The sequence below is a fragment of the Manacus vitellinus genome, unplaced genomic scaffold (assembly GCF_001715985.3).
Source record: "Manacus vitellinus isolate BGI_N305 unplaced genomic scaffold, ASM171598v3 scaffold_56_pilon, whole genome shotgun sequence".
Taxonomy (NCBI): domain Eukaryota; kingdom Metazoa; phylum Chordata; class Aves; order Passeriformes; family Pipridae; genus Manacus; species Manacus vitellinus.
The window spans coordinates 3,597,607-3,727,817 of NW_021940660.1; the positions used below are offsets into that span (position 1 = coordinate 3,597,607).

Below are 130,211 nucleotides of genomic sequence, written 5' to 3' on the forward strand. Positions count from 1 at the left end.
TTTAACAATAATTTGAATATTTTTACAAACACTTGTTGAAGGGAGAAGACAACTTGCCAGGAGCACAAATGCTCCAGGAGTCGCTGCATCCCAATCTGACTAGCAGCGTTTATTCCCTGCAGCTTATAGCTCAAAATCGGATAAATGCTGGAAAATCTCTCAACTCATCACACTTAGGAGCCACAGTACAAAGCAATGTTTGTTTTAGAAATAAGATTACAACGTATACAGTGATTTATAAATATTTGCATTTTATAATTCTTTCTGCAAATGAGTTTGTAAGTCAATCCACACAGGGATGAGATTCTTCTCCTGCAAAAGGAATGAGTCACAGAATTTTAACTAGTGCCTTCTTACTGCCTGTGAGCTTTGGTCACTTTTTCCCTCCCAGGGCTCTTCCCTCATGATGTGCCAGGGAAAAATTACTAACTTTTCCTTTCCACAACTTCTTACTTGGGGCTGTGTGGGAAAGGCAGCCATTGTCCAAAAAGCAACAAAGACGGCAGGAACAAAGGAATGGTCCATTTCAAAACAGAGTTGATATTTCAGACAGCCTCCTGCAGTTCCTTCCCTGTATTGTACAAGAGAGTGTAAATACTTGCGGCCACAAAGAGGCAACATGCTCCAGCTCTTGCACCACACAGAAATCCACCCATCAGGGTCCAGACAGAACAACCAGTCTTACAAACACTTTTTACAGTGATGTTAAAGAAATCCCTAGCACTACTGGGGAAGTCAAAGGGCTAATTGGCTCACAACAGGGATGCAGGTTAATGTACACCCTCAAGGATGCTTTCCCTGAAGCCCAGTTATCTAGAGTGTCGGTGCCAAGTGCCCACACGTTCTCTTCATCCTGCCTGACTTAAGGATATATGGAGGCTGCAGATTCCTCTCCAGGCTGCTGAATGGCAAATCAAGAGTATATGGAATTGCTGAGTCGCTTCTCTCTCCTTCCTCATACATCAAGGAAAGAAAGGGAGGGAACTCAAAAGGTTAAAAGAAATAAATCAAGTCACAAAACAGTGACTGTGTGGCAGTCCAAAAGCAAGGGGGTCAGCCTGCTAGTGCACAAAGCAGAGACAGCATTACATGGAGACAAGAAAACACCTAAGCCTGTAGCTCATGGCCAAAACACCATGAGACAGCCTTCCACTGTGGCTTGGGGACTTCCTATCAGTGATGAGGTTGCTCTCCCAGGCCTACAGTAAAAGGGTTGACTTTTCTAGGAGAAAGAGAAAATGGCATGTGCAGAATTTCACTTAATTTCACTTTCCCCCACTCCTCTCCACATAACCCTCCACCCAGGTATGCACACTTGGCAGTTTTGCTTTTTCTGTGCTGAACTGGACTCTTGAAGAGGAATTCAGACAAGAAAACGTAAAGCAGAGGCTGATGTTGCAAACACATCAGCCAGCATGTCCTCCTGCTCTACCAAAGGGAAAGTGCTGTCGTCAAGACAAGCTTGCTTGTTGAGTAAACCAGGCTGAGAAGAGAGAAGATGAACATAACTAAAAATGAAGTAAAATAAACACATCTATAAATGTCACAAAGAAACTGTCCATTTCTATCTGCTACAACAGGACAAGTCCCACATCACTGAAACAACAAGGGCACACAAGTCCAAATGCGCTTAACCCAGGCAACCAGAAGTGTGTTTCAAACCACATTAAACCAAGTGCACACTCTTCATCTGATGGCAGTAGAGGTTCCCTTCTTCATTTTGGACATTAGCTCCTTTCTCTCCTTAAACCATATACCTGGCAATCTCCCTAAGTATCTCCAAAATTCTAGCAAATACACCAATTTCTGACAATTTGAATGAGGCTGTTGCTAAGCAACACCTTTTCTCTTTCCTTTTTTGTTTGCTTTTTTTGGTTTTGTTTCAGTTTGTTTGGGGGTTTTATGTTTTTGTTTGGTTGATTGGTTGGTTTTTTGTTCAATTAAACTTAAAAAAAAACTCTTAAGATTCAAAATTTTCAATTTTTTTACAAAAACAATGCCTCAAAAAGAAGCTCATTTTTGGAGACTAATTGTATTTCCTATATTCTTCAAATAAAAAACAAGTTTGTTTGTTAATAATATGATGTTACTAATTCTTACCTACAGCCCATCTTACACTTTTGGGAACTCCAGTGCTAATCAGCTTCTTTACACCCATCCTTTCCTTCCCATCCATACTTCTGCTTCTCCCTGTGAAAGAGAAAGGACCCTTTTCCCTGAGTTATGGTAAATATGTGAAATAAAAAAATCCACATAAGAGATGACCCAAAGCATGCAATACTAGTGGGGGATTTTCTTTTAATTTCGACATATTTTGGATCTGAAAGGAGTCAGGCCATTTATAAATTTCCTTGCAAACACTGCACATAAAATTATGAAGCTGTTTCTGTAAAGCGGCTCATTAATTTAAAAGGGTGGCTGATCCCTGAAGGGAAGACCCTCTTCAACAGGGAGGTTCTGATGTCACACCGGGATTTCATTAGTGTACTGGCTAGAAAAAATGCTAAAATAAAATGTAAATAACTAACTAATTATGCATGCAGTACAAAATGGAGCGCCTCCAAAGTAATTAGAAATGTCCATACATGGCAGTCGGAACTGCAAGCTGAGCACAGAGGGTTCGTGCTCTCCAGCTATGACAACAGAGCGATCACAGAGAGTTTCTAGGCTGCGGTGGGGCAAAGAGAGATGGCATTTCCTGAGTGTGCTGCCTGTGACTAAATTTAAATTAACAAAATTACGAGGGATTGAACCATTGCCAAACCAGGACATTCTGGGTTCATCCTTGTCTGTCAGAGACTCATGTTAAGGGAGGCTGAAATCTTACATTAACAGAGAGAACTGGATTGTTTTTAACAGAGCTGAACCTCAGTAAAGACAAATATAGTTCTGTATATTGTCAGTGAAAATGGTGTGAGTTACAAGAGAGGATGAACATAGTGACAAGTAAGGAACTAAGATGTTTCCCCTTCCCTTCACCAATTAAAATTTTCTTTTATTTTCATGTCATTATTCTACCTGTAAAACCAAAGGATTCAATGTAAATGCTTCATTATTTTCTTAGAACTCCTTGTTAGACCTTTTTAATCCTTGGCACAAAGAAATGTCATTTTGAAATTATTTTCCTTCTAATGAAAGTACCGTCTTTGCTAGGAGATGTAGGAAACTTTCTTTGTAGAGAATACAATTATGCAGAATGGCACAAATTTTGCTGTCATTTGTAATCCTAAAACTCCTGTGGAGCTATTGAAGCTACATGGGCATTTCAGAGAAGAATCTGTTTTAACTCTTAGACACTCTCCACTTTTTTTACAGCAAGAGCTGTCACTTCCCACTCAATTCTTCTGCCAAGACATCACTTTTCCTCTGCTGCAATCTCAACTGAGTCCTGTTCTGTCACAGTGATGCTTGCTACCTCAGCCAGAGGTTTTGTACTGTAAGTCAGGTCATACCTGTAGGAGCATTATTAACAACCAGCAAAAACACCAAGCAAGGCTACTAAGCTCAGAGATTTTTCTCCTTCTAAAGCCTCCCCTCCATTTTTATTTAGAAATTGGTAAACTAGAGAAGAGCCTCTCACGTCTCTTTTTCTTGGCTGGGTGTTGTGGGTGCTACTGCTAGACACTTTTTTTTCTTTTTTTATCATATCATAGTAAAACAAGAAACACCCCTCAGTTTTAAGGTTCTTCATGGTTCACACTATTGTCACCCCAGCCACTACATTTCCTTCTATAGACCAACTTTCTGTGCTTCATGCAAAAGTCTGTCTTGTTGTTGCCTTTGTCATCTCTATTCATAACATCTACTCTTCCTCTGAAAATGCTTCAATCTAGGAAAGTCAGTTTCCTCCTCCTTTCTTCTTTTCAGTTACTTAAAGTCTTACACATTACAAGAGGCATTCCAGCTCAACTAGCACAATTTTACATATGTTTCTGTAATTCCTTATATGACATATGTCTCGTATTTAACCCATAATAGATTAGAAACCCTTGACCATCATCTCCCCAAGGACGCTCTGTATTTTACCTCTTTTACACCTTTAGGTGGAAAGCAGAGCTTGGCAACACCCTGAACCAAAGTCCTGCTCTGAAAAGGCATTGGGTCTAGTTACTAGGTACTCCCTGCAAAACGAGAGTCCTTGTCATAGTAACCTACATTTTCGAACAGATGCTAGATAAAGCGCAAGCTGCTTTTACTGCATAGTTTCAATGTATTACTCAAGTCAGGTTTCTGATATGTGGTCCTGGAGCAAGCACTGTTGTTCCCCTGCACACATCTCAGGCCAGCAAAGGCTGCTTTATTAATAACTAAGATTAAAGGACAAAGTTAAGGCAAATAAATATTTTTTCCCAAATGAGGAAAGAGCTGATGATCTGGAAAAACAGTGCCTTCTGGTAAGATCTCAAGATTATCATGGGCTTGGTTGTGATTTCTGTGCAGTATTTCTTAAAGTGTCATGTTTGTCTACCTTGGGTGTTTGGGTTTTCTAACACGGGGCTGATTTTTCCATGTTTTAGGGAAGAAGCATGTTCATTGGGAAGAGCAGTATAGGAGTGAGGCAGGGATGGAGATGCATAGCAGCCTGCCCATGCAGCAGCAGCAGGCACACAGGGCCAAGGAGGGCTCACCTCGCATCAAGCCCCTGCCTTACCGGCACAGGATGTCACATCCACAGCATGGGGGAGTTGCCATGGGAACCACCTTATTTTTTTCCTAAGCAAAGCACACAGACCTCTGCAACCCACCAGCTTGCTCACTGTAAATCATTGCTTTCTCAAGGGTTCAGTAACTTATAGAGGTGCCCCTTCAGAAGTTGCCTGAAGTGTTATTAAATAAACTCTTTTGGGGGCACTGTATTGACACCTGTGCCACAAAAGGCAGGTGTCAGCCAGAGAGAGAAGGGGAGCACAGGGCAGGAAGAAGGGGGTAATGGGGGGACAAAGGCCATCAGGTACCCCAATCTTCAAAGCTGCTGCATGGCATGGAAACACAGGAAAGCAGTTAAAGGAGGGAAGTCCCATGCAGAAAAATGTGTCAGGGAAATAAAATTTCATCTTAAATACATTATAAATATTATGAATTGATTGGTCAATTATAGCAGACTTCAATGAAATCACTGCTCTAAGTCCCTAAAACCCAAAGGGGTTTTTTTAATAGCCTTTAATTTAAAAAACCACCTGCAAGTTTAAAAACATACTTAGGTTAAAGCTGAGAATTGAGAAGAGGGTATGAGCAAGGTGGGTTTCTTGTGATGTGATTATTAAATAAAAATATTGCTCTTTCCAAAGTTTCAAAAGTGAAAAAATAGACAGTTTAATAATGCAGATATGTTGTATACCCTTTCAGAATGACTAACAAAAAAGGGTAGAAACCCTTTGTGCATAGAATTTAGTTACCAAAAAAACTGAAATAAAAAAAATAAATCAGTGCATTAACAGTCAATTACTTCTTTGCCTCTTCAGAAATAAATATGCAATTATTAAACTACAAGTATTCTACCCTATTGAAGCCAAGGGGTGAACACTGGATTCTGAAAAGACAATGGATCCAAAGGGTAAGACACTCTAATTTCTTTAGGAAGCATTTGCTGTGTGAGCAGCGCATTTACAACTCTCTATGTGCAGTCTTTGGTATTTTCTTTTTTTTTCCCTTCTTTTTTTAGAAAATAAAGAAGGGGGAAGGGGAGAGAGCTGCTTCTGGTTTACAGGCTACAAGATGAGATTTGCAACATGCCATATTTTGTGTGGTCTAGCAAGCTACTACTGGTTCAGGGAGCATTCTATTTGCAACTGTTTTCCAGGATAATAAAACCACGTGCAAGTGTTTTATAGAACGTATTTCATATAGAAAGTTTGTAATCCAAATGTATAAATACTCAAATAACCTTGTGCTAAAGCAGGTAAAAAATGCCAGGGGGAAAACAAATAACAAGAAATCATATTTGAGGAAAAAACAAACAAACAAAAAAAAAGAAGAGTGAGGGAAGATGCTACTGCTATTTTTCTAATGCAGTGAGGTGGTTTGTGAGGAGGTTTACATCCCTGGAAGATAATGTTAAATTATAACCATATTTTATTCATTCAAATCATTAACAAGTTGATTCAAGCTATCTCCTACTAAGGACTTGATCTGGGGGTAGGAATACATGGCAAAGAAGAAGGTGCTTCACTGCTTGCTGTATTCTGAAAGTATTACTTAAATTATATTCAAGTCATCAGATAATTATGAACTTTCTTTTCCTTTATATTTATATGGAATATTTATTGAATTGCACAGTGTGCTTTTACAATAAAGTGCTTTTTACGTTGGTTTCTTTGTTCATCCAAAATAAAACTGACAGTTATCCTTTTATAACCTATTCTGAGAACATTTTCTCTTCTTTGAAACTGATTGATGCACTACTTTAAATGTTCCTGCAAATATCGTTTCAATTCAAGTTTCTGCATAATGTAATAAGAAGATAAAAGAATTCTATACTTCAACAAGAGACATTACAAAGCAACTAGAGACATTATCAAGGGCATTAACAAGCTCCTAATAGCAATAAAACCTTTTAACTGTCTGATGTAGAACATGCTCCCACCAAACCACCACATATTATGGTAATTGGCTCCAATTTCTGAATCTTTCATTGTAAAGTTACAAAGAGTTAGGTAGAACTGAAAAGTGAACCTGGAATTCACAGTTCAGTGGTTTATCTTTTTTTTATTATTGTTATGATAGTGTTTTCTTTACAATACACAGGATCAGCATGAGCCCCAGTTACAGCAACATCATTTTATATTCTGCTCTAAGGTTCCCGATCCTCATCTTATTCTCGTTTCTCAATATTTAAATGTATATGGTTTTAGTCCTTCTAACAGCTTATCATGTAAAGAGTATTACAATGTGTGAGTTGGTCATAGTTTGGCCACTTCACACGCTCAGTCGCTGCAACACTGAAAGTTCAGAAAATGAGATATAACTGAACTTCAGTGCTCTAATTTACCTTAGGAAATAACATGGGGTAAGTCGCTTGCTTTTCTTTTTTGGATTCTCCTCTCAAAAACATAAAACTCAGGTTTCATCCAGGGTCTCATGAAAATAAATACAAAATTCAGTACACAATAAAAATGAAACTAGAACCTGCAGCAGAAAAGTGGAGAAGTGACATGAGGCTCTGTGGTGATTAACCTGCAGTGTAAAACCATATGTCCTGCTGACATGTGTATGGCACCACACCATCCTTCACAGGCTGGCAACCTGTTTACTTGAGAAGGGCAATCCAATTGGCATCTAGAATCATGGTCCAAAAAAGAAGTTGTCATTTCTTGCCTCTGAAACTATCCTGGCTTAAAGGACAAGATGCCAAGAAACAATGTACTGCAAAGGAACTCCAAGGAGAAAAAAAAAAAAAAAAAAAAAAAAAAAAAAAAAAAACCTATAATGTTTCCAGCCCAAAGCTTGGTGTTTAGGCACCACAAAACCCGTCAGGTTGGATCTCCATTAATTTGACAGGCTTTAGGGGCAGATGTGCAAAGTTTAGATAAGAAACACAAACTGGAAACACCAAACAGGATAACTGGACTACACACGTCTCTCTCTCAGAAGAGGAAAGAACTATCTCATTTCCGAAGTTCTGGCTGATGGCTGGAAAGATGATCACTTGGACTTCACTGAGATCATAAAAGCACAGCATGCAGTTTCTACCTAGTCTGGAAAAGCAGTTTCCCTATGTCCTGTAACATTTAATAGCACAATACTTTCATTACAGTGTAAATTAGAGTAATCCTTTTATTATTGCCATTATCAAAGGCTGCTTTAATTAGACTCACTTAAAGGTTTGTTAAGGCTTTTGACAACAGAGCACACAACTATCACACAGTTACAAACATGCTTTCAGCACGATTACTAATAAACCTCCTGAAGCCTACTCAGAACTAAAAAAAAAAAAAAACAGGACAAGCAAACGCGTTTTCCCAAAAAAACTGTGACTCCGGTCTTTCCACTGCAGCTGTTGTAAAAGTCTGGGAGATTAAAACAAAACAAGACAAAAAAGACTTAAGGAGCAACAGAAACAGAATAAATCTGCAAGAACACCAATTATGTAGGTGAAACATTTTATCAAAGCATTGTAATTACTGTGACTTCACTTTCAAAAAACATAAAATGGAGTTTTTGCTTGACAACAGATTTTCTTTATAAATTCCACTGAAATCTCTATAGCCTTGCATCCTGCTTATTCCAATCTATTGCATCTCTGGTGTTAACTCATTAACAATTACAAGTGAGATATTAGCCTTGGGAAAACAAAAATGGCATCACTCAATGCCATATTACCTTACACAGTTCTGCAGTGAAAGCAAGCCTACTGTGGTGTTGCTCTCCATCACAGATGAACCTTTTTGAATTGTGGCATTGCTAAAGGCATTTTTAGGGCATTTTAGAGGCTTTCCATTGTTAAAGCAGTACATTTTCAAGTCTCCATTTTACAGAAAATGAGCAGAAAGAAACCAACAACTCCAAAGCACGGAAAGAGGAATAAGCAGGCACCACAACACTGTCTTTGGCATATAGCCAAGACCGAAAATCGCGCTGATACCATCTTGCGGAAGGGACACGCGTGAGTTATCCCTTGCGAACACGTTTCCCCTCCGATTATCGCTGGGGGCTGAGCGACAGTCGGCCCTTCCCGACCGGGAGTTTAAATCACCGCGCTCATACCTTGCGGGGGGGAAGCGGGGGGAGGAATAAGATCCCGGGTGGCACGGGGAATTAATTACAGCCCGCGTGGAGGGGCTGGAGGGGGGCGAGGGGCCGACAGGGGAGGCGCCCCGGCAGCCGCGGGGAGCAAAGCGGGGCTGGGACGGCGGGCGGGGGTAGCGCAGGGCGGGGGCAGCGGAGCAGCGGAGCAGCCGAGCCCGGGCCGGCGCCGCCGCGGAGCTCGAGCAGCCCCTGGCGGAGCCGCGGAGCCGCTGCGCCGCTCCGCCCGGCGCTGGGCCGCCCCGGCCGCGACACCCGCTGGTGCCGGCCCCTCCGGCTCCACTTACTAGACACGGGTCCTCCCGAGAGCTCGGTCCCCGCTCCCTTCTCCGTGGGCTTCGACACCGTCTGTCTCCTTCTGGCACTCAGAGAGGGGAAAAAGCAGTGGGAAACGTTCAAATATGTCGATTCATCTCATTAAAATGCCGCTACCTTCAGACAGGTGATCTACCGGACAAGCTGCTGAACGGGAAGGGGCAGTTCTAGAAAAGCATTTTCTATCGAAAACTTCCTGAGATCGCGGCTCTTGCTATGTTTGAAAGGGCATCTGTGATATTTGGGGTCTCATATGGACCCCAATTTTGGGCAGCAAACCTCTCGTTTGAGGACAGCCGGAGGAGCCCCGCAGCGCCAAGCCCACGGGGCACGAGGCATCCCCGCAAGCGGCCGTCTGCGCTCTCGCTCCCAGGGGAGGAGCAGCGCCAGGCTCCCCCGGCTCCCTGCTCCTGACCCGTACCAGGGCGTGCAGAAAGCTCAGACTGCTCCACAACCCGGGCCCAAATTAACAAAGACCGTTGAGCTCTGCAAACCTGAACTGCTCTTCCAGTACACAGCAAAATGAAAGGGGTAAGATCAGACAGTTTCTGGTTACAAAAATCGGTTTGATTATGAATTAGAAAGATCAATGAAATCAAATAAACCACTGAAAGGGGGATAAAAAGCTACGCTGTAAGTTTCTATTAAATGTCGCTTTATTTGAATAAGAAAGGGAGGAATGAATGTGAGGAAAGCAAACAGTGTGAATAATCTCAGCCCTAATGATTAATAATTGCTACTTACCTGACATCCAAAGGCCTCACGGGAGCCCTGGGGGACAGAGCTCTGCAGGCACTGATTGAGGTGCTGTGCAGTGACTCGAGGGGACCGTGGTAAAAACCAGGCGGGGGGCATCAGGCTCCTGCACGTGGGGTCTCTACACAACCTCTCCTACATCCTTAGAATCCACTAAACACAGAGGTCTGGACACACTTAGCATGAAGCACAGGAGCCACTGCTCAGTGCTGGGTGGCTGCTCAGTAGCTCAGGCCACTTCATGACACCCTGAACCCACGTATCTTTCATTAATGTCTTTGTGAGGACAAACCAAACTACTACAAACCATTTCCTCTCCTAATCCTGCCTCTTTTTCACAGGCAAAGCTGGATGCTGTTCGTGAGCGCTTACACACATCCCTGGGTTAGGACAGCACAAGCAACTTGTGTACTGCCACTGAGGTGCGGGAACTGACTGCAGAAGCTGCTATACCGGCTGGAAGTGTGAGATGAAGCACATCTGCCTAAATCACAAACCCTAGCACAATGCATGACTCATTCTTGCACCTTGGAAAGGAATTGCTTTTGCTCAGGTGGCACCAGCAGCTGAATTTTACAACCAGCTTCCCAGCTTCATTTGCTTCTTCCCATATAAAAAAGCAGGGCCCTGCATTTTTCAGACTATTCCTGAAAGTTGTTTATTTCACTGTAGCTGCATAGTACTTAAGATGAACTCCAGTTTAGACTACAAATTTTTCAAAAATAAGTGGGCAAAATAAATCTTTTTTAAAAAAATCCTAAAATTAAAAAAAAAAAAAAAAGGAAAAAAGAGGGGGAAAAAAGAAGAAAAAGGAAAGAAAAAGAGACCTACCTTTAAGATCCTCATCTGAAGTTACAAATCTCTCCGGGGTCATTCCAGCACTAGAAGAAGTAAGCAGGACTGAGCTGACCTGAATAAAAGCAGATAAATTAGCCCAGTGTTATTTTCAGGAATTATCCAACTAGAACAAATACATTTTGTTAAATATAATCTAAACAGACTGCACTGGGCAAACAGATTCTGGACTGGGGAGTCCATGGAAACCCAAATGTTTAAGAACAACAACATTAGATTGCCTACCACTGAATTTTTGAGCAATACATTTTGATCAACTTCTTTCTTCCCACTCCCTTCCCCTTACTCATATTCAATTGTCTGAATTGTCAGACAGGTCAGATTGGAAGGGACCATGGGAGTCCATCCTATCCAGCCTGTGCTCAGGACAGGGTCAGCCATGAGACCAGACCAGGTGACTCTGGGCTTTGTCAGGTTCTTGAAAACTTCCAAGGATGGAGGCTGCACAACCTCCCTGGACCCCCACATGTGGGAAGTCCCTACTTGTATCAGCCTGAGCATGTCTTGTTTCAGTTTATCCCCACTTCCATTCGCCAATGTTAAGGGCCTGGCTGTGTCTCCTCCACAACCTCCTCATAGACACTGGCAGGTTGCTGGTAGGTGCTCACATCCATCCCCTTCCCTGGCTGAGCAAACCCCCTTCCCACAGCCTCTCCTCACAGGGTTCCAGCCCCAGACCAACTTGGTGGCCCTTCACTGAACTTATTCCACTTTAAGGATGTCTTTACTGCTTTCATTTCTGCTGCACTTTTCCATAGAGTTTTCCTCCCAAGAGCCCATCCCAGGGATGAAACTCAGAGGTTTCTCCTTTCCCAGCGCAGATCTTTGCATTTGTTGCCATTGATTTTCATGAGGTCCCTTCTCCAGCCTGGCTAAGTGTCCCTAAAGAGCAGCCCAGCCCTCGAGTATGTTGAATGGTATCCCTCCCCCAGCTGCAGCTGATGACACCTGCACACTTGATGAGAGTACACTCCACCACCTCCCCAGGTCACTGACAGGGACGTCAAACAGGACAGGTACCCCACTTTTGACATGCAGAGCCAGACTCATCACCACAGCCTTCTGAGACCCAGCCTGGGTTTATAATCCACATACTCATCCACTCATCCAGACCTCAACGTACTAATCTGGATGCTTGTCAGCCACCTCCTTTTCAAAAGAGCTTTCTCTTGTTCTGATGTAACACAAAAAGAAATGTCACTATACAAACCTCCTCCACAGGCAGAATAAACAACCCAATAACTGGAAAAGACCATTACTCCCAATAAAAAGTGGAGAAGTAAGAAAACTATGGGAATGTCCTGCACTTGACTTTAGAGACAAGCCTGTTTATGCAAGCACTGCTGTATGCCACAAGTGCCTGAGCAATTTAAGGAGTCATTAGATAGTGTAACAGATGTTTCAATACTTTACAGATCTAACTAGCAAGCAAAAGCCACAGCACGTTGCTGTCACCTGCTTCAGTGCAAAGAGGGAAAGAGGTGAACCCACCAACCCAATTTTTTTTCACATCATTAACTTCTTTCTTCACCACTGCCTCTCCCCTGAGTCCTCGTTGCCTTCATTTCTCTGTCTCCCTGTATCAAAACTCCCATCTCCCCACTGTCCATAGGGTCCCTGTCTTAGTTTCCTCTCTCCCTTCTCCTTGCAATCCTGAAGGACACAAGCAGCCAAAGCCTGACAGGCCAAAACAGACTTTTTCTATGGTCAGAGAGACACAGGTGAGCCTCTCCTGACTCTCACCTGGCTCCTGCTGGGACTCTGCTGCAGGTTGCCTCCAACATTTCATGACAAACATTTTCCATTACATTTTCCATTTCCAACTCTCAACCTTTCTATCATATGATTTCAGGTTAAAATAGCAGGAATTTTGTACAGCTTATCTAGTTCAATATGATCTTTCTGTCAGCTGCTGAAAAAAGATTGTAGGCGTTAAAGCCAAAAGCCAAAATCCAGCTGTGATTCATCTCCAGCCTCACCCTAGAAACTTAACCTCATCCCAAATACCAGTTTTTCTAACTGAAACCAAAGGCTTATACACATGAACCGTCATTCATAACTTTAACACTCATCACAACACACTTTCAACTACCATAAACAGATTTTCCTCAGCTGTGTATGGTTTTTAGTGATTAACATAGTACAACAGCTAAAATAGAAAATACTACGTAGTTCCAGCTACTGAACTTGTATTTAACAGCTGCTCAGCACCCTGTGGGACTGCCAATGCTGCTTTTGCTCTAGGCAGATAAAGGAAGAGTGTGAGAAGAGTCACGTTGGCTTAGACCACTAGTGCACCCAGGCAAGGGCTGTAACCACAGCCAACAGGGAAAAGGATGAGAACACACACACCTTACACGGATATTCCCTCTGGCCATCTCTGGCCTTAGAGATAATGCCTTTGTATTATAAGAAGACATAAAAAGAAGAAAAACACCTCATTGGTGTTTCCCATTGCATTCCTAAAAAAAAGGGGAGAAAGCTTCTGACAAAAACAGTCCTTCCCCAAACTGACAGGTGTCAGTGCTCCTGCTAGAATAGCTCTTCCAGGAGATCCAGAGCAAGCTCTTGCCCTAAACTTAATGCATAAGAGCAGGGCACATGATTTATATGTATTATACTGGATTAGGAAAGAGACAAATTTTATTTCTTCCATTTAAAAACTATTCCTATATTTAGAATTTTTATATCATTTCACAGAAAGATACATACTCTTTTGTTAGCTATCACGTCTGTACCCTGTCCTAGGTTTTCTCATATTTTCCATCTACCTCATGTCAGAGCAGCGGGTCCTGAACTGTAGCCCACCAAATCACAGCAACTGATCCACAGGAAAAGGTGCACAGTTCTGCATTGCCTTTGTTTAATAAAGTTTAATGGGGAGGACACTTCACTCCTCCCTCAGCCCACTCCTTGCAGCTTCATAGTTGCCTATGGTGGAAAGACAAAAAAGCTTGGGAGTCACTTTCTGCTTTCTGTTCCAAAGAATAATGGTTTTATAATGGAATTTTCCAAGGATAAAATTCACCTGGCCATATAACCAATTAGGACAACTAAGAAATTCACAGAAGTATGTCTCTGCAGCAAAGAACCCAGATTCCAGAATTTTGCAAATCCCAGACACTAACTGGCTTGATCTTCTAATTTACAGTGATACCACATTACAGTGACCTGCCTACATCTGACATTAAGCATAATTTAATGCTTGTTAATCAACAATGAGGGGAAGTGTAAGCCCTGCGTTCCTTATCTAATGCTTTCCCTCTCCTGTGCTGAGAGAGTTAGAGGATTTGTCTTGTTCTGTCTATCATCTTCTTCGGTAAACACCAATCACTGCAATAAATCTGGTAAGAAGGCCGACTTCTGACCTCTTTGTTCATATTTGTGCCATATATAAATATGTTGCTGGCAATATTTTCTGGTGGATTTTTTTTAACCCATTAAACAGAAATGCATTATAGAATAGAACATAAGGGAATTTCAAAGTATTATAAATATAGGATTAGGAAACTTGCCAGCAATATCTATCGCTGACAGCTAAATTTATTAAAGTTCATCAGCAGTAATTGCCTCATTGTTGAATGACTTTTGCATGTAATTATCACCAGTCTAAACACAGATTGCCTCAGGTACAGTATCTAATGTGATCGTGCATTCTGAATCCTATTAAAATAGCCAAGATGTAACAGAAATTATTCTCTCCCTACCGGTAAGGAAGTGAAAGAAGCAACAGACACAGAGAGAGTTTATTTTGCTCAGCCTAAACAGTGTTATTTCTCTGTCTCATTCCAATGTTTCCAGCAATGCTTTGCTACCATAGATGCTGAAGCAAGACTTAAGAGATGCCAGTTCTATACCAGTGTCATTTATCTCAAGGACAAATGAAAATTCCTGTGCCCCACTAGAAAGACAACGCCTGAGGCATGATTGCTAAAATGGGCTTTAAACGTCATGCTATATTTTAATAGACAGAAAGATGGATACATCAATGTCTAAAATAATAATTCTTAAATTATATTTATCAGAACAAGGAAAGGCTGGAATTGTAATTTGAAGAAGTCTGAGCTCCAGTATTGTGAGATAATATCCAAGGAGAGAGGACATACAGCCCTTTCTTTGAACTTCTATGCTGTTTTAAGATGTTTTCAAGATCTAAAGGTTCAGCATCAAAGACAAAATTTCATACTTTTTTTACAGCAACCTAAAATCTTCACACCATATTACTGTCCCATTCCCAAACCCCACTTCCTCAATAAAAAGTAAATACATCAATTATTATTCCCTTTCCTCAATGTACCAGCTCTTTTGAGACTGAACAGAATACACTCTACTCTTCTGAATCACTACATGCAATAGACACATGAAGGGTTTTTAAAAAATGAAATAGAATAAAATTTCAAAATTTAGCTTGTAGATTTATTTAATATCTTCAAAAGGATCATCTTAAAATCTTCAATATCATCTTAGAAATGCGTTAGTCATTGTAGCCAATTTTGTCAATGTCAAATACCCACCATTCTCATGCCTCCTTATATGCACATTTACCTATCACTTCCTAGGGTTCTGAAGTGACTTTTCAGATAAATTCGTATTCAAGATGGTGTTTCAGCCGTAGATGTAACAGCAAAGGGTTGCAAAACCATTACGTAGTATTTAAAAATACAGCATGAAAACCTACGTTGAATAAGGACTTTCAGCAGACAAAAAGGATTTGACTGTGCAACAGAGACAGCTTCAGAAATTCTACAGTCTTTTCAAACACTACTAAGCTGTTCTCGATTTGATGTTGTCTGTTGTCAAGGGCTTTTGCAGTTCTCTTGTAAGAAAAGCAGTTGCAGACATAAATGCTTGAATAAAGATAAAACTTGTCCCATAGTACCTTCCCTTACCCCTCCTCCTGTTGCTTTTTCTCTCAAGTTTATTAGCATTAATAACTGGAAGCACTGATGTAGCCTTTTAGGGTATTAGACCAAACCTGTAAATTAATGCATTGGTTCATCACAATTCATTAATCAAGCCTGTGCTGGATTTAACAGACAGCAGATTATTAAAGACACCAAATTACACAGATGAAAAAACCCAGCTCCCAGAGGGTCAGCTGTAATGTGAATGGTTTTGCATAAAACCATAAACCTGCTATTAAATTAAAAACAGGCAAAAATTATGTCCACTGCTTATCTAAAGTAATTTTTTTTAAAAGGGATGTTACGCTAATTTCCTTCTTAACTGGTCCTGGTTACAGAGCAAAGGACTAAAGGTTAACGGCAATGGCTCCTCTGATGCTTGGTTAAGCAACTTACACTAACATATCCTGACTGAGGTGAAGAAATTAATGAAATTACTACTGTAATTCATTACTAATGGAAAATTGTCAATGCTTTCAGCCAGCAGTTCACACAAATCTTCTGCAGACATGAAGACCTAGTATAGTGACTCATGCTCTTAGACTTGCTACTCTTATGTCAAGTCCTGGCACCATTCATCACAGCCGAACTTTATGCCATGCTATCCAGCAGAGTTGAGCAACCTTTGATCTCAATAGCTGAGGTCTTTCTACTTCTGTGACACAGGTTTATGAAGAAAGAAAAAATAACATGTAATTTTCAGCATCAATCTAGAGAATGCTAAAATAAAGAGAGAGGAGAGGCAGAATCACTGCAACCAGCATCCACAGTATAACAAACATAAGAAAGGTCGTAATTTTTCAACTAATGGTGCCAAAAACAAAAAGCGTAAATTAGCGTAAAGTTTATATATCAATTACCAATTTAAAGGACAACATCTATAACAAATAGTGAACATTAACAGTTAGTGAAGATTTTGAACAAGATTGTCCTACAATGTTGTGCTACATAGTCCTGGTTTCCCTGTATATTCTTCACTAAACCACAAAACAGAACATCAGAGTAAGCTAGGATAGCAAAATTGTCCATCCCAAAAGAGAGATTCATCTGTGACTACTGTAACAGTTGTCATCTACAGATAGCAAGAATATGTTATATTCAGTGACTTTGACTACATAAGCAAAGTATTTAATATTACTTGACTGCATATAACATGAGATTCCTAACAAGAGCATTCTTTTACATTAATTTATAGGACAATGTTAATTTATAGGCTATTGTTTTATGGTTGTGGAGTTATGCTGGGAGGAAGCTAATAATCTTTTCAATCTTCCCACTGATTTGCTCTTTGCTTGTGACAAAGAAAGATACTCTTTCTGATGGCCATAAATACCCAAGAGATGAGAATTGTGCAGCACACTTCCCAAAGGAGCAGCAGGGTTAAATTTATGCAAACAAAAATTAAAGTTTGAATATCAGTATTGTTTTCCCCCATGAGGAAGAGTAGAATTAAGAGGTAAGGAAATCCCTACCCATATAGGAATTCAAAATGGCTTGTACTTTTCTGTGCATCCCACCATGTGAAATGGAAAGATCTGGCACAATGAGAGTGACATCGGCATAGAGAGCGTTTTTAAAGGAAGAATAGAGCAGATTTGCTGTCACATTCTTCCCTCCCTGTGGGGAGTGGGGCTCTGTGGATGTCATTCAGCAAGCGTGTCCAGAAAGTCCCTGTACATCACCTACTTTAAGTGATATATGATCTCCTCAGGAGAAGCCATTGAAAGTAAAAACCAAAAGAACATTGTCCAGGGAAGAGCCCCTCTACAGATGTTGCCCATTCTTTATAATTGTTCCACAAGCATCCCATTGGCTGCTTAGAGGGAACAAGTACCAAGGCAGACAGGACCCCCATGCACTCCAAATGGTATTTCTCAGGCTAAACTGAGTTCAAAAATTAGCATTTATGATAACTCAGAGTAGCATATATAGAGCTCTTATTCAAACTCCAGCTAGCCTGGCATCACAGTGCACACCGAGAGCAAAGCAGCGTGTGAGAAAGTGTCTGCTTGCTCTGCTTTGCCATTGGCACTCCTATGGATTAATACAGCAGCAGAGCTTAGAAATGCAACCTAGAAATCACAAGAATGGTAATGTCTTCGTGGAAAAAAAGATGCTCAAAATGTATTCAGTGTAAAAGTCTCTGGTTATGTTATTTAATACATAAAAATTGCTTAGACCTCTAAGCTAATTCTTATTAAAATCAGACAAGTATTGCCTTTGCATACACTACTCTACTGATAGACTATAACATACCATATCAAGTACAATCCTTTTCCCAGTACTACAGACCAAACCTTTAAGCAGTGTACTCATAACATCTTAACAATGCAAATTAGTAAACCTTCTGTCAAATTTTTAAAAAATTATTTTATTTTTATTTTATATTATTATTTTATTTTTAAAGCATTTTAAAGCATTCTTTTGCAAACTCCACTCCAGTATTCAGTGGGATGGTACACACAGTCCCATTCTTTATGCCAAGTGTCCCAAAATACCTGGGAGGTTAGGGAGAAACTTATCACACATATGTAACACTGCTGCAACTTCCCTACACTACAAGCAGGTGAAAATAACAGGTTTAGGAGCAACAACAAAGTACACCTTCTTAGCACTATAAAAATTACAAAATGATAATGCTGAATGTGTTCCTTAATTATAAAAAACTCTGCAAAGAATAACATGATTTAAATTTATTATTCAAATGCTTTTAATTTATGACAGACTGCTGCTTCAAATGCAAGTATTAAATCTCTATTAGATTCGTTGAGGTAAAACACTAATATGCATGACTGAGGTCTTAAATTTCTAAGCAGCAACAGTGTTTGCTAGATGCAATAAGGATTACCTTAATTAAAACACTATCCTCAGCATCTCAGAAGATTTAATCCAAATCTTTATATAGGGCACATTCATTATCTATCTCCAGTTAATAAAAATATGACCTACTTCGGTTACATTTTAGAATTTAACGTTGATTACCATTTTGTTAATAGAAATAAGATACTAAAGACTCTAAAGACAAGCCAAAAGCAATTTTGCCAGCCTAATTAAAATACTATTTAATGGCCTCAGAAGGAGCTTTATATTTATTCATAACTGTAGATGTAGACTTTTTAGAAATGTTTTTAAAATATCAAATTAGACAACAGACTCCTAAAAATATACCTAAGAATAACAAGTGAGATTTATAACCAGTGGGCTTAAAGCAGAGCCTAAAGAGATTCAGAGAAGAACTAAACCCCACAGGGACACTTTCGAACATGCGAGCTGTTCTGATAAGCTCAACAAGACTCTGCACTTCTGTAGGAGGAGGCCCATACCATGTGTCTTTGCAGAAGCAAGGCTTAAATTAATCATAACACTCCAAATGTAGCATCAAGTTACTGCTAAGTAGTAGTTTCCAAGGAGACATGATGCTTATCAAAATACTCTGATGCGCTGCAGGCTGCCGGATCTAAGACAGCATCTGAATGGGTTAGTGCACTTCTTAGAAAAACACAGCTTATTCTGCTTTAAATCAGGGACACAGGAGGCTCAGCAGGAAGGCAAAGTTTTGGGAGAGCAGGGGGAACATACATCCACACCATAAACGTTCTCTTGTACCTACTACTGCCATAATAAACAGGATAAAGGGGGTAAAGAGAGATCACAGTCAGGCAAAGCATGTAGTCAGACACCACATGGGCCACCACTTCTCCAGAGCCATCCATTCACCTCCTTGGATTTCTCAAGCCCATGCACAAAGTTGTCTTTTCACAGCATTGCTCAGCAAAATGTAGTCTCTCTGTACATATCCTCTTCTCCATACAGAAAAGCTGGACAAAGACATGCATCCTACAGAGACAGTATGTCAGGGTTTGTCCTACAAACCCCCACAAAGGTGTCGCTTACAATACCCTAAAACAAAATACTTATTTTTGGAGGTAAGAACGTCAAGCGACAGCTGAATCCAAAGCCTTGTCCACTTATCATCTAATAAAAAATGCTAGCATATTTCTCTTGCAAAAATTAATTCAGATTGGACACATCTAGCTATTACTGGGTTTGTTTGTTGAAAGGTTTTGAGGGATGAAAGAATCATGCTGCTTTCAATACAATGTTTATGGCTTCCTACTGAATGTGATTATGAGTTCCTACATTGTAAACCTGAATGTATTATGGGTGAACAATGCCACAAACCTCTCACCAGGGTTCTCACCACAAGAGGCAATTCCCAGTTTAATTAAAGTCAGCACACACTGTTTTCTCTTGATCTCCATCACAGAGAAGCCACCTGCTCCAACAAGGGGGATTCACGCAGTCAGTGTGAATCTGAAGTTTACAAAAGGTTTACAAAATCCAGAGTTTACAAAGGTTGGGAGACCAAGTGGCAGCTTCAGACAGAGCAATACCGCTCAGAGTGGGCTGTGGGGAGACATACGGAAGCCTCACTGCAGCCTGTGATCTCCTCCCACACTTTCAGCTCTAACACACTGTGCTGTGTCTGGCACTCTCTACTCCCTTCCCTCACACTGGTTTTAACATCAGCTTCTAGTCCAATGTCTTTTTCCTTCTCCCTCATTCACTATTTCAACTCTATTTTTTCTCTATAATTTTTGCTGGCCCTTTATTGCTAAAAAATTATTAAAAAAAGCTCTTTCCCAACTCTCAAGTACATTTTCTGAAAAAAACAAGGGTAATGATGCACTTTCTTAGAACCACAGAAGATCCTGAGTTGGAAGGCACTCATAGGATCATCAAGTCCAACTCCTGGTCCTGCAAAGGACCACATCAAAATCACACCATGTGCCTGAGAGTATTGTCCAAATGCTTCTTAAACTCTGGCAGGCTTGGTGCCATGACCACTTCCCTGGGTGAGTCTGTTCCACTGTCCGACCACCCTCTGGGTGGAGAACCTCTTCCTAATATCCAACCTAAACCTCCCCTGACTCAGCTTCATGCTGTTCCCTTGGGTCCTGTCACTGTCACTACAAAGAGAGAGATCAGTGCCTCCTCCTCCGCTTCCCCTCACGAGGAAGCTGTAGACTGCAATGAGGTCTTGCCTCAGTCTCCTCCAGGCTGAACATCCATTTTGTCATGTTCAGTCCAACAGCAGCAGCTGTTGCCAACAGCCAGCTTGGCTGCTGTGTGCCCATGGTCAGCAGCATCTCATTCTGTCCCTCCATGGATCCCCAGCTCCACAGCCTCCCAATGCACCCACTGCCACACAGACCTGGGGGATTGTTCTCTGCAGCCCTCAAAAGCCGATGGCCGAACGTGAGGAGTTAATTTTATCAGAGAGGCAATTTCTTAAGCCTAAAAAAACCTGATGACATTAGAAAGCTCATTGTAAATTTTACATAAAGAGGCCTTGTCTCTTTATAAAGTACATAAATGTCACCCACTGGAAGACTGTTGTCACAAATGCCTCCCATGAGTGCCGGATCTGTCTGTAACATGGCATATAAGATGCTTGTTCTTCTAGTATCTGCACTTTTCAACAATTATTAATTCCTTAAACATTTAAAATAGACCTTTTCAATTGTGCTTTCACCTCTTGAGGTCAATGCAGCAATCTTAGCTCGTGTGGCTCATAGCCCTGCTTTTAACATTCATTTTCAAAGACATATAAAATACCCAGACAAACCAAGAGTCAAAAGCAGACTCCTGAGGCTAAGATCTGTTTTTCCAAAAAAACTCTTCCATATATTAATATGGAACCCTTTTACCAGGCTTCGTGCATGAGACAAGGGATTCTAAAATATTCCTTATCTTGGGGAAAGCACAATAGTCAGGATTTTTCCCCTTTCAACTCTCAGCTATTCCTCTCCATAAGACCATAGGCTGCAAAGACGATAAGGAGAGTATTCTAGTAGATCTATCCCTCTCTCTTCCTCTATTATTAAGAAACCAAAAAAATAAAAAACCCATTACCTCCAAAATGGAGGCAGGCTTTTTGTGAGATAAGCCACTCCTCCACATCCACCAAAGGGATTCATATTGGTCTCAGTATCTTCTAATGGTTTCATCAGTTAATATTAAATTGGTTTCAGATAGGAAAAAAGAATTTTCCTTGCACTGCACTAAATAATTTGCCTTTATATAGACTGCATAAACTACATTTCTGAAGAGGAACAAACAATTATTGTTCCATTTATATAAGTGACAGTGGATGGCTTCTCACAGATTGACAGTAGGCATCCCATACTTTCAGTATTTTGCTCTGTATCTGACTTTCATTATTTGATCATTTTCTTACTCCACATAAATGAAAAGACATTTCATGGTAAAAACACAAAAGGATGGTGTTTTGTAGCACAAAGCTCTGGAATTAGGGTATTCCAATCTTCACAACAGCAAGACAGTCCTTTGTGTCAGGGTTAGAAATGGTCATATATAAAAACAATCCATGTAGCTTGGACAGTTGATGGGATAATGTGGCATATAACATACATGAGGTGACAGTCCCCAGAGGCACTGTCAGCATCAGTTCTCATGCAGCCTAAAACCAGCTCTGATACCCACCTAACCCCTTGTGCCTGTCACAAGGTGTCCAGGAACAGCTTCTGGGAACAGCCTCTGCCCTCTTTGCTTGGACAGAAAGAACATCGTTTTCCCATTTCTTCCAGCCCCAGCTGCCAAAGTTGTTTGCTCAGTTCCAGGGCCAACCAGACTGAAATCTTGCCCCTCTGGTGTCCCTTCAGTCAGCAGCTGCACCAACACAAGGTGTAAGAGAAAGTGAGGGATACCACTGCTCACAGCAATACCTACTCCTGGAACAAACAAACCTTTGCCCTCCTCTTCAGCTCAGTGTTGGCAAACTGAATCCAGGTCTGTCCTGACTACGAGCACCCTCCATGGGAAGCAGCAGTTTTATCATGCCAGCTATAATTTTCCAGGGAAATGACACTTCATCACTGAAAACCTTAGGATGTTGCCACCATAAGCCAATCACCTACACAAGCCCTTTAATTGCTCTCCTGTCTGCATTTACTACACAGTGGGTTGTGAAACAAAACGAACCAAAGAGCAGTATTAACCACCGCACATTCCTGATTTTTATCACAGTATGTAATGATTTTCTAGAATTGCCAAAGCCTCCTATTTCTGCATAACTTCAGTCTTCAGTTTATCAGTGAAACATCCACTCTTTTTACTTTGTAAAAGTAAAAGGGAAATTAGCACCTGTTAAGGAAACTTCCCTGTCTGGCCACCCAGGAGTTTCTCTGGCAGTCATTCTTGCACCACCTGAGCTAGGACCGAAGCTCCTTCACAGCTACACACCCCACACTCACAGTCAGACTATGTTTCCTTAGCGGTTCGACCCTAAGTTTCCCAAAACAGCCTCAGACATCCAGACCCTTAAAATAATTTAATCGTGGTGTAATAACTAAATAACAAAATAGCAGCTTGAGCTGGTGCCTCCAAGGAGGGACCGCACAAAGGAACGCCTGGGTTCTTCTCCCCTCACAATCTAAGTGCGGGAAAGTCTGGGGGTCTGTCTGGGGGTGGTGGGCTCCTGCCATGCCTGTGCCACAGGTCCCTGGGCCCTTTATTTTGCAAAGGGTCAGCAGTTCATGGCCTCTTCCCTCAGGCTCCAGCTCCCGCCCCCCAGAGCTCCACCAGCATCTCCCAAATTATATTCCTCAACATATCTTTGGAACAACCCACATCATGTTTGACCTTGAGTAATGACCTGAGGTTTACTGCAGGTTATTTGTTCACATACTGGTTCTTTTTCAAATGTTTTGGCACATTTCAGCATCCCCTCTGATTTTAATAGGAAAAAAGAACAAAACAAAACCTAAACCCACCCCTTACCTGTGCAGACAATAATCTCACAAATACATCTGTACATAACCTAAGAGCTATCAATTCAGATTACCACAAGGTATATTTATCGTTAAAGTAACCTCTTCCCAGACCGTGCTGGGGTTTGTTTGTGTTTAGATTTGAAACTTACGAATGAGACCTACAAATTTGTTAAAAGTTCTGCTCCCCCTTCGTGGTATTGCAGAAGTACATCTCTTTTATTTTTGCTATTGGAAAATGGCATAAATAGAAACTCTTCCTACTGGCTACGAAAAAAATTAAATCCTCATTTCTATTTAGAAAATTTTACCCCCTTGCTGCTTTTCCCAAGAGTCCCTGCAAAATACTGAGTAATGAGAGTTATACACACATCTTTCTGCTTTAGTTTATTCCATGGCAGTTGAAATTGTATTTGTTGCACTGTTTTAATGATTTACTGTTAATAAGAAATTTTTAGTGAGCTGTAACCCATTTTTACTTCAGATCCATAAGAAACCTAATGGTTAAAGTATCTCTTAAAACTTTCTCACACTCTACCTAAAGGAAGGAAAACTTATTTTGCTGCTAAAACTTTACCCACAACTCATGTTTCAACTTATCAATGAATTTATAGAAAAAAATCCAGGAACTACATGACTAAGAATAATTTTTTCCCTTTTTTACATAGCTATTACTAAGAACTATGCAAAAAACCCCAGGGATTAGCTTTTCATTGTCCCTGCTACCAAGAACTATCAAGCTTTCAAAACCAGTGCTCCCCTGTACTGAACAACTTCACTCTCTACATTCACCGTGTCCCTTTGGACCTGATTACACAGTTTCAGTGTTGCTACCTTTTCCAATAGATTTGATCAGTTAAATAAATATTCTGAGCCAGTACCAGAGCTCCTGTGGGTATTACACTGTTACACACTGAACAACTTCGAGGGCCGTTCAAAAGCTGAGATCCTAAAAATGTCAGCATGGTGCCTGTACTTCCAAGCCTTGCCTTTGCCTTTAGCTGTTCCCAATCTTCCAGCACAAAGAGCTCTTTAGTGCCAGCAATGCACACTGCTGTGTAGATATACCTGTTTTCCTCTGCTAAGCACCAGCATCAGCTTCTGCAAGAGCTCAGAGACATGGCAACTCCAGGTCAGTTTTGGGACATGCTCTGCTTTATGATTCTCCCTCTTCTTGTGATACATCTTTTTTTTTTTTTTTCCACAGTTCAAATATGTAAATGAACAGCTACTCCAGAGGTTTTATCTCTGTTCCTTTGTTTGTTTTAAAAAGCATTCCCTTGCTTCTTCAAAATTAGACTGAAGGAAACCTGTAGCATCTTTTAGTAATTAGTATTGTAGGAAGTAAATAACAGAATTCATAGCAAGCAACTGCCAGCTCCCTCCCTGCAGCAGCCTTCAAATAACAACAACAACAACAACTAAAAAAAGGAGAAGAAAGAAATCTGGTGCAATGCTGGCATGAAAGACACATGCTTTGTGCCAAGCTCCAGGCACCATACAGCCCAGAAACTCTGACTGACACCCTTACACCCAGATGAGTTTATAGCATTTGGCTCCTTGTCAATGCAAAGGTAAACCTGAAGTTCTCCTTTGCCACAACAATAGCTCAGAAATACGATTTTCTGGATATCTTGTAGCCATTCTAGTGCAGTATTTTCTTTTCCTCCTGTTTTTGCTCTTATTAGATGTGCCTTGTCTAATTCATACTTATAGGCTGGTTCATAATTGCACTGCAAATCCTTGATCCAGAATAAGTTTACAGCACTTAAATCTTGTAATGCCACTGACCACCATTATCATCCAAAATTATCTTTGTAATTGACATGGAACTGAAATACATCAGCCTCCCAAGACACTGGGAGCAAGGACCATCTAACATTGCCAGGTCTCTATAAAATCAATGCAGAAGAAGTCTCATAAAAATTAAACACTTACCTGTATTCTCTGATTCCACATATAAGCAGAATCTTTTTTCCCCAAATTGATTTGTCAACCCTCTTAACCCCTGCTTTCCAGAATGCCCATTTTGTAGAAAATCTGCTCCTGGGAGCTGCTGGTCACCATTTCCATCAAATCTTCCCAACCACATGGAGCCAGAACAGCCTGGTTTTCCACTCATGAGACTTCTGGAGATTGTTGCCTCAACAAAGCCTCTGTCATCCTTGGGTCATTTGAGGACAATTCCTAAGAATTGTCCTAATTCCTCTGCGGACAGCCTACAGCTCCTGAGTGAGGTTAGTCATCTCTATACTCATGAAAACTTCCACTGCTTGTTCTCAGTTCTACATGCTGCTTATACTAAAAAGAGAAAATGACAATGAAGCTGCGTATTTATTTCAAGCATTTCTACTTGAAGCTTGGAAACAGTAGTAACTTCTTTGCTCATACTCCCAAACTTCTTTCCAGAGAGTAATCAATGCAAAAAAACTTCCTTTTGGCTTCTCTGAGAGCCACATCACCAGTTTTTACTGCCGTCTGTTCCTTTCTAACTCCTCCACTTCTACCAAATAAAAATCAGCCTCTGGCACAGCTCAATCCATACAGTTCAGCTTCTGTTCAGCATCTCACGTGGACAGTGCTTTCACAAGCAACTCAGTTACTTTACTTTAAAAAAGAACTGCTTTTTTATATAAAGATACTCATAGCACCATCTCCCATAAAAATGTACCCTGCCTTTGTAAACCACTACAGATTAGTGACCAATCAGAGACCGACAAAATCATTTTGTGTTGTTTTTCTAAGTATGTCCCAGAAAAGTAAAGGTACACTGAGTTTACCACCTTCATTCTTAAAATCGTGGCACTGGTTTTGCTGTGCCTTGTCCTCTGTGACTAGTACAAGTGTAAACTTCAGGTTATTACCCTCTATGGCACTGACATAAAAGGAGTACCAAGAACACTTTCCTGATGTGAAGCTCGGATCAAGCAGCAGTCAACCATTCCTCTTCTCCATCGCTGAAATTACCTCCCCCAAGTCTCCGCTTAAAGTTCCAGAAATATCCAGCTAATTCCTTCAGTGGAACAGTTCGATGTTGCCAAAAGTGGTCCCCCAGAGGCCTGCAGAGTACCCCACCTCCACCCCACAGGCATCAAGATCCAGAGCAACACAGGGAATTGGCCTGTTAAATTCAGCTCCAGAAAACTCTGATCATTTGAGTGCTTCCCATAGGTGCAGGAATGTAAAAGGTGACAATAGGAAAAGAAGTACAAAGTAAGAGTTATTGTTCTCATGCAGAGATCTTTTGTATCAAGTTTCATCCTAAAATAGCTCTTTGCATTCATGTTATAATAGATAACAATGCATACATATAATGAATCACAGACATTTACAATGGGAAATACTAATAAAACATTGACTCCAATTTCATGATCAGCTATGTTCTAATGCAAGATACAAATAGATAACATGTATTACATTAAGAAACACAAAGAAAATAAGAAGTGCAGCAGTTGTTACCTTATTAGCATAAAATTAAAGTATCTGAATGCATAATTAACTGGAAGTATTAAGGTATTCATTTTTAGAGTCCAAAGAATTCCTTAAATGAATGTCTTCTAGGCAAATTTTTCTGTCATTCTGAAGAGTTCTCTTCACTGTGGGTTAATACTTTGAAGTTAGACAACACAAACTAATACAAAAGCCAATACATGAACGCGGCACAGAACAACAGCTGCAAAATGGCATTACCATATTCACATTTCAAGTTCCATTTATGTCTATAACTAATATAAATAATCATAACTCTTGCATAAGATAACATAAAAATATGTACACATAGAAAATATAAAGCCAGACAGAGTGCTGCCAGTGTTGCATGTGTTATGCACTAAAAGACAGGATGATAATGCTTAATACTACTATAAGATATATGAAAGTTGATTCCAGCAATTGCACTATTTCATAATATAAGCAATTTCAGTTTCAAACTTTGGCAGAAATACAGTGAGTGCAACCTTTCATCATCTTATTTCAGATGTACTATAACATGATTATGTTTGTATTTTCACAGATAAAGCTTAACAAATCAAGGGACACTCAGTTTTAAATCACCCATATGCAGGGTTTATTAAACTATTTTTAAAGGAGACATCATAAACAAAATATTTTTTCCTCTATGAAGTTTCTTTATGCTCATTACAGTACTTCTGCATATAATTTATACTAATCTGAGTTTTGTAGGTCAGAAATAAGAGACAAATGATCTTATTATAGGAAAATGAGACAGAACCACAAACCTGCAAAAATCAGCCTTATTCACAAAACAATCAAATCTACTTTCAATTATTTTTAATTGATTATGCCAAGGATTTTCGTATATGAGTTCTTACAGTGTCCTGTCCTTCCTCCAACATCAAATAACAAATCAGAGTCGGGGGTGTTGCAGAAATTAATGAGACTAAATATGAAAAGCAGGTGAATTCCTAATACTGATGATGTCCTCCATTAAAGTTACTTCCCTCCTCTAGATCTTTCTTGTTTTCTTAACCCATTTTTTGTTTTCTTAACCCATTTTTTGTTTTCTTAACCCATTTTTTGTTTTCTTAACCCATTTTTTGTTTTCTTTACACTTAATACGCCAAAGTATTCAAAAAGACCAAACAAACCTCACTTTTGTCCTAAAAACTTGATTCTTCAAGTTGTCAATCCTATTGCAACATCTTTCATTTTAGCCTGATTTTCAAAGGAAACTATGGTTACATATCTGTGCTGTCTGTACAGAAGCATGCATGTTTATACTATGAAGTTCTCCCAGAACTTTTTAATTTAACTCATTTCAATTAAAATGAGAGATTAACAACCTGAAAGAAACCAAGTACCTACAACTTTGATGAACAAGGTAACAGGTGAAGAAAAGCTATTCATACTCTAAAGATTTATGTAAACAATAATCAATTTATGCACAGTCAACATCAGGCACTGGGGAACCCACCTGGGAGAATACCATCAGGAATGTATCTTCTGCAGGGAAGGCTTCATGTGTGCTATTGTTTAGAAACGAGATAGGCCACCAGAAACAAGGCTTTACTAACCATGTATTTTGAAGAACTACTTATAATATCCACAAGAAATCTAGCTTCTTATTTGTTAAATCATTTTTGATTTGTGGATTTCTTCTTCCTTGCAACTGAATTGTCAGATTCTGATAGTTACATACACTTCACAAACTTTTTAAACTCTGATAGGCATTCTTTAACAATGCTCAAGAGTTTTGACTTTTCCCTGCATTTTGTTTTTCTGTATCTGCATGTTTTGTTGTTCTTCTGTGTCTGCTTCAGTTCCCTTGGAGGGCAGAACATGCACCACACTACCTATTTTGACGACTTTTGTGCCCCAGGGGCTCACAGGCTTGCCCATCTCTTTTTACAATAAATGCAAACAAACCATCAGTTAACAGACAGCTGCAACATCCTTCCAAAAGAACAGCCTTGAAAAACATTGTTTACTCATGTGAACAGAAGATATCCTCCTACCCTTCAAAATAAGTGACTGACTGATGGGTAGGCAAAAGCATTTGCTTTAACAGAATCAGACTGACATCAGTTTTCATGTTCTCTGCTGTCTGAACAGTATCAAGCTGATCAGATTTGTAATTCTCCTGAAGCACATCAAACCAACCAAAAAACCTGCAGTCCCTTCCTACACCGAACTTGTGGATTTGTCCAATGTAAGCTAGTGAGTAACAAATTTAACTATGGTAAAAATCCATTGTATAAACTGCATTTTACAACTCCTGAAACACAGAAATCATCTAGCTTCTTACAACTTCATTTGGCAGAAAGATGAGCGCAGATTAGAAGAGAGCTGCAACTTACCCAATTCTCATTTGCTCTTTTTATCTGTTTTTTTAATTAGCTGTTTCAGAATGCCAGCTCCGGCCAAACAGTTGACCAAGAAGGCATCAGGCAATAAAACTCAAGAAAATACATCAGTTTATATTCAAGTGAAACTGGCAACCACTGACCCTACAAATAGCTTTTCTCGTGCAGCTAATTACAGTCACTTTTCTGTAGGGAGAAAAGAATTAGTGGGTCTGCATCTAATCTTGCAAGAAAGATGACCACAACTTATGCCTCAATTATTTTTTAAGTCACATGCAATTTGAGATCACATGAGTAGGTATGCTATTCAACCTTATTCCCAAAATCAACAGAAAGCATATACAACAGATTTATATGCATGTTGCATATGGCCTCAGGCAGATTTTAATGGCAAAATATTGTGATATGGGTTGTACTAAAGTACCTTACTATTCTTGTTCCAGAAATTTGGAGGGTTTTAAAGTAAAGATTTGGCTGAGGACATGAAATCCATCTGGCAAAATCTTACAACATTTAGTTTTGCAGAGAGATACTGATTATGTTTTTGTATTGTACATGCATAGGCCTTTTCTTGGATTTGATACTTGTCAGATCCACATAGCATAAGGAAAGACCCCTGGCATCTTTTCAAGACTATACTCCGCTGACACAGAGTTTTTCAACATAGCTATTTTACCTGAGAACAGCTCAATTCTTGAAACTATAATTTAAAATATATGCTATTTTAATATTTTAAAGAGACTTCTGTTTCATTCTTCTTTATAACAGTAAGAATTCATCTTCATATGCATTTAAAATGATGGAAAATTAGATTCCTATCTCTCAGGAAGCCATTTCAAAATAATATAAAACAGATTTGTAAAACCTGTTTTCTACTGTGCCTGAAGTATTACATGTGCTAAACATGAAAGACTCATTAAGAACTTTTGCTACTATGTCATTAAATAAGCATCAGTGCACAAAATAACATGCAACATACATATTTGAGACACTCTCTATTAAGAAAATTACCAAACTCCTTAGAAACTTCAGAAACTCTCTAATCGTCTACAACCCCTTATGCATCTGATATCTCAAAAAAACCCCTAAAAAAAGTAAAACCTAAAAGTCTTACGAGTTTACTTTTCTAGAATATATAAAGAAAGAGGAATGATTTCATAGTCTGAGTATGAAACTGGAAATCATATCTTACATAATAATTTTCCAGGACAGAAACTAACCAAAGTGTCCTGATCTTCTCCCAGTACAATGGAGATAAATTAATTTATACTGAATTTATCAAATCTGTTTAGTTTACAAAGAATACATGAGACAGTTCGTTTCTAGGAGTGAGTTTTAGAGAGCAGTAAAGCACATGTTTAGGTACATGCTAAAACCAACCAAAATGACATTGCTAGTTACTGAGAAATTCATGACTGCAAAATTTTTATTACTGGATAATTTATCTAGCCTGACTAGAGAATGGTTTCAGGTAAAACAGAAACCAAGGGACATTAATAATTTTAAGAAATAAGTATCCAATTCTCCCTAGGCAAACAGAACTTGCACAACTTGTAAAGTTTATAAAATTATGTATATAATTTGTAACATTATACTAATGTAAATGTAAAACACAGACTGACTAAAAAAAAACCACAACTATAAGCTGGCCAAGGCCACTGACCAATCAAAAACAAAACAAAACCAAACCAAACAAACAAAAACACCAAACCAGAAAACTTGACCAAAGTCTTGAGAGACAGAAGTCTGTATATATGCTGCTCTGACAGTTTAATTGAATCAAGATATATAAAGATGCACAGACAGTAAAACCAGATAAAATGCAAAAAGAAATCTGTAAACTATCAAAGCAAATATTACCATTGGCTTTACCTTAGCTTTTTAATGAATTTAAATTCTCCAGTTAGGTGGTTTTATTCATTTTAGAATTAAAACTAACATTCAAAAAGACACTTTAAGTTTTTTCAGGGCCAAAGGAACACGAGCTTTTTCTTCAAATCAATAGTCTAGCATTTATAGTCAATTAAATGGAGAATGAAAAGTTAGCAAATGAACTCCTAAGGAATATTAAGTATATGCTGTCCTCACATATTGAAATCTGTGTTTGCTATGTTTTTATACAGAAATATCTTCATATAATCTCCCAAAGCAAAATTAATCATGCTTTCTAGCAGACCATTATCAACAAACTCTGCCATGAGAGAGAAGAAACAAAACATTGAAAAACAGGGACTGCAAAACAGTCTTAATGTATGAATTGCCTTCTTCTTGCAAGAGGATGACTACTTCTGGCACTTTTTGCAGAAAAGCTTTAACATTTGCCACATTAGTCCTTTTATCTTCCATCAGCATCTGTAGTCAACTACTGCCTTGGTCAAAGGTCCCATGTTTTCTTTTAATTTTATTTTAAGAGAGGAGGCACAAACTCAGAGAAAAGAGTTTTAAGTCCTGCAGTTTCAAATTCCTTTTGTAACTCCTTCAGTGTTGAGTATTCTTTGACTTCAAATGTCTGAAACCTACATTGTAAAAGGGAAACTCATTAACATGTCCAGATTTGTCAGAATGTAATTATCAATTCTGTTACTTCTCTATCCACAACACTACTAAATTATACCTTTTATGCTGTGATTGTACTTCTGTCTCACACAGTACACTCATCATTTTCTCTTTGCATTTCTTTCCGCTTGAGTCCACATCTACCTTACAAGTTTTCTGAAGAATCAAATAGTCCTAAATGACAAAAAAAAATAAAAAAATAAAAAAAAATTAAATGTCACTGAGTATCTTCAAAGTTTAGTAAAAAATGCAAAAATTTGTATGAAACATACAGACTTTTTTTTCAGAACATAGCAATCAAACTTTGAAAGTGCCCATCCCAAGCAGTGCATGACTACTTCTATTCATCAGTTTGAAATTAAGTGCAGGCTTAAATCATTTAGAAAAGCCAAAACATTCTCCTCCAACATTGCCACAAAAACCCACCTAATGCAGTGGGACTTCATAAGTATAGACAAGAATTTCAAAGCCCAGGCATGCATGAGGAGCACCAAGTCAAGGAAAGAAACAGTTAGTAATGAGTTAGAAATATGTCTGTTACTCATTTTACATAACAATTTTTTCTACTTTCTGGGGCATTTGGGAAATACAGGAAACTGAACCTAGGCATATTTAAGTCAGGAAACAAAGGGAATACAGGGGTACAGTTGCAGTGATAAGTAAAGCAATACAGACCACAGGTCTACAAGTATCACTGGTTTCTTTCATATAGAATACCTTCTTTCTCTTAAATCAGAATAAAGTTGCTGGGCCTATTCTCATAATGATCAATTTGCTTCCAAAACCATTAATCTCAGAAAAACACAGACAAAATATTCAGACATGTAGGCTTCAGTGGTAAATCGATAGAACTAGTCAACATTCATTGTTCCTGCACCTTAATGCTGCTCCTGTCACCCTGAAGAAGAATCAATATTATCTTGCCCATGAACATCAGTCTTCCAGTCAGCCTTAGATCTGAAGCCCATTTTTCCACAGTTTTCACGTATTTTGCCTTTGCTCTCATGTGATCTAAATGCAAAAGGAGCATCCAGATACCATCTTCTGCACTTGTTCCTTTTGACGAAGTAGTTTTTTCACTGCAAACTGTTGCTGATTCCTTAATGACATCTTTAAGATGCTGCTGTATCCAAAGAATCAGATCATGTACCATGGGTTCAGAAAGATGCTTCTTTGCTTGTTCAAGTAATTTATCTTTCACGTCCATACATTGGGCCCTTGTAAGCTGGTCTGAGTTAACAGAAATATCTGGTACAGTTGATGGATAACTGACTGGTAAATGAAATAACAACTTTAAAAGTACATCTGTATCCAGCAGTTCTTTCACAGTGATTTGAATTCTAAATGAGATTCCATGCGTCTCTGGAAAATATAAAAAAAATAAACATTAATAGTTTGTTTCAAGTTGGAATACACATATATCATTAGGTCATATTATTTTCTCTAACAATTCCACTCAAATTACTGCAATTTCATACAAAATAAGGGTGTGGGGTTTTTGTGCAGGGTGGGGTGGTTGTACCCAATGGCTTAAGCTATACCTGCAGGGAATCCTGAAATTAAACACTTCCACAACATAGTAGAAGGAAAGTTATTAACACATTCTAAAAAGTATTCACACATTTTGGCTCTTTCAAAGTCTAGACAAGCCAGGAATAAAGAACTGTCTCTCTCAAACACATAACTCAGCTTCTACAGCTCAATAGCAGCAGCAAGGACAACTGAAAATAGAGACCTTTCTGGATGGACTCGGCACTGCCCTAACTTTGCTCCTAAAGAAATCTGTAAGACTTCTAACATCAATACCAGGCAAACAGATTTGCACTGGATATTTTTGAAGACAACCAGTCAAAAGCAGTTCCACACTAACAAGAGACTTGGAAATAAAGAAGTAGGATTCTTTGTCCCCTACAACTTGCAGAGAAAATATGCTTAAATCTTGTCTGTCAACTCCTCTACAACGGTGGGATTGATATAATGAAAACAACTCTGTTGGATATCTGACCCTAGATACTACATATATAAATATGCATACACTTATATAAATGTATGTTTATATATCTGCATATTTACTCAAAATCTGTAGCATCTACTTTAGAACAGAATTATTTTCAAAGTGAAAAGGATACAAATAGTATGCAGCAGGAAGGCCTAAAGACCACATCCTTCTAATAAACCATATAATCAAAGATGCTTAATACGAAAATTGTGTACATTAATTCCTAAAATAAAACCTTTCATGGAAAAACAATACAAAACTTGACAAAGTGAGAAGTGAGGACAAAGACCTAACCTACTTTTGCTCCTCTGCCATGAAGTAAGATGGTATCAATCAGATAAAAAATGATCTTCTTCAGATGTTCTCCGTTTCACCCCTTTGATGCATTCTAAGCACTTCACCCCTTTTCTTTAAAAAATTGCTAAAATGTCAGGCTGATTCATTCTATGAGGGCAGGAGAAGCCAGATTTGAACAGAGCTGAGTTTCAGAGCAGCTCTTTTGAAGTGACTTGCGTTCTTCTCCCCCTACCGTACCTTACCTTCCTTTATATGACAGTCAGTTGAATTATGTTTGATTGGTATTGCTGACACTGCTAACCAACCTCAGTGCTCTCCATGATTTTATATTAGAAACTTACTAAATAAGTGAAAGGACCTAAAAGTTACTTGGACAGACAGAAGCACTTCAGAGAGCAAACCCAAGGGCTTGTTTCCAAACCTCCTTCCTGCATCATACAAAGAACTCTCTAGGTCAGGGCAGTCACAAAATAAAATCAGCAAACCCTCCAAACCCAACAATAAAAGTCTAGCAGTACTCTAAAGAAGTCTCCAAATATCTACAGACCATCACTGCCTAAAGAGAGTCCAATCCAGTGCTGAAAGCAGCGATGCAAATCCAGAGAATTAAACAGAACTACACCCAACCATGCTCATACCCACAGGCACTACGTGTCAAAGTGCTGTTCCCTGCCAACACGATCCATGTCCAATCTTCCAAGACGCTATGAAAGGTTCCAGGCTCTTTTAAAGGTAAATGTACTCCTCAGAAAAGCACGAGCCTTGGAAGAGACCCTCACACATGGTCAGCAGCTATGCAGGAGGACCTCAAGCCTTCCCATTCCAATCTCTGTCTTCTGCTGCCCAGACAAATGTTTCTTCCTGGGTACTAATGATGATGGTTCCTCTGCCATTACACTCAGCACACACAGTCATAGACGCAAGAAGAAAAGACTGTGCTGCACCTCCTGGGACCCCCAGCACCCTCCAGGCCACCACAGAGGGTCTCTGCACACCCCTGAGCATCACACCAGACACAGACAGTGCCTGCTGCCCCACCTCCTTCAGCCACCCCTTACTCAGGGCAGCCCCACCAGGTGCAGCCAGCTGGAAGCAAGTTACACCTGGCTGAACGGTAGGAACATTATTGTACTCCTGCCTGTGAATCACTTTATTTTAGCTATCTTGCCAAGAGATTTTAAAATGCACAACCTATATAAAAGAATACTACTCTATTACCAGCTTAATTACAGTGACAGAAAAACATGTTACTTTTCTGAAAATCCTCATAGGATTTTTTCACTAGCTTGTCATAACAGATCTCACCAACTCAGAAGTAACCTAGGGATAAACAGACAGGCCAACCCTGCCCCTTCAACAAGGGCCTCCTGCTGCAATGATCTTATTCTTAAGCCTGCAACAATCTCACACCTTTCCCTGTGATGATGAACTAATCCAAAGGAAGCAGTGCAGCCTCGCATCCCAAAGTGTATCACCCTGAGCCATCGCAAAAAGCCCAGCCGTGCTCATTTACATCTGTTTCAGACTCACTTTTAAAAAAGGAGAATCAGTTCAAAACCTACAGCATCCAAAGTTTATTTAAACGTTGCAGCGTCCATTTTCTGCACCAGCGCTGCAGACGCCGGCAGAACAAAGAGCAAACCACCGGCACCCTGCACAACCTGGCTCCAAAGGAACATTTCCTTTGTTTGCACATGCTACAAGGGCTGAGTTGTCTTCACAGCAACATGGTGATTATTTGTGAAATAAAAGGTTGGGTATGACTGTTCTGCTGGCATTTAATGTGCTAATCAGACTAAACTCAATATATTTTAACTCATTTTCCCCATAGCTGCATGCTTATCAGTATATTTAGCTCTAGCATACTTCAGATTTTTTATGTTCCATGTCAACCAGACAGATATCCCCCTCCTCTCCTGCCCAAAGGCATTTTATGCAACACATGCAGTCTATTTTTAAATTCAGAAAATGGCACCTACTAACGTACAAGCTTAGAATATCTAAATATATTTTTATAGCAAGCTTGGTGAGCAGACTAGAAGAGAACAGATTAACAATTAAATTATGGATTTCTATCTGTAACACTAATCTTTGCATATAGATATGTAAGGTAAAAAAGATACGCTGTAATTAGTTTATTTAAATTCATCAACACATTGGTTTTAATAAAAACACATTTTACATTCTGAATACTTCATTGTTAAATTCCAGAAAGCCAAAGTTTTTACCATACCAAGAGACCTGCAAAAGAATTTTCTTACATTCCTCAAAACCATAAATCCCCAATGGCCTCCTTTTTGATCTTGTGGATCTACACACAAATTACTCCTAATATATTAGAGATATCACAACATAACAGTCTTACTGGAAGTTATGTCTATGCCCCATCTGTCAATGATAATTTATATGGTTCAAAGAGATAAAGCAAATATAAGCTAATGACTACAGCAGAAGTTAATTGTATACAGACTAAAGGATTCTGTAGCTCCAACATAGGACAGGTAAATTCCAAAAGTAAGAAAAATACCAATAATCACTGTTGTAAATAATCTTTTCAATTCCAGCAGAAAACTATGGAAATCAACCAGAGATACCTGATCCTAACATATCATGAACAGAGCCTGGCTAAAAGCCCTACAAGGTCACGTAAAGTCAATATAAATAAAATAGCCTGTTCTCGTTCTGCATTTGTGGCACCTCACTTCATGTTCCAGGAAGGCTTCTAAGCCTTTTACATTCTGGTAACTTATAAACACAAAATCATTCTTCCATATATGAAGCACAAAGAAGAATGTGCATATATTTGGCTAACAGATCTGGAGGAACAGACATGTATATGCACTGTTCAGGTATGTTCACAATTTTTAAAATTAACATCTGATAAGCCTGGATACTGTATTTTCAAACCATGCCCAAAATAACATTATTGAACTTTTTCACTTTAAGAAGATAAAGCTCAGTTGAAACATTTCAGCAATCACATTTTAAAAATACAACCTTATAAAATGGTAGAATTACACGCCTACACTGGAGCAAGAGGTGTGTCACGCAGACCTAGACACAAAATTCTGCTTTTAGATTACCCCAGTTAATTGTGTTCCCTGCAAACACTGATGTCTTCATCCTTCTGAGGTTGTCTACACACATAGTTTTTAAAGTGAGTCGCTCAAAAGCAGCCGCATGTAACTTCACACAACAAAGCCATTTTCATGGAATCACAGAATGGTTGATGTCGGCAGGAACCTCATCCAACCTCTCCCCTCAAGCAGGGCCACCTACAGTAGGCTGCCCAGGACAATGTCCAGATGGCTTTTGACCCCAGGGAGAGAGACTCCACAACCTCTGCACAACCTCTTCCAATGCTCAGTCAGCCTCACAGTAAGAAAGTGTTTTCTTAATAATCTCAGTCCTCTCAGGCTGAATACACACATATGCAGACAAAATCTGACAGCAGACCACTGCATCCCTCTTTAACAGCATTCCCCAGGACTTCAGTGAAGTCCAACCAGCAGGAAGCCACTTGCTGTCCATCACTCTGCTGGGGAGCTGAGCAGCACTCTGCAATAGCTCCTAGGGCACCAGGGAAGAGTGATACAGAATATAGCCATATTCTGTGCATCTCTGTGAGTGTATCTCTCTCCAACAAATATGCAAGAGTTGTCACATCCGTGGTATGCACTACGCAAAATTTACTTCTGATCTGGATCTCACACAGACACGCAACACTTGCATATGCCACCTGACATTTAAGCCTGATAGTAACTGCTGTTGTACGCTGGAACTACTGAGGTTTATTCTCCCTTGCTGAAGGGGCATCTTCACATCACCACACAGCACAGACTGATAAATGTCATCCCTTAACACGACGTTCTAAACAGTGGCTAGTGCAGAAACCGTGAAGTAAAGGTGTCTACACTGACTGCATTCCTACCCTACAGCAACCAGCAGCTGACGGGAGCAAGGAGTACAGACCATCCGACCATTCCACCAGCACCAGACACACATATCAGACTCAGTACCCTGTAAAATCTACAGCCATACACATCTTTGCTGAAGCTGGAGAACACCGGACACATCATAGGGCCCAGACTATTACCTTACCCCAGAAAAACAGAAATTACCCAAGCACAGCATGGTCTCACGCTGATCTCATACACAGCAAAAGCTACACCCCTATTAAGTGTTACAGGATAAACACCTGATCCTGTTACACGTACGAGATTCACCTGGTTATCTACCTAGGTAAGAGCCAGCCCCTTCCCAGCGCGGCCCTTCCCTGCTGCCAGTGCCTGCAGGCGTTGGGCACAGCCGGGACAGCGAAGGTCGCTAACTATAACCGAGCAGGGCCCGCTGGGCTCCGTGCCCTAAGCGCGGCAGTACCGACACACGGCGGGTCAGGGACAGGGACGGGCGCCGAGCGCCAACACAGGAGCGACTGAGCCGCCCGCAGGGCAGCGGGGCCGGGCCGCCGCCGGGGCAGCGGGAGGGTCCGCGCTGCGGACAGGGCGCGGCCGCGTCACCTGAGGCCGCCAGCAGCTCGCAGCCGCCCGGCTCGCAGTAGATGGCGGCGAGCGCCGACAGCTCCTCGCGCGCCAGCTCCGACATGGCCGCCGGGGGCGGCGTGGTGCCCCTGCCGGTCGCGCGCCCGCACACCGGCCGCAGGCGGCCCGTCGGCCCGGCCCGCCGCAGGGACGCGAACAAAATGGCGGCTCCCCGCGCGCGTCTCGCCCTTCTTCCCTGTCCCCCTCTTGCGTCCCTCCCTGCCCCGCGTGCGCAGCGCTGTGCGACCTTCCGATCCCCGGTCGGCCTCGGGCCCTGGGCGGCCCGCCGGTGCGCTGCCGCACATACCCATACACAAAGAGTTACTGGAATATAAAATTAGGCTTCTTGTATTCAGTCATTGTAGCTTCACAATCCCGTTACCAGCCATCACACCGAGGTCTTGCACAGCCGACAGCACCGTTAGCTCCCAGGCATAATGATCTCAAACGTTCACTATGTTCCGTTATTATAAAATCACTTTTAAATAGGGGGGTTACTTTTCAGGAGAGTATACCCTGCTATTTCTAAGTCCCTAAATTCAGTTGAAATAACAAGAAAGACGAGAGCGCTGGGCCGGGAAGAAGGGGGATGCTGTGACGGAGCGGCACTGCCGGGTGCAGCCCCTGCCGCTGTCAGAAGGCTGTGCTGGAAATTAGCCTTAGAAGTGCCTCATTATATTATTAAGAACTTTCTCGCCCCGGTCTTTCCCCCTTCTCTTAATATACTTTGCATATTCCATTTTACATGTTTAAATAAAAAAGTCGATGTAAATGTCTTTTAAATTGACACTATCACAAGACATGGAGGTCCCTATGAATAAGTTACTGCACTCTGACATTTGGAAGTCATCAAATAAGACAGTATAATGTCAGCTTGATATTTTTCACACTATGAAAATATCAGCTTCATGTCAAAGATCTAAATTCCATCTTAATGTAATAAGTTTTCTTGTATTCACAGACAACTGAAAATGCTAAATATTTAAATTCGAAATGAACTTCTACAGTTACAATCTGGCCTTCATATTCCATTATTAATAAATTGAAGGCCAAGATCTTATTTCCCCTTTTTTTTAATGATTTCTTCAAACATTGCAGTGTCGATAGAATAGCATTAGCCATATTCTTTAAATGGATTCTTTCCTATCAGCATGTGGCAAAGTTAAAAAAGTAAAGCTCCACTTTTTAGAGTCAGCCTACATTAAACCAGCTCCAACATCCTGTCATAAAACGATTGTGCCACCAGTATCTTCCACTTTGCCTGACAAGCCAAACAGAATGCAACCTTTCATACATACATAAGATAAATCTTCCCAGTGTTATTTGCAAAAGTAGTGTCCTTTGCTTTCCACTCACTACAATTACAGCCTTAATCAATTAGGTGTTGCTTCGACAACCACTAGTGATTATATATAAAACAATGCATTTAGACTTGTTTTCCCCTGAGTGGTGAATCAGGGGAGGAGTAGACAGACATTTGGGGAAAAAATGTCCATCTCTATCTTTTTACCATCTTTTCCATGCCAGCCACTCAGGCTTCTCCTCTACCGCAACTGCACACAGTCCTAAAGGTGTGTACTCTAGAAGGCATTAGAGGACCAGTAGGAAGAGTGTGAAAATCACTGCAGCTGCCCATTTTGGGGGTCACAAGACAGACACTAATGAGGAACTCATAACCACAACAAAGGTGGTGGATAACCAGTACAACACAAACCACATCCGTCTCTGGCACTGCTGTAAGACAACTACGGTTCCCATATTTTCTGCTACAACAACTTTGCCAGCTCTACTGTAGCCAGAATGGCATTCTTACCAGCTAGAACTGTCCTTACCTGAGTTAAATAGCACGGTTTTTTCTGATACGTAAGAAAGAAGGTACCATTTCTGTAATAACTGTTATTGCAATGGTAGAAGTTTTCCCAAAAGTGGCTTGTACAAAAATGGCAGAGAGAAACCAACATGAAAACCTGTAAATTCTCTCCAAATAAGCTAAAAGGCAAAAGCTTGAAGAAAACAGAAGCGACCCCAGTAATTGTGAAAATACATGACAAATCATGGAGGTGTTTTCCCGCCAGTTTTCTCAACTGCAGCTCATGCAAAAGTTTGGGTTTTGTTTGGGTTTTTTTTTTGGCCCAAAGCAGGTAGTTTTTTACTATTGGAATAAACTCATTTAACAAAAAAATCTACGTTGCAAAATAAAACTACCAAAATTTAAATGATTTGTTCTACGGTTAAATTCAACATTTTCATGAGGTTTTTTGCTTTTCAGTTTTTGAAAATGAGTTAATGAACTCTCATTGATATATACAAAAAAGACCTTCTCCAATTTGAGAAAAAACAAATCAGAGAAAAAAATATTTTCTATTACTTTTCCTTTAGAAGTAAGTTTTTCAAGGATTTGTGATCTAGCAGTGCTTTTTAAAGGCACTTGCATTTATCCTCCATGCATCAAACTGTTTTAAGTCAATTCCCCAAGACACTTAATCTTTTGGCAGATGGAAACTCATTTTGAAAGTGCACTAATGATCAATTAAAGCATTAGCTGTCTCTACAGACAGGAAGTTTATGGGGTCACAGTCTTCAGAAGCTGCAGGCAAGAGCAGCAGTATGTTAGCAAAATAGCTAAAACTTTCTGTAGTTACCACAAAATTGGCAAAACATTGGAAAACAAAACCCATGACTTCAGTCTTTTTTTTTTTTCATAATATGTTGAAAACAAATCCATGGCTTCTATTTTACACGAGAGGCCATGGTCCAAACTGGTCATAGGCAAAGGAAATGATCTTTTAAATTTTTTTAATGAGCCCTAATAACAATCCCAATACTTCCAATAAATTTACATTATCCTTTGAAAACCGGATTCATTCAGACTCCAGTCACAAAATATATAACCCATGCTGCAAATATGCAGATGCGAGGAGCTGCCATCAGGATCAGTGGCTCACTGGTAGATAATGCATCACTTTGCGCATGCTCAAGGCCTCACAATAAGGTCTGGAGTCAAGAAGGGTACTCTGCCCAGAAGTTTCTCTGCAATTTGATGTACATAAGACCAAACAGATGTAACTGTCACATTCATAAAAGAATTTAAGATTCTTTCTCTAGGAGTTTGGCAAGCCGTTTCGTCTTGAAGGAAATGCACATAATAGTGATTAGCCATCTAATATAAACTAAAAAGGTTGCTTTTTACAACATGACATGTTCTAGTATGACCACGGGTTCCTAATGCTAACATTGATGAGAGAATCAATACGTATTTGATTCACTCCATAAAGTTCTTTGCCAGTAATTTACTTTGTACAAAGGTAGAATAATAAATAGAACATATTTTCTTTTAGTGAGAGTAAAAATGCATGAAGTTGCCTACTAAAAATTTGCAGAAAACTAGCAATATTGTGCATTTTTTAAAAAAAAACATATGTAAGAACTTATGAGTAGGGAAGGCTATGACACTGAAGACATAAGCACAGATAGCACTGAGTAGTATATTCTACCCTCAAAAAGTTCAGCTTCCACATCAAGTTCCACATCTGCTTGCGGAACCTTACTACATGGACTCTACTCCAGGTGTAAGCACAGGGAGACAAAGAATAAACGTGTCATTTAATTTAGTAAGTGTTGGGAACAGATCTTTCTAAAAAGTGGTGGTTTTGAAAGAGTCATTTCTACTCTATAAAAAACAAACATTAGTAAGAGTTCAAAAATTAGGCAGTACTCCTTAGTTTACCAGTTCATTTTTAGCTGCTGAGCTACAGCAGTATTAGTATCCATGCCTCCATCCTTTGAAATTTGGCACATTAGCTATTATTTCCCCACACTTTGATACAGGAGTGGAATAAAAAAAAATGGGAGTGCATAAGATGACAGTCTATTTATGACCATTTTGAGAGCACTGAGAGATCCTTTGCCACACTCACACCTTTTGAAGGCAAAACAGTATTCATCACCACATTTTAGACTTCAGATTTACAGAGCACATTAAAGTCCTGATGGCAAATACATTATGTAAACACTAGAGAGCATTTCACACTAAACTAGCATACCTCTTTCACCTCATAATTCAAAAACAGTAATTCAAAACACCTTGCTTTGGCAGTAAAAAGTAGCAGTAATCAAGAAGGGACACAACTACCTTTGTACAGCAACAGTCTCTTTCTTTTACAGCAAAGCAGGGCAGAAATTCTAGGGCTTAGCCAAAAAATTCTGAGACTTCAGCTAAGACCATTGGAATGATATGAAAGAGAGCAGCAAAGGTGTTTCTAGGGGGCAGGGGAAAAAAATAAATAAGTGAAGGGTGACAGAGCTACAGCTCCCCCTTCCAAACTGCCTGCTAATACACTGCAAAGGCAAAATGTTACAGGATGACTCAGAGCCAGGAACTCCAGGCATGCCAGAAGGCTAAGCCTCTAAGTTACTCCCCAATTACAGAGCGCTCATGTTGGCCAGGTACCAACAGGACAAGCTGCAGAAGAGTTGGGCCAACACCACTGAGTAGGGAGGGTATTGTAGGCACAGCAACCACACAGTCAGTGCCTCCACAGAATGGCAGCACTGGGCCAGACACCCTGACTGCAGGGTATCTGAATGCAGAATGGTCTCCTGCTCCAGGTGATACAGATCAGTATCACTTTTGATCACATATAGATGACCCAAGACCTGATTACAGCTGGAGTGTTATGCTGGAGCCCTTTTCTATCAGTCACAGAGATTGCAGTTTCTGAGCACCCCAATATCCTTGAAGAACCACATACATCTTCAGTGGCAGACCGGGAGGGCACTCCTAACTCGTTTTATCTGCAAGAGTCAAGCAAAATAGGTCAAGCAGGGCTTTGACACAGTAAAGCAGAACATAGGTAAACTTCAGATATCTAAACACAAAACTAATTTAAAAAGTGACCCATCTTTAGTGAGTGTCTGCATTTTTCCTTATGTATGTGCACAAGGTTAACCTTGGTTTGAGATGTTTCCAAAATTCTGTTTCAGTTTGACTGGGACTGGGAACCTGATGTCACTGCAGAATTCCTTGAAAGGGCCTGCTCAGAATACTTCTTCACTTTCTTGAGCTCCATGAACTCTCCACACCTTTCTATGCTTATAAAGAAATTATATAAATGTATTTATTTATGCATACTCACATACTTCCTTTAATATAGCCTAAACAATAGTTTTTCAGTTAAAACATCCTTCCTAAGGATTTAAAAAAAAATCAATTTAAATTACTGTTTTTCAAGTTTACATTGGAATTCTAATCATTCTTCTGAAATGACACCCATCTCCTGAAAAACAGCAAACTACCAACATCCTGCATCAAATAACCCACGCCTAAAAGTAAAAACTCCACGTTTACTTCCTTAAGTCTTACTGATTATAGAAATTAATTACTTTCATTGACGTTTCTAGGATTTTTTTTTTAAATTTCCTCGCATTCCTCTTAAATTAGCCAGACTCGGGATGAATATATTTGTTGTCATATGCTCTTATTCTGAGAACTGCTGGTTTGGTAACAAACACTTGAATTTAGTCCTTGGATTTTGGTTCTGTAGTCACCTAAAAAATGAGTAGTATATATTCAAAGATGTAATGATAGTTAAGTTGTAGTAATAATACAATAATATATAATAAATGTATCAAATATATAACAAGATCATAGTTGTAACAGACTATAATCTCATATGACACATGCAAAAGCTCATCTTAATAATTCTTATAGCTGAAAGTATGATCACCAAAGTTAAGAAAAGTATATTTATTTCCTTTTACTTTGATGACAAAGTAGAACATTTCATTAACAGTAGCACAGAAAAGAACAATTTTGAATCTATGGAAGATGGAACATAACAGGACACAGTGAATACATGAAGTGACATGTGACAGGTTTCACCAGATTTAGCAGCAATAACAAATTTCCATAACGCACTCAACATCACACTGCCAAAACCAACCAAGCAAACTCATTCTTTTGAAGCTTCTGAAGTGCCCCCTACAGTGGTTGTACCCTTTCCATATCTAGTTGCGAGAAACACAGAATCCTCAGTATATCAAGTTACCAAATGCATAAACCAATAAAAAAAACAAAAACCCCAAAAAGAAAAAAATCACCCCAAAAAGCAGTAAGCCTAAATCTTTACTGCTAGAACACAGAAGCAGTTCCTTCATTATCCGATATGCTTCATAAAAGGTCACACACTTCTCATATACCTCGTACACACGCTGCCTACTCAGATGGAATTTTTTTCTTTTCCTATTTATCATTTATACATATATATATATATGTATGAACCACTAGAAAGGTGAAAAAGGAATGAGCAAAGCGGATATGGCAAGAGCGTGGTTTTCCTCTCAGGATTCCAGACTTCTGGGTAATATCTGTTCCTACCATGCATGACAGTTGTCTCTGAAGTGGGAGCCATTTAGAATTCTAAAGTATGAAAGCTTCCCTGACTAATTTTTTCCCAAAGAGGAAGTTGTGGAGTTTCCCCTCAAGGAAAAGAAAAAAAAAAGAAAAACAAAGAAAAGAAAAAAAAAAGAAAAACAAAGAAAAGAAAAAAAAAAGAAAAGAAAAAAGCTTCCAATGTCAGTTAAACATAAGGACTTTGAAAATGAGTGTACAGCTGTTTCCCAGTTAAGGCTGGGAAGCTTTGTGAAGGCAGCTTCCCTCATTTGAGAAGCTACAATGTGATATGCTCTTACTCCTTTCCAACTTACTGAGCCATGCAAATTTTAAGCTATTACAGTGCAAGACTTACAAAAAAAGACAGTTTCCCTTATTAAGCACAAACATTAATCAAAGCTTTAAGCCACACAGCATTAACACGCATCACTCTAAGAAAACATTCAAATCAACCTTATTTCTTGGCACTTTTGATACCCTGTTAGCCAAGTTACATACACAGCTGTGATATGCCTCACTATAATCAATCACATGTGACTGTGTAGTCATACACTCTTGTGCGATTCTGCTTTATATAAAAAAAAACAAGCTATGGTACAGCTGATGAAGCCAAGATGCCAAATACAGATGCACTGCATGAGGTTCTTTAAACAAGGCTTGTATCTGTATTGAATACATTACATGACACATGTGAAAGACATGAAAATACTAAAATAACATATTTTCTTACATCAGAAAAACCTTTTAAATACTGAAATAAATAGCCATTAAATATTATCTACTTTTAGAAATGCTTTAAAAGTGACACTCATTTCCTGATTCTAACAGATGTTCTTCTGTTCAAAGATAAATTGCAGATTAAGGCATGAGTATATTCTCCTGTTCAATTTAACATATCTTTAAAATATTCATACTACACTATACTTTCTTTAAACTGAATGACCTCAACTGACATTTTCTGAAGAAGCATGTAATTGAATAGGTAAAGTACCCATGTGAAAACAAATACATGAGTTTATATTGTTAATAAAACATGCAGTTTGAAACAATCCAGATCTTTTACCCTTTATTCATCATTGAGGTATCCAAACACTTTAATTATATGATTTATGAAATTTCCAGTTTTCACTAATGAAGTAATACTCAAAACTTCAGTCAGAATCAGAACTGTAATGTATTTGGTGCAGCACTGAAGTCATGAAATGAAAAGGCGGCAAGCTTATGCACAATCTGAGCCAAAGTAAAAAAGGTTCCCCAGTTTTTAAGAAAATTAAGATACATGTTTTTGCTACTATAACTTTATTATTCCATTTGAAACACCACAAAGCATTGGTGTGCTTAACAACAGATTTCCCCATCCTCCCTTCCCATCCCCTAAGAACAGTGGTAATCATGAAAACAATGACAGCTGCAGTGAACTTCCATTTCAAGTCCTGGTATTCACTTATCCTTTGCCTAGGAGGAAAGTAGTTACTTTTTGAGTACACACCTCAGGAGCAGTTATGAAGTCCAGCGCCACCAAGCTACCTTTGTTCTGTCCCACACAGCCGAGAGAGAGTCCAATGCAGGGCGCACATCCAGGATGGTGAACTGGTAGTTCTTATCCACTGCTCCGCCATCGTAGTAATCAATAACGTAGCGCACTTCTTTTCCACACCGGTCAACAATCCAATCATGTCTGTCAAAGGGTAGCTCATATCTGGAAAGACGGATAGTAGAACACGTAGATATTTTAATAGATAGTATGAACCTGGGAGAGGGAGTGGAAGTCCTATTTAAGATTTATTTATCCGTAAGATTCCACTAGTACTTCTATCTTCTGGCAATTCTAACTTCCAATGCCAGTTCTGAAACATCTTACAATTAATTCTACACCACAGTTTCAGACACGTTTCCCTAACCTCCCACCTCCCTGAAAGACCTTTCCTGCCCACATACCCCATCCATGAACGTATTCTGGCTCTTGGTGAATACTCCTTTGCTTTGCCTCCAAACCGCATCAGTGATGGTCCACACGGACACTCCCTGTGCACACAATTAAAAAGGAAAGTAGGTTTTACCTTTAAAAGCAGTCTTATTTTAAGTAATTAAACCACTATGGTAATTTATTTTAGTAAAAGAGAAACTGAATAGAAGAAAGAGCAAGAGTAAAAAAAGTAACTCCAAGTGATCTAAAACACCTTTTTTTTTTTCTTTAAAGGTCTGAAAAGTCGCCCGGTTTCTGCCAGCACTTTCTGCTGGTATAATAAAGTACCTCTGATATGCTCCATACCATTGTTCTAATTTGTCAAGAGAGCAGTTCTCAGCAAATCTAATCCACAGATTTAATAGATTAAAGAACAGAAAACCATAATCCAAAGATCATAAAATTGCAGGAACAGGGGCTATGCTGATCTAAAAACTGATAGTTTGCTTTACACCAGTCACTGCTAATCTAAGTTTATGTCTCATATCTTTGTCATAACACAATGAAAAATATTTCATGTGTAACATTTCATATGTACATACGCAGCATGAAGAGCTTCCCACTTCAAAATCTCCTTCCAAGCTTGTTCATTATTTTGGTTGTGAATCTTAATGATGTTGGTCATGTCTTCACTTGTTATGTCATCATCTTTCCATCTCCACCTAAAAAATAAGAACTTGAAAACAGTTTATAAGCATTACAGCATAACTACTGCACCTTCCTCAGTTTATCTGATGGACTTTGGAATCAAAATTTAAGGTTTTATGCAAAGACACAAGACAAGTATTTAAACTTCTGGCTCATCTGTCTAAGCATCATGACAATCACTTCATCTTCTGTGCAGAAATGTGTGTTATCAAAAGTTATCAAAAGTTATCATCACAGAGATCCACAAATTCTACATAGCTAAATTAAAAGCTTAACTGGATCAGGAAGTTATCAGTGTTCAAACATCAGCACATCCATAGGATTCATAAAAATGCTTAGGAAAAATCCCACTTGCATTCCTAATGCACAGAAGTCCTGTATTCCATACACTTAGTATGCTTAGAAATGCCTTTCATCTCTCTTGACCCTGCACTGTGACTATACAAAAGAATAAGGGAACAGTAGCACAGGAGGTTTTTTAGGTCACAGGAGATATTAATCATTAAATTAGGTCTTGCCTACACTAAATTTCTTTAAATACTGAAAATACCTACTAGTAAATTTCCACATTTTTAGCAATTCTGCAAAGTCAAGTTAGTTGTTCTCACAATCATAGAACTTCTACTATCAGTATATAGGCCTAGCGTGAAGCCAGCTGAGTTTGAAAGTTGCAAATCTTGCAAACTTGGTTTATGCCTATCCACAGACTTTTAAGAAAATTTTCTGAGCCAGTAGCAGCTGCTTGACATTCCCTAACATCCTCCTGATCACTAGAAGGGACATGGCCTTTGAGACCAGCTCACCCTTTAAAACAAACATATTTATAAAATAGTACTTTTCAAAAAGAGCTAGTTAGAATCCACAAACTCTTCAAAAATAATAAATAATAACTAATGATATTACTTAATGAATTTCAGGCTCACAGACTCCATCTTATAATTCACAGTGTATTTATTTACCCTTTTCTTAGCATAGCATTCCAGAACATTTGCTCTGAAGGGTAGACCCATTTCTTGTCAGAATGTGCTCTAGGAATAGAAGATTCTTCTCTAACAGTTGACAACGGAAATGGTTGACCTGGGGATGGCTGCTGATTAGGAGGAGGCATCTAGAAAACAAGAAGAATCAACAACAAACTAGAGTATGAATATTTTTTTATGTTACAGTGTTTGAGAAAAATCAAAGTATGATCAATCAGCTCTTAAAAAGATCAAGACATTCAGCCTTTATTTAATTCCATCAAAATTATCTTTTTTGCAGTAAAACTGTTTGCACAGGTTTGTCATTGGAAGACTAAAGAAACCCTTTTTGCCTAAACTTTAACTTCCAAAAGAGCAATGCTTTTTGTAAATCAGAGGAAATCTTGGAGAGATACTAATCAGAACTTACCCATACTGCTATTAAACAGAACCTAAAATCTACCAACGTAGCATAAAAACATGCATGTAACTCATAGAGAGTAAAAGGTATTTACAAACTGGAAAACCACCTTTTATCAAAGAGGTGTAAATTTGAAGACAATGTTAAACAAGATGTAACTTGTTTTTATATAAAAATTTGCACACGAAAAGAGAAAAAGCAGCATTTAAAATAAGAAAAAATAGTGCTATTTGCCAGACTTTCCACCTTAGACAGTATCACTATTTACATCTGTGGTACATTATTTCAGAAAAAACAAGACTAAAGAAAACATCTGAAATAAGCAAAAATTACCATATTGCTAGGATCTATGTCATCTTTCACTTGAGATGAACCAGACTTCATAGGACATGCTACAAACTCATAAGCTCTTTCTTGATGTGCAGGAACATCATCTGTGTTCTCAGTTCTGTGATCAGCAGTTTTCATGTGCATTGGACAACCTTAAACACAGGAAAAATAGTATGTATTTTGATACAAAATGAAAACTCTTAAGACATGACACGAAATGGGACAGTTCATTGAATGCTCAAGTAAATGCAAGCGGCTATTTCACTTTTTCTTCTGAGCTTTGCAACAGTTTTAACTTTTCTCTTTCCTGCATTTTAGGACCCAACACCATGGTAAGATCTGAGCTTCCTGTATGTCCTTGAATGCTCATTTCCTACCCTATGCTGGCCCCTATACTGAATTGTCAGTACCTAAGATTTCCTCAGCAATGTTAATCCAAAATGTGTTGACTGTGTCACCAGAAAAGCAAATGTCCTCCTCCAGACATTCATCTGATTCCACCTCTCCGCTACCCTTTTCTAGATGCATGTTTTTTAGTGACATCCACCTGCTCCCAGTTGCCATTTCTGCAGGGGCTCCCTAACCCTTTGTGGGTGTACCACACCACAGGAAAAGATCTGCAGGACTCCTGTGAAATGGGACAATTGGGAATGACCCACAGGTTCTACAACAACCACCTCCTGTCTCTACAGACACAGTACCTGTTCTGGTGAACAACTGCCTCCTATTCATGAAAAGTTACTTAAGAGCAACTTTTCCTAAAAGAAAAACTCAAGTTTTTATTTGAAGGATAATTTCTTTTTCCTCCCTAAGATTTTTCATCTGGTTTCCACATAAGGAGTTTAGTTCATTTAAGTTTCAAGAATGATTACCGCTCATTTTTTCCTGATGCATGGGACATTCTGAAGGTGGAGACACCGTCTGGTACTGCCTGGATGCATCTGGCGACTGACCTGCAGCAGCCGGGGAGGATGCAGACAAACCCATGGCTCCCACACACCGGGCCTTCTTACATCAAATTCCTAAAGAAAAAAGAAGTAAACACTCCTAATACAAAAGCACACCTTATTTATAAGGGGGAACGCAAGCGCAGATACAGTGCTGTATCACAAATTAAAAAATTAATTACGAAATCGGTTTAAGTAACAACCTTCCAGCCCAAATAAAACCCCAAGGGTCTACCAGGGCCGACCTCTAGCTCCCTCCCAAGTCCTTCCTCGCGGCCACTGGCGTGGGGGGCTCTGCCCGTGTCACACGCCCGTGCGGGGCAGCCGCGCCTCCCGTAACCCGCCACACTCCGTGACCGACCCCCAAGGTCAGGTCGGCCCGCCCGCAGCGCTGGCCCGCCCGCAGCGCGGGCCCGCCGCCAGCGCCCGCCTCCGCCGCCGCGGCCCCCAGAGCTGCCGCCGCCTCCACCATCGCCGCATCCTCATCCTCATCCTCCTCAGCTCCTTCTCCTCCTCACCTCAGCCCTGCCGGCACAGCCCGGCCCGCGCCTCCGCGCCGGCCCCAGCGCTCGCGAGAACGGACACCCACTCCACGCCTGCGCGGGGCCCCCGCCGCCGCCGCCGAAGGGCGGGCCGCAAGGGGCGGGCCCGGGCACGGAGGGGGGCCCGGGCACCGGGGACGGAGGGCGGGCCGGGCACGGGCGGGGGGCACGGAGGGGCGGGCCCGGCACGGAGGGGGCGGGCCCGGGCACGGACGGGGAGAGGGGCGGGCCCGGCACGGAGGGGCGGGCCCGGGCACGGAGGGCGGCCCGGGGAGGGGCGGGCCCGGGCACGGAGCGGGCGGGCCCGGGCCGCGGCCGTCGCTCCGCCGCGGCTCAGGGAGTGGGGCCGGCGCCGCCGGGCGTTCTCAGCGAGGCTTGTCCCCCGTTCAGCGCGCAGATGCCAAGGCATTGCCGCCCGGAGAGGGCGCAGGGGAGCCCGCGGCCGCTGGGCCCGGCCGTGCCACGCCGAGGTGCACGAAGGCTGGTTCTGACCTTGCCGACGACAGCGAACTCCGCGAACCGGGACTCGCGTTAATCCCCGTGCAGCGGCGTTCCGCGAGTTGTATGTGCTCTTACCTCGTGCTGTGAAATCATCTCTTACAACTGCAAGTTACTACCGCTAGTACCACTGAATGTAGTAGCAGCACATACCGATACTGTATAGGTGTATCCTTTCTAGTATTAGAGATATGGACATAGTAAAGTTCCCAAGAATATTGCCTTATTTCAAGCCAGAAGATGCAGTTTAACTACATACATGAAATTCCGTGCATAACACACAAACGATGAAGCTCATAGTGCATCAGACCAAGGAAGACTTACCTTCATCCCATCCCTTTTGGCTAACAGGTGATAACACCTTGCTATACTGTAACAGTGGGCAGAGATCCCGCAGGACTATTTCAATGTTCATCTCACAGCATGAACTCTAAAGAGGCTGTCAGGTGCAAAAAGCAGGTGGGGAGATGAGAAACATTCATTATAAACATGCAACAATTAGAACTGATTAGAAAAATATTGTTTCCCCAAATATTCTATTTCATTTTAACAATTAAAGTAGAAAGGAATTTAATCTTCAAGTGGCACAGTTATTACAGTAACTTAGAATGAAAAAAATCCAAATTCAAATCTGGAAGAGAGGTCACTTACACACTCTGCATGTAGAGACAGAAATGAGTGGTTCTCTGCCATTTCTTTTGAAAAAGATCAGAAGGATTGATAGACAAATTCTAAACCACACTGAAGCAGTTCTAAGCAGCACTACTTCAAACCATTTTACTACCTGAATTAAAAAACTTCTTTTATACATTCTTCTCAAGAGTGCTGTTAAGATCATGTTCACATACTGTCTTTCAAAATAGGATCTTTCTTATTAACAAGGACATTGCCATTCAGTGTGAACATGAAATAAAAATACAAGGATAAAGCAATATCAAATATTCATCCTTTTAGTCATTTTTTGCCCTTTTATAGTCTCGATTACTTAGGAGGAAATTGCTTTCTACCCTTTCTGCATGCAGGAATTATTAGCACAGCATATGGAGAACCTCAAGATAGAAAAAAGAGGCATCATGGCAGTAATTGAGTATTATATGCCTTAGAAAACATTCTGATTGCCTCCATCATTTCCCAATTTAGGCTTCGCTGCAGTCTCTAAGACCACATTCACAGTAACAGCTGGATAAGCTGTAGAATAATTTTAAATCTTCACTGGCTGCACTTACAGAATCACAGAACAGTTTGGGTTGGAAGAAACCTTGAAGCTTACGTCCCCTGCTAGGGGCAGAGACACCTTCCCCTACACCAGGCTGCTCAAACCACTCTCCAACCTGGCCTTCGACAGGGCCATCCACAGCTTCTCTGGGCAACCTGTTCCAGGGCCTCACCACCCTCATAGTGAAGAATTTCTTCCTAGTATCCAATCTAAACCTGCCCTCATTCACTTTCAAGCCATTCCCCCTTGTCCTATCACTACATGTCCTTGTAAAAAGTCCCTCTCCAGCTCTCTTGTAGCCCCCTTAGGTGCTGGAAGGGGCTCTAAGGTGTCTAAGAGAGCCTTCTCTTCTCCAGGCTGAACAACCGCAAGTCTCTTAGCCTGTCTTCACTTAACAATACAGTTTAATAAGATCCTCCCATAGACCAACTAACATCTCTGCTTCTAAATATTTCAAGTCAGTGGCAGAAGGACTCTAAGGTAAACCAGATTTTCTCTCTCTGATGTTCTCAAACAGGGAATTGGTTCTACTCTCTCTTCTCAAAGTACATAATGCTGTTGATGTCGATGTGCCGTCTCCCTGCTTTTCACCATCACACTCCACCAGAAGCAACAACTGCATTATTAGTCATTGTATAGATAATAGTTTTCCCCCTCTGTAAGATAAGCCAAGTAGCAAATACTTTTTACTCTATGTAAAGCATTACAAAGAACACCAAGGTCACAATATCAACAAAGCACACAATCTACCCTTAGGTATACTGCACTGTGAACTCCACAAAAGCAGAGCAAAAGATAAAACAGTAGTCCATCTCCAAAAAATGAGATGTCCATTGTGAAAATTAAATAAAAAATTTTAAAAATCTTAGTGCAGAGTTATCACACCAATATGAGGAGAGAAAATAAAGTTTTTAGCAAGAACACAGAGAGTAATAAAAAAAATTTGGGAGGAAATAAAGAGCAACTTTGCATCGGAGTATGACAAAGAAGTGATATACAAAATACTTTCTATATCCTACATCTTAAGGCGGTATAATGTTTCTCACACTTTAAACAAGACTTGTTGAATGTATCAGGTTAAGAAGGGCTCACTGAAAGGCATCCCCGGTTCCCAGCCACCGCTCAGTCCTTCCTCTCCACCATTCAGTGTTAAAAGCTGCCCAGTGCCAATACAAAAGCCTCCTACCAAGCCCCCATTGTCTTTCCTCAAGCAGTTGGAAATCTGACCTATATAGCATCTGACCCCAAAGAATATCTGTTCCCAGGCATTAAAACTCACTTCCAAACAGACCAACTAGTTAATGAGTAATTTTCTATGCTAACAGTGTAAAATTAGTACCCTAAGAATAATCTACATATGCAACTAAATACCTCTCAAAAGATGAGAGGGGGAAAAAAAAGGAAAAAACACCTCACTGCTTTGTGATTTCTTTTAGTAATTTAACCATTGCATAACACAAAAGAAAACCCACAGTAACATGAGTAATTCTTGTGCTTGGAAGCCAGCGGTTAAGACATAAAACAGCAGCAACTTTCTGTGAGGATGCTCAGAGAAACCTCTGAGTTTTACCACACATGCTTCCTAGGCATACATTCACTGCACATACAGAATCTAGGAATTGCCATATTTAGGAACTTAGTTGCCCATCTTAGTATTCAGTAAGGGACTGTGTAGCACATCGTATTTATAATACACTGCAAACAGCAGCTCTTTTTCCCTGGAACCTTCAGACAGCTGCACAGCTTATGTCCTGAAACATGCAGTATTATAAGACAGTGCAATATAATTATACTATCCAACATAGAAGTTATTCCCCAATACACAAGAGAATTTATAGTATAAATTCCTGGCCCCAGTGATGTTCTACATAGAATTTCGGCCTTGAAAAGTCCAGCCACCTGAGCAACTCCCATCTCCACCTTTTTTAAATAAAGAAGATACAGTATGAAATCTCAAGATACCATATAAGCCAGTTGTTATGGAACTGAACCCAAAGAAAATTGTTCTTTCATGATGCATTCATTGTAGGTACATAAGCTATTGCCATATAAGAAAGAAAAATTCACAAAATAAGAAACTGTGTTCCTTTCCTTTATTATGAAGTACCAATACCTTGCATACAACATGCAATTTATTGCTTATTGACATTATTGCATATATCAAAGGGAAAAAAAATCAGCCAATATCATTTTATGCAAGCTCCTAAACTGTTCAAACAAATATAGAAATGCCTTACAGTATCACTGAAATGCAAACAAATAATTCAGATTCTTTCTTGTAATAAAAAGTAAATTTAAACCCACAATACTTAATCATTTGCCTTACTATGACTGATTACATTTATCACCAATCTGCAGAATTGTTATATTGCATTTTCAAGTTCTTGTGCCATGATAAGGATTGCTAGTACAATCAGGTCACATTACTAGTTGAATTCAATAATGTAGTCCTGATATTTTGTGATAGTATTAGTATTTACTGCAAATCAGATTGTCAGGATTTACCAGAAATCAGTCTAGCAGAATCTACAGTTTTCATCCTTGCTCTGCACATAAGTTAGATATATTTATCAAGTTTCTTCTTAGATAGAAGGTATAAATATTTTTGAATTATAGGCTCCGTTACTTATGCTTAACTTGTAACTCATTTGTTCCCAACAGGTTTTGTAATTTGATTTTATAACAGGTTAGCTGTGCTTACAGGTTAAATTATTCTACATGTACAGGTATCTGTCAATATTAAAGAAAACACCATTTGACATATGCATGCTAGAAACAAATCCAGGATATTTTGATGTGTGCATATTAAATGTGCAAATTATATAGCCAAGCTCATGATTAGCCCTTTTCCTCCCTTCCCCCACTATTTGATGGATTTCTCTTGTGAAACTGGAATAGGATTACAATAAACAAAACCAATATATGCCACATTGCATTCAAAATGTTGTGTTCTGTATTACAGCTTAGTATTAATATTTAAGTGTTGCTTTCAAACTTAGCAAATTTTTAAAAATACCAAAATTTAAAAACTTAGAAGACAATTTACATGCAACATGTTCCACTTGGGTGCAGATTCTCATATACTTAAATATTTATAGGCTCATAAAAGCATGTCCTGTCCACAAGACAAGTACGAAGTTTGACATCCCACACATAGATTAAAAATAAAGATACAATACAGAATATTTTATTTGCTTTTATATTTTCAACTTCAGTAAGTAGGAAGTTATAAATAGCACACTGAATCATTATGGTTGATAACAAGCCATGCTGAACTCTTCATAATTCACTCTTTTAGAGACATTTCTTTTATATTACAACTAGGTTAAAAATGTACGTACTTTGTTATAAACGGATGGCCTCAGTGCAGGACATCAGACAATGAAACTGTTCTCAGAAGAAACTTTGCCAAAATATTTCTTATACCAAATGATACAATTTATTTCTCCTAGCTACCTTCCATTCATTCTTTACTGAGCTATAAAGTGCTTGGTTATTATAAATAGAGCAAGAATGTCAAAGGAGGTAGCTAGTAGAAATTTTTAATGGGTAAGAACCCTTACCAAGTGTTTTTACCTAAAAGTATGATTTGATGCATAATCCCAGATCTCTAAACAACCCAAGCAGCACCGCTTTCATCTTCTCTGCCATAAAAAGAACTTTCAAATTGCTCAGAAAATCCTAAGACCTTCACCTGTCCAACAGAAATTTTATCCAGGTTTAGATGAATGTTAAAAGTTCATAAATATTATTATTATTTCCATTTGACTGCTGTCAGAATCCCAGCAATTAAGTACTGTTCTTTTTCCAGCTGTATTCCCTAGATAGAGAAATTCAACCAGGAACAAACCTTCCCTCGTGAAGTTCCTTGTAGCCAGATAACGTTGTACAGTAGGTTATTAAAAATATGAAAGGGGGCTGTGATACTTTTCAAAGTCTTCTACACTTGCACTTTGTAATCTGAAAATTCTAGTCCCTTTCTATTTGCTTTATCGATGGCTTTCCCCAGCAGCCAACACTGCACCAGACCCTAAACTGGAGAAATTGTCAAGCAGCCCTTTATTTTTCTTTGAATGGCTCAGCAGAAGCATCACAAAACAATTTTACAAACTTCTCTATTAAGTGGCCTTTTACAGAAAACTTGTATATACATATGCTTAAACACACACAAAGCCATGAGAAAAGTCCTCTCTATACAGTAATCAACAACAGATACCCCATTTTATACAGCCTGAAAATTTTAAAGAATAAAGTTTCATTTTCCTCTGCGAACAGAGATACAGAAACACCTAAACCTTCCTGCTACGTATCAGTCTGCTGTTGACCCAACCACAGCAGTAGGAAGACATCTGGATCTCTATGTGTGTTCTCAGTCTCCTCCAGCTCTCCTCTTTAAACCTGCCTAAATGCATTTGCTCGCTTGTGTAAGCTTTTACTTTTAGGCTAATGTTTGTTCTGCAGTACAAGTAATTTTCTCCCACAATATTTTAAGTAAAGATGGAAGTAATTCTCTTCCAGATACCGTAACTAATTTTTAATAAACTTTAGTATAAAATTTGGAATTCTTAAGAATTAGTATATGAAGTCAGCTACCCTCATTTTCCTGTGCATAGGATATATTTCATTACTCAACAGATTCTATTTTGTAAGCAATTAAGTTATTGAGCTCACTCAAGATAGTATGTATGTATAGAGGTAGAGTAGGCTTCAGGGATGTAATTCTTACCACTGAAGAATTCGCTCAGATAACCATAAAGCATCTCTGTAGTGTGAGGCTCTCGACTTCACTGAAATCCACTGAAACACTCATTGAGAAAATGAGTATTTGAAGTGTATTTCCTTTCTGCAAGTACTGATTCCACAAATCAACTACAAAAACAGAAACTTGACCTACCATTCCCCGTAGCATTTCTGAAAGTGGTATTTACTAACCATTTGATGAAAATGTAATGTCATAAAAAAGGGAAACTCGCATTCCCACATACAGCCTTACCACTAGAAATAGTCTCTCCCATGATCATCAAGCTGATTTTATGTCACCTCGTACTGAAGAACGGAAAAGGAAAAAAAAATTAAGAGAGGTAAACATTTTTACAAGATTAAGTCCTTCCATTTGATATGTCCACAGCAAAGACACCTGGTGACATGCCAAGAGTCTGCTTTTATAATGCATCTGTTAAAAATATAAGTTTTAAGCCACTAATAAGATATTACATTCAAAAGCAATTGTTACAATGCTACTTATCATGCATTTACTTCTCTTGCATAAGGAAGACACAAGCTTGCAACATTGAATTTCATCAATATTTCACCACATTTTTCAAATTAATAAAGTGCAATTAAAATAATGGGTGCCACAGCTATCTAATTTGCTGTATTATGAGCTTTTAATAGTAGGCAAAAAGTGCCCGGTACTACTGTATTCAGTACATCACAACTTTGCAGCCTGTTTACTAAAGTCCTTGCCAAAATCACAGGTCTTAATAGTTTTTTTCAAAGAAAATTGTCTTCTGATGCACAGTGGACACATCAGGACATAACTGTAATATTGTTTAAAAAAACTAGAAAATTTAAACCTAATGTATTGTAAAATAGAGTTTTAATTACACTAAATTTGTACAGCAATGCAAAGTACTAGCTGTTTTTAAAAAGAATTATTCCACTGCCCTTCAATTCCAGATTGTTGCCCAAAGTGTATTATGCCAATTTTGGGATTTTTTTTTTCTTTTAAATCAAGTTTTAACATTAATTTTATTTTAGCTTGACTTACTTTGCCCCCCCCGCCCCCCCATCAGACACAAGTCTATCTATAAATGGAAGAAATAGACCATTTTAATGAATGGTCTCTACAAAGAACAAAATATTTAAAATACTGAAATATTAAAGATTAATGCTAAATTATGAATTTCAGAATGTTTTCATGCGTTATCACCTTAAAAGTTGCTCCAAATCATCTTATCGATTTTTTTCATCCTACTTCCCAAATAACAAAATAACAAAAGCAGACTTCTGCTTTCAAACATATTCTCCAAAATGTTTCAATTTACTCAACTTATTTTAGAAAGGAACAAGCTACTACAAAACGATTCCCTGATCTAAGGATGTTAAAAGCACAAGAAAAAAGTACTTCATATACACCTTTAAATCATAAAGGTGATAGAAACACAGAGCCTTTTTACGAAGCCTAGATTTTGCATTAGATTGACTGAAATCACATTTTAAAAGATACCAGGTTCTGCAAATCAGCATAAAAGGGAGTCGGTTTCTTTCTGCAAAGGATCAACTCTCAAAGACTATGGATTTAGCGGTGCCCAAATGAGGTACTGCGCTCACACAAATCATACAGCTCAGCAGATTAATTGCCAACTCTCCCAAGGCATAAACAGATCTTTTGTCTGTAGGCTTGTGAAGTATTAATAACCATAGAATCCAAAAACCAGAAGTACTAACAATCCTTGCTTTCTCTGCTAACAAGGCAGGATTGGGAAACGATTTTAGAAAAAAACCTGCCCAGCTAAACAGTGAAATTAGGCTTTTAAAAGCGTGTGTTACACTTGTCCAAACAATACTCCCTGACAGCATTTTAACTAGGGTACTAAAGTCACTGCACAGCTGCTTTGACTATAAGGCATTTCAGCCTGCGCAGTCCTCCTGGGGTCTTACAGACATCTGACTCCTGGAAGACAGGAATGCCGAGTCCCTCAGCAGAGCGCACAGCACAGCACAGGGCACTCACACCTCTGACGGCAGAGGGGAGAGCTCACATCATCCAGCTTTGTCAGAGGGAACAGGACTTATCATCCTACACAGGGTAAATGCTTTATCTTTTTCTTTAGAAATAAACAGACTGCCACAATAATTGGGATGTACACTAAAGTCTCTGGGAAAATGGATACTTTTAGACCTTACCAGAAGTTACAAGAAATAACAAGTAATGTGAAAAAAACCAACCAAACAAACAAAAACACAAAACAAAGCAAAACTACACCAAGGAAAAAAATTAGAAGTTAATCAGTCCCAATTCCAATATGGTTAAAAGTAAGCAAAACAAAACCAATTTACAGACAAATATAGCTCTCAAAATCATTTTAAAATAAAACAAAACTCAGAATTTTCTCAAATTGTATTGTAAGTTGGATTTAAGACTATTTCTAGATGATAAGGTTCCTCTCTGGTGACCTCCAAACCTTCAAGTTCAGAGAAGGAGGAACTGAGTACCTATTGACAAATGCGTGGTTAAAAAAAAAATAAAATTTTGTGTCTACGGAGGTGAACTGTTCCTTCTACAGAATTACTGTACAGCTTTACAGAAGTTTGGCACAGTTAATTCAATAATGTTTTTAGTCAACACTTTGGACTTCTGACTGGATTTACATGGAAAATGTGACAAAAAACCTCAAGACTTCATATCAAATATGCCATTTCTGTGAGAAAAGAAAAAAAACCATTACCGGAAGTTATACATCATGTATACAGAAGAATTCTATCCCTTTGCAATTAAACTTTGAATCCAAATAGCCAATGGTTAAAAATACTCCAAGGAGAGTTGCAGCACTTCTCAAAGGTAGTAGCAGCAAAGGAAAAAGCACTCCAGTAAAAATTACGTTGTTTCCACACATCCCTTACCATATTAATTGACAAAAAAAATTCCATGGGCAACCTAGAAGATGTACTATTGCATCTAATCTAGCACAGCAAGTGTGAATCCTTCCCATCAAAATGTGAATTTTAACAATTTTTAAGATATTATGTAGTCTTATAATACAGCATTTTAGATAAAATTATTTCATAAATTTCCCAAAATGGTTTGCATTCGTATAAGACAGAACAAAAAGCAGTAAAAGACTTCACAGAATCAAAGCCAAACTTTTAGCTTTTCTTGCAAAAATTAAAAAGTTGTCAAGAATCTTGATTGTTATTCCTAGAAGAAAACATAGAAACGTGACTGGAAAATTGCACCATATCAGGAGCTTGGGGGATTTTTCATTTTCTAAAAAAAGAGATATGTCAGTATTCACTGGATTTATAAAACACATTAATCTGAGAAACCTGAGTGAAACATTTCGAACACACTGGTGGACGACAAGCAAGTAACCAGTCTACTCCTTTCTAATTTCTGTAGCTTGTAACTGCTTAGAACAGACACGTGGAACTCATCTGTGTGAGCTTTTGCTTTTATTCCTCACGGGACGGGATCCAAAAAGCGTGGCCCTGGGTGTGCAGGCAGTGTGGCTAGGGAAGGAGTAAGGTCAGTACAGAGGTAATACCTTGTTTCCTCAATAGGAGCATTCCATGGCAGAAATGTGCACTGTTTCAGTGAACCCAAATTATTTTCATAGCAGAAATTTCATTTTATGTATGATTTCTAGGCAGATTTTCCATTTCTGTGAGTTTTGGCTTCCTCCCGTCCAATAAGACAAATGACTTTGTAGCATCCTTTCGCAATTTTGACCATCCACATCACGTTCATAATATCCAAGACAACACTTGAGATAATCCAGGCGCTCTGGGCTGCAAATCCTAATCTGTGGAAAGCTTCTGTTCCAAACGAAGCAATTACGTGGCTGTAATATATAGGCATGACGGCAATCCTCACCACGAAGAACACAACTGTCATCAGCACACCATTCATGATGTTGGCCTTTGAAGATTTGGGATATCCCAGTACTTCAAAAAACCACCTGCAAAAGAAGTGTTCACAGATATCAGGCAGACTTGAAGCCATCTCATTTAAAAATTATTTAACTTCATGGTTATTTTTAATTAATAATTTATTAATTGCTTCTACCCCTTCTAATTTCAAAATTATTGCACTGTGTCTTGGCTCAGCTGCAAATTCTTCTGCTTGGCTGCACTTTCTCTCTGCCACTTAAGCAGTGTGTCATAGCCTGTACATTGCAGAATAACACATAGAAAATCCTAATGTGAATTGTAAACCAGTTGACAACCAGTGTGCATTTCAGTGACTATTGTGTAATAAACAATAATAAAATTATCTTTTAAAATGATGAAGATAAATTTATTACTTACTATTACAATTTGTACCAATGGGCAACTAAAATCCTCTTTGCTTCTCTGAAAGCAATTCTAGAATTGTCTTTGGGTATGGTAATCTAGATAGAGCTCTAATTTATCATAATTGTATTTTCTGACTGCTGCTCTTCAGACCAAAACTGGAACTTCAAAAACAGACATTGTAAATGGCTCTCAACCAAGTCTCAGCTTGGAATGTGATGCAATGAACAAGATAACTCTAAATAAACTGCCTCTCCATCTACCACTGGGTCACAAGTGGTCTTTAAACAAGAATTCTTGCATATTAATTCCTCAGTAGACAGGCATAACTTATCTATTGCCTGGCATACAGAGCCTGAAGACTGAATGCCTAGAAAAAGGAATAATAAACTCCTAATTCTTTGCCACTCATACTTAAACCAGAATAAACATATGTAAAATTCGTGCAGCAATGGCAGACAGGACCAGAGGAAAATAATTTAAATCACTGTATTCATGATGGGGAAAGGAATGAAATAATCAGTTTATTTAATTTCCAATTAATTAATTAATTAACTAATTTCCAATAAAATACAAGGCTAAAAGTATTTAACAAAAAAAACCCCCACAGTTCTAAAACTGATTTTAAAAGTAATTTTTAATTTAATTACCTACAGATTGCAACCTAAGTAATTATAGATATACTAAAAAGATTTGCCAGACATCCAGCTCTAATAGAAATACTCCAGAAATTCATTAAGCATGCAACTAGGACAATTAAAATCCAGGCACTCGAGGTGCCAGTCTAGCCTGGAAGCAGGATGCTTCACCACAGAACACCTACTGGGATGATGAAGAGAAAGACCTAATATGTTTGGTCAGACTAACAATCAAAGCCTGTACTTTCAATGGTACGTACAATGCAGAATCAAAAAGTAATATAGAAGTGGGTTTCAAATATACTGCAATGTGCCAATAGGTAACTGGACATTGGCTTAGCAACTTCCCTCTCCCAGTAAATTTAAAAAAAAAATAGAAGTCTGTAAATCACAGTTACCATTACAATTTTACCCATCACAGTTCAGAATTAATTATATAAATACTGATAATAACACTAAAATATCTAAATGTTTGGCAGAGAGACAAGATCTGAAATTACAGATCCCTAACAACACAGACAGGAAATACACAGACAGTTCTGAGATTAGAATATCTTTTTATATTTTAATAATAGCTCTTTTGGTAATACTAAGAATGCAAACAAGAAACATAATGTAAGTCATTATCATTATCTGCTACTTACTGTCTTAAGGGTCTGATTCTCTTCAAATTTAATGGGGGAAAAAAATCATGCACTAATGAGATGACAGCCCTTAGTGCAAGGGACTTTATCTCCTGCAGTGATTTCTGCTATTCTGAGAAAGGCCTGAATGTCAGTATTCAAAGACTCATGATCTCACCACAGGCATTTTTAAAGTGTAACATAAATTACTTTTAATAGCCAGATGTATCATGATGCTTCCTAATGCCACAGTCTGAAAGGTAAGCATCAGTACAGGTACCCACTGAAACCCAGGATGAATTTCTGTCCTGGTAGAAGTCAGCTGAGAGAACAGCCATTCCCTAGAACATGAATATCAATGTAAAACCTAGAATATAGTATCACCCTTTTAAGTTTTAAGAAGTGTTTATTTACTCTTTAGTTTCTCTGCACACACATAGCACAGGCTACATTAAACTATAATCTCCTACTCAACTGCACTGGTGTAAATGAAAGCACCCTCTGGAGAGCTCCATTATCCCACCCATTTGTGAACTTTTCTGTTTGGTATTTTCATAAATTTTGGCATTTCATATGAAGTCTGGTCTAATCTAAAAAGGAACTATGGCTTGAATACATCAGTTATAGTGTTGCAGCTATAGCAGCAAAACATCTTCAGAGCAAAAAAGACTTCCATATAGTAATCCTTAGTTCAATACATATAAATTCCCTTTCAGTAGACATTCAAAAACTACAAAAAAACTTCCTGACAGAAATATAAATGCAGATTAGATTTTAAAAGAACTGTGGAAACATTCCCTAACCACTTACCGTTGATTGACAAAAGGAGTGGAGAACTCTGCAAGTAGACGGAAGTTTCCAAAATAAGCCAGCAGACCTTTGCTCTGGTTAGTAAAACAAAACAGACATACAAAAATCAACAATGTAGATGTGAAATTGTCATTAAAGTCTTCAAGTATACACGGAACTACACAACATCTCAATTTCCTCGAGAAATTCAGACTGATAGTGAGTTTGCCAGCTGTGGTCACCTTCCTTGCAATTTCAAAATTAGTTTTACCATTAAAGCTGCAATTTCCCTTCAGGAATCTCCTATCAGTAGCTTCTTACTTCAAATAAATCTTTAAAAGACTTACAGCTAAGTGGCCATGGAAAGATACCTAGAGAAGACTTGTACAAGTAGTCATAGGTTATAATTATCATGATACTATTGCTGTCTAAAAGAATTATAAATATTTTTGATTTCCCAATGTTTAAACAAGCCCAAACAGGAACACTGTATACTAAAGAAAAATCTCCCTGCATTGCTTTAGGAACATAATTTGCCAAAGCAAAGATGAATTCTCAGCTCTAATTTGACAGCAGAAAGAGCATGTAAAGCCCTTTCATCCAAGGGTAGAGCTATATCCACATAATAATAACAACTGCTTTAAAAGTTTACGCTAACACTACACTTTCTGTTTACTCTAGCAACAACTAATGAATTTTCTGCATCAGGGATTAGCTTTGGTAGTGGTATTTTCATTTATCTAATATTCAGCTCTAATTCACTTTCAGCCATGATAATATCAGTAGATGTAATTATCTTCAACCTGAAACAGAGTACTTACTTGTCGGCATACTTCAGCCCCTTTAAACTGTTACATGGGAAATCTGACACTAATCTGACATCTGGACACTTTTAATATTTTAAGCCTGGGATTCACATAGTGGGTAGGGAAAGAAATAGGGTAAATGAAGTAAATTGTATTTTGTAAGACTGCTTTACAGAATGAGTTTTTCAGAAGAAATTCAAGAGCATTATTCTATTCTGGACACCAAAGGGATTTCTACCAAGTTACCTGGACATCTTTGAGAAATTCCAGCAGCAGCAATGAGTATCTTAGTCTTTATCCTATAATACAATCCTTCCCCTTTTCCCCTCATTGTATGTGCACCACAGATCTTTATAGATATAAAACAGTTAACAGTCTATTGTTTCCCCACCAAAGCAACCTTAAACAAGAAGTCTCAGAGGATCACTTTGTCATAACTGATTAAAAAAAAAAGTCATGAAACAGAAGAGAAAAAAACCTACCCCAGAAGATACACATCCACCTGACTATAGTACATTCACCACAGTTAGGGATCACTGACCTATGGCCTTGCAAATACAATCACAGAAACATTAAGGTAGTAAAAGACCTTTAAGATCAAGTCCAATTGTTAACCCTGCACTGCCGTGTTCACCACTAAACCATATCCCCAACTGCCACATCCACACACCTTCTGAACACTTCCACAGACGGCAATTTCATCACTTCCCTGGGCAGCCTACTCTGATGCCTGACCACCCTTTCAGTGTAAAAAGTCTTCCTAATACCCAGTCTAAACCTCCCCTGGCACAACTCAAGGCTATTTCCTCTCATCCTGTCACTTGTTACCTGGGAGACAGAAACAGAACATAACGACTTGAAACCATTTCCTTCTAATTTTCCGACTAAATATTCAAGCTTGTGCTTTTATTTGAAACCCTTTTCTATAACCATATGAAAAGCCCCTCTGTCAATGCCTCTTTACAGCAAAAACTGAGAAGAGTTTTAACTTCAGCCATTACACATTTTTGTTGAAGGAGTGTAACGCTGAAAAGGCATGTGCTTACCACAAATAACAGATAAAAACATTTAGAAAGAATGATCATTGAAAGTATAAATATGCTTTTCATTAGCAAGTGAAAAATTTTTTCAACATTAAGCAAATGAGATATATAAAAGCATTGTCTTCAATCTCATCTGCTTGTTATGTTACTAGAAAATACAGCACTTACCAGTACAAAATAGTAAGCATACAGAGCTGCCAAGTGATGTATTACAAAAAATTTGTCACCAATTGCCTTCCAGTAGTAAATAATAAGCAACAGATCTACAAAAGAACAGAAATAACTATAAAGAACATTTTATTATACAACCATTGACCTCAGAATAGTTTCTCTAAGTTTTAGAGATATGCCAAGATAGGGCATCAGTAGAAACTTTCTGAATTAATTATCTCTGAAGAGAGTATCTTTATCCTAAAGACTTCACTTCAGTCAAAACATTAAGCAACAGTATTCTCCCAACAATTGCAATAAATTATTACTTTCCCCATCAATGGAAGGACAAAAGCAGTAACTTTATCTGAAATATTTTGGAAGAAAAAGTGGATCCTGAATCTCATAGTGACTTCACACTTCTGACCCCAAAAATCTGGAACAAGTGACAAAAAAAAAAAAAAGGTGAGGGGTCTACAGGGGGCATAGTAAATACACAAATACATGCAATAAATGCAGGGATCTATTATGGGGAACTTCTGAATCAAAAACGGGGAAGCATTTACCAAAATATTTTGCAAAAGACACTTGGAATGAGAAGCATATTTATTTAATCCAAATTTTCCAATTACTGCAAAAATGACATAGTGGATCTGAGTTAATGTTATAGGGAAAGCTTTAACAGAGAAGTTCTTTCTTCTCTCATGATGGCCTGAGATTTCAGATTTTCTCTTCTGTACTGGAACAAGCAATTTCTGACCCTGCTTTCTCCAAGTGAGTACTTTGGACTGGAATATTAGTGACCAAGGTTCCAAATCAAAGACTTTACCTCTGTGTCTTTTTTATGTCAAGTGTCTGCCTTGATCTCTTTTATATTAGCTATCCTCAGGCAGGGCTCTATATCATCTGACATAGCCATTCCACTTCCTATTAATAATTAAACATTAACTATATAAGGAAGTGAGAGAGAATGAGTGGCCAGGTTGAGATCCCTGTTCAAAGGCATTCATTAATTCATAATTAAAATCTAATGCATAATTATTCAAAAATAGATACTGATTAATTTAAACATGGGAGAAGTAGTTACGGAAAAAACAGACTTAAACTAACCCACAGTTTAACTGAATGTGCCAATCACTAGATTATCAATTCTACTAGGGTAAGTAATCTAATCTGAGAGATAAACAAGTCCATGGCCCAGTCTCTGGTCAGAGACTTCATCCTAACGCAAGAAGTTTTCCCTGAAAGTAGTTCAAGTCACAAGTTTTTATTTAGATAAGTCGCTATTTTCCCCACATAACATAAAAGAAAGCTCCAAAGCATTTCGTAGCAAAATTTCCATGACAATTTTAGTAGACAGCAAAATTAAGAACATAAAACATATGTAGGAGTAAAGACCATACCAAGAAAATAATTTAAAACTTCCCTGTTTTATACACGACTAACTTTTGGCTTAAAGTGAGACTAAAAGACAGACAGGCAAGATCCAATGGCATCATTTGCCTCGGTTTGTATGGAGGGCTACTAAAATTCTTCTGCCAGCATTCTGAGGTCACAGGAAGAAACATATGATAAAAAAGCTACAAGTTGTAGACACTGTGAAGGGAGTGAAGGGCATTGCTCTAACACCTCCTCGATTGGCCAAAGGACAAAACTGAGCTGGAGTTGGTGGTTGCATATCAAACCATCACAAAGCCACACTGTGGCATTTCCTCAGTGCTTGGGGAGATATTCCATCTTTCACATCTGCTAGCAAGATCCTGTGATTTCACCACAACCCACAACTCCATTAGCAATTATAAAGTCACAGTAGAAATTGTATTGTATGCACATATCACATCTTCAGCATAGCGGCTTAGTATGAATAGATAGGTGTAGTCACTCAATATAAATATACAGGTTGTATGTGTTATATACACATTGCATAATTACCAGAAATGAGGTAGCCTGTGGTAATAGCAATATTCAGCTTCACAATTGAAGGGTCACCCCTGTAAACATATCAAAAATACATAGTTACAGCCCTTATAACAAGGTAATTTGCAAAGGACATACACATATCAAACACAGTGTCCATCAGGTCACCTTATTGTTGGCTCATCAGTAAGATATTACACAATCTGGTTAAGCAAGGTTCTAGTCATGAAAATTGATTCCTTTTCTACCCAGATAAAAGACATCCACTAACTAACCTAATGAGGATCAAGTCCTGCCTTGCTAGAGGTTAGAACTCAAACACAGCAAGTACTCTGAGCTGGCCTCTCTGGAAACTAAGGATCAAAGAGAACAGCCCAGTCAGTGTCTTTTAGCTTTAACTGACACTCTGTGTCTCCATTTTTGTTTTCTGCCTGTGTCAAAACCTTCCTAAGGATGACAACAATGTCTTGCTCAGCTGGTGCTTTTCATATTCATAATCAGATGGATGCTTATAGGGATAAACAGAATAGAAGCAGACATGAAAGGAATTATTTGCCAGTTCTTTGAAGCCAAGGAACCTTCGAGGAGAAATGCTTTTCAGAGAAGTTTCACACTTTTTTGGTGCCAAACATGCAGCAGGCAAATCTCTTCGTAGCACACACACAACTTCAGTTCCTCTACAGTGTTCAACAAACCCAGACTTGTGATTACAGATAAAAAATGGAAGTATACACATTACAGCAAGCAACATTTGTACTTTCCTCTACTGTCCTCTGTGCATTCCTACTTTGAGGAGTTTGGTAAGCAAATCTCTTTTCCCTTGACATAAAGATCATAACTTATTTTTTTTAAGTAAGTTGTGCAACTAATCTAGCTACATTTTGTGTAAGTATGAATCAAGTTTCAAGTGACAGATCAACCCATTCATAAAGTGTGGACTGCCCAAGACAAGCTGTGAAAGCAACCTTTGTGGTAAACTTTCCAAGAAAAAAAGGAACCTAACTGTGCTTACAGCCACCTCCAGTACAAAGTCTACCTCAGCCAGAACACAGTAAAATGCTATTGCTTAGCTTTAATTTCCTAATCCTATTAAAATGGAGCGAGCAGTGAAAGAGATTTCCTGTATTATTAAAATCTGTTCACTAAATTTTAAGGCTTTCTTAGTGTCTGAAACTAACTGCTTCCCTCGTTGAGAGGGTAGCTAACAGGAAAATAGGACTCCCAAAATCAGAATTGTGCTGCTAGGCAAAGAAAAAACACTATCAGGAGAGTCTGAAGCTCACTCCATCTCTTAAGGTTGGCCACAGAGGCGCTCTTGAAAACAATTTGAGATAGGAACATTTTTCCATGGCTTCAAAACCTGCTTTCATGAGCTACGTAGGTTGTGGGTTGAGTACATCTTTAGGTTTAGACATAAAGCATAGACAGATGTGTTCTCACAACTTTAGCAGAAACTCTTTAGTTACAGCCCTCCTGTTAGAGCTCCCAGATGCAGCAGCAGCTTCACAACCCAACTTCTGCGTGGTCCCAACACACTTCAACACATCAGCACAAAGACTGAGCCTTCATATTTTTTTTTCCAGAGAAGACTGAGTATATGAAATTTGTTCCTTGATATTGGTAAACATGAATTAACTGGATAAGACAGGGAATGGTTCACCTCCCTTCTTTTTTCCCCAGAGAACGGTCACTTTGCAACAAACCTTCTCTAGACTTTCTAAACCAACACTTCAACATATATGGCTGCACTGTCCATCTGTCTCTTCCCTTCAAGTAAAGTCCATGTTAGAATCCCAAATTAATCTCAATTAACGGAAAACTTAGAGTTTAGTCTAAAATATTCCAGATTTCCTCATCTACCTCCTTGAATGGAAAGTGCAATGGAGTTAATGAGCCCTGATGTCTGCAGCCTAGTTTTGATGCAAGCAAGAGCCAGGAATGACAAACAGGGAGTGACTTGAATAAGCAAATGGGAAGAGCTATCTCTTTGGTGATTGCTACGGAAGAATGTGTGGCAAATGAATTACACGTGAACATGCACAGGCAGACAGAACAAACAAAAGTACACAACTGACTTTCTTCAAAGTTCTTTGCAGATACAGTCATATAAAAGGCTAATCAAACATCAGACTTTGAAAACTGTAATGACTTTAAAGTGAACAGTCATAGGAAAGAGACTACAACTTAATTCATTTATTTCACTTATTTACATCTTCTCCCTCTCCTTATCTGATCTCTACCACCTCCACATTTCCTACTGTGTGATTCTCACCACCTCAAAAACAATTTCTACATAGTTTATGTTAGCTAGTCTGTAGTACATATAGAAAAAAAGGAAAAGCGTGAGGAGAAGTTCCAGACCATAAAAAAAATGTATATATACACAACACTGATGCTTCCCTGTAACTTACCAATGCTCCAGTCTTTGTTATGAGCTATCCTATCTATTTTCAGTAATACCACAATTCTCTCTCCATTGAACCCAAACCCTTAGCAGAAGTTCTGATCCCTTCCAAGATATTGGGGTATCACTATCACCATGTATTTAAGCTTTGCATGAACCCAGAAGTTATGCTGGCATATGTAGAGGCTCAGAACTGGTGATTTTTCATTACAGATAATAGGTTTTTCATTATAGATTTTTCATTATAGATATCTTTAAATTATACAGAAAAAAATGATTGGATACTGTCATACAGTCAATGACTACACAAAGATGGTGAAAATAACTAAAGGAAAAGATTGTCTGTATCAAAACCTTCCCAGCAGTCAAAAATCTGAGCATTTTCAGACTACCTGGGCTAGAGCTGTGCAACCAACCTGCATGAAGGATTCCTAGACATTTACTCACAAACTACTGAAACTAGATTCACAAATATTTCTTGTATTATTAATAAGAGATTCCTACAGAAAGGCTTATGCATCCTTCATGTCTGTAAATGACCAAGTCCCACATCTTATAAGGGCATTACATTCCCAGACTGAGCAGCCTTGTAACAGTCCATCTGGTGTTTCCCATATAATTTGGTTTTTTCCTCTTCAGTCTTACTAAGGCTTCATAAGCAACATTAAGTTTTCAATATATTATGCAAAAATATCTATTTATGTATAATGCAACAGAAAATTTCTCAAACGTACTAAGAACAAAAATAGTTTGATTCCTATTTAATTTGAATTTTTCTTGGAATTGCTTCTGAAAATTTAGGAAATGTAAAGATCCAATTTATTTGTCATCACCAAGAGGTTTTTATTTCTTCCATTCATGACTTCTTTTGTACTGTTTAGAACGACATCTCCTCAGACAAACTAGGATAAAAGCTTCTATCTGATAAAGCCTACAACACTCAACAAGAGAGTCACAATAACATGCTGCTTTTCAACAGGGTTAACAGATCTCATAAGATATTCAGACTGTATTTGATCTCTCTAAAGATATCAGGATGCAATAAAAAAAAAGCAGCCAACTTAATCATATATCACTACATACAGAAGAGGCCAATGTTGCCTAAATATGTGTTATGCATTAGTGTTACATTTATTAAAGTCACATAACAGGTCCATGGCAGAATGCTTCAAGAACCCAATGCCGTCTAGTCCATGCTACATTGTCATTAACTTACAATAATGTAAGAGCAGAACAAGCATCAGATACTGTATTTATGTGAGTTTAAACTGTCTCCCAGTGTGGTCCTTTGACAAGGTGAAATGCAACAGTCTATGACAGAAACATGAAATGAAACTTAAAATAATTAGCTATTCCTCAGGAAAAATATGGTCTCCTCCTTCTATAGGGAAACAGTTCCAGAGGGTAATGAGTGAAGTATCAAAACACTGGTACCAATCTATAATTAACTCAAACAAAATGAAGCCATATTGTTCCTCCTCCCTCAAAAATGTGTGAAACAAAACAATATCATTAAAAAAAAATCAAGAAAATATAAGCTTACTATAGAATATTTTGTTAACTAGATAAAATATTAGAAGCCCATTTATTAAATATTCCTATTGCTTGTGAAGTGTTTAGCTCTTGAAACTTTCATACTTTTGTTAAAATGAAGATTGAAGGAGCTTTATGGGAGGCAGAAATATAAACATCTTCATTTATCAATTTAGACATATATATTTTAGACATATAATAGGCCACTCCAACTTTCACAGACATACACTCTCCAGATCTGCAACAGCTTTTCAATTTCACTTTAAAATTATTAGAGTAAAGAGCATAGTTTCAGTCATGCTGACTTAGTCACAGTTTACTCTTTAGTAATTTAATACGCTATTGCAAATCAATTGCTTGTATTTTACCTATTCTGAACAGGTAGACACTGAACTAAGACATTAATACTGACAAAATAATTATCAGATTTTCAAATAGTACAGACATAAAAATGGACACATCACAACTGCATATTTTAAAGGGAAATGAAATAATTATTTCAGTAATTAATACACTGCAGGATTTTTTTTCTCCTCAATTATGTTATTTTATTGTGTAAACACAATATATATGTAACGTGCCTTACCAGAGATGGTCAGCATTAACAGCATCATCGTACAACAAAATATATAGGCAAAACCCTCCAACCACCAAGGCATGGAATGTGGACACTGTCCTGAAAAAGAGATCACAGTCACAATGGCATACTGCCATTCACAAATTCTTATTACTGTGCTTAAGGTAGGACGTTTCCAAAGACATTCTCAACTCCATCCAGATAATTCTGTGGAAGACAGTCATCTGCTCTTTACGCTATATCCAGCCACTTACCCAATGACAGGCAGGAAAAAACAGTCAAAAAGAAAGAATCCATTAGATTGGAGCAGGATTGGTGATACTAGATAGAAAGTAGAGCCTCAAAAGTTAACACAGATCTAAATTTTCCTCCAATTATTCCATATATTAATGAATCCTTAAAGACAATATGATATTTAGTTCTCTAACAAATGCTTTCTGGATTCTCCCATTTGCTGGAAAATTTGTGTGCATTTCATATTTGGATTGGCTCGTGAGTCCTGCAGCAGCAGGTTTCTCTTTTCAGGCACCAAATTAATAGATGACCCATAACAACTCTGCCAAGTTCAGGTTTGGAAAGTGGCATTAAATGAAAAATCTTAAGTTTCAGACAGAACTTCTAGTGCATTTGAAGTAGTCTGGTTTTCAAAGATAAAACTTTTATAACAAAATGTTGTAGCTGAGTACCCGAGGTATAATAGCTACAAGTTCATATGAACTAGCAGCTTGCAGCTTTATTTTATATTTCTCTCCTCCAATATGCCACAGTAATCAGTTGCTTTGTCTCTGCTTCAAGTACTCAACACTTTTTTTTCCAAAGACAATAGTCTCCAGTATACAGGCTGCATGCACACTGCAGATAAACTCTGCATGTTAACAAGCACTTAAAGAGAAATACCTATTTACAGAGGCCCCAGCAGGGTTTCTGCCAGCACACAGGCCAGCACCACTCCTGCCCTTTTGAGTCCACATGTATTCTTGGAAGGTAGAACAATGCAATGGGCACGGGTCCAAACTGTGTAACCTTCTTTCTCTAGCCATGGGTTTAACACTACTGTAAACTGCATCTAATATTGTGTAGCTACTGTCCACTTTCCCATTTTTCAAGTGTGACTAGGAATACAGAAAAATTATGTGACAAAACAGCTGTACTGAATCATGGATACTGTTTGAAAGATGAGAACTAGGTTCAATGCTGTGTGATTGGAAACATCTTCACACCATATTCACAGCATTAACAATATGCACACAAATGTACAAATGCTGTTAGTTACTAGACTAGTCTTTGTACACATTGAATACATGTATTTGGAGGTCAGTAATATTTTAAATGTCCTTAAGGCACTCTCAGGAGTCCAAACTCTTACCATTCAAGATCTGAAGAAAACATCTTCCTTCCTGTGGAAGACTTTGCAAAGAAAGAGCAGCTTATAATCCCTATTCTGTTTCCAGAAGTTATATTATTATCTATTGGCAATAGAAAATTCTGTAACTTTTCATAAAAGAAGACTCTATTTACAATTTGTTTAAAGAGTGTCATCGTGCTATTTTCAGCACCTTTTCAATAGTGTTCCAGCAAATTAAAGGAGATTAATAATCCAAATGTAAGAGAAGCTGGATGAGAACAATTAATAGCCATTATAGCACAGGTTACATTTCCCCCACCCCGTTTTTTTTAACAAAGAAAGAAAATTTAATTATTGGAATTGTAATGACAATTGTTTAATTAAAAGGTCTACTCTTACAACACAGAATTAACAAAGACAGGAACTTTGCTTCCTTTTTTAAAACAAAGTAAGGCATGCACTATTAGTGTTTGAGAAATAACCTGGAATTTTTGAACTTGAGGAGAGGATAAAGCTGCAAGAAGGAAAATTTGTCCTAGAATATACTCATGAGTTTACAGTTGCATTTGTCTCTGGAGTGGCTGTTTATTTGAACCTAAGTGTTTAGAACACAAGCTAGACACAAGCATAGCACTTGAAGGGGGAGAAATAAAAGGAAAAAAAAAGGCAGCAGAAGCAGATTTCCTCCTTTACTCTGAAGTTTCTCCATAGAAGACAGGACAGAAGAAGGGAAATAGTACAACACTGCATTTTAATATGGAATCTAGGTCAAGTTATCAAGCTCCGTACATTTCCTTGAAATTCCTGTCAAAGCTTGCATCCTTTAACTCCTCGTTAAACTGCAAACAAAAATGTTGCAATTCAGCAGTGCATACTTGTTCCTTCATTAATATATTTTTTTTTTCCACAACTACTTAATAGCAGTACAAACGTATTATAGGAGAGGTGACAGGAATTTATGCACAACAACTTGAGGAGTTATACTACATGTGTCAAAATATAGTTTTTAACTCATTTTGAGCATCTGCATACTTAAGATGCCAGAACCACTTACTTTATTGGTTCTTAATTCTTGGAAGGTCAGAATGAACAGATTGACAGTATGGAAAGAGCTGCAGCTCAAATTCTTAATTACAAAGCCCTCCAAACTGTAACAATATATTTTCAATGCTACAGCCCATTTCAGGCAGATGCACTCTTCCAGACCCAGCTAAGCTGATAAAAATGCATAACCATCCTCTGTGCCAGTTTCCTTCAGGACTGCCAACAGAATCATTTGTGTGTGCACTCCCTACACCAGTTCAATACAGGACAAAATAACAACCATCTACTTTTAAATCATTTAAGTTAACCCAACTCATTTCATTGGGAAACAGTAACTTTATCTGCAGAGCTGTCTGCAGAATAAATATATATCCATCTACCCTCTCTGAACTTAGAAGATTGAGGTGTCTCTTAATTTTGGTGAAATACTGGAGTGATAAGGCAGTTTGACCAAATACTGTGTTTGGTTAGCAGAGCTGAAGTAGCACAAGCACAGTTAGCCTTTCTTTCACTTCATGCCCTCCTCAGGTATAACATCAATAAACTGTTGATGAATCATGGTTTGTGTTTCATGCCTTCTAACTTCAGAAACGGATGAAGTCCTGGATCACAGCTCATCTCTGTGCCAACATCTACATCCTGCTATCAAGCCCAAGAAAAAACGCAGAAAGAGGTAAAAAAGGACATAGCCTGGGATGCTGTATCAACTTGAGCAGTTAAACATCTTACTACAAAGTAGCCCAGAGATTATGGAGCAGCTTATTTCCAGCACACTTGTTATGTTCGAAACAATTCATATGTTATTATGCAAAGCACTACACCAGCACATGGGGAAAGTTCTCACAAAGCTTATTATGCAATTCAAGGGCCACTTGATATGGCTTAGAGACAGAAGTTCAGCTCCAAATGCTAACAGTTTAGTTTCCCTGTCTGCCTCTATTATCAGTTGTAACAGAGAGATAAACCTAAGCTGCACTGATATTATGAACTGCCATCCTACAACGTTGTTCTGGCAATAGGTAATTATTCAAAGATGGAACTGAAATTAAGATGATGCCTTTAAGAACAATGCAAGCGGACATTTGCCAAATGGAAGGGCAAGACTATTTGAATTGCTAATGCTGCCTAGAACAATGGAAACAACTTTAAAAGTATCCACCTGATACTACCTCTAAACATGACTGAGGAGGAACAGTGATGCAACTAATGCATTTTGAGTGCAGTGACAGCCATACAGTACATATTTTTAAACTTCAAATTTGATAAAGGTCTGAAAAAATATTTTGAAGTTGTAATAGGCTACTCCAACAAAGCTGTACTGTACCAACTGGAGAACCCTGTGTACTACAAATACCCTCTCAGAGCAGTATATTGCAAATAAAACCTCACTGATCATCCCATTTGCAATTAGCACCCTGTACTTCTTTTATGGCTTAAGAGAGAGGGAAGTGCCCAGAAAAGAATTACAGGGTTGAACAAGTTTCTAACAGTGTTCTATCTGAGGAAACAAGTGTAATGCAGGTGGGTCCATCTCAGTGATGGAATGCAGAAACACAAAAGGAGTGAGGAAGGTTTTTAGATTGAGTTTCCACAACTCTTTCCTGAATGTATACCCTGTGTCTGCCATAGCTTCTTCTTATTGCAGTCTCCTTCCCAGTCAACACATAGATGTACCTGTCAAACCTGACTCTCTTAAATACTATACCAAATATTAAATTTCTTGGGAAACCATAACTTACATAAAACAGTTTGTAGCGTAGTAGCACCAGAAAACAGAGAGCAAACTGCTCCGCACCCAAAAGCGTGCCCAGAGATACACTAGCATTTAGATCATGCAATAAATTGCAATAGCTTTGATTTTCATATCAGTTTGAAATGGAATTTTGTATCTCTTCTCTTTACTAGAAGTGTCACAGAGCGTCACTTCAGCCTATTACCTCTCACCAGGCACTGTTTTCTTTTTTTACTGACTTTCATGTCAGCATCACGGTTTAACAAAGTGTTTAATGTACAAGTGTTTGTAATGCTGTGTGTTCATGAAGCGGTCTCAACGTTTCATATGCATAATTTGTTGAGTGCTTGAAGCCAGCCCTCAGATCTTTACATATGTTTAACTAATAACTAACTACTAAGGTTTTCTGCAGTCTTATATATACACACACACGGGTGGTTCAGGTGTTGATGATTTCAGGTAGGTCACTAGCTGTAGTTGTTTTGAACACTCTACCTTGAATTCCATTCAATCTTCCTTTTTTGGCTGAGATTTTTAAAACCTGGTGTTATTCGTGTTGACACCCAGGAACTTAAAACATGGAACAGGAGCTGAAATACAGTAAAACTGGCAACAGCAATGCCGATAGTCAGGTTGCTGAAGGAAGCCATTGTTCTTTAGCCTGTGAAGAGAAGCAGAAGGTAATTTCAGTCCATTCTCCATTTAACTATTTTAAGCAGACACAGAAAGTGTTTGTGACAGGTAACTAATCAGTACAAATATTATTCACTAAAAGTTTCAACCTGTTCAATGTTTCCACTTAAGCCTTAATAGTATAAAATTATGCCCAGAGTTTTATATCTAGAAGTTGTATTTGGTTTTGGTTTTAACATTTGCACACTATATACATTTTTGTGACCCAAAGTTGCATGTATTTTATCTTTACAGAAAGGTCAGGGAGGACCAATGACTAGTGCAACTGCCAGCTCTAAAGTCTCCACTCCTGTCCCAAGAAGCTCCAGAGTTAAAACTCATCTCATTCTTACCAGATTGACTGCTGCCAATGGGATTCTAAAACACAACAATGAAATCAGATAAGCATAGTAGCGAGGTTTTTGGGTCAGCCTCGGGGAGCAATAGCCTCACTGCAGCTTTCTGGTTGTGTATTTACAGAGATAATAGTTCTCAATTTGCACTGTGTTCACACTTGAGGGCTCATCTGTATTTTAGGTCTTTTCTTCATCACTGAAGTCTAAACTTTGCACAATTTCACAGCATACTGAAAAGCTTCCTATCATCAGAGCTAGTGGACTTTTCAGTTGCTGCATGTTTAGCTGTTTCATGAGGTCTAAATAAATAGTTCAACAATTCTAAACATAAGTGTCAGTCTCTCAATGCTTCAGTCATTTTGCCTGAGTCGCCAGTATTTGCAAGACAGAATGATATTTTTCCAGAAGCCACAAACTTCTGACATACATCTCCACTTTGATGGTGATGTGTTTCATACTCCAAGACTGGCAGAGGTTACAAACTCATAAAACATCAAGTTACATTAAGTCAAACAGAAAAGGGGAAAAGAAAGGCAAAAGGCTTCCTTTAAAATATTTAAATAATGATTTTAGTATCTATTCAAAAACTGCTGTCACTTTGGTTTTACTTATGAAAAGATATAAAAATAAAATTAAGACTTATACAATAGCATAACTTAATGTTACTAAAGCAACCGAATGGTCAGCAAAAACTGATACAATTATATAATACACTTATGTCCACTTTATTTCACATGCATTACAGAATGAGTGAACATGGTTTAGAGTTTTGAAACTGTATATGCATTGCAGGTGGTAAGAAACTTGAATTTCATCAGGAAAAAGAAATAGAGAAGTCCACCAATGAAAATAATAACTTTTTTAAAATTAAGTACAATATTCTTACTTTGCAGGGTAAATGGTGAGTATATTGAAACAGGTAGATCAGGAAAAAAATACTTTTGTCTTCAAAGATGTAGTAGCAGAAAGTTCGATGACCTCAATTTTTTTTCCCCTCCATCTCCTTTTCTATTTATTCTCCCCAGAACTGAAGAGCAATAAACATCCTCTGACTGGTACCCACAGAGCTACAGCTATATAAACAGAATGCAGGACAAATAAGAGTAGATTTGCTGAGTTAAACCTGCACCTATATCATATGGATTTCATGTGTTTACTTCAGACCACCTTTAATCCTGTCCTAGGGACTCCACGGTTCTTAGAACATATTTGATGTGCTCCTAGGGCCTATCTAGGGCTTGCATGCTCTGGGATAGCTACGCAACACAAATCAAAGGGCAGCAAGTGGGAGTAATCAGAAGATTTAGTTCCTAAACACATTTTTAATCCAAACTATAATTTTAATGTACACATGCTGCAGTGCATTGCATCAAACTAGTTGATTCCAATTGTTTTCTGGTTACCTGTTCTAGTTCAGTAGCATACTAATCCTGCATAGTTTTTAATGTTACTCTATTAAAACTTCCAATTTCAATTACTATCCTGAATATTCAGTATCCTCAATTCTCCACATACTTCTCCATCTGCCTCTACTGACCAAGAAGATATAAAACACAAATCAAACTTTACACAGTTTTTACACAGTTTAAAGTACCTGAGCCAATGGGTGTTAAACTTGATTTTCTAAAACTTTACCATTTGAAGAAACAATGAATTTAGTATCTTCCATTTTAAACCCATTGAGAAGGGCTGTATGTTACAGATTCTGCTCCCAGGGTCAAAAACTTTGTTATTACATCACCTCATTTGTAGTAACCAAATCTCCTCTTGGACAATGTAAGGAAAAAAAAAATCAGTTGATTTAATTCCTAAAGTGAAGGGAGCCAAAATCCAGGTGAAGGACAATTCTCTTCAGAAAAACAGCAAAATCACTGAATATCAATCACACCTATCTCATCCTTTTGACTAAAATATAGCAATTCTCGTGATGCTACAGATTTTATTCACCTGCAATGACTACACTAGTACCTCTGAGTTTCAAAGACACTGACATAATCTCTTGGACAAGAGAAAGTCATGTTTTGTTTTGCTTCCTTAGTACTAGAAGATTTTATTACATAATGTTTCAGTGTTTGACAGGTATTCATTTTAGTACAAATTATGGAATTAAACAAAAAAACCTTCCAACCAACCCTTGCAAGAAATGCATTAGAAGACTAATCTTTCTCCTAAGAAACTTGTACAGGGCCCTTAAGAAAAGCAACTTTCACTGAAAGCATCTGATCTGACTTTCAGGAGTTTTAGCAGCAAATACTAAACAATGATGCCCACAAAGGAGAAAGGTATGATGGTTTAGAGAAAAAAAGAGAGGCAGAGAAGACACTATAGTCAGTCAGCCTCTGTGGTTGGTCTCATAGATACCCAAGTTTTGCGAGCCTGATTTCATACAATCTTATCACGATAGACGCTGTTTAAGTAAATGAACTACCAATAATTTCATGTTTTAATTCAGCAAATTAATAGTGTTGTATTTTAATTCAATTCAAGGACCAGGTGTAAACACAGTGTTTCATGTGAGATCGAAAAAAACCGTTCAGCCATAAACATTTTTTCATATCTCTTAGTCATTTTCAACTATATCTTGTTTAACATGAAAATTAACTGTTGTTTAGCAGACTCCCTTTTAATTTACAAGAAAAACATTCATGTTGTCAAACAAAAGCTTATGACTTAAAAGAAACATAACAAGCTTCTGATTACATACAATTTCTTTGCCCTGAGGACAGTGACCAAAATTAGTAGGTCAAAGGCAGCTTCAACTACACTATGCTTTTTTTCCCCCCAAGTATCTTCTTATAGCTGTCCAACAAAGTCTGATCAAGTTACAGAATTTAGTGGACTACACATGAGCAGACACTTTATCACTCAAACTGCATAGTCATTGATTACCACTCAATCAGCTGATGCGGGTTTTGAGCTAGTGGAAAGCTGGGTGGGGAGGGAGGTTTAGTGTAACTACTTTGTAATTCAGGAGAAAAAAGTACTATATCCAGGTTGGTTCTTCACCACTAATTTTTAAGCAGTAGTATTTTCCTGGGTTAGCCAAAATTACTGTCTTAACCATTCAGTTAGACAATAATTACACATGGTTAGAACTTCACTCTTTCAGCTTTTCAATGAAGTCTTCAGGTAAATAAACACTACCAAACACTTGAAAGTAACAATTTTCAGCAAGATACTGCTTACATACGTCTAGTGTGATTTCAAATTACTCTATTGAACAAGTAACTTCGAAAAACTTAATAACACAGCTTTTCCATCATACTCAGTAAGAGCTAAAAATATGTTTTTTTTTCATCTGCTATTAACATGCAGTGGTTTTCCTGCAATTCTGTTTCTACTTGAAATTTAGAAGAAAAAGCACAACATTAAGACTCCACATTCATTCACCGCAAATATGAAAACATTAGGAACTTCTGATAGAAACAAGTCTGCACTCACTGGAAGAAGATAAAGAAGCAGAAGAGTTACCAGGCATTGTACCATCAAAGGCATTAAACATTTATGTTCCCCTCATCTTACTGTTTCCACATCAATTCTTCACATCATAAAAATAAGAAATGCAATAGTATAGCCAAAAGACATGGTAAGAAGGTGCAGATGAAGGTTTAAGGCCCACAGCCCTTACTTTCTTCAAGACTGGATTTCAAGATGAATTAGATCAATTTCCAAACAAGATTACAATCTAAAGCTGCTAGTGATACCAGGACATCCCATTCAGTCCTATGCTCTCCTGATCCGCTTGAAACTGAAAGCCAAATCCCATAGGTGTAAAACTTGTCGCACCAATCTGCAGTGAGCAACTTTGGACTGTTTGCACATTTTCTAATAAGCCCAGTAATAAAACATCTGCAGTGCTGGAGCTCTGCTGTGCTGTTGGCTCTGAAGGGTAGTTTCTATTGCTCCAGCTAGATTAGATGTACTGCGTTTGATATTTTACTTAGCTCAGTAAGCAGCATTAAGGAGAAACATGACAAAATTCAAGCTACTCATAGCTTAAGCCATCCCCTTTTCTATTTAAGGCTATTCACCCCCCAAACTCCACTCTGCTTTCCGCTCTTAGAACACCACAGCCACCGGCAGAATAGGCTCACTTTTTATAAAGGGTGAGGTGTCCACTGCGATACCATTTACCGAATTTCCTCAAACCCTCCAAGGAACCGGGAGCCGCGAAGCCACAGCGAGGGAAAACCCCCACAGCGAGGGGACACCCCCCCCCCCCCGCTCCAGGCCGACCCCGCGGGTCGGGGGCGCTGCCCCCGTACCGGGCGTTACCTCGCCTTCCCCGAGCGCCGTTCGCCCCGCAGCCCCCACACGGCTCGGGCGGGCAGCACTCACCCGCCGCGCTCGCTCCGCCGCGCCAACCCGCTGCCGCTGCCGGGCGGCGGGAGGAGAGCGACAGCCGCGGGGGTTGTTGCCGAGCCGCTGTTAGCGTGCCCAGTCGTACGCCGTGCTGCGGGCTTGCGGCCCCTCGCCCCGAGGGGGCGGACCGACGCGACGGACGGAGGAGATATGCCGTCCTCCAGCTCTGCGCCGTGGGTGTTCATTTTAAGTCCCCGCGGAGTGCGGTGTGGGAAAAGGCCGCGCGTTCCCCGCCCCTTCTCCGGCCGGTTGGCCCTGTGGTGGTGTTGGTTGGTGGGTATTGTGTGGTTGTGGGGGGCCGCTCAGCGCCCCGCCCGCCCTTTTCCCCGCCCGTCGCACCTGGTAGCGGAGGGCTACGGGGGCTGCGGCGCTTCTCCAATCGGGGTCGGGACAGCCCTTTCCCGGGTACAGGATTGCTCCGCTGGGCATCGAGATTACGGCAGCCGGAGCCTTAAATAGCCGAGCCGGTTCGGCCGCCACCTGCCGCCGGGTCCGCTCGCCGCCGTCCGGGCAGTTGTGGTTGTGTGTTTTTTGTGGCGTGTGTGTGTGCTGGGTGTGGGTTGGGGGACGGCGGCTTCCCCGGCGCCTCCCGCCCGCCCCTCTGCGCTGCAGCCGTGCGGAGCGGGGCTCCACAACCCAGGATGTTTTACAGCCCGGGACCGTCCTGCCGCTCCTCAGCGCGGCCCGGCCGCAGCCGCGGTAACAGCGCCCGGCGGAGCTAAATGGACATGGCTGAGAACGGCGTATGCGTTGGGAGGGCAAAAACCCCAGTAAAGCATAGCATCTCACCTTCCAACAACATTTTAGTCACTATGCCTTTTACGTCTATATGGCCCCGTTGTCTGAAATATATCACGGGAAAATGCTGATGTGACCCTTCGTGCACTAGGAATCTATTTGTGCACAGGGTCATAGGGAACACATCCATCATGCAGAGAACAGGTATTGCCAATATTTGCTATTTTCTAAATTAAATGTGATTTATGACAAATTATTTTTTTATTTTACATTTTTAGCTGTTGTATTGAAAAATCAAACAGAAGCAAAATTACATTGACAAATATGATGGATAGACTTAGTCTTACCAACTAATGGCCATGACTCTTCCTCTTGGCATCCTTCTGCTATAATCCACATCCTAAACCACCTTAATTTTACATTTCCGTTAAGCGTTGCTGATCTTTCAGATCAATAATTTAAAAATTCTCCTCTCTCAGACAAAATAATGTTAAAGGCATTCATATATGTCTCACCCTATAGATTAAGCTTCAGCTGAGAAAGAAATCATCTACCCCTCTCTGTACAGTGATCGCTCTTGCAAGACATCTCCCACAGCAGGAATGCTATGGCTTAAGCCTGAACAGAAACTGATGTTGGCTTGCCTTAATAGGCCGATCTGGGAAATGCAGAAACCCAGGTGCTGATTAACAAGGCATTGAGCCATTCTTACTACAGAAGTGGTAACCTGTAGGAGGTGGGCAGGGCACACTGCCAGTATCCGTAACTGTTTCCAGCCAGTTTGGCTTAATCCGCCAGGTAAGTGTATGTGTAAACATCAGAACTACTGAAGTTTGATTTCCTGTGGACTTGAGTCTTATGATTGACCAGCTTTTAAAATTATTTTTGTTAACAAAATTCCACAAGACGTCCTCAGACGAGTGCAGGAGGAGACCCCGGTCCTGCTTCCAGTCTTCTTCCATTCCAGAAACAGATGGATAAATAAAGACAGCAATATCATATCAACACCATTTCTTAGTGAAATTAAGATTAAAACCTCATCTTTTACTCTGATGTGATATAATTTTATTCCTCATATAAATGAAGATTTCAACCTATTTTTCTACTATGTCTGCAGTTTTTAGTGAATCAGAACAGCCACTAAAACCTAAGAACTCCATGGTGAGATCATCAACCACTTTCAAGATGACATAAACTACAAAAATTCCAAGAGAATTTTTTCTTCAATAATTCACCTTCCAAAGAACAACCCTCACTTTTTCTTAATATGATATCATTGACTTTGAAGTGCCTTTATACATACTCCTTGCCCTTTTAAGTTGTAATGATACCAGTACTCCATACAACCAAGCAGTGGACCTCTGGGTGACAGAGGATCTCAGTGGCAGTAAAAGCAAGAATGGTTGTCCTTAGGCCTGCAGGCACTAGCAAGGACTCCTTCCACTTATGGTTTAGAACCAAAGACTCTGAACAACAAGTTCTGGCAGATTTAGCTCCTATGTTTTAAAATATTATTTCTCTCAACTGCCTGAGGTCATGACCATTCTAGGAGAGCAATGAAAGTGGGTAGATTTTAACATGCCAGCCTATAACCTGGAATCTCCCATCATAAGAGTGTGGTAATACCTAGCTAGCAGTTGGCTAAAACAGACAGTTGAGAATGGTAACGTCTTGAACTGAACAGATAACTCTGCCAGAGACCACCTATCAGAGCTCTAAGCCTCAAAACTACCCGCACTTAACAGGTTAGGAAGCATCTGGGAGAAGACAAACCAGACTCTCCCCAAACCTCCGTAATCAGGCCTGTGTAGCTCACAGCCTAGCAAACAATTCCTTCGGCCCAGTGCTGCGTGGGTGAAAGAAACAAGTTTGACCTGCCTCACTGCTCTCTCCTTGGCCTGCCATCAGCACGTTGTTGAGCATGCAGCAGATCATGACCAGAGGCAATGCCCTCTTTCAACAGCCCAACAACACGTGCTGGGTTGAAAGCTGCCAACTGTAAAGCTGAGAATGGTGGTGCACTGAGGATTCCAGAGCTTACTGCTCTTCCACATAAGCGTACAGCAGAGTATCTCTCAGACTTTTGATAAACAAAATTTGCAGATCAAAGAGAACTAGCTAGGGGGGCATGAAGGCATTGTAGTAGCAGGAAGGCCTGTAGACATGGTTAGATACAGCTACCATAAATCCAGGTTGCCTTAGATTGGTTGTCTGCCCTCTTTTCCAATGAGAAGTGTTTTTCAGGAAGATTTTGAGAGCTGTCTGTATATCTGGGATTCTTGGTATCTACTAATCTCATATCATGTTATTGCATACATGCAGCAGCCTCACCTTGGAGGTCCCATGTCCAGCAATCTCAGAGCAAACACACTAGGCCCATATTGCATATGCAATGTAATTCCAGCAAAACCAACAGAGTACTCTACCACTCCTACAAAGTGTTGCATGAACACACCACACAATTACTTTGAGCATTTCCAGCAAGTTCTAAAAGTATCAGGCTTACTGTACTTGCATGATGCAACTGGTGCACCTTTTTCTGCATCAGAAAGAGAGTAGCCAAAGGGTGGGACAAAAAGTCACCAGAGCAGTACCACAGCCACGTGGCTGCTATATAGTGACCACAGTTTGGCTTTCACAACCAATACCCGTCTTCCTCCCCCCCTTGTGATGTGCAGCCACCACTTTCCAGCTGCTGCAAACCAAAGTCACCTCTGCCAAATGACAACTGCCAAGAACTTCCCCAGTAACAACTGCAACTGCTGAAGACAAGCTTCAGCCTCAGCATGAAAGAAAAGTATGAGCAATGGGCTTGCTAAGGTGAATTGCAGAACAGAGATTTAGCAACATAGGGCAAAAAATAACATTATATTCCATGACAACAGGGGGCATATATGCTGAAAGACCATAGAAAAAGTAAGAAGGACAGGGAGGCATCACAGTAGCACTTGTGGGTAGCAGCATAATTCTATTGGCATCAGCTGAATCATCTTATTTACACTATGTAAGAGAAAAATTGGGCTCTGCTTTTCATCTATGCTTTTATTACAATTAAACATCTTGGTTAGATGGATGATTTTCAGCTTCATGTCAATTAGACCCAGTAAATCCATAAACAAGGAACAAATTTGGATAAAATGGATGGGGTTTGCTATCACAGGGTGGTAAAGGGAAGGCAGCCCAACATAAGTAAGTCAAAGTCTGCGGTAATCCGTCCTCAGCCAAGGTGTACACACCTGTTCCATACCCTTCTCCTTCTGGAATTACTTCCAGAGTGGCACTTCAGATATGGTAAAAACTTATTGTCAGATGACTGCTCCCACTGAAGTCTGCAAGGGAGATGTGACCATGAATAGAAAAATACACAGTAACCTTTCCAAAGCATGCCTGCAATTTCAGAGCTGTGCTTTCCCAGAGCTGAGCCTCCTTTTGCCAAGAAGGAAGCCTTTATCGTGGTTGCTGTACTGAAAAGTGAGATATATGTGAGAAAGGAATATACTTTTAGAGCTTTTGAAAATTATTTCAGTTGTGGTTTTAAACTTACACAGGACATAACTAACCCTTCTATCTGAACTTACCCATTGTAGGAAGAACAGAGTCTTAATGAATGTTTAAAACCTGAGCAGTTTATGAGAGAAATTATATAACACAGTGTTGTACAAGCAGTGGATTAAGAAATGCTTTCATTTATTTCTGTCTTAGGAAGTTCCTAGGTCTACCTGTCAGCAGCAGGAGATATTCCCAGAAAATCAATTATACATGTAAGCAAAAATATTGTGGAGATTAAAGAACACATGAAAGAGCAAGCACAATTCTTCTTTCACAACATTGTGAATCAAAAGTAACTTCACTGAAGCCAATGAGTTACACTGATGTGAGTGAGAAAAGAACCAGCTCCATTGTCTGAAAATTACTCAGGCCACCCATGGAGTCCAATCACAGGAACTGCAGGCAGCTAATATTGCAGCATTTAATTCAGAAAGCCCAAGACTGAAAAGAGGAGACTGAAAAGAAAGGATCTGAATTTGGTTTTAATCAAAAAAAGCTGAAAAATAGAAGAAAAATGGTGAATTGAAAGGAAAAAAATTACTCCATTTCTAAAACAAAAAAAATCTCAAAAAAAAATTTGCATAGAAAAAAAAAAACAAATCTGTGTGCCTTTTCCTTTTTTTTTTTAAACACCCTGCAGGTACCCAGTTAACAGTTGCTGAGCTGTATGCTTCCTCGGAGGAAAAACGTTATCTTCATTTTCCAAACAGCAGACACGTTTTGTGAGTTTTGCGTGTTACACCTACTCAGATCGAGTGCTACAGAATGTGTGTCTTACCTTTCCGGCACAGGTCACTGTAACACATGCTATCACATTTCTAGGTAGTAATGCACCTTCACTTTTCCCTGCTTTAGTATACTTCCTCTAAGTATGATTTATACTTCCACCCTCAGTTTTTCATCTGAGATCAGTGAGTTTAGCTTTCCTAGCTCCTGTCACCTCCCCACCGGAGACAGCATTTCTGCCAGTAGTACTTACTGTCCGTAATAGAACAAAGGCTTGTTTCTGGAAAGCTGTCTGTTCACGAACCTCTTCCTGTCCCTTCTTCAGTTTTCTTTCAGTTTTTGTCTTCTCCATTTATCTCTCTCATCACATGCTGTCTCTTTCATCTATTTACACCTCACCTGCAGCATTACTCTCTCTATTGGTATTATTATCCTGATTATAACCCTCCAGAAGCTATTGAGGACCTGTAAAACAGCACATTGTGAGTTTAATCTGCTGCATTACAAACCACTACACTGATGCACCATGTCAGCATTATGACAAAACATCAAACCACATTAACACAGATGTGCCGAGTATGATCCACAGAACTCACAGGAACACCATCTCTTTTTTTCTTTTCCAGGTCATTCTGTCTCCTCTTTTTCTTGTCTTCCACTTTATAGCTTCTTTCTTCTTTCTTATCACCTTTTCCTTTTCTGTCACTTTATTTTCTTCCTTCCCTAGCTTCCTTTACTGTCCACCTCACATTCCTCCACGAATTTTCTTTCCTCTGATGTTCCTGCACACAGGAGTATAAAGGAGGCAGTACTGCAGCTTTGTTAAATGTGTCCTTGGCTCTTTAGTAAACAAAGTTGCATCTGGCTGCATCTTTGGGATCTACAAACTGCGGGTCTAGAAAGCATTTCATTCCCAAAAGCTTAAACCAGAGAGCAACTTCTTGGTTCCCTAACCTCTAACATGGAGCACACCAGGAACAGCAGGAAGAAGCTTGAAATAATACCAGATTCTTTTCTTCACATGCACATATTTCCTTTTGCCTTGTGAGCTGAGGCTCTTAGCAACAAGAGCACTGTAGAACTGGGTAGTGACTTGATGATGTCAGAACAGCAGAAAATGGAAGAAAATGTACTTTGTAATGGCATACAATTGAAAGGCATGAAATTGGTGCCAAGCAGTGCAAAAACCAAACAAATTATTTCCCAACAATTCAACATGCAAAGGGTCAAAAAGCAATCTGTTTTTTAATGTTCTGACTGATAATTAAAATCAGCACAATTCCAGTAGAGAACAAAACAGTGCTTGTTGATACTTGTTATTTTTTGTGATAGCATCAGATTTTCAGGTAAAAAGACAGAGTGCATGGTTGGGATAGTATCACTCATCTGTATGCCAAAGAAGCTTCTAAGCCTCACTTAGCTCAGTCTAAACTTTGGCACATGCCATAGCAGCTGCACACCATTTAACTGTGCCTCTTTCAGCACACACCACAGCATGGAAAGAATGGTTTATAAGGGTATTTTAATGGCAGATATACTAGCCTGAAAAGGTAAAGTACCTTCTTCAGACAACATAATTTCCTCTGAGTGTTTTGTCAATTTTTAAGATTTTGGCAAAAAAATTTCTATCATTTTTAGTGATTTTTGATTCTTCTGTTGATCCGTGAAAGCCTTGAGGAAAAAAGGAAGGAAAATTACTTGGCAGCACAAGGAAACAATAAAACCTGGTGCACACTCACTTTATATATGTCTAAGTGATGTTGAAATCCATCAAAAAAAACCTGACTAAGGAAATAAGAAATCGTCTTCCATATAGTTCTCAAATATAGTACTCAATAATAGGAAGATCATGCTCAATAGAGTCAACTTTCAAACTTAAGATTTAAGACAACAATCCTGGTAAGAAACATACAAAAAGAGAAGAAACTACATTAAATACATCGGTGCTAAAATGCAGAAATAAAGCTTGCCTTTCAAATCAAGTGGGGAATTTTGTTTAGATTTCTACTTCCAATTACACTATTCAACACCATACATTTTTGCTGATGAGTAACACTCACTCTGATTGACTTACTCAGCTATCTACAAATACTAGAAAAATACTGAATATAAAACCAAGAATAACTAAAAATAAGGAAAATACAAAAATAATCCTACTTGTATTTGTGATATATATGATATGCTAATTGTATATATATGAAAAAAAATGCTAAGGTGAAAGAATTCCACCATAAAAATGCAAATGTTTTAAGTGGGTTTGAAAAGTCACCTTGTAAATTGCATCAAACATACTGTCTAACTAAACAAATTGCAGAAAAATTGCTTTGTGATATACATGAATTAGAATATCTTGGTTGTGTTTGGGGGTTTTTTTTTAGTGTTTCCCACTTACTTTTATTTTGTTGTAAACATAGACATTTTTCTGTGATAACTCTACTGGGACTGCTTGAAGAGCCAACATTTCAGCACCTGTTCATTTGATTTGCTGAATAAGGGACATTACACATCTGGAGTGCCTCTGGCAATGTCCTCTTTTTCTATGTGGAAATTACGCCCCAGTGGAAACAGGAATTTCACTGCTGGAAGTGGAAAGTTTATGATTCAAGGTATCTTGAGCAGCAGTACCTGCACATATGCAGACAAGATGTTCTAGTCTAATGCCATGTTCTGCAGTGCACAAGTCAGGTGTTTTCTGGACACACTGTACCCCACACATGCACTAAGTGTTGGACTGGACTTCTCTGACTCACTGGGTGTGCCAGACACATCATGCAGCAAGTCCATGGTGTTCAGAATTCAACAAATTTGATGCTCATGTATATAGGCCAAATGGGCACCAAACAAACTCTTCTATCTCAAGTTATCCTAGGGAAAAATACTGGAAGCCAGGTGCTGGAGCAGGTAATGCTCTAAACCTTGTGTAATTATTCTTTCTTTTAAAAAAAATGCATATTCCAATAGATCTTAAAACAGGGACAGTCATTTCATCTGACTTTTGCATAGCATCTGTCCTAAAGAACTCCTTTATGTTGTAACAAGAAATAAATAATCTGGATGAGAACACTGTACTTCTTCCCCCCATCACCACTGTGGAAGTTAGAGGAATCAAGGCTTCTCATTATCTGATTCCTAATTACAAAAATATATCACAAAAGGAGAAGGTAACGAACACAAGGCAGTAACTCTTCAGCTTCACTTTGAACAAACTTTTTTTCTCTTTGCATGTACAGTACTCTTTAAAGGTGATCGCAGTATACCTTACAAACAGTTCACCAAGTGAATAAAAAAAAAATATAAAAAATCAAGACTTATGAAAGCTCTTGGCTTGACTATTAGCTACTTAAGAATTGCTTGTGTTTACAATTGTACCAGTCCTCAAATAAAAAGGTACAATCAAGAAAACAACATATTTTTTCTTCAAAGTGTTCTAAAAAGAGTATAAAATCACTTTTAAGATCCCTCTTTGGAAATCATTTCTATTATTTATTTGACTTTGGTCAGTGGTAGTAAATTGGAAGCTGTCATAAAAACTCGTGTTTCCACATATGTAATATTTTTTTTCTTTTCAGTAATATATTAATCACAACTCAGCAAAATAATTAATATCATAACTAATTGTCTCATTATCACTGTTTAATTCACAGCCACGGGAATCGACCAGCTAACTCTCTTGATACCTTAACAATGCATTAAATTCACAGTAACTAATGCAAAGGATTTATAATTTCCTGACATTCATTAAAACTGTAATATAGGCAGGGACATTCTTTTCTTGTACTGTCAAACATAGAGAGAACAGTGTTACACATCACCTGTGGTTGATGAAAAAAATGTAAGTGAGGGGTATCTTGTTTTAAATTTTATGTTATCACATAATTAAAGACTGTTAAAGTACAGTGCAGAAGGCAAGTTATATTTGCCATAGCTGGACTTTTAACTGTGTCAGCTTTTTCTTAACAGGGTTTGCCGTGCTTGACACCTTACATATTTTTAACTAAGAGATGGAAGCAATAGAAGGACCTTCACATTTCAAAATTTTAATATTTTGTGTTGCAAGAATTATACACAAACATACAGAAATTAAAATAAATAAATGAGAAACCTTTGGCAGCACTTGCAAACTCTACAAAGAATTCAATTTATCTTCATTGAGAGCTAGTGGAGTCATTACATTCAATTGACTTTTATAGAACTTGGTTAAATCCCCAAACCTACAGCCATATCTGGCAGCATTCGCAAAACAATGGTCAATAAAAGACACATTTTTAAACACAACTGCATACAGAGAAGACAGAAGAAAAATGGGAGGAAAAGAAAATGAAAGACAGTGAGGAACAAAAACAGAACACATCTCATCTTCTCTTTTAATATGACCAGCCCCTTCTGGCTCCAGCATGTCATTAATTCAATGCTAGACCTTTAGAAACCTAAACAGCTCAGAGAACTGTCCTCACTTTTAACTCAAGAACCTGTCCTTACGTTGGAGGGTGTCAGTTCTGCTGCATTTTGTATGCTCAGAAAGAGAGGATGCAGAGAACACAGAAGGGCAAGACACCCTTTTCTCAAACCTAAGAATCCTGAGGGCTGAGCACTGAAATCCAGAACATGACCTGTGACAGCAGCACCAGCCTCACAACTACCTGGTTTTCAGTCTGAGAGGAAGAGCTGTGCACAGAAACAAGCTGATAGATGAGACCAGGCTACCTCCCTGCAAAAGCAATGGCCAGTTTTCTGACAGCAGGAATCCAGGAAAGGCTAAACGAATGTCCATTTCTCCTCATCCTCCTTACAGATGCTTATGTGGAAAGCTCAGGAAAACCCCAGTCAAAAAGCATCAGTGAATATGTAGATGACTTCTACATTCTAACCTCTGAGTACCCTGCAAATTTCATTTAACACTACAGATCTGAAGATATATTTCCAGGAGATTAATATCAGACTTCAAGTCTATTTTTAGGAATGCTTTTTAAAAAGGCCTTATTTTTACAGGCTGAGTGGCCTGAGGCACCCAAAGGACCTCTACAACACTCAGTAGTTTTGAGTAAAACAGCAGTCTCTTTCTCCTGGTCTTTTGAATAGACAGAAGAGCATTATTTTATATTATGTTACAGGAACTGCTCCCTGAACATGCTACCCAGTAATTACAAGTGGCATTATGTAATTTTGGTTCTGTCTGCTGCTAAAATTCTTGCTTCATAAAAGCACACTCAGAATGCACCCAAACTGTTACCAAACCTTGTGTCATCAAAGCCACGCTCACCAGCCCTCCATATATGCTCTCAGATGTAGCAGGTTAAAGAAACATCTGCTAGCATCATGGCTCATGCCTATTAGAGAAAACATTTTCCCTAAAAATTGGTACTTTGATTCTATATTCATACATGGTATTTAGACCCAAACAAATTTTTAAAAACAACCTCTTCCCCCACTTCCAAAGACTATATGCAGAAAACAACATTGCCAACAAGAGGGAAATGTTTAAATAGTAGGAGGGAAGGATACCTTATGTATTGAGTTATTGTAAACTCACAACCACTTTGCTGTCTGTCACTGAAAATTAAAGTGAATGTGAATGTGGAAAAAAAAAATAAATTTTTTTAGGATTTTTAGTATGGAATAAGTCTCATGATTTGGAGAATTTGGCTCCACTTTTTTGACTATTTAGCAAAAGCATTGGTTTAAGTGTTTGCAAGTGCTGTATCTTTGTGTCTAAATGAGACATAATTTACAATTTATATACAAGTGCCATTATACCAAGAAGCACAGCACTAACTCCAACACAAATATTACAGCTGTTATTGATTACAAATACAAATCAGGACTTCTAAGATTACATTCGTATAATTCTGATGACTCATACGAAAGTGAAACTGCATTGGGCCCAAAGTAATTGAAAGTACCTGCTGCTAAAAGGGACAAATTTTGCCAGATTGGCTCTGATAACATCCTAATTCTGCCTTCAAGTGAGATCAGCCAGTAGCTTATATATTTATCAGCTGCCTGCTTCATCGTGTCACTCAGCTGATTCCAAATGGTCTAGTCCACTGATTTAATTAAAAATTCCTTTCCTTCCCAAACACAAAAGTTTTTACAACGCTCATGATAATGTTACTCTTAGAGTCTTCCAGATGCAGCTTGCATTTCTAACATTAAAAGGGTGGCAGCAGGTTTTTCTTTGGAACATTGTCTCACAAGCAGTACATGGAAAAAATACTACACCTATTTTTTCCTATTTAAGAGCTTCAGAGTTGAACAACAGTGATCAAGTATTTAGAGTAAGTGTAGTTTACTTCTCCTTCAGTAAAGAAGTTCAAAGCTAACTTCATGCAACAGTAGCAGAGGTACCAGAGGCAGCCTCTGTAATTACTGCACTTGCATCACCTTCTGACAAATGACTTTTCAGACCAAGTGCACTGCTTCCTCCCAAACGTGCAGGTCACACACTCACTTGTAGTATTGTTGATTTGCAGACTGGAGAGCAGGATCCAGCACTAGTCCTCACAGTAGTCCTGTACTTCACCTGCTTCGTGTTACTTAGCTAACATGACCATGTTGTGCTAAACTTGGGGAGAGTCACTGCTTTTCACACTAACTTTCACATGGATGTCTGATGCTGAGATGAAGAATTCTCAAGGCACTTCATGGATCAAGATCAATCGCGGAGCACACGGCACAGCTGAAGGAGTAGGAGCAACTGCTTGATTCGTGACTGTTGCAGCTTCAGACTCAAGTCTACCATGTCCAAGAACATCATATCAAGCGAGCAGGGAGTTGCCACGATGAAAAAACACAAATACACCTATGTCCTACTGAGAAAAGGCATAATTAGCAGTGTTATGCTGCAAGTGGGATCTTCATGAGCTCTGCTCAATTTTCACCAAGGGAAAAAAAAAAAATCCACAAACCCTTATTCCAACTAGGTTGCAGATTGTTGCTTCAGTCTTTAGTTATTTTAACCTGTCTTACCAAACTCTGACTCTCCCCTCAAGCCTTGCAATCTTCCGTGTTTACCACTTGAAAGCTAAATCCCTTAGTCTAGAAGCATTAACAATGAGTTAGATGACTTCAAGCACTTGTTGTAGGAATTTATGAGGCAAACTCACTGATCAGCTTTTTAGACTCCTTGAATGTCAGCAACTTTGCTTTACATCCAAGGATTTCTCAGATCCTCAATTTTCTACTCCAAGGAAGAGGTATTTCCCTGCATGTATCATTCTTATTTTTTCCTCTTGTTTTTAAATAACTTACATAGCAAAAGAAAACCCCCCAAAACAAAAACAACCAAACAGAAACTTCCAACTTCACTGGTTTTAGGTCAGTTTCTCTTTAATTTCACCAAATAGCTTTACAGAAGAATTTTGCATTGGAAGGAGAAGTATGTACATACAGAAGAAATAACATGAAAAGGAGATAAGAAGTTGAAGGTTTTTATGTCACTCCTTGCCACTGTTTTCAGGATTGTTTCTTGGAATAAAATGCCTAATAAAAAGCAGTTCTTTAACATTTATGGTAGGGAAAATATAAGAGCAAAGGAAAGATCTTGAAAAATCTTGAAAAACCAACTTAAATAAAACATTTGCTAGCTACAGCCAATGTGGCAACGTGGGCTAAATTCTACATCAATGACATTATTTTCACTGAAGAACGTACAAGTGGGGAAAAGATCACCACAGTCAAAATTAATACTTAAATTGTCTATGGAACTTACTGGCTTATTTTAACATAGTAGTTTATGTCCTGAAAGGGACTGTGGTACTTTCTTCCTCTTCTGTCATTGAGAGACATCCATCTCTATTGTCCCTACTTATTAGTTTTATGTAGCTAATTAAGTGGAAATCAAAATGAATTTTTAAAATTCATGCATCATCAACAGAACTATTAACTAAAACCTTGTTGCTCCAAAATGTCAACAACGATTAGGTAGTGAAATATTGTTTGTGAGGTTACTCATTTGGGTGGAAGACAAGCTTACCATGGTAATATTGTTTTTAATAGTCTCTGCTTAAAACAACTGCAAAATTATATGTTACACTGATGTAAAGAAAAAAACCATAATCTGTAGAACTACAAGGCGTGAATCAGAAAGATTCACTTCAGATCCTAAGATGACAAAGGATAGCTAGAACACGGATCATTTAATTGCATGTTACACAATAACCACTGGAACCCACAACTGGCACATTTTTGTTAAAAATGAGAAACATTCAGCTTCCAAGGCCAGTAGGGATACAAAAAGTCCAATTTGCTTAGAACGAATAAGAAGGGAAAAAACAGCCCTCAAAACCATGGCAGGCAGATGCAGAATTGCAATGTGTTTGATCTATTCTGTTTGTGCACTTGAGGTACAAGTGCTCAGCTGTCATGCTTCATATGTGTGACAACTCAGCCTATAAAGCACTGGTGTCAAACCGCTCCATAAAGTTCCAGAGTTCATTACTCCTGATTCATCAGCCAAAAGGATGGCCTTGCTCCCTGGCAATAATTTAAGAACAGTGATGAACAAACTCTTTCCTAATCATAAAATGCAATATCTTACTCTTTCTAGCAAACAGATATCTCATCTGAGATTAGTCCGGTGGCTGAATCATCGCTATCTCCCAACAAAGAGCGGATGCTGACAGGGACAAAAAGAGTGCTGATCTGTTGCTCCACGCTTCTTACTGAAATAAAAAGCTAAAGTATTGGAATGAATGAAAACAGGAGTCACGACAGGCACTGAAGTGTTAATATCCTTCATTTTATGCATTATAGAAAATTACAACTGCATGCAAGCATACGTACCTGGGTCGGTGTTATGCCTGCGCACGCTGGCAAATTGATGCAGGAATCTGTACGTGCCAGAGGAGCCACATGACAGACACATGCTGCGGCACGCATGTCTCGGTTTACAGGTGAATTAGGGCAGTTCGACCTCGTCTAGCAGACCGCAGCCCCTGCAGGGCCCTGGGAGCGCCAGCTCTTGCCCACACTCGCGGTCGCGCTCCCGCACGGAGGAGTTCGGAGCTCCGGGACCGCGCTCGCAGGAGCGCGGAGCACACCCGGCACACGGCGGGAGCACAGACCGGCACACAGGTTCATGCTGTATTTTTCAGGCACGCGGGGGACACAGACTCCGCACACTCGGGGAGCACAGACCCCGCACAAGGGAGTCCCTCATACTTTATTGCCGCCCTCAGCCCCGCACCGCTCCCGGCACCCCCACCGCGTTCACGGCGCGAGGAGGTTTGAACCGCGCCGGGCCGCCGTACGGGGGAGGTGCCACCGCCGCTTTCCGCGCGGAGCGGCCCCGGCCGCGCCATGGAGTCCTGCGAGCCGGCTGCCCTCCTCGCTCCTCCCTTACTGCTCGCCCGCTGGCGCTCGTGGCCAGGAGGCGCAGCGGCCGGCGGACACCTCCGCTCAGTCTCCGTGGTGTGCTGGCTTCCGGTGGTAGGGGTTGCTGCCAGCGGAAGTGGATGGCGCCGTAGAGCGGCCACGCAGTGCTCCTGGAACTGCGAGTCCCGGGCACTGCAGCGCGGTGCGGCGCCCGCCGGTAGGCCCCGGTGCATGCCGGGAGCTATAGTCGCGGTGCCATGGTCCCTCCACGACAGCTCTCGCAGCCCGCCCGGGCCGGGCCCCCTCCGCGCTGCCGCCTGTCTTTGGGTTTTTTAGTGCTCGATTTGAGAAACTGTTAGGCTACGTCTTCATGTGGGGCGTTTTCGTCCGTGTTTCAGAACCTTTCCCTCCGGCAGCACGTGCATTTCTCCAGTCACTCCCGAGTGTATCGATAAACTGGTGCAGGACTGACCTGTGCAGCTGCTTAGTCTGCTGACGAAAAATTATTGATGGTGGTGCAGGGCATGGCTTTCCAACGATCGGCGCACCCCTGACATACGTGGCGTTTTGTAATTCACCCAAACCACGTTCCTGTGATTTACTCACAAGAGCCTCGCATGGGTCCGTCGGAGGCAGTACAGCTGTGCAAGTGTGTCACCCCATGCTAAGGGGGGCACACACATTTACTACTCCTTGTTACCTCCTCCCCAAAGTTGCAGGGCAGTCAATTTGCCCCGAAAAACTAATTCGAAAAGTTGCAATTGACAAATCCAGGCCAGCTTGGATTTCATCACATCAGTATTCCTTTGGTTTCTGTGCACCAACTAATTGAGTAATGGTCTCAGGATCTTCCTGCAATCTGAGTTTCACTGGCAGTTTTATAATTCTTCAAGTCATCTTTACTTCCACTAGGGCTGGAAATGTGCTTGTTTTCCTTTAGTCCTTTGGAATCTAGTTTGTCTGTATTAAAAGAGTACTTTCCCTATATATAAGCTTACCAGGTGAAATAATTCATGGCAGTTAAGATTCATGTAATGTTCAAGACTATTTGAGACTTTAAGTAGGAGTCTCCTACTCTTATGTGAATGCTCAGATGATTGCATTAAAATTTGTGAAACCTTCAACAAACGTTACTCACAAGAAAATACCTCCAAACATATTTGAAAAATACAGCATGAAATTGTGTGGAAAGGTGGCAAACTCTCATTTGTAAAAGGGCACACCTGCCTTGCTTGTCAATCATTCAGCAGTCACGAGTGCTTCACCTGTGTAACAGGTCTCTTAGGAGCCTGCTGACCCTGGTCAGCAGGAGGTAGTAGGAACACATTTAGTTTGCTGTTTTGGTCTGTAAATGCCAGCAAAGTAACGTGTCCAGTAAATACTTATACACATAGCATAAGTGCAGTTTGATGTCAAGCTGATCCAGTCCAACAGATAAAAGGTGAGCCCGTTCCAGTTCACCTGTGCACACAGTCTTCTTTCTCTCCCTTTCCCTGTTGCAGCATCGCTGTAGCTGCAGTTCAGGAAGCTCAAATGACAAAAAAAAATTAACCCTGCCCCATAAAAAGCAGAATTAGTACTTCCTCCCCAGTTTGGTGCCAGTTTAGCTCCCTGAATCAAGTGACCTTGCAGTTGGAAGGTTGTGAACACCTGCTCAAGGGCAGTGGTCAGAGCGCCCCGCGGGAGCAGGACTGTTTGTTTTGTCGGCACCAGGCTGTTACACTGGAGCGGCTGCGAGTGAAACTGCTGCCCAGTTCATTTCGGTATTATGAGCTGGGATAGTACAGTCCCTGCTGAAAAACATCCATCAATACAGCTTCAGTGCATTATCTCCACATTATTTAAACATTTAGTCTTAATCATCCTCTGATTGAATCCTCTCAGGAGAGCATCACTGAAAGCAGTAGTACTAACACATTTTAAAAGGAAAAGTGACCGATTCAGCTGAAAAAATGGAAAGTTACAAAATTTCCCATATACTAATTGCAGTTTGTTTTGGTTTTGCAGGTGGGCACACAACAGAAATCCTGAGGTTACTTAGCTGTTTGTCAGAGTCCTACTCTCCTAGACATTATGTTTTTGCAGACTCAGATAAGATGAGTGAAGCTAAAATACGTTCTTTTGAACAAAAAAGGGCTGAAACATTCCCCAAATCACAGGTAACTTGTTAAATATATTCGTGTAAGGTAAAATGATCTTAACATGACATTCTAATTCAAGGCAATTTGGAAGTGATTCTTTAAAAGGATATTTATACAGACAGCAAGTGCTTTTGATTTTCTAGGTATTGATGATCACTTACACTAAAGTTCAGCTTAGAGTGCTATTCTATAGATACTGGGTTTTATGTTTCTAAAAGTGAGCTAAATAACCACCATTGATTATTGGTGTACTGAAAATGCAAAGTAAATCTACTTAAAAATAGCAAATGCTGTTCTTGCTACCAGTTTTCACAACCACCTTTCTTACTTTCTCTTAAAACAGTCTTTACCTCCTGTTTATATGTTAATCCATTTAAACTAATGAGGAAACATAATTGTAGTGAAAGTGACTGTACAAAGAAGGCTGTCTCTTGCTCAAGAAAAACATGTTGAAAATAAATCTCTCTTAATTTTGTAAATCAGCCAGCCATTGAAATGTTATTTGTAGCTATAAATATACTGGGTCAGAAATATGGTGGGGCAGATTCTTTTTTAATTTGGCATTTCCCTCGATGACACAATGTATTTTTTTAAAATAAATTATATATAAAAATGTTTTATGTAAGTAAACCTTAATTGAAATTGTATTGGTTTTGCGTCTTTCTAGACTGTGTTTTGGTTGTATTTTAAAATAAAATATTAAACGTGTTTAAAAGACATGTAAGGCCTCTGAATGTCAGAGTTTTGTGGCTGATGATCTGAGCAAATCCTGAACTCCTAAAAATAATGAAAAAAATCATTAAAATATCTTGTTTATCTTTTTATCAAAAATTTGCTTGCTTTGAGCTAGTTTGCTGTATGATTAACAGACAGCAGCATGACTGCTGACTTAAAGTGTGATCTGACATCCAGTGAAATTAGTAGAAAGATGGTATTTTTTTATTTAGAAATTAGAATAAGTACAATGGAAGTGAGTGTTCTAACTATAAAATCTTAAGTCCTTTTGAGCAAACAGTACAACACACAATAAAATAATTATTTACATGGTGTCGATTTCATATGGTGCACTTGCATTGTCTTCAGCAGTGCTATTGGGACAAAAGGATGTAGAACTTGGTACCAATGATTTTTAGAATAAATCCTTTTACTGTAAAGCAACTGCTGCTAAGGTGAGCAACAGGCTCACTTGGCAATGACATTTTTGAGTTTGCTTACCCCACTTCCACCTTGGAAGTTGAAGCCCACAAGCTGCCAGATCAAGTGGGGACGATTTAGTTCGAATTGAGCATGGCAGTCTCTTCTCTCGTTGTGCACTGAGGATGAAAGTTTAGTAAAGTAACCAGAGGTTCTTCCTGTTCTGAGAAATCTTGTTTGCTAAATAGCCATTCACACAGTCATATTCACTTACCTGAAAAATGTCCAACCCTAAATTATTAAATTTCTTAAAAATACATACTTTGAGTATTAAAAGATAATTTTCCATTAGTTCACTTGTTTTTGCTAAGCAACTTCCCTTTTATACCCCCTCCAACTGCTAACAGATCATGTAGTTACATTTTCCTTTAACATTGAAAGCCAGAGGAATATTTTTGGCTGCATATGAGTTTGATGTCTGGATAACAGATGCTCATTTTCCTTTGACCATTCTTTTTCCACTGACCAAAAGTATTTAGAGAGAAAATGGAAGATAAATTTTGGAAAGTAAAGATCACATGCCTATAACATGTATTTGCTAACTTTCAGAGTATGCTTTCAGCTACTGGCACATACTATGTGTTTTGTTACTGGGGATGCAGGAGATCATCGAGCATTTAAAAATAATGTGCTTGTAGCTTCTTAGAGCCTTGAATAGAAAGAGAAAAGTCTGAATGCTTCCACACATGGTTATTCCCTTCCTCATCTTGTCAAGGAAGTAAATTTTTCCAGATATAAGGACCAGATGGAAGACAAATTAGAGAAATAACCTAACAGAAAATCAGTGATGTAAGAGAAAATTATAATGTAAAAAAAACCCCACAAATACTTTTCTTTTTAATCTGTGGTCTAGCCCAGTTCTAACAGCTGCAGTATTCAGGGAGAAGGAAAAGAATCCAGAATGAGCATCTTGCTTACAAGAAGGAAAATGCTGTACCTCAACCTACTAAGTCAATTGAAAAAAAGAAATCCAAAATGCCTCCTATGAAAAGTCTCTGGTCCTGCTATCACTCTGTTGCCCCCAGCCTGTAACCACAACTGTTCCAGGTGGATGCCCCCAGAGCTGTTACTCAGGGAACCTTCTATGCTCAGCATAGAGAACCTGCTGCAGTTGCTGTCAGCCTACTCTAGCAGCAGAAGGACAACTTAGATTTGTTGGCTGATGAACATGAATTCTTCCCTGGATCTTATATTCCCCTTTGTCATGTCTGAGTTGAGCAACCAGATTAACTAACCTTTGCATAAACTTCTTCTGACCATATGTTTCCATTTTTTGTTTCATGAGAGAGACTATGCTAAGAAATCTTGTTTCTCAGTGTGAAAAGAGCTGTATAAACCCAGTTTCTGTGAAAGCATTGTAGTGTGTTCAGTTGGCCATATTATAATAATTCACAGCAATTGCAGTTTTCCACCAGCTTTTCCTTGCATGCTTGCATACACCAATATTAACTAGGTAAAGGATTAAAGTTTCCAGCATGCTTTTTAAAAAGAATAGATAAAATCAGCATGATTCTTACTTGAATTCTACAAGTAAATTTCTTCTTTGATACTGTTTGGGGTCCCTGCCAAGTTTTACTGTAATTACTTAGGGTTTTTTAATGATGAAGAAAATCACATGCATTTTTTTTTTGTCAAATACTCTTTAAAACCATTCTTACAGTGAAGGTTCGTCTGAATAGTTCCACTGAAACCTAATCTGCCTAAAACTGTCTTATCATACCCATATTTCTTCCAGGACTGAGTACTACGCAAGGGTCTAAACTCCCTTTACAGCATTTCTTTTTATCTCCTGAACTCTTCCAAAGCTTTAAGAAACAGAGAGGCAGTGATAACCAGAAAGTGTTGAATAGGGAGCAGGGGGCATGTTTATTTTTCTGTATTCTGTTGTCAGACTAATGCAATCAGAGTTTCAACACCTGCAAATAAAACATAAGAAAAACAGTTTATAACATCTGTTTAAGCCTCTTGGTATCACAGCTATTAAAGAAACATATCACAACAAAACAAGTTAATTTTGGCTAAGAAAATTAACAGTCTGTATTTATAAATGTTGGGGTTTTTTTATTCTTTCCACCTTATATATTAGAAAAGTCCCAGTTAGTGCTATTAAAGACTGATTTGTAGTTTGTGTTTACTGTACAGCCACTGTTAACATGATCTTTCCTGGGCACAAATCATCAGGACTAAGCTATAATAATTAGCAGTGTGTATTTGAACCAACTGGGCAACTTTTAGTATTTATATTTAGTGTTTCTCACTCCCAATAGAAGTTCTGGAGTGGTAGTGATCTGCTGTCCCCGATGAAGTGAGTTAAGGACCGCTGTCCACATGAGCAGTGTGTCAGTGTCACTGAGCAGTGCACTGCAGCCTCTTTATTTGTCTTTTCGTTTAAACAGTCAAAAATTTCATTAGGATAAGGACTGCCTTCTGACATAGCACTAGTTCTTATGTGTAGTTTTTATGTGTAGCTCCTCTGCATCATAGTAAAAGCCACCCATGAAGAGTGCAGCTAGCCTAACTGCTGTTACCTGCTCACAGTGTTTTGAGACAAGAAGAAAACGTCCTTGTTTTATTAATTTGATATCTTTTACGCAGTAAATAATCTTTTTCCTAGGGAAAACAAAAAGAAAATTATATCTTTATTTTTAATTCAATAATAAGAGGTTCTTTCCTCTATGCAAATGTTTTACATTTTGAATATGCATCTTGCATATCTGTTGAATACTCACTGGGTACTCATTTAAAGGATAGCGATATTTGCTTTTACATTTTTTAATAGCATTCGCCGGGCATTAACTGAGAAAAGCAGCTGCGTTTTCTGCACTGTAAATGCACAGAGGGTTTAAGCAGGCGAGAGGCAGCAGAGTCCCCGTGCGCGGGTTGTGCGATCGGACGGGCTGGCGGCGCGGTGCCCACGAGGTGCCGCACTCGGCTCACACACCGCGGGGCAGCTCCTCCGCCCGGCTGGCTGTGACGCTGGGAATGTTTTACAGTAACCTGAGAAGGGATTAAACAACAGGTATATAGTTCTAGTATTTGTGTTTACTTTATTGCCAGGAGTGCTAAGCATCACACCACAGGCATCTATGCAAAGCTCTTATACTCGAACATTTCCAAAGTAGATTTAAAAAAAAAATAAAAAAAATAAAAAAAATAAAAAAGGTTGGCACAGACAGAAGTAGTAACGCTATAGAAGGAACAAAAACATTCTTAGAAAAGTAACAGCTCCAATTATCGTGCTCTCTTCCAGTTCACCCTTCACCGCATTCCCAGAAGCCGTGAGGTTAGACAGTCTTGGATCTCCTCTGTGGTAACAACCCTATACTCCATACTCTACTCTCTTCCTTTGACCAACAAACTGAAACCAGATTTGGTAGGTAAATTTTAACTCGTTGAGAATCAGCATCATAAAAGCATTTGGAATATCAACACATTGCAGACTCTGTCTCATATGCTCTAGATTTACAATTCGCAGGAAAAGTATTTCGTAATATTAAATTAAATGTAGCAGCAATACATCAAGAGAGAACAGGTTGCACTGCTGGTGAATTAGAGCAACAAATACCAGTTTTCCCTCTCAAAGTTTGCAAGTAACATCAGAGTGTGTCATTTCCTTGTTAATGCTGGTAGAACTAGCAAAAACAAAGTTGCTATTCTTGATAATATCTCTTTAGGATTGCAACAGCACAAACTATGCCTGAAAGCCCGGTTATCCTGTTGGCTGGACTTGCTTCTAAAATTGTATGACCAGTCTGGCACAGACAGGTTCAGACCAGCACAAATATATACAGATTCAGTTCTTGTGCTTACATGGACTTTTGAGCTACAATGCATATTTATTTAGTTTTTGGCTGACTGACATTAATTATCTCATCTAATGGTAAAAAACATCACTGCTGAATAGCAACTCCTCAGCACTTTGGTAACTTTTCAAGCTGTTCACAAAACTGCACTCTCATGCTAATTACAGCATTCATTTAAAAATATTCCACAGAGTTAAACAAGTCAGAAGCATTGAGGGCTGTCAAACTGTAGAACTAAAATGGAGATACCCAATCAATAAAATTTTGTGTTAGTGCAAAAGGTACGCACTGGACTCCTAGTTTTAAGTCTTACAATTCTGTAAGAGAAAATTTGGTTACAGCTGGTATTTTTCTTTTTTGCTAGACCTGAAAGACTCTGAAGGAATCAGTAATGTAAACTTGAATTTTTTAAAAAAGCATTATTTTAGCAAAATTTCAAATTAATATTTTATGAGGTTTTAAATATTTTATGAAATGTGTAAAGACTAATGCAGTTACAAGGTATTTTTCATAATTTCATAGCAGCATCTGACACCCACAGAGATCATTTGTAAGGAGACTTTTTTTAACTCCCGCTGTGAACTGTATGGCTAATTCTAAAGAGGCTTTTGTATATTTGTGGTATTCTGAATGTTTAGAGAGGCTGCTGTGAATAATTTGATCTTATTGGCTTCAATAGTAGTGGTCAGTTCCTCTCAGATCAAAAGCTACTTGCTTGCTGAAATTTTCCAAGCAATTTACTGTGCAGAACAACGGAAGTAGCTTTTTTGCATTTATTGTTTTTCAAACCTATTCTGAAAAGATAAAGTAGGGAGAGAGGAGAAGATGCCATATTATTCTTTTTACGGAGGTTTTAGTTGAGGCAGGGGAAATAGTCAAGTTTGTTTACATGAAGCAGACAGAGCAAATGTGAGTAATATTTAATAATCACTTTGCTATTTCACTGTGTTAGGTTAATGTATATGTACCTTTTTCCTTCTTGCAAAAGAAATTGACTGAAAAAATCTCACTGTGTAGCTTGTAGGAAGCAGGAAGTTACTAATGTAATTCCATGTGCTCTCTGTTTACAAAAGGAATTTAAGGTGACAGTGAGATTTACACATAAAATTATTAGAAATAGTTTTGGAGTTAATAAACTATGATAAGCTATCAAAAGACTAGCATTTTCAAAAAACACTTAACCTTGTAAGATTGAGGATACATTTTAGCAAGGCCTTTAAGCTCTTTGTAGTGTTCAAGGGAACCACTGACTCAAAATGATATCCAAAGAGTCTTTATCCATGATTAGAGAAGGGCTGGAGGGGAGGTTGTCCCCAGTTACTTTTTCTCAGGTACAATTATCAACCACAATAGTAGCTGGCAGAAGCATCTCTGGCATTATGCCACATCTTACAGCACTTGAAAGCTGCTTACATACTACTACTTGTATGGATATCTTAGTTTCAGAATTCTGTAAAATACAGAAACTCAGAGAGCTCCAAAGATTTTAAAACACTTATCCAAGGAGAGTGATTCAGGGATTAGAATGCCTCGCATGTCCAGTGAAAAGACTGTGTGGTATGTGAAGCAACTGGTAATGTTTAATTGCCTTTAGACAAAAAGGTTTGCAGGGAATTGCAACTCACCCTACCCTTGGCAAAATGCAATGCTTAGTAGTTTAAAGAACTAGAAAGGCTGGGACAAATGCTTAAGTTCACAGTACTCATCTGTAACTTTTGGCATGGAAATCAAGACCTGAGTTTAGAAACAAGGACAGTATTACATCATGCTGAGAGCTTCATATTTTTAAACACCAGAGCTTATGGGTACTGTACATTTTCAGTCTAGACACTGGTTCTGTTTAACTGCAGGAGGGAAAGACAACTTTGAATTGCTTCTAAATCATTTGTATGTATGAATGATCCCCAAATCCTTACATTTGCTTTTAGGCTTGTCAGAAATACGTGTATGTATGAAGGAATGACTGAAGTCTTCTCCAGGCACCCAAAAAGCTAGAGAAATGCAGAAGTGTTGCAGTTTTCAAGAAATGTAGGACAAGAGAAGTACTGCGAAGGGAACCTGAAACCATTAGGCAAGGTTTGGAACAGATAAGCTTAGTTTGGCATAACTTGCATATCTGCAGAATGAAAATAGCTGGAAAGGGGAAACAGCAAACCAAGCTGCACAGGAGTTACTTGCTATGTGCTTATTTACATGAGCACTGTGTCCCTTTTTGTATCTCACACTGATCTTCTGGCAAAGCTTCTTGGTTTACTTTGCATGAGAAAGCAGTTCCATCCAACCCTTCTTCAAGATAGTGAGTTCAGAAAGAACTGAACAACTTCCAGGAGACCTTTGCTGTCTTACAGGACTTGACCCACACTTGAAATGGGCCCCCAGAGAGTTTAAGAAATGTAGAAGTTAGCTTAGTTGTTCAGTTTGAGATCATCTTCAGGAGGCCCATTTCTGAGTTACGAACATCTGCACTCTGCAAAGTCAAGTCCCTTTAGAGATATTAAACCAAGTAACAATTAAGATGTCAGAAGTGATGATCAGCTTGTGTTTCTATAGCCAAGAATTATAGAAATATAAGTGTCAGGGTGTTTTGCAAGCAAATGTATAGTGGGCAGTTTTTACAACATTGATCTGCCTTAGGTAGGCTTTCTATACAGTGGCCTAAAATTCCAGGGAAGCAAGGCTTGTGCCAGCACACTCTGCCTACACCTACCTTCGCCCAGAAAAGCTTTTAAAACCATTCATCAGTTGCAGCCAGATTTAGCATGCAGTTGTTGCTCAAAGACTGCAAATTCCTACCATGAAAACAGGCAGCTGGTCAGAGAAGAGAGATTTATTGTCTTCTTTGAGAGAAAGGCTAAGAAGATGCATAAAACCAGAACAAGATGTTATAAGATCTATTTTCTAGGAGAAGATGCAAATCCTTCTTAGTTATAGAAATTAGAAAAGCTGCACAAAGATTTTTCCCGAAGATAGAGAAAATTGCTGGATTAGTTGATGTACAAGAAGGAATAAACTTAAGTTATATAATATGCTTTAAGTCAGTCAGTAGATACAAGTTCAAAGGAAACTGATCTTCAGTTCTCTTGCTGCTTACAGAACCATTGTTCTTGGGCTGGTTTGCCAGCCCTGCAACCAGGTTTTCAGGTGATCTAGCCCTTTGTCTGGGTCATGATTATCCTGGTCATTCTGGCATACCTGAAATTCGAACCAGAAACAAAGGATGTGCACCCACCACACAGCAGAAAACTACAAAATACTATATCCAGGCCTTGTTTTCAGCCATAGAGGGGTTATGTAATTGGACTAGTGATTTGTTGTCCTTTAATATAATTAAATTTCACCTAGAACTGTGCGGAAATGCTGCATAAAGCCTTATTCATTAGTAGATTGCACATCCTGGACCCTTAGGACCAGACTTTATTCCTTTTCTGGGGACACTTCTCAGCAGTTCCTACTGCCTAAGGGCCCTACAGAGCCTGAAATAAGCAGATATTTTCAGATCACTGCTATTTGGAAAAACCTGGGTTAAATCAGGCAAAGAAGGCGGTCCTCCCACATTAGGGCCTCCTTCCTGTGGGAAGTCTGTAGTAAGAAGTTTGCATTTGCACAGCAAGAACAAGCTCTGCTGTCTCCCTCCCCACCAGCTGTCAATTGAATGAGTCTCTCCTTGTTAAAACTTCTTTCTAGAAGCCTGAAACCTGCACAGCTCATCATGCATGTAGCCATCTACCTATTCTTTTATGACTGCACATCCCATCACACATGCCTGGTCCCCTGACGGCTTAAACTGACTACAGGCAGCTTCTTATTACAGAAATGTTCACCCAGTAAGCTAAATGAAAAGAGACCATTATTTCATTTAGCTAAGATTTTCCATTCTTTGTGCCCTGCCCAAAAGCTCACTCTAAGAAATTACTGTGACAAATAGCAAGTTATTGTCCTTATCACGGTTCTTATTGGAACTTTGTGGAAAGCTACAAAATCTGGGTGGTAGCATTTTTTTCTCTATTCACTTCATAACAAGTGAACTTTGTACAATGCCATGTTAAGACTATCTGCTGCATTCTTTTACGCACTGAATCTTTCACCACTAATTTATAATTCTTTTGGACCAGACTGACAGTGTGTTTGACCTACTGTTGTTGTTCTAGGATCAAAATAGTCAAAATAAGCAAGAGTAAGAATATTGGATTAAGACCTTCAGTGGCACAAATTGTTTAGTCAAAAAACCCCAAAGTTAAGCTATTAAAATTTGTGTTTAACTTCTTGGTGTTGATGAAAATTAGTTTTATTCACCGGTCCTCTGCCATGTGTGCTGTGTACTGCTACACTGCACTCACAATGTAGAATCACCCCGCTGAGCACAGATAAACATCTAAAGCTATTCCAATTGGCTGGTTTAAAGCTGTGGCTCTGGTCTTTCTGTGACTGCTGATTAGACATGCCTATAGACACTACATTTCAGAGGAAGGACAGAAGTGTTAGTAAAGATGAACTGAGTTCTTAGCTTAGATTTAAGCAGACTTTAGATGTAAAAAAGTCTTAACTCATCAGCTATCAGGTTCATCATGAACCTAATGAACATCCTGGTCACACTTCGATGTATGTTATGAAGCATAACAGTCTTGCTCAGTCTAACCACTGGTATGAGATACAGATTGCCAACACCTCCAGGGTTTGCATTGCGAAGCTATTTCAGGCAGGAATTTGATGTGCATTCTTGCTATGCCAACTTCAGTGTTTAGGCAGTAGCCTGAGATATGTTTTATGTACATATAAAATGTTGTGTTAAAATACTGCTTTCAAGTTCTAGTTAAATGAATGCTTGACTAACGTAAGACACATTGAGATTTGCAATTAAAGGCTCATTTTAGGCCACTATTACTAATATATATGAGTATATTTAACAGTCCTTGGATTTAATTTCTCCTTTTGAGTAGAAGCAGGCTACTAGAATAAGTAGTACTTTTTATACCAGGAAATATAAAAATTATTTGTAAATAAACTCTGAAAGGTTGGAAAGTATTTCTCATGGTGACCAAGAGACTGTAGTCAGGTTCAGATTCAGCCAAGGTGACATTGCTGAAAGACAGGTAGTACCTAGTATTTGTAGCTACAGACGTAGTTCAGTGACTACCATTTCATTTACTTGGCAAAGGCCTTTTACAGAATTGTTTTATGACCAACTTTTTCATCTACACAAAGTCAAATTTCCTTTACTTTGTACAATTTTTGAGCAGCAATAAACCAGACCCACTGCATAGTAATGTAGGTAGGGAGTTAGTTTATTCTCCACCCTGTATCTGCTTTTTTACCAACCTTCTATCGATCTCCCACAGTTTCTCAAAAGACTCACTGGTTGTTTTGTTGGTCCTACTGACAGTCTGGGTCTTAATATGATGTTTTAATAGCCAACACTAACATTCCCATAGACTTGAACATTACTACCATTTTCAAACACCTGTCATTTATTATTTCTTTTAATTGATTCGTTTTATGTTTCTCATTTTACACTTGGCAACTAGACTAGGAAGTATGCTAATGGAAACTACCACTCCAAAATCCTTTTAAGCCAAATGACAGACCTGCCACCTGTCATACAGGGGCAGTTAAGCAGGGTGCCTAAGGTTAGATTAATTTAAAAAAATTAATAAATTAAAGCCTGCATGTTTCTTTATGCATGCAAATCTAGCTTCTCAACCTTTGCTCACTAAGCTATTGCCTAACTTCTGAGGCTCTTAATGACCCCAGTTATCTTTCCTCTTCATCAGTAAAGCCCTTGGGCATACCCAGAAACAGACCTGAGCTGGTTTGTCTTTACAGTGTCATATAGCCACATACATAGCTGAGCTCCTGTGCTCTGCTGAAATCCAGAAACAAGGAGCTTCCCTCACTACTTTGTATGTGGATGCTGATGCAAATCACAGTAAGCTGAGCCTGTTCCCTTGTCTCTTGCCCCTGAGAACAATGGGCTGGTAACTCTAGGTCAGGCCACTAAGTGCCTAAAAGGCAGAAGTGACAATGCCTAGTGCTGTTACAATTAAATTCTGATGCTACATCTAGTTCCTAGTGGTTTTGTGAAAGCTCTCCTTTTCTCCCATAGAAAAATCCACTAGGTAGGATTTTTGTCTCCCTCTCCCCAAACCTTTATAAAGTAAGAGCTGCAAAAGAGAAGGAGTTAGTGATGCTTCCCAATGTATTTCATTCCATGATGCAAGTAATACTCCTTAAAAAAAAAGTCCACATTAGAAACCCAGCTGCATAGTGTGCTAATTTAAGTCCTTGCTCTTCCACTTCTCTCTTCCCCACTCTGGCATTCACCGATCTTATTTATCCTGCTTAGGTAATCTGCCTGTAGGACCACACATGTCTCTGCTTGTTTTGAAGAGCACCTCACTTACTGTGTAAATGTATGATAATAACAACAGCAACTGTACCAACAAATACAGAGGTGGACAAGGAAGGCCTTCGTGTAAATGCTGCAAGCTGCTGACCAGCCCAAACACAAGCTGTTGATGTAGAACGTTATAACTATCTTTTTGCACCCCCGATGATTCAAGCGATTCAGACAGTAGAAGATAAAAGTGTACCTAGGTATAATTCAGTTCTACCTTAATTACCTGATTTAATCAGACTACACAGCTAGTTTGGGGGGGGGGGTTTTGTCCTATCTTGCATTCTGCAGCTAAGTTCAAACAGAAAATAGGGTGTGAAGTTTTACCTGGTTTTATGTACAGGTTGTGGAGGGAACTGGATAAGATCTTCACTCTTCAAAAGTAATAAACCAGTAGGTAGTTTAGTTTTATTGTTCAAACAGAACCTGAAATTCTTCTTTTCCCCCATCAATAGCAATAATAAGGAATTGTTGAAAAAGGTTCCTGCTTTTTTTTTAAACCCTAAAAAAATAACAATTCTAAGCTAGTTTCTCTCAAGGTTCAAAACTTGAATTTTCAGATATGCTGAATAGCAAGACTAGCAAAAGCTTTAACAAGAACACTCTCACTCAGTATTTGGGTAAGGAGAAATCCCTTTCTCTCAAATTCTCATGTTTCTCTTGTTTTTCTGATTACTAAATTTATCTACCCTGAAAGAGTTATTTCTATAACTGCAGTATCTCTGTGTGGATGAGCAATGTGTCTCTTGAAACCTTTTAGGGTTACTAATTTACGAAAAAAGTAACAATTTTTCTCTGCCATCCAGGCTTTTGTTGCCACCAAAGTAACTACCAGAAATTGATTCTTAATAGATAGGGTCTGCTATATTTTAACATACTATAAAAAAATCTATTCAAGACAAAATAGCATGTACATTTTATCTTATTCTCAATGTATGCTACTGAATCAAAACACATACTAATAAAAGCAATACTCTCCATCCCTGGAGATCTTTATTGAGAAGGATTTACAGGAATTTTGATCTGAGGAATAAGTTATTGTTTTTCAGGTGTTAAAACAGAAAATGTCGATGTGAGAGAAAGCAAGTGCTGTGCCCTAAATCCCATGGTGAGTCCATAGCAGAGCTGTGGGTACAACCCATGCTTCTTGACTCTCCAGGCTTGCATCTTGTTCGTGAGCTCATAAGGGAAATATAGTTATAATTAAAATTTGAGATTTGTTTACTGATGCTTTTGTAAGCTTAATTTTACCATTAGAGAATCTCCAACATTGAAAAAGCATGCCCCAGAACTGCAGGGGTATAATGCTTGCCCTGGTGTTTCCCACAGATTTGAGGATTGTTAAGGATACACTGAGAAGTCAAGGGAAACTTTGCGAATTATGGGACAAGAAATGGGCACAGCTGAAACCAAGAAGCCAGATTACAGCAGCTTCTGTAGCGAAGGAAAAATTCTTCAGCCGGATACATCACCTTACAGGGCATTAGTGTGAAGTTTTTAAAATAGTAATATAGTACTAAAAAGAAGCAAGGGCTGATGAGCTCATGAGAATCTGTAATTTACATAGCAGAATACAAATTAACTCATTGTGTTCTTCTCATGCCACAGAAATGGCCACCTCTCCCCATCAAAACAAGAAACACACAAACAAAAACATTCATTGTTCCTATAACATAGGAATATCTAATGGTTTTTTTCCCTACATTGTTAAAAAATAAGTATTGTATAGCAGTTAAAAAGTAGGACTTACACAGATATACAGACATCATGCGGTTAACCCAGTTTGGGTACACTTTGTGTCACTCAACTTACCTTTGCTTTTTTTAGTAGTTCTCTGTCACCACCAACTCCTATTCCCTTAGTCATATCTCCAGTTGTTTTGCACTGTAGAGTAGGGAGCATTACCAGAACTAAGGAGGCCTAAGCAATGTCCTGAATATGCTCCAGGAGGTAGCTCCATGTCTGGTAAAGCAGTCTTCAGTTCACATGTGCACATCCCACCACAAGCCTCTCCAGCCCCAGGAAGCTGGGCAGTTTTTCTGCTCTTGCCCAGGTAACAAAGGCCAATCTCTGCAGAAGTCATTAAGGAGAACAGCAGGTGTTGACAATTTCTTATGCAAAACAAATCACACATGTTTTCCACTTTCTACTAGGTTTGGGGGGACTTATGTTTTCCTCCCTTTGATTGGTGTAATTTGGGAACATCAGTAGTACTTAAACACTTGCTCCTTGAAGATATACAGCAAATGTATGTTTACGTATTTATGAGAAAAACTGCAAGTTTTCTGCTTTACTCATTTTTGCTTTAATCAGTGGCCTGACATTTAATCCCAGTGAAGCTGTGAGCTCTGCTTTCAGTGTTTTCACTGGTAAATGTCACTCTGCCACAGTGCTGCATTCACCAACTCTGAAGTAGCTTTTATCAGCAGTGGTGCCATGTGCTAGTGTTCTCAGTGTGCCAGACTGCTGGCTTAGCTTATTTTCTTTCAACAGCTGTGGAAAATATCTGAAACATAAAAGCAAGAACTATTTGATTTTTATATGAAAGTGATTAAAATGAAATTAGATTTATAGAGTAGCAAAAGATAAATTTTGTATTCTGATCCTTTACTTTTAAACCTCCATTAATATACAGCTTGGTTAGTTTATTGTACTGTTTAAACTCTGGTTAGATGGAATTGGTAGAGGTTTTTAGTATGTACAACTTAGTTTACAGACCTAGCTATGACCCCAGGCAGCCAGTGAGCCAATTCAGCAGTGAGCTGGGCATTTCTTCGCATTAGAGGTGCATGTAAGTGGTGTAGAGAGACCTGTAGCATTGGCTTCTGGAACAATCCCTTACCACTTGTTGGCAACAAAATCAGATAGCCCAGTGACCAAGAACGTCTTTGGGCAGTTGCAGTTCAAAGGTGACACAAAAATTATCTTTGGCCCTTCTTTCCCCCTTTCTACTGCCTCCTTAAGGGAGGCTGAACCAAATAAACCACAGATTTTTGAGACATATCTCATGCAACACAAATATTCTGCAGGCAGCCTTGTAGCTAAAGTAAATAGATATTGGGAAACACCCTGAAAAGCTGATTGACCTTGTAGAGACCCTGGTCCCTTCTTGCCCAATAGGTGCCTGTCTCTTCCCTACATACTAATGATGGCCATTGGATTCACTGAGAGATACTTGTATTCTGCTGAAGAGGAAAAACAAAAGTTGGTCTTTTCAAGATGTAAGACATCAATCATTCTCCAAAAGTCAGTTTTGAATAGTGTTTTAAAATTCACTAGTAGGGCGGCTCATCTTCTCTTACATATTTAAGGAAGGCTGTACATGATTCAGTTCCTTTCCACAGTCAGCAAGTTTGTATACTGGCAGGAGCTGAACAGTAGCATTTCTAGCTTAAAGTTCTGCAATGGTTCCTCTTCTTTATGATGTACATATTTATTTTCTCAGAAGTTTCCCCTGTATCCATTGAAGAGTGTGTGATGTTGGATTCCAGGCAGAAGGAACACTGGCCTCCCTTCCTGCTGACAGTGTGAGAGGGAGTAAGTAGGACTGGTCAGACCAGATTTTTGGAGGGGAATTGCCACTGCAATTGCAACTGCACCAGTTCTAGGTAGGACATGTCTCTAGACACGCACTGAAGGTTAACTGAAGGTTAATTTTTAGTGTTCAGAGAGATTGATTACTAGTTTTGATTTACAGATCATGACCCCGAATTCAGATAGGGACCTATCTGTCTGTGGGCTTCAGCAGGTTTACACCAGTCTCTTTCAGGGGCCAATTCCTAAATCCAAGCATTTTGGAATAGCAACATCTATAATCAGAGTATTTTATGAGCATTTGGCATACATAAATCCTATAAAGCCACGTCTGCTTTGTTTTGTTTGAACTGGTATGTGTGGAAGGGGAAAGAGCAGAGGACATGAGTTATAATCATATCATGGTTTTTTAGAGATGCCAAGTCCATAATTTTCCTGATCCTTTTCCCTGCATGCAAGTGCTTTTCCATGAATCAAAGGGCATTTGAGAAGCACCCTACAAGTTAGTCAGTAGAAAGTATAAATTGAGTGCATTATATCAAAACCTGGATATAGGAGAGGTATTTTATTATGATTTTAATTTTGATTATTGCTTTTCTGTTTTGCGCCTCAGCAAAATAACAGCAGCTCAGTGTGGCCTTTAGAGCTACATAGAGGTTTGCAAATAGACCTGTTTACCATTATGTCATTACATGATCTTTTGTGAGTACACTTAGTTTGGAATTCATTGTGGCATTTACCTTTGTGTGTGCATTTAGACACATGGTTTAGTTCACAGGTATGGAAAAGTTACTATGGAATGCTAAAAGGCAGCGTGTGTGGTTGGTTTATGCCCTTCCTCACCAAGACAGATGTATAAAATACAGCTTCTTCATTCTCAGCAGATTGTGGAGTTTAAAGTCCCATGGATTTACTTGAAGTCAGGCTCAGCAGGAGGTTTGAAACCACAGTTTGAAACCTCTGGTTTCAAAATAGTATGCAAAGTTGATGTGTTCAGCTGCTTTGCTTCTTAGCTATATAATTGTTATTATAAAATCAGTGCACCACTTCACGTTCCAAATACAAGAATGTGTGGACATTGATACCCTAAAATTCCAAGATTAGAAACGTGTGCAGCATGTTGCTTGTAAGGGACTTTGAGAAAACATCAGCAAGTCTTGCATGAATAAATAGTTCAATTAAGGTCAAAAATAAAATTTTGCAAATAGTATTACATTCTGTTGATTCTGATAAGAAATCAGCAGTATGGCCATCACATCCCCAAGCTAGATTTCTGGGGCTATGATAGAGACACAGTGTAGGTGAGAGAGTTTAGAACTCAGAAGCACCAAAACTGTTACCCCTTTTAACTGAGGCAAGATGTTGCCAGCCAGTTTATCAGTGGGATCTTGCCCTGAAGCTGGGAAGGAAACATTCTGAGATGATTGCTACAGTCCTGAAAAAGAAACTCAGATTTTTTTTTCCCCACCAGTATAATATTTTTCACAGGCTGGTGAACTTGGAACAAAAAAAAAAAAGTGAGTTTATAGGATATAGAGCCATGATTTTATAAAAGAACTCTTTATTTCCATATAACCCCAGCTGTGCAGAAAAGTGCTGATTACATGGTAGTATTTAAGTTTAGTAAGAAATTCCTCGCCTGAAATCCATTTTGATACCAAGTAGAGTGCCTAATGTACCCTGGTTTAAACCTTTTACTTTTAAGCAATCTGGTTTTCAGTTGAATAATGTCTAAAATTAAAAGAGTACTTCCTTTTACTGTTAACATTTATAAGTGAATTTGAGATCCTCTGCTACAAGGATGTGACATGTTTTTACCAAAACACCTTCCTTCTGTATGCTTGTAACTATCTACTAATGTTTATTAAAAATAAAAAATAAAACCCAATCATGCTTATCAGCTAATAGCGTCTCATGAAGGTCCTAATTCATCAGCACATTTTTCATGAACTCTTAAATGTTCTGCTGACTTAAGCCAAAGTTCAAGAGATTTATAACTGGATCTCAGGTTTAATAATCCTAATTAAACTTCTTTCAACTTATTAGGTGCATAGATTTCATGACTGATACAACACAAAGCTGTGACTGAGACTGGAAACTGTTTAAATTATATACCCAAGGAATTCTAAACTTTTCTTTCATAGAAATTAACTGTGCCATATCGAAGCTCCATGACATGTAAATAAATATTTTTTGGCAGCTACTTTGAAATAATGTCTTTTCTTTACCCCCCCCATTTTTTCATATTCACTTGCTTGTTCTGTTTTTTTCCAATATATTTGGAAATATATTTTTTGTGTAAATGTAACATTGAATAAATATGCACATTTTTAATTCTTTACTGTATGGAAAAACTCATGGTTTACTTTTATAATATGTTTCATCTCTTTTAGATATTGTGCAATGGACCAGGAACATGTGTTCCTGTCTGTATATCTGCTCTTCTTCTTGGCCTTCTAGGAATAAAGAGATCAATCATTGTATATGTAGAGAGCATCTGCCGTGTGGAGACTTTATCCCTGTCTGGAAAGATTCTTTACTACTTTTCAGATTATTTCATCGTTCAGTGGCCTCATCTAAAGGAAAAATATCCCAAGTCAGTATATCTTGGTCGGATCGTGTAACAACAGAAGACAAGCTATACCTAAAATAAACTCTGCAAGCTCCTCACTGAAGAATTGCATTCATGTAGCAATTTATTTTCAAGAATTCCTATTAAGAAATGAGGCTGGTACTGGAAAATGAGGCAATAATAAAGATATATCTACATTTAGGTAAAATTTTTGTGTACTTGAGTTTATTGCTGTCATTTAGGTCTGTTTACCAATACTCCGTAATGGCTTTTAAGTCAATGCTGTCTCTGTTTTCATCTAGTTTTCCTGCTATGTGAATGGTAATTTTTGTCTACAAATAAATATGGGAATTTGTATGAATGTAACATTTCCTTTAAGGAAACTTTGTGTTTTCTAAATTGTAAGCAACAAAGTCTTTTTCTAGCACAACAGACTTTATTTCCTGTATGCTAGCAGTGAAGTCCCTTGTGAATCCTTAGAGTATAAAGGAAACACTTATATTAAGTTGGCTTCATGACAGTTTGTACTCTACAGTCTTCCAAACCCCCCAAAGCATTAAACCACTATCATTTTTCCTCTGGTCTTGTCAAAGCTGCCCTTATAATCTGTTGTGCACCTTTTGAAAATTGTTGCTCTGTAGTTAAGATAAATAAAAAAAGGTGACAAGTGTCATGCTATAGGCACAATACTTACCAATTTAAGAAGTACTTTCTTCAAAGCTCACGTGTAAAAAGCCTTACCAAGTCTATATCAAACAGAGCAAACTGTCAATTGGGAAAACAACAGGTTCAAGCTCTAAAACATAGAAAAAAAATGTTACTATCAGTAACAAGGGAAGGAACAGAGTTTCCCTCTCTTTTCCTGATACAGTCAATCTGGCTTTCAATATATCCTGTTTTCTTAATTTAAGCACCTTACTTTCAGCAGTACAACATGCTCTTAAGACTTTGCCATGGAAAATGGTATTCTGTACATTGGAACAACTTTTAAAAGGTATTTTGCTGGAGGTAAGTATATGAAAACATACTCTAGCACTTCACATTCATCTGGTGAAATGTAATTCTACACACTATCCCACCTATAAAGCGATATAAACACATCTGTCCTCTGCACACACACGGAGCTATGTGGCTGGCTACAGAAACACATACAAAGAAAAAAGCTCAAAGAAAAGTAGAAACGCCCAACAGAGCGCACAGCCTGGCTCTGGTGAAGCCAACAGCAGCTCCTCGCGCTGCCGCAGGAGGAGGCTCAGCCTCAGAAACCTTTTCCTCAGTGTCTGATACAAAACATTGCAGCAGCTGTTCTGGTAGGGAATGGGGGGGGGTGGAATTCAGCTGAACAGAAACAGTGGTTTCTGCTGTCAGGAAACAAGGGTCCAGAGGAATAGTCTGCTTTATGCAGAAAATCATTAGAAATCATCAGAAAACATCATGCAGAAAACTACTGCCTGGATATTGCGAGGCCCTGTGGGGAAGGCAATCATTATAACCTGTCCAACAGGCTTAATAATCCTCATCATAAGTAGAGTCCCTTGATGTGGTCACATGTGAGTTCAGAACAGGGAGTTTTTGTGGGTTTTAACTGAGATTATGTCTGAAATTAAAGAGCAGTTAATAGGTTAAGGCTATGTGAGAAGGACTTTGTGCAGCACATACTGAGGTCCTTGAAAATGACTTGGCTGAAGTAAATCTAATGTGTGCAAGGGCTTTTTTTCCCTGAACTGGAGAGAGGACTATCTTATCGTGACTTTCTGCACAGTTGCAGATAGTTTAATAAATCGGAGATATGCTGGACCTTATTATGTCTAATGGTAGTTTATTTTAGATTAGTGCTTTCTGTGCTGAATCTTGCTTTGAATCTTGCTTTCTGTTTTGCAAGGGAACTAGAGTAGAGGGGAAGAGGACAGAGACAGCCTCTTCCTCTGCTCTGGATAAGGGGCAGCAGCACAGGATCAATGCCCCGAGGCTTAGAGAAGCATGAGAAGAGAAAGGCAATGAATGCTTCCATTCATGCACCACATCCCGTGCCTGAATAGCCCACTGGCCTAACAGTGAGGCAGCCGAGGCTCAGATAGCAGAGTTCACATGCTGCTTCTGCTTAGAGCAAAGCAGAAGGTAACACATCCTCATCCTGCTCTGGATTTATACCTCAGTGAAAGCATCTCCAACTGCTCAGTTACTCCCTTAGTGCCCTGCCCAGGGCAGGATTTTGGGATTTGGTGTGCTCTCAAACTGTGGGTTCATAAACTTTATAAGTCTGCCTTTGAACACTGGGGAGTTCCAGGAATTTTCTTCCACCTGTCACCTGCATGGCAATGATAACTGCCAAAAGAAAGCCTGTTCAGACTTGTAACCTCCCATGTAAACATTCTGAAGGTAACATGGATTTCTTCACAAGAGGCTGTTCTGAAAAACTGAATTGCTCCAGGCTATCTGATGTGGAGGAGTCTCATTTTCAAGGACTTTTCCCCCTTTACTTCACTGCCAGCCTTTTGGGGGGGCAAAGTCAAGAGAATCTCTGCCCACGTTCCCCAAACAGCATGTTTTTTACTCTGATTGGTCAGCCTGGGAGACACATGTTTAAGTAGCACATAATGAAGTGGTTTTTAATCCAGATAGTTGGCTATGAGAGGGTGGGATGGTACCCATTCCCTTGTATTGCTATTTTCCTTATTGGCTCAAGTGCCTACTTGAGAGAGCTCTGGAGAGCTCAGAAACAGGAAGATCACAGCCTAACTCTGACCAAAGCCTTCAACACACCACCACATCTCAGCCATAGGGGACAGTACAGAGAGAAAGAGTTCTCAGCTTGAATTCTCTTAAAGGAAGTCTTCTTATCAACTCCATTGACTTCTCCTTGAAAGGATTATCTCAAATAACTGCTAGTTCTCTCCAAAAGCACAGTGGAGCCGAAGTAAACTAGCATTTTGTTATTGAGTAGCTCTTTCTTATCTTTTGTTTTTAGTAGGTGGGTACAACCAAACAGTCAATTGTTCTAGGGGAAAACTGTATTCTTCCTGCTCCCAGCATGGAACAGAAGCCGGCCCTTCCAGGGTCTGTCCAAAGACTTGAAGGTTGCTGACTGGATTCCTGAAGTTTAGATTCTTGGGTTGTGATGTGTCTCATTTTTCCCTTAAATATTAACATTGTGGCAAACACATTTGCACAATGTACATGAGGGACATTTGGAGTGAAATACATTACTTTTTTTTTTTCTACATTTCCAAAAAAGGAAACCATAACATCTTACAGATTTAAAACAAAACAGAGAAGAAATATATTCTTAAAGAAAACAAATATGACTTTATGGAAATACCATTGTGAGTATTGGCAAAGATTCAAAAGAGAACAGAAGGCATCCAGAAATTCTTTCCCCAAGTCCTAGCCTGGAAGCCAAATTCTAAATGAGTTTTAGTTATCAAATTGTTTTATCTAGATACGCATTAATCGACAAATATTAAATATTCAGTTGTTTCTCTTTTGACCTGGTTGTCTTCTAATGGAGAGTATATAACGTATATTAGTATACATTAAAAAACAGTTATTTTATTTTAGAAAAGAAGGAAGGGAAGGTAAATGAGGAGCATCAGTTAGACTGTAATAAAATAACTATGTAAGAAAAATGTTAACTCCTGATAAAAACAACTTAAGAGATTACTTCCACATTATACCAAAAGAAAGCTAAACAGACGATCTGAAAGCTAAACAGACTGATCTACTTTTAGCCAATGATTCAAATTTCTTACAACTCAGCAGTGACCATTCCAATAAAGTTATGCTGTTCTGTAACATTTTGCAAGACATTAAGGATTTCTGGAGACAGTAGTCAAAGTCCTAAAAACAACTTCCAGAGTTGTACTCAAACAATTCTTCAGACACCTGTTTTCCATGTAAAAACACCCTGTCATAACATAGGACAGTTAATGCCTTGAAACAAAAGATTGCTGTATACAAACAGTACATAGAGCATTTTAGGCATACAAACCACGCTCGTAAAGCAAAAAGATCCTCTTGTATCTGCGCAAGGGGCCACAGAGTATACACAGATCTGGTGTGACCAATTTTTCCATCCTTTTCTCCCTCCCAAATAAGCTTATCATTGTGCCTTAGCCAATAACCCCAAGATTAGCTCAACTGGTTAAAGCCTGGTGCTAATAACACCAAGGTTGTGGGTTTGATCCTGGTATGGGCCATTCACTGAAGAGTGACTCAGTGATCCTCTGGGTCCCTTACAACTCAGAATATTCTGTGAAATCTGAAATTGCATCCAAGCAGCAGCCAGTTTCCCTGAGAAAGGAGAGAAACATGGAAGAGTATCTCAGAGTTAGGGAGTGGCACTTGCACAAAAACCTTTACTTTGTTTAGTACCAAGTGGCACAATCCAATTGAACTCATTTTTACCCCACAATTCAGTCCTCAGCAAATAGCACAAAAGACTCACTGTCACCATTTCTAACAACTGTTCTCTTACATCTTCTTAATGGAAATAAGGGTTTTAACAGACCCTTGCTAGCTGTCTTCACATTTGCTCAAACACATTGCATACACGGTACTTGTGTTTCTCTTCAAATCACGTTTGTGTTGCCTTTCCCCCTCCTGATCACACCTGAAACCAAGTCAGGGTGGTGGGCTGTGGAGTTAATGCAACAAATAGAAGCTGCTGATCTGACAATGCTCTTAGTTCTCTAAAGAAACTTCTCTCCCAGCTGGAGGCACTGGAAATGAATGCAAGTGTACAAGGACTGTAGCTGTAGCAATCCCACTTTGCTTCCGGTAGTTGGTTTAGTAAAAGCCTGACACAGACTACTGCTAGGTCATACATGTCATAAATGTTTAAAAGGTCACTTTTTAAAACTTGATTTAGAACTTACTGTGCAAATCAGAAACACATTTTTGTCTGCCACTGGCTGTTTTCAGAAGTATAGCAGGGACAAGCACTAAAATTCTCTTAATAAATATTTTCTACAACAGATTGCAATACCCCTTTCAACCTCGCATAGATCAGAGCAAACTGGATTCACACTGTCCCTGCAATGCATTTTACATGTTAACTTGGACACAGGTAGAGTCTTCCCTTCCAGTCAAGCAAGGGACATCAAAACCATGGTACATAAGAGCTTTGATCACTGGGGTATGTATCAGAGACTTACCAGCATTAGGAATAGATCATACAACACTTAATCTACATTTTCAGACTGACTTCAGGAAACTAATTTGTGTAAGTAATTACGAGCTGGTTGCTGACTTCCGTGTTTAAGAAAACCAGTCCCTAGGACATTAGTTTTTAATTTTCATTTCACCAAAAATAGTCTTCCATTCATTAATAATGCTATGTGAATGAAGGACTGCTTACATGAAGGACTGTGATGAACACACAAGAATCATTTAACTGAAGCTTATGCAATTGGTCATAGATTAATGTATTGGGATGACGGTGTCTATATTATGGTACAGAAAGAGACAGTTCAGAAATTTAACAACAGAAAATGAGAGCTTTCAAAAAAAATGTACGTTTGAAGAAAATCGAGTTGTATTTTTGTACTAGATCTGACAGTACAGAAGTTGGAAAACTGCTAGTAGTGGTTACTGCTCGGCAGAGCACAAGCAAGCACTGTGTCAGGGGTTTGAAGAAGCTCCCTGGCCCTCAGTCAGTGCTTTGATATGCCTCTCCTTTTGCTGGCCCATGCTGGGATCACATGCTGTGCCTGTAAACTCCTGGTTGTTCTAGGAGGTGGGTGAAGGCCTAGGAAAGTAAGCATTGAGCCCTCAGGTTGTTTGCAGGACAAATTGAACCAAGACCTTCCTGAAACTTGGATTTGACTTTTTCCAATCACCCGTACTTCCTGATAGCATAATGGTAGTCCCATGACCAGTATTGTTGAAATCAATAGGAAGTACCAGAGGCAGAGGTCATCTTGCAGAAACCACTTTGTAAGGGACAGAATTTTGCAGAAGAACTTAAGAAAACCAGTAGCTTTCACTGTAATAGCTTTGGATAGTATTTTTCCTCTACATTGCTGTTTCATGCGGCAATGGCAATGGAGAAAGAAATGAAAGTGGCATGCGATACACGAAGATCAGCCTTTGTTGACATGCTTATTCAAACTCAGGTGACTTCTGCACAGTGTAAAATTTAACAGTTAGAGTTTCTTAGCTCTATCTTACTTCCTCACCCTAAAATTTTAGCATGTTTTATAATTCAGGTAATGGACAGAATGGACAGAAATATGCATGCAATAGAAATAAGAAATCTCACATTTAGTCATGACAGCGACATGCTTTAACCATGCACCTATAAAAAGATGTATCTGTTGACTGATAACATCAGTTTTACACATACCTCGTGTTACCTTTGCTCATACCTGAGGAACAAAGCTAAACGAGATGTTTGACATGTTTGTTTTTCTCTAGTTAGAGACTAGGGGCAATAATAAAACTTGACAGACAAAATGGGGGAAGTGAGGGGTCTCTTCTAGGAATGTTGCATGTTTCAAACAACTTACAAGACTTTATCAATTAAGACATTATGCATATTAAACAAGTCTATCATAAACTTTTGAATTAATTAATGGTAGCACAGACACAACATGGGGGGCTTAATACAAAAATCAGGTATTCATGACTATGAAATGAGCTGACCTTCCGGACTGTACATGTGCTCAAAGATATTTTATATAAATTTCAAGAGAAAGAGAATATTCTTAGATGGATTAAATTGTCCTTGCACTATGCAGCAGATAACTTTTAAAGGAGTCCATAACAGAAAGTTACAGTATGGCTTTGTAATGTTGAGGTTTAAGAAGTATTTTAGACTCCATAGTGAAGTTGCTGTGCATAATCCTGCCCCTTCTATGCATTGGTGCACAGTAGGTTCTTAAAAACAAAACAAACAACAACAAACAAAAAACCCCAAAAAACCCCCAAAAAACAACACACACACACACACAAAAAAGAAACAAAAAAACAACACCAAAAAACCAAACCAAGCCTCTATTTGGTTTAAGAACTAGTGGATATTTGTAATGTTATATCAACAGTCAGATCTGCTCAGTTAGCATTACTGTAAATTCTACTCTCAGCTGCCAGTAGTTTGGCAATTAGAGTTTCCTGCTTTATTGTTAAACACTGCAATTGAACTCTGCTGCTTTTCATTTATGATCCAGCTTGGGATGTCAGATGACACTAAAATGAATGTCCTAACCTCCAATTCAGTGGCTTAAAGGATATCTCCCCAACAAACACTGCCAAGATGAAATCCAGAAATTATTATTCAGCAGCAGTAAACAAGGCCTGTTTTTGCAGGCAACCATTTGTAAAAACACAAGTATGACAGCTGGGAATTATAGTTAAATGTTTTTTTATATCCACACTGAACAGCAGAATATTAACTGTAATGCTGCTGTATTTGCAAAGAAGCACATATGTGACATCTTAGCAGCTCTGCATTAATATTTGTAATAATTCCTTAAAAACAGTAACCTTGCAGTAGGGTACATTAAGTCAGATTTTGCAGTGTAGTTAGATACAAAATAGATACCTTCAAAAATTGTTGGTGGAAGGATCTGCACTCTTCTGTTACTTAGAGACAGCAGATAACCACTGACAAGTAAAGATAATTATGTCAGAGCACAATCACAATTCTAAGTATATTTTTCATTTAATTCCAGACTAGATATAATTAATGAAAATCTTAATCTAACTTTTCCTTGAAAGCAAGAATGGGAGTAGAATAAGAAGGCTGAGGAAATATAGAGAGAGCTGCTTTCATGTAAAATACTACCTTGGAAAGACTGGACAGGTAATTCTGAGAGGAAAGAAATCATTACTGTTGCCTTGTTCCCCTAATACACCTCCCAAGCCCACCAAGTTCTTTCAGGTTTATTGAGGATTCAGAATATATAACACAAAGCAATTAAGGTTTTATACTGTGTAGACTGAATTTGCAACTGGTGTTGAACTGTGCTAGCTGTGATGTAGTCAGTATTTCTACAATATGCTCATTTGACGAGCTTTCCCTCCAAAGAAAATTTATTATGGAATGCAGATACAAAATCAAGTTGTGTCTGTTTACTTACAGTTTTAACCTCCATGACAAGAATTTTTCTTCATGTTTACAAGTAAACATTACCATGCATGCAGCTCTTGTTCCACCCCACACCCCCCTTTTGGAGACAGGTCAATACACATGGGAACTGCAGGTACAGATCTGAACCATCCCCAACTGCATTTACTACTGGGCAGGCAAACCTGGCATATACAAAGTCATCATACTAATATCACTAGAGTTTAAAACAATAGGTATTACTTGCCCTAACACTTAAGCACTTTAAGTATTAAATCTTTGTTCCTGTTTGGGAGAAAAAAAAAAAAAAAAAGGAGGGGGGAAAAATACTTCTCCATAGCACCAAAAAAATCCCAAATCAAAACAAACAAGAAAAAAAATTCCCAAACCAAAACAAACAAAAAAAAAGCGCCTTAAAAAACCAGAACCCACACTCAACATCTTCTGGAAATTCTGAAGTTCTGTGGGATGCAATGCAAGCATAAAACAGACAAGATTAATGATCTAGGATAAAGTGGCTAAAAACCTCAGCATTCTGTATTCTGGTATAGTCTCAGTTATCTGAGCATCAGCTATTCCTAATTCCCTTCTCTCCCCCCAAGTCTGAATCACATCCTCTGACATGTACTGAAGTACATTAACAGTGACACAGATTATTTGAAACCTCTCTTATTCAAACAGATTTGGGATATGAACTATTGTAATAACTGAGTCTCTGCCATGGTAGCCAGCCTCTGGCTTAATGCCACTGTATCTCAGCTAGTCACTCATGTGCAACACTCAGCAGTCTTTGCTTCTTCGCACCATTTCAGTCCCAAATAACCCTATACAGCACTCTGAGTGTCACTTGCTATGTATTGTTTTGCTCTTGAAATTACATTAACTTCTAAGTAAAGCTGTGCTCTGAAATTTCATAGAAGGATAATAAACTAAAGTTAACAAAAAGGCAAAACCCACCACATTTTCTTTAGCTTGTAAGAATACCATGTCAGAGATGGAAAATATTTCTGATGAGGAATTAGTCTCATTTAGAAAATACTGCATAGATAATTAAAATTTATATTTTTTTCTATATTCAGATTTTGATTATTAAGACATGAGTATTATTAGGTAATTAACCAACCTTTTACAATATCACCACTGCTCAAGCATAGTCTTGTTTCAATAAGTCAGCGTGAAGATTTGAACTATCAAAAAACCTGATCTTTTCATAGGTCAGTATGTTTTAATTATCTTGTGTTTGACATCCAAATAAATATATTTGAACAATGCAACATGAAGTTGCATAAAATTACCACATACAATTTTAAATCAATTCTCTGCCGAGGTTAGTATTGGAGAACACAAGGGAGGATGAAGAAAGAAATCAGTGTAACACACCAGTCCTTGAAAGACATGAATTTGTCCAGACCCTGTTAAGACTTGAACTCAAACAGAAGCAAGGAGAACACGCTCAAGCAGCATAAAAATCAAGTTTGGGGATTTGGGAAGGGAGATAAAGTGTTGAAATCAACCTCAGATCATGCTGAGGAGGTATCAGCCAAATGGTAAATATAATAGCTTCTTCTGCATCCTGCAGAGACAGAAATTGATTTTTCAAAAAATATATGGGAAGATTTATATTTTGTATGTATATCTATAAAGTGAAGTGGTAGCTAAAAGCCAAGAATTCTGGAAGCACAAAATATCACAAAGGAGCAGTTCTGGTAACACACACTATCCCTGAAGGCATTTCCTTTGCATGTTTTGCTATATTGTTCTCATAGGTAAACATCGTTGTGAAATAAAACTGATGGCTGTTGTTATTTAGCTTGCTGACAAACGGAATCAAACACTTCAGTACCTGTATGCTGGCAGCACAGACTGTCTGCAAGTGTTTTAGGTCCTACATGGAGAAGTGAAGCCATCAAATAAGAGGGAGAAATGGCACTCTGACCTACCTGCTGCAAGCCAACAGACTGCTGTTCCAGTGCTTGAGGAACATAACTGTAAAATATGTCAGGCATTTTGATTGCACAGCAAGCAATCTGAAGGCCTTTGTTACCTTCTGCTTGTGGTTTTGGCAAGTTGAAAACCGTCACCAGCAGCAAGCCTATCACCCAGTCAGGCAGAAGGCAGGGAGGGGCACCTGACAACACAGGACCCCCAATGCTAATCAACACTAATCAGGTCACAGGTAAGTTATATTTTTAGTCTTTTTTTTTTCTATATTATCAAGGAATATACTTCTGCATTCCACTATTCTTCTAGCTATAGTTCCACTGATAAGAATGCAGCCATCACATTTTAAGAGAAGGTCATGAATCTCAAATAAAAATGAAAAAAGGAGAACAGTCTGCCTTAAGCTTATTTATCAACAGCTAATATAACTAGATAACAAAACCCCCACTATTTTCATAAAAGCATGGGGGACAGAAGATGATATCAGTGTTAGAATTAATGAAAAAGTGATGGATTAAAAAGAAAACATTTAGATATTTTAACAAACTGAATATATTGGTTCATTTTAAATAAAGCTTAATCTCTAAAAATACAGACATGTAGATAAGTCTTTCCCTTCACCAAATTATTTTATCATAAACATGATTAACATTTATGTCCTTAAAAATTTGACACAAAGAGGAACATTTCCCAAAATTAAGACTTGTCTCCCAGTATTACAACTGTAAGAACTGAAGCTTAAAATCCCTTCTCAAATGAGGGATTTGCACCACAACACCCTTTCAAGAGAAGTCTGGGTTTATATTTTTTTTTTTTTACTGCAGTATTTTAGGTTTGGTTCTATGCAATTCTCTGAGCATTTTGGCATCATGTGAATCTCTGAAGACATCTCCATATAAGGGAATTTACTCAAGCAACATAGGGAAAACACAGAACACAGATATCAGATAATAATTCCATCAAGGCTGAATTTGGCCCCATGATTCAGTTTGTGGTATTTGAAAGAAGTCTGTGTACTTAGTTTTTCCAGATGTTGATTTTAAGACACTTGCAAGCTGGCCTTTTAGGTAGAATTAATGACTGTCAAGAAAATGTTATCTTCTGTAGTTTGGTACAAAGGAAAGAGGAGTGGGCTACGAACACCTCATAGTGCCTGAAATTGTTCTACAAGGCAAGAGGATCTCCCACGGGATGAGAATAATCTGTTAAAGTAGTTGAGAAGCAATACAGCACACATACAGAATAGTATGTTTAATTTAATTAAAGTACCAAAGGCAATGCTGCATACCTCCAAAATCTTCCAAAGTAATTAGCAGTATCAGCACAGCAGTATTTTAAGTAGGTATTTGAGGAAACATATGAACAAACATTATATGCGCTTACCTAAGACATGCATTATTTTCAAAAGGAAAAATTAAGGACAGTTTTGCATAGTACTAAGGCTCTTCTGTGGAGTTCTTGTTTTGCAGTTTCAATGCTACTGAATATTGTACTAATGTTTGGTCTTAACAGGCACCAACCGTCAGGAAGATGCAAGTCTTACTAGAGTCACAAGTTGTATTTATCCTACAGCAGTTTAATAACTTTAGTCACAGAAGTTAATTAGGCTAAATTATTGAGTGTTAGTGTCACTAACACCCTGGGACAGGCCATTTCACAACACCGGGAGTAGTTAACACACTGACGTTGGACAGGGCAGCCTGGGAAAGACACCCCCAAGTTCAAGAGAATTGCAAAAGGGCTTAGCTCCTTGCTTCTTAGCTGAAGGGGGAATGGAGCTAGGGAATTAGATTTTGGGGCTATCTCAAACCATGACACATATCAAAGGGAAAGTGAGCAGTACAGCCTTCTTTTTGCCTCACCAGATCAGTATACTCACTCACCAGTAGTTTTTCTCCTTAATCCTTAGGAAATAACATAGTTGTAACTCCCCCATCAGTTACCTGCAGGCCAGTGAACTCCATTGATGGCAGTGCAGTGCAGGACCCCCTCCTCACCAGTCCCCCGCCTGTCCACACCAAGCTAGCACAACACCCTACTTTGACTTCTTCCTGTGCTCCAGTACTTTCAAGCACTGTAGCTCCCACCTCCCACCCAGGAACCTACTCCTCCGCTCCAGGCAAAATCACACCCATGACCACAAGCACACACCCAGTGGTCTGTTTCTTCATCTGCTTCTACCCAGCACCATGGCTGGTACTATCATCCTCCCCAGTTCAGAACCCTACTCCCTTCCCTCAAATCCCACACCACTCACCAAAGCCTTCCTCCTTCCCATATATATCACCCTTTGGAGCTAGTCCTGGCAAATTCTCTTCCTCTACAGTTTAGCTCTTCCAAACTGCCTCTATCCTTCAGGGAAATCATCCCACTCCTCGTCAGCTGAGCCAGTTGATTAAACCAAGGCCCTTTATCAGGATCAGATGGGTAGGAATGAGACAATGCTCCACCTCAGACGTGGCTACACTCGACTCCCTGTGTAGGACTCACCAGTCACCCTCTTGCACATCTTCAGTCATTGAGCAGAGCACAGAAATCACAACGTGTATTTGATAGTTAGATTGAGCCACATTAATTCTACAGATTATGGTGGAATTACACACGGGATAATTTAAATTCAGAGAGATTAATAGCACCACACATATGCTTATAATAATTCCATGTGCGAGAATATTTGTAAGATTACGGTCCATGTTTCCAAGAAAACAGATTTAGTCTCTTCAGAGCATTTTCTCTAGTTTCCAACTGAAGTCATCAGCGCGTGTTTATGATATTACATGTGGTGGCTGAAGAAGTTATTACAATGTCACAAAGACGATTATGATTTCAGGTGGGGAATAATTCTTGTGCAAATCCTCTTTCCATACACAGCCTTAGTAATAAGAAATGTAGAAAAATAGGGCAAAGATAAGAGATTTACCCATAATTAGCCAGATTGCCCAGTATGCTCCAGCTGCTTTGTACTGCACTGATGGGCTTAAATTTGCTTTGTGTTATCAGTGATGCAAAACAGAATGTGTTTTTAACTACACTCAAATATTTCTTTTACCACCTTTTCTGCAGGGTGTAAGTATGTTACTGATCACAAAATAAAAGGCAGCAATCACCCCCCAAAATTGGTAGTTTTCTTATCAGATATTCAGTATCAGCACAAAAACAACAAACGGTATTTGTGCCCTGCTCAGATGATGTAAAAAAACCCACAAACTACAGGATTTATTTGAGGATAATTTAAATAGTAGGCCATATTTTTGTCTGCTACTAATCAGGACCATTTTATTTCAAAATTGATGAAACATACAATTTATGGAGCTGAGAAAAGCATACCAATTGTAAATGTCTCAAACGTCTCAAGCCACTGTGTACTGTAGCAAAAATGATTGAGAGCATTAACAAATAACATTCCAATCCAACTTTACTTAAGTCAATGGAAACATTTCCAAGTACTTTGGACGATATTGAATCTAGTCCTAAATCACATGTTCTCTGAGGTCATGAGGGATGAGTTTATCCCTACATGAATGTCTGAAAACTAATGAACTTTCATTATGTTTACGTGAACTGCCATTTCCCTCACCCCATTCTTCAGTTTCCTGCTTCTCTTGCACAGTTTCCTTTTCCCAATGGGTAGTTTAGGCAGTTCTGTTTCCTTTAATTAGGAACAGCCCTGGCTGTTTTCCTTAGAGGCTATGCAGAGGAGAAGCGGTTTGAGCTGAGCTGATCCACAGCACCACAGCATAAAACAACCTCCTGGCTGCCCTGCGAGTTCCTCAGGACTGTTACAGCCCCACAGGGCTTCCACCGCAAGTCTTTTGAAAGAGCCCCGTTGGTTTCAACTGGAGTTAGAATGCTTAGTCCTGACTTTTTGCTATGAAATGGAAGCACAGAATTGTTCTTTCTGCAGGATACCAAGTAGGTGGCTAAGTGGGCCTCAGCTCCAGCAGTCAGGCTCCAACAGCCTGCTATGCCTTATCCAACTAGTCCTACCAGCAGATCATTTTACGATTATTGTTTTCAAATTTGTTAAAATTTAACTGTATTTGAAAGGTTACTTTGTATGCCTACAGTTACACTAACACTGAAGGAAGCACAGTGCTGTATTTTCGGGTCAGTACTTCATTCAATGGACCAAGTGTTCACTGTGTACTCGCTTTCCAGAGCGACTTCAGCGCCGAAGCCAGTCGCGGTCCACCGCTGGCTGCCTGGAACGAACGCTCCCTGGGCTGGATCCCGTGTAATCCCACTGGTATGCCCAGCACGCAAACCTTGTGTGTGCCCTGTGCCTTCCACAGAGGTTTGGGACTCCCACCGCCGAGCAGTCTGGTCGCCCTCCGCAGAGGCCACCAACACAGCCCTGCACTGTCCATTAGTGCCTTAACGCCGTAGGTAAGGGGGTGACCCGCACCAAAATCCGGAGTTGCTGGCTCCCACGGGATCCATGACCACAATGTGTAGCAGAGGAACCACGAGCTCGAAAAGAGCACGAGCCCGTCGTCCTGCGACACCTTAATCTCACTTCGACGAGTTGTGCACTTTTTCCCTCCCCCTTTTCGCTATCTCCCAGCGTTTATCCAAGTTTCCTGAGATTCTGTAGCCTTTTAAAGGAATCTCACAAGTTGCTCGGGCCCCGGAGCTGAGCATGGGAGCGGTGCGCAGGAGCGGCCGAGGGCTCTCGGCCAGCCCTGGCCGCGGCCGGTACCTCTCCGCCAGGGCTCCCGAGCGGGCTCTGTGGCGGGGGGGG

At 39.1% G+C, this 130,211-nt stretch overlaps 4 protein-coding genes across 7 annotated transcripts; 1 reads left to right on the forward strand and 3 right to left on the reverse strand.

Annotated features, from left to right (window-relative positions):
• Window positions 1-26,585: 26,585 nt before the first annotated feature.
• On the reverse strand, window positions 26,586-39,054 carry RWDD3 (RWD domain containing 3). 2 transcript variants are annotated; one of them, XM_029963232.1, is made up of 4 exons: window positions 38,963-39,054; window positions 32,621-33,105; window positions 31,802-31,917; window positions 26,586-31,703 (listed from the first exon to the last, which is right to left on the reverse strand). In XM_029963232.1, the coding sequence occupies exons 1-4, from the start codon at window positions 38,967-38,969 to the stop codon at window positions 31,589-31,591; spliced, it is 723 nt and encodes a 240-aa protein (XP_029819092.1). In that variant the 5' UTR covers window positions 38,970-39,054; the 3' UTR covers window positions 26,586-31,588. The 2 variants fall into 2 exon arrangements, with proteins under 2 accessions (XP_029819092.1, XP_017937209.2); XM_018081720.2 differs by lacking the exon at window positions 38,963-39,054 and adding an exon at window positions 38,560-38,653.
• A 6,956-nt stretch (window positions 39,055-46,010) lies between these two features.
• On the reverse strand, window positions 46,011-50,852 carry LOC103756208 (cytochrome c-type heme lyase). Its single transcript, XM_018081756.2, has 7 exons — window positions 50,761-50,852; window positions 50,168-50,317; window positions 49,299-49,447; window positions 48,545-48,693; window positions 47,480-47,599; window positions 46,910-46,996; window positions 46,011-46,670 (listed from the first exon to the last, which is right to left on the reverse strand). Exons 2-7 carry the CDS (start codon window positions 50,280-50,282, stop codon window positions 46,472-46,474), a joined length of 819 nt encoding a protein of 272 aa, XP_017937245.1. The 5' UTR covers window positions 50,283-50,317; window positions 50,761-50,852; the 3' UTR covers window positions 46,011-46,471.
• Window positions 50,853-60,828: 9,976 nt separating this feature from the next.
• TLCD4 (TLC domain containing 4) lies at window positions 60,829-95,698 on the reverse strand. Of its 3 annotated transcripts, none has more exons than XM_018081754.2 (7): window positions 95,299-95,698; window positions 76,610-76,775; window positions 72,003-72,092; window positions 67,495-67,553; window positions 65,581-65,675; window positions 63,585-63,658; window positions 60,829-61,179 (listed from the first exon to the last, which is right to left on the reverse strand). In XM_018081754.2, the coding sequence occupies exons 2-7, from the start codon at window positions 76,762-76,764 to the stop codon at window positions 60,864-60,866; spliced, it is 789 nt and encodes a 262-aa protein (XP_017937243.1). In that variant the 5' UTR covers window positions 76,765-76,775; window positions 95,299-95,698; the 3' UTR covers window positions 60,829-60,863. The 3 variants fall into 3 exon arrangements, with proteins under 3 accessions (XP_017937243.1, XP_029819082.1, XP_017937242.1); XM_029963222.1 differs by lacking the exon at window positions 95,299-95,698 and adding an exon at window positions 81,418-81,458; XM_018081753.2 differs by lacking the exon at window positions 95,299-95,698 and adding an exon at window positions 81,237-81,348.
• Window positions 95,699-96,086: 388 nt separating this feature from the next.
• Window positions 96,087-115,919, forward strand: ALG14 (ALG14 UDP-N-acetylglucosaminyltransferase subunit). The gene is made up of 4 exons (XM_025896047.2): window positions 96,087-96,183; window positions 97,837-97,988; window positions 102,415-102,537; window positions 115,286-115,919. Exons 1-4 carry the CDS (start codon window positions 96,087-96,089, stop codon window positions 115,514-115,516), a joined length of 603 nt encoding a protein of 200 aa, XP_025751832.2. The 3' UTR covers window positions 115,517-115,919.
• Window positions 115,920-130,211: the final 14,292 nt, after the last annotated feature.

Coding starts and splice junctions, on each gene's coding strand:
- TLCD4 (XM_018081754.2), bottom strand. CDS start 76,764: ATGGCTTCCTTCAGCAACCTGACTATCGGCATTGCTGTTGCCAGTTTT. Junction 72,093..76,609: donor AAGATTGAATGGAATTCAAG/GTAGAGTGTTCA, acceptor TCTCTTTTTCAG/GACAGTGTCCACATTCCATG. Junction 67,554..72,002: donor GTTAATGCTGACCATCTCTG/GTAAGGCACGTT, acceptor ATATGTTTACAG/GGGTGACCCTTCAATTGTGA.
- LOC103756208 (XM_018081756.2), bottom strand. CDS start 50,282: ATGGGTTTGTCTGCATCCTCCCCGGCTGCTGCAGGTCAGTCGCCAGAT. Junction 49,448..50,167: donor GCATCAGGAAAAAATGAGCG/GTAATCATTCTT, acceptor CCTGTGTTTAAG/GTTGTCCAATGCACATGAAA. Junction 48,694..49,298: donor ACATAGATCCTAGCAATATG/GTAATTTTTGCT, acceptor CTTGTTTTCTAG/ATGCCTCCTCCTAATCAGCA.
- RWDD3 (XM_018081720.2), bottom strand. CDS start 38,644: ATGTCGGAGCTGGCGCGCGAGGAGCTGTCGGCGCTCGCCGCCATCTAC. Junction 31,918..32,620: donor GTGACAGGAGCAGCATTAAG/GTGCAGGAACAA, acceptor TTTGTCATTTAG/GACTATTTGATTCTTCAGAA. Junction 31,704..31,801: donor GTACAATCACAGCATAAAAG/GTATAATTTAGT, acceptor TTTACAATGTAG/GTTTCAGACATTTGAAGTCA.
- ALG14 (XM_025896047.2), top strand. CDS start 96,087: ATGGTCCCTCCACGACAGCTCTCGCAGCCCGCCCGGGCCGGGCCCCCT. Junction 96,184..97,836: donor AGTGCTCGATTTGAGAAACT/GTTAGGCTACGT, acceptor TTGGTTTTGCAG/GTGGGCACACAACAGAAATC. Junction 97,989..102,414: donor AAACATTCCCCAAATCACAG/GTAACTTGTTAA, acceptor GCTCTCTTCCAG/TTCACCCTTCACCGCATTCC.